The sequence below is a fragment of the Phaenicophaeus curvirostris genome, chromosome 11, assembly GCF_032191515.1.
Source record: "Phaenicophaeus curvirostris isolate KB17595 chromosome 11, BPBGC_Pcur_1.0, whole genome shotgun sequence".
NCBI classification, from domain to species: Eukaryota; Metazoa; Chordata; class Aves; order Cuculiformes; family Cuculidae; genus Phaenicophaeus; species Phaenicophaeus curvirostris.
Genome location: NC_091402.1, coordinates 1499741 through 1643919, shown reverse-complemented (window position 1 = coordinate 1643919; position 144179 = coordinate 1499741). Strand labels below are relative to the sequence as shown.

At 46.4% G+C, this 144179-nt stretch overlaps 1 protein-coding gene across 5 annotated transcripts; it reads right to left on the bottom strand.

Annotated features, from left to right (window-relative positions):
- Nucleotides 1-32706: 32706 nt before the first annotated feature.
- Nucleotides 32707-140500, bottom strand: FGD3 (FYVE, RhoGEF and PH domain containing 3). Of its 5 annotated transcripts, none has more exons than XM_069865668.1 (20): nt 140459-140500; nt 86542-86712; nt 83675-83843; nt 81436-82033; nt 72322-72411; nt 71138-71274; nt 68183-68339; nt 63228-63366; nt 62355-62413; nt 58871-59017; nt 58229-58321; nt 57352-57431; nt 56894-56924; nt 56295-56396; nt 53450-53512; nt 47198-47320; nt 45142-45294; nt 41858-41998; nt 36112-36205; nt 33743-33942 (listed from the first exon to the last, which is right to left on the bottom strand). In XM_069865668.1, exons 1-20 carry the CDS (start codon nt 140469-140471, stop codon nt 33878-33880), a joined length of 2625 nt encoding a protein of 874 aa, XP_069721769.1. In that variant the 5' UTR covers nt 140472-140500; the 3' UTR covers nt 33743-33877. The 5 variants fall into 5 exon arrangements, 4 of the variants coding, with proteins under 4 accessions (XP_069721767.1, XP_069721770.1, XP_069721768.1 ...); XR_011338179.1 differs by having other exon boundaries at nt 33816-33942; nt 36112-36209; XM_069865666.1 differs by lacking the exon at nt 36112-36205 and having other exon boundaries at nt 32707-33942.
- Nucleotides 140501-144179: the final 3679 nt, after the last annotated feature.

Below are 144179 nucleotides of genomic sequence, written 5' to 3'. Positions count from 1 at the left end.
ACACAAGTTACTTGGCACAGTTCTCTACTGTAATTAAGGACAACAGAGAACACAGCTAAAAAGTATGCAGGTGTGTAAAACTACTACAGCACTGTAAACTGGAGGATCCCAGTGACTTGGCCAAAAAGAAAGAGAGATAAAGAGGAAAAAAGATGTGAAATTACACATGATCTGACATTTCATTTCTGGTGCTGGGGTTCAGGCCAACCACGCTCTGCTACAGTGGTCAATGCCAGCCAGGGCTGGGTCTGTAGCAAAGTACACAAACAAACATAAATATATTTTCCTGAACTGAAAAGCAGAGAAGTCACCTAGCCAAGGTGTACAGAATGCCTCAAGCTGCACCAGAGCAGGTTCAGATTGGATACTAGGAAAAACTTCTACACCAAAAGGATTCTCGGACACAGGAACAGCTGCCTGGTGAGGTTGTGGAGTCCTCATCCCTGGAGGTATTTAAAAGATGGGCAGACAAGGTGCTCAGGGATGGTTTAGTAGTGGACAGGTACAGTTTGGCTTGATGATCTCAAAGGTCTTTTCCAGCCTAAGGATTCTGCGATTCCGTGATTCTATGCTCCTGCTGCGCAGAAGTTTCCCCAGACAGCAGAGCTTTGTGAAGGTGTGTCTAACTATTGGGGGTAGAACTAGATGATCTTTAAGGTCCCTTCTGACCCAAACCATTCTATGATTCTATGAAATACATGCAATGTCATACAAAGGTCTTTCTAGTGAAAACTTTAATCCGAGCATTATCTATTACAGGCATTGCATAAAAAAAGTTATCTGATGAGAAAGGATGAGAAATGAATATATATACAATTCATAGATTCATGGAACTGTTTGGGATGGAAGGGACCTCAAAGCCCATCCAGTTCCAGCCCCCTGCCATGGGCAGTGACACCTCCCACTGGATCAGGTGCTCAAAGCCCCATCTCGCAGAAAAAAGTTTCTTCCCAAGATCTCATCTCAATCTCCCCTCTTTCAGCTGAAAACTGTTCCCCCTCATTCTATCCCTGCACTTCCTGATCCAGAGCCCCTCACCAGCTTTCCTTTACCCTTTACCCTTTCAGTACTGGAAGCTGCTCTAAGGTCTCCCCAGAGCTTTCTCTTCTCCAGGCTCCAGTCCTAACTCTCTCATCCCACAATTCCCACCACAGCCAGAGTCTCTTGGTACTGAGTACTTGTAATCAGTAGCCCATGGCAATGGACTCTGTGGAAGCACTGTACGTGTTCATACTTTCCTATAAATTAATCATTTGGGTTCACACAGGTGAAACATTAAATGCTTGTTCTCCTAACTTAGGAATCTAGGACGCAATAAGCCGGGAAAAGAATTATAAATAAAGAAACTTGCCAGAAATCAGAAACCTGACTCCAAATTAGCAGAGAATGAGAACTCAAATCCAAAAAAATACTGCCTAAAATTTCCAATGCCAAGATCACAAAACGCTGAGGATCTGAAGCATCCTTTTTTATTTCTGCACCTATTCACTAAGTTGTGGGGTACTGTGGGTTGTGTTCTGCTAAACTTCACCCCCATGAGCACTGATCTGTGTAGGAGTCAGTTCACTGCCGTGCCCTGTCATAACACCAGATCCAGGAGTGCCACAATGGAATATTATGGGGTCAACATAGCTGGAGGGAAAATCCTGTTCTGGTTACTAGACATTTTCAAAATCCCCATGTATTCTTTAGCCAACAAAACATATGGTACCTAACATTGCCCTGTGTTTTCTCATTAGGCGTTGGCCTAAGGAATTGGAAGGGAAAGCACTACTGACCAGCAAAGCGGCTTCATCTTGGGATGGCTTATGAGCACAGGCTGAGAGCCCTATCTCCTTAATAAGCTTATCTTTAAAAAATTCCATAAATGAGAATAAGCACAATCTGAAAAGAGCTGTAAGAAGGATTTGGCCCATTGCTGCCATCAAAAGTTAAAGCTGAAAACATAATTAAATACAAATCCAAAAATACTTGACCAAAATTCTAGACCCAATGGAATTTCATGATGTCTCATTCCTTTAAAAATAGCCTTCTAATTTAGGGAAAGAAAAGAAGGGAATTTGCAGAGTAATGAAAGCAAAACCTAAAAATAGAAAGGGTACGTATGACTAAATAAAAAATTCAGGGAAGGGAACATTTCACCAAACATGAAAGTCTCTGGAGGATTCCCAGAGCATCCCTCCTCCTCACACTGAAAACCTGTATTCCTTTGGGCAAATATTTCTTTTGTGTTGTTATTGGTTTTTCTGAAAGAGCCTTTCAGTTGTAACAGAAGTGAACTTCAGCCATCTCAGTGTACACGGCCCTAAACAGCCATGGTTTATGCAGAGCCGTCACCAAAGTCCTCAGCTCCTCAATGCCGGAGGGTTGGAGCTGGCAGCACTGGGAAGTACAATGTACAAAACATGGATCTGACCGGTGCAAATCAGAAGTCAAAGAGGTCTTCCTTTGCGGCTCATCACAGCTAGAGTAAGGTATAGAGGCAACTGACAGGAAAATCCAAAAATATATCCAGTTTCTTAGACTGTACGGGTGAATTTGCCACCCATTGCTAGCACTCAAGGATCTTAACGTCTGAGAGGATTATACAAGTGATCAATGGGTGTAAATACACTCTGGGAATATTGATGTTTGATTGGCTGGTGGAGCATTTAACCCTCAGGATGATATGACTTCCCTATCACCTGTGAACACTTGAGTACTGAGCACAATCAGGAGATCGACTTTGCAAACTTTGCAGCAAAGCCAGGCTACCTCCAGCCTGCAGCCACTCTGTCCTCTTCTCTATGCCAACGATGCTGTCCCTAGGAGTTTCTGCAGTACTTTCAACTTCTGTATTCAATACTTGGTGTAAAATTCAGTGCAGCAGAGACGTCCAAATTACAGACCTTAGACTTTTCCCTATAGACAGAAACAGAGGCTTTGCCTGCTGTACCAAAACATTGGCCTGGGCTAGAAATCATGTTGCTGCTGTAACAGTGAAATGTGAGTTCTTATCAGCAAAGTGTCTCTAGACCAGGAGATTCTATCTATATCCCAAATTTAAGCAGATAATTTCTTCTTGTACTTTTAACTTTTATATCAGTTTCACTCCTATATGCTTGAAATACTAAAATCATAAATGATTAAATATTAATTCTCTATAAAGACAGATGCACACACATGGATATGAATTAATATTCACATAGTATCATCATACACAAACCTCATATCATCATCTGTTTAGTCTGGAGAACAGAAGGCTGAGGGGAAATGAGGTGGTGGTGAGGTGGGTGTTTGTCTCTTCTCCCAAGTAACAAGCAATAGGATGGGAGGAAATGGCCTCAAGTTTTGCCAGGAGAGATTTAGATTCAATAATGGGAAAAACTACTGAAACTGTGTTGAAGCACTGTCAGAGACTGCCCAGGGCAGTGGTGGAGTCATCACCCCAGAGGGGGTTCAGAAAATGTGTAGTCATGGCACTCCATGAAATGGTTTAGCAGTCCACTTGCTGCCCGGAGAAGCTGTGAATGCCCCATCCCTAAAGGTGTTCAAGGCCAGACTGGATGGGGCTTTGAGCAACCTGATCCAGTGGGAGGTGTCCCTGCCCGTGGCAGGGGTGGAACCGGGTGGCCTTTGAGTTCCTTCCCACTTCAAATCATTCCATGATTCTATAACTCTCTCCAGTTTATGGTTTCTTATAAGTATAGACCAGTGTCTTACCGAACAGTCGTGCCAGAGTGATAAGGGTTTTGCTTTTATGTGATTTAAAACCTCTCAAACATAAACTGGCACCAGACTTACACATTTGATCTAGATATGAGGTTTGCATATGATATCACCTCTAAATCTGAAAACCGTTCCCTCTCATCCTGTCCCTTCACTCCCTGATCAAGAGCCCCTGCCCAGCTTTCCTGGAGCCCCTTTCACTACTGGAAGCTGCTCTCAGGTCTCCCCAGAACCAGGCTGAACAACCCCAACTCTCTCATCATGTCCTTACATGGGAGCTGCTCCAGCTCTCAGATCATCTCAGTGATCTCCTCTGTCCTTGCTCCAACAGCTCCATGTCCTTCCTGTCCTGAGGACACTAGAACTGGACACAGGGCTCCAGGTGGGGTCTCACCAGAGTGGAGCGGAGGGGCAGAATCCCCTCCCTCCCTGCTGGTCCCACTGCTTTGGATGCAGCCCAGGACACGGTTGGCTTCTGGGCTGCAAGCACTCATAGCCAACTCATGGAGGTGATTCCATATTTTATTTAAAACCCAAGTAGAACATCAAACGAGTATTTCCCTCAGAAGAGCTCTCCTGATTTTAACTAATCCACTACAGTAAAACAAAGGAGAAGTACACTAGAGCGAGTTCTGTGGAAGCTTTTTGTACACGGAAGAGTTTCTCTGGAGCCCCGGGAATGGGAGGATAGCACATCTGGAAGATGTAAGAATAAAACAGGGTATTTAGAATCATTTTGCTTGCTCATGGGAGGGAAAAGCACTGCAGGTGCTCTGCACACACCAACGCAGCTCCACAGCACTTGGTTACTGTATATACTTGAAAAATTAAAAGAGGTGGGATCTAAAGTTATCTAGATGATATTCCTCTAGAGTGATTTTTTTTAAAGAGAGTTCACGCAGGGCAATGAGCCAGAGCACTCTATTCCACATAGATACAAATACAGTCCTGTAGGAAACAGTCTCTACCAAGTCCCAAAGTGTGACAGTTTTCCTGCAGTATTTATAATCATAGAATCATTAAGGTTGGAAAAGACCTCTAAGCTCATCCAGTCCAACCGTCAGCCCAACCTCACCGTACCTGCTAAACCATGTCCTGAATTGCCACGTCACACATTTTTTGAACCCTTCCAGGTATGGAGATCCCACCACTGCCCTGGGCAGCCTCTGTCAGGACTTCATCTCTCTGTCAGTAAAGGAATGTTCCCTAATATCCAATCTGAACCTCCCTTGGCACAACTTGAGGACATTTCTTCTTGTCCTGTCCCTCGTTACTTGGAAGAAGAGCCCAGCACCCACCTCATCACAACCTCCTTTCCGCTCAGCCACTCCTCTTCTTCAGACAAAACAGCCCCAGTTCCCTTAGCTGCTCCTCAAAAGACTTGTCCTCAGGACCCTTCACAAGCCTTGTATCATTTAGGTACCATAAGTGTAATTCTCTCTGTTGACTGCAGTGGCTTCCAGCTTTTGTGGTCATAAAAATATCTTCTAGATCTGATACTTCAGCATACGTAATATTAATGAGGTATGTAGTACAACGTGCATCGGAAGAGATTTGAGCTCTAGCTGCATACCGGTCCTACTGCATTTTATTTCTTATTAAAAACAATGAGAAGGGAAACCTACTTAGAATCATAGAATCATAGAATCACCACCAGGTTGGAAAAGACCCACCGGATCATCAAGTCCAACCATTCCTATCAAACACTAAACCATGTCCCTCAGCACCTCGTCCATCTGTCCCTTAAACACCTCCAGGGAAGGTGACTCAACCACCTACTTCTCAGTAGATTTGCTCTTTGAAGATGACTCTTTTACGCCTGTTTCCATGAGTTTGTGGGAAAGAGACTCTCACCTTTGGAGAGGATGGGAAATAAAAGATGAAGTCTCAGTTGTTGGCTGGGTTCTGCAAATTGCAGGTCCTCACGCTACTAGTGTGGCTCAACAGGGATGAGTCGGGCATCCTGCCAAAAGGGTTGGGAAGTCAAGCGTAACTCTGCTGTCCAAATTGCTGTGGGTAAGCTTTGCCAGCTTCTTTATTCCCATTGAGAGATTCAGATAAATTCTACCAAGGTAACTTACTGGGCTGATACTGCTCTTCCCACAGCATGTTACCTTGATTCTGAACTTTACATAGAGGTTCTAATTTCCTGACAATATTCCAGAAGCATTTGGCCAATGCCCTCAGGCACACAGTGTGAATTTTGGGGTTGCCCTATGCAGGGACAGGAGTTTGACTCAATGGTCCTTGTGGGTCCCTTCCATAGGTCATTCTACGATTCTTCTAAAAATAAGGTAACTTTGCTTGCACAGTCAGTAATGACATTTCCACCCTGCCATTTCAGTCATCCATTAGCAAAACAAAGACTGATGTGGGAACCTCAGCTAGAAACTATCCCACATAAGGTTTTTAAAACAAAAAGTGCTTTTATTTTGGCAGACACATAATATTAGCATAAAAAAGAGCTCATACCTAAGAATAGCTTATTCCTGTCTCTGGTTCTTCACTTTAAATTATGTCCACTGGCTAGTATTTTTCAACGGTGCACCACAGTGAAAAGCCTGACTTTTCCACATTGGTACCAAAAGGTGAATATCAGGCCACCTCTCAGCAAGTCCAGTTCCTGTGGTGGCCTCTTCTAATTTTCTTACCATCCCATTTGTCCTTCAAAGGACTTGCTCCGGTTCATTAGTATCTCCCTTGTATTCCCTTCATCCAAACCTGGACGAGTGCTACAGAAAGCTAAGAAAAGTGCAAGGACATTGTTGTACATTAGCCCTTGGCCAGCAGCTGTGCTCTAAATTACCTAAATTACACACCCCTTCTGCACAGTCTGCAGCAGATGTAAGTTTTCTCTATGCCTAGCAAAGCACCGGCTTTTCGGAATACTCTGAATACTGGGTCACCGTATGAATACTGATCATAATCTCCTGAATTTTACACTTAGTATTTTACCAGTGACAGTTAAAAATACTAGCAATATTATCAGAAATTAACAAAGCAGCTAAGAAAGCTTCAGGCTCACCAACCCCGTCCGTTCAAGAGGGGAAATTCTGCCCCTCTGCTCTGCTCTTGTGAGATTTCACCTGGGGCCGTGTTCAGTTCTGGAGTCCTCAGCACAGGAAGGACATGGAGCTGTTGGAGCAAGTTCACGGGAGGCCACGAAGATGATCTGAGTGCTGCAGCACCTCCCATCTGAGGACATGATGAGAGAATTGGGGTTGTTCAGCCTGAAGAGGAGAAGGCTCTGGGGAGAACTTAGAGCAGCTTCCAGCTGAAAGGGGCTCCAGGAAAGCTGTGGAGGGGCTCTTGATCAGGGAGGGCAGGTATAGGGTGAGGGGGAATGGTTTTCAGCTGAAAGAGGGGAGATTAGGTTGAACATTAGGAAAATGTTCTTCCCCCTGAGGGTGGTGGAGCACTGGAACAGCTCTCAGGGAAACAGTCATGGCACCAAGACTGACTCTGGCCCGGAGAGGCGCACACTCTCCTGGGTGGAAAACTGGTTGGCTGGAGGGCCCAGAGAGTGGTGGGAAATGGTGTGAAATCCAGCTGGAGGCCAGTGACAAGTGGTGTCCCCAGGGCTCAGTGCTGGGTCCAGCCCTGTTCCTTGTCTTTATCAATGACCTGGATGAAGGCATCGAGTGCACCCTTAGCAAGTTTGCGGATGACACTAAGCTGGGTGGAAGTGTTGATCTGCTGGAGGGTCGGGAGGCTCCAAAGGGATCTGAACAGGCTGGATCCATGGGCTGAGACCAGTGGGATGAGGTTTAACAAGGCCAAATGCCGGGTCCTGCACTTGGGGCACAACAACCCTGTGCAGCTACAGACTAGGAGAAGTCTGGCTGGAAAGCTGCCTGGAGGAGAAAGACCTGGGGGGTTGGTTGACAGCAACTGACCATGAGCCAGCAGTGGCCCAGGTGGCCAAGAAGGCCAATGGCATCTTGGCTTGGATCAGAAACGGCGTGACCAGCAGGTCCAGGGAGGTTCTTCTCCCTCTAGACTTGGCACTGGTGAGACCGCTCCTTGAATACTGTGTTCAGTTCTGGGCCCTTCACCACAAGAAGGATGTTGAGGCTCTGGAGCGAGTCCAGAGAAGAGCAACGAAGGTGGGGAAGGGGCTGGAGAACAGGCCTTATGAGGAACGGCTGAGAGAGCTGGGGGTGTTTAGCCTGGAGAAGAGGAGGCTGAGGGGAGACCTCATTGCTCTCTATAACTACCTGAGAGGAGGTTGTGGAGAGGAGGGAGCTGGGCTCTTCTCCCAAGTGCCTGGGGACAGGACAAGAGGGAATGGCCTCAAGCTCCGCCAGGGGAGGTTTAGGCTGGACATAAAGAAAAAATTTTTCACAGAAAGGGTGATTGGGCACTGGCAGAGGCTGCCCAGGGAGGTGGTTGATTCACCTTCCCTGGAGGTGTTTAAGGCACAGGTGGACGAGGTGCTAAGGGACATGGTTTAGTGTTTGATAGGAATGGTTGGACTCAATGATCTGGTCGGTCTCTTCCAACCTGGTTATTCTATGATTCTATATTGCAGAAGCCTTTGGCCAACACCCTCAGCCCCACAGTGTGAATGTTGGGGTGTCCTGTGCAGGGACAGGAGCTGGACTCGATGATCCTTGTGGGTCCCTTTCAACTCAGGACATTGTATGAGCCTAAGATTCTATGCCTGCACGCTGGACCTTAGCCGCATCATCTCTTTACTCTGGTGTTGCCTTATCACTTCTGTTGTACGCAGGCTGTGCCTGTATCTCAAAGCATTGCTCATCGCGTGCTCTATTAGAGAAGACAAGATAAGCCACATCCAAGCACTTCTTCTCTAATATTCATTCTATTAATGGAACAATGGACTTTGTAACTCCTGCTGTTAAAAGCCAGCCATCTGGGGCCCAGTTTCCAAGCCTCCATCACAAGGACATTGAACAACGTGTGGCACTGGGAGGATGATCCAGAGGGGCATCTCCTTCCTGAAGGTCCCCAGCGCGAGGCCACTGTGGCTTTTTGCTCGTTCCTGGGGGACGGAGCTAAGTCAGACCTACCCATCAGGAGAACAGAGGGGGTGGATCCGAGAAGATGATGACAGGACACTTATATTTATAGTTTAACTAAAGCAGTGAGAAGGAGCTGTTCCGTGTGTGAAAGGGAAGTGAAATCACACTCCCCCTCCTCAGCCCCTTCGTGCACAGTAGTTGTCGCTCAGGTTTGTCTCTGCAGAGGTTACCTGTCTCCTTAACTGCTCCTGACTTCCTTAGGAGACAGGTACCTACAGTTCTTCCAAGGAAAACACACAGCCAGCCTTCAAAAGTGCAATTTGCTACTTCAGGCTGCGACTTGTACCAATTATTTTTTTCTCTTCTCATCCGCATGCTGCCTGCCAATTGTGCTTTATTGCAGCAATTTCGAAAAGGACTCCTTAATCTCTCACATTGTTAAGAGTTTGATGGCAACTTCAGTTCTCACTTCATAGAGTGCAAGGGGAAAATGATTGCTGCACTTTAATGTGAGACTTGCTAAATAAGGAGCACATCAACCCTGTGTTAGTTAAAATTTCATAGAATCCCAGCATTGAGGAATGGTTTGGGCTGGAAAGGACATCAAAGCCATCCAGTTTCAACCCCCTGCCATGGCAGGGACACCTCCCACTGGATCAGGGGCTCCAAGCCCCATCCAACCTGGCCTTGAGCACCTCCAGGGATGGGGCAGCCACCACTGCTCTGGGCAACCTGGCCCAGGGCCTCCCCACCCTCACAGCAAAACATTTCTTCCTAAAATCTCTTCTCAATCTCTCCTCTTTTTGCTTAAATCCTGGGGGTTGTTGACTTTTGCATCTGTGTTTATAACACAGGAGTTCAGAAAAGGGCTCATAGAACAGCAGCACAGCCTCACCATGCTCTTCAAAGCCATTTTCCATTTTACAAATCCTTGTTCTCCTTGCAGCTGGAGAACATAAGGGAGTTCAGATAAGAGCCAGAACCTTTCAGGTTCCCTTCCCTCCCAACAGACGGCAAACAATTTATCTCCCTTTTTTACTAGATGACTGCATCTGCTCAGCACAGGGTTGATTTATATTGGACATTAGAGCACCGTGCTGAGGAGCTTGCTAATCCTTCAAAACCACTTCAGCACATTAGGTCTATCAGGTGCTCTGTGTGTTTGCGTACATATATTTTATACCTATTTATATCATACATACACATAACATATGAGTATTATACAGATAATGAGTCCAGAGAAGAGCAACTAAGCTGGTGAAGGGGCTGGAGAACAGGCCTTATGAGGAACGGCTGAGAGAGCTGGAGGTGTTTAGCCTGGAGAAGAGGAGGCTGAGGGGAGACCTCATTGCTCTCTCCAACTACCTGAAAGGCGGTTGTGGAGGGGAGGGATCTGGGCTCTTCTCCCAAGTGACGGGGGACAGGACAAGAGGGAATGGCCTCAAGCTCTGCTAGAGGAGATTTAGGCTGAACATTAGAAAAAAATTTTTCATGGAAAGGGTCATTGAGCACTGGAACAGGCTGCCCAGGGAGGGGGTTGTGTCACCTTCCCTGGAGGTATTTAAAAGATGGGTGGGTGAGGTGCTCAGGGACATGGTTTAGTGTTTGATAGGAACGGTTGGACTTGGTGATCCAAGAGGTCTTTTCCAACCTGGTGATTGTATTATTTCATGATATAATACATAGTTTTTATATATTGGCAGTACTTTAGGTTCAGGCTGAAACAATTATTTCAGTTAATCATAGAATCATAGAATAACCAGGTTGGAAGAGACCCACCGGATCATCGAGTCCAACCATTCCTATCAAACACTAAACCATGCCCCTTAGCACCTCGTCCACCTGTGCCTTAAACACCTCCAGGGAAGGTGAATCAACCCCCTCCCTGGGCAGCCTCTGCCAGTGCCCAATGACCCTTTCTGTGAAGAATTTTTTCTTAATGTCCAGCCTAAACCTCCCCTGGCGGAGCTTGAGGCCATTCCCTCTTGTCCTGTCCCCAGGCACTTGGGAGAAGAGGCCAGCTCCCTCCTCTCCACAACCTCCTTTCAGGTAGTTGTAGAGAGCAATGAGGTCTCCCCTCAGCCTCCTCTTCTCCAGGCTAAACACCCCCAGCTCTCTCAGCCGTTCCTCATAAGGCCTGTTCTCCAGCCCCTTCACCAGCTTTGTTGCTCTTCTCTGGACTCGCTCCAGAGCCTCAACATCCTTCTTGTGGTGAGGGGCCCAGAACTGAACACAGGATTCGAGGAGCGGTCTCACGGGCAGCGAACATTGTCAACACGTAACAAAGACAGAGGTGTCTCAGGGCGATGTTTGAGATGCATCTGGTGGCTCCCACAGAAGAACTCAAGAGTTGGTATGTAACCACATAAATATTAAGGTTTTACAATTCACCGCAAAACTTAGATTTCTGGTGAAGTAAAGAAGTTAGAAATCAAAGAAGCAGGTCATGCTGCAGCTGGTACCTCAGGACTGAGAACTGAATAACTCCAGAACTCCACTGAAGTCCACAAGAACATATGATGCTTCTTCACGTTTGAGATTATGCCACACAGACTGGGAAGTGAGAGGCTGGAGAGCAGCCCTGCAGAAAGGGATCAGGAAGTTCTGGTTGAGGGCAAGTTGACCGTGAGCCAGCAGTGCCCTGGAAGCCAAGAGGGCAACCGTGTCCTGGGGTGTATCCAGCACGGCATCGCCAGCCAGGAGAGGGAGGGGGTTGTCCCCCTCTGCTCCACACTTATCCAGCCCCACCTTGAGCACTGGGGGCAGTTCTGGGCACCACAGGATAAAAAGGATCTGAATATATGGGAGACCATCCAGAGGAGGGCATGGAGTTGTGAAGGGGTTAGAGGGGAAGCTGTGTGAGGAGTGTCTGAAGTCACTGGGTCTGTTCAGCCTGGAGAAGAGGAGACTCAGGGAGACCTCATCATGGTCTGCAGCTTCCTCACAAGGGGAGGAGGAGGAGCAGACGATGAGCTCTTCTTCCTGATAAGCAATTGCAGGACCCAAGGGAATGTCAGGAAGATGTGCCAGGGGAGGGTTAAGTTGGACATTAGGAAAAGGTTCTTCCCCCAGAGGGTGGTGGAGCACTAGAACAGCTCCCAGGGAAGCAGTCATGGCCCCAAGCCTGACAATATTCCAGAAACCTTTGGCCAAGGCCCTCAGCCCCACGGTGTGAGTGTTGGGGCTGTCCCGTGCAGGGACAGGAGTTGGACTTGATGGTCCTTGTGATTCCTTTCCAACTCAGGACATTCTAGGATTCTCTGACTCTAAAACCCAAACCAAAATAGAATGGCAAAAAAGAGGTGTCCACCCTTTTCTGATTTCCTGCAGGGTGCAGTTCTAGGGTTCATTTTTAAACAAACAGAAATATTTGTTGGTCATAGATGTTCTTTTTATTTCCTTTTTTTTTTCTTTTTTCTTTCTTAGTTTTCAGTTTTAAACCCCTCAGGCTCTTGTTGTAAGTCAATGTGACCATGTCTCATGTCTGTAATAGTCTGACCCTGAAGCGATCACAGCACAGAACAAATGACTGGGATAATAGCTTGGTAAATGGGAACAGACAGGTGTTTTTTTATTATTCTAAACTCTTCATTCTCTAGTCAAGGGCGAAAACTATCTCTACAAATGTATTTGGATGCCTTATTCCTATTTAAGTGTCTAATACTTATTACATTGGAGCAACACCATTCAACACCTCCACAAATCTCAGATTGAATATTTGAGACTTGCTCCCCTCCATCTCTGAAATGTGGACAACCATACTTCTGGAAATCATAGTTAATTGTTTTCAAGCTTAATTTTTCTGGAAAATCAATCCTTTAGCGTTAATCCAGCACTTCACTAGTTAAACCCGAAGACAGAAAATAACAGAAATTTATTCAAACACCTTTCTTCCCAATGTCATTCACCACTCCTGGCTAAGCTTCTCTCAGACCCAGTCCATCAAAACCATCCCAGACAGGATGTTTCACAGAGGCATCCACTTCTGTAGGGACACTTGGAAAACAAAGGCAAACCCAGGAATGATGTGAAGCTCTGTTTTGAAGTCAAAGCACGCTGGATTCCCACGTGCCACCTCTCTTAGACTGAGCCCTGCTCCTAAATGGCAATCCAGCTTTCATGAGGATTAACAGGGATTAACGACTGGCAGACTGACAGCCTTTGAAACACAACTGCAGCCGGGGGATCATCTGAGGGCTGGAGCACCTCCCATCTGGGACAGGCTGAGAGAGTTGGGGTTGTTCAGCCTGAAGAAGAGAAGGCTCTGGGGAGACCTTAGAGCAGCTTCCAATACTGAATGGGGCTCCAGGAAAGCTGGGCAGGGGCTCTGGATCAGGGAGTGCAGGGACAGGACAAGTGGGAGCAGTTTTCAGCTGAAAGAGGGGAGATTGAGATGAGATCTTGGGGAGAAATGTTTTTCTGTGAGGGTGGGGAGGCCCTGGCCCAGGTTGCCCAGAGCAGGGGTGGCTGCCCCATCCCTGGAGGTGTCCAAGGACAGGTTGGATGGGGCTTGGAGCCCCTGATCCAGTGGGAGGTGTCCCTGCCCGTGGCAGGGGGGTGGAACGGGATAGGCTTTGATGTTCCTTCCAACACAACCCATTCTATGATTCTAAAATTTATTTGGGTAGCTGCAGTAACAAACTATATCATGTTATGGCCCAAGCTGAGCTCACGCAGAGGGATATTAGAAAGCCTGCACACGTCTTCAGTGATGGGGACGATTGCATGGGAATTTGCCAGACATGGCTGTGAATGTGCAGCCCCCAGCAATCCTTACATCAGCAATGAATGTTTTCCTAAAATAAATCAACTAATATCAATGTCTGCCTAAGCAGATGATGGCAATAATCCCTTCCAGTCTTATAAATCAGTGAGATCATGCTTCTGTATAAATAGGGAACTATTTAAAACATTCCATATAAATGACATTGTGACAATTCTGTCAGCACTGAAAATCCTTGAAGCTTATGGTATAAATATAGTCCAGGAGAATCCTTACACAAATGGTCATCTGGATATTACAGTTTTACTGCTAAAATAATCGCTTCACTTTCTTGCTCAGCATTTTATCAGGAATATCAATCCTGTCCTGTCTGGGTTGCTTATACCCTGACAGAGATATTCACAGTTGCCTACCACTCTGGTCCTGCAGTGCCATGACATAGGTCACTCGTTCCTTGCAAAACCATGTTATTCAATGTTTGCTTTCCCAGATTCCAACATCCTTGGATTTTGAGTACTGCTTCAAAAGCATTAAAATCAGTCTTCATACAGGTTTGGTGATAAAATAGAAAATAGCTTTCTGTGTTCCATTGAATAAAGGATGAGGACACCATGAACCCTTGACAGCAAGGTGAAATATTCTCCATAAATGCAGGTCTTTGTAGCTTTAAAATGGTGATATATTTCTAAAGGAAATGCAGAAAACCTCAAGCAACCTCAGTCTTCCACTGAAAATCATTTACAGAGGGCTTTTATAATGGCGATATATAGGAAAGCTGTCATGTTGTCATTGTGAGAGCTGTGGTCCATCACTTTGTAAAGCATTCTGAGAGGGACTGACAAGAAACATCCATTTATTAAACTATTTTATATATATGTTTAGAATAAATTGGCTGCCTGTTCTCTTGGACCAATAGACTTAAAATTTTCAGAGAATCACAGAACCATAGAATGGTTTGGGTTGGAAGGGACCTCAAAGCCCACCCAGTCCCACCCCCTGCCATAGGACAGGGACACCTCCCACTGGATCAGGTTGCTCAAAGCCCCATCCAACCTGACCTTGAACACCTCCAGGGATGGGGCAGCCACCACTGCTCTGGGCAACCTGGGCCAGGGCCTCCCCACCCTCACAGCAAAACATTTCTTCCTAACACCTCATCTCAATCTCCCATCTTTTTGCTTAAAACCATTCCCCCCATCCTATTCCTGCACTCCCTGATCCAGAGCCCCTGCCCAGCTTTCCTGGAGCCCCTTTCTGCAATGGAAGCTGCTCTGTGATCTCCCTGCAGCCTTCCTTTCTCCAGGCTGAAAACCCCCAAATCTCTCAGCCTGTCCTCGGAGGGGAGGTTCTCTGGCCCTCAGATCATCTCCGCGGCCTCCTCTGGACTCGCTCCAACAGCTCCATGTCCTTCCTGACCTGAGGACTCCAGAACTGAACACAGGGCTCCAGGTGAGGTCTCACCAGAGCGGAGCAGAGGGTCAGAATCCCCTCTCTCACCCTTCTGGTCCCACTGCCTTGGATGCAGCCTAGGACACAGTTGTCTTTCTGGGCTGCAAGCCCAGAAACTTTGGAAGACCTCCGGCATTTACATCCTGAGCCAATGTATGAAAACAAGTCTTAATTTTCTTAGAAATTCTTAACCCCAATATTGTTCCACTGTTAGGATAAAGAAACCAGAATTTTTTTGCACTCTGTCTTTCATGTAAGAATAGTATTTTTACAGATTTTACTCTGGTTTAGGGAGCTTTTGCGGGGAGTCAAAGTTGGCACACTAGCAACTTGCTCCAATATCAAGTAAGTTGTCCTTATTTCATCTTTGCTGTTGACTTAGTGGGACCTGCTTCATCTCTACCCAAGCCTGTCCCAAACCACAGCACTGGGGTCATGCTTGTGTAATGAAGCTGGCACACTTGCAGTTGTCCAGCCCCTAGGTCAAATGAGTCCTGGGGATTTTGATCTACGTAACTCAGAAGAGGATTGAACCCATGTGATACCAGCGCCCGCTTTAGAAACTTTCACAGGATGTGCATTGGATTTGCTTTATCCCTTCAAAACAGCAACAGGACGTAATCTCTAAGGAATATGGAAAGCATTAGTGTACTGTTCCTAAGGGATGGCTCCATTAGTCTTAAAATAATGCATTACTGTCCTTATCTTAGTGCTTACTTTGGTAATTAGGGAAAAAGTGCTAACATGTCACAAATGTGACATAAAAATCATCTCTCAGGCAAAAAAAAAATGGCCTATTGCAATCAAACTGTTGTGTCTGGTCATCTCTGTGCTAATGGAAATGGGAAAATTCACTGAAAACGGAGAAAATTAACTACAGAGCTACTTGCAGGCAAAGAGCAATGGCAGTTTGATGAGATCTAGTCACTAGATGCCTTGGTGGGGTGCAGGCACCCTCGGTCCAAGAAGCAGCTGCTGGCAATTCCATCTGTGCTGAGGAGGATGGGAAGAAGGGGAATGACTGCTCCTTCCCAGTGAGGTGCTCCATAGAATCATGGAATGGCTGGGGCTGGAAGGGACCTCAAAGTCTATCTAGTTCTGCGCCCCCCTGCTGGATCAGGTTGCTCAAAGCCCCATCCAGCCTGGCCTTGAACATCTCCAGGGATGGGGCAGCCACCACTGCTCTGGGCAACCTGGGCCGGGGCCTCCCCACCCTGGGATTTTCACACTTTTTTTGAGAGAGAGGAAAAGTAACCCTGCCATTATAAAGCCTGATAAGCTTTCCTGTAAGAGGGAAGGAGTATCATGACACTGTCTCGTGTACATGTAGGGACTGCAAAAGCTGGAATGTAAATCCCTGATTATATAAGGCTTGGCAGGATATGGAAATTATCTCAAGCTTAAAGATCTGGTGGATGAGAAGCTCAGTGTGAGCCGGCAACGGGCACTTGTCGCCCAGAAACCAACTGCGTCCCAGGCTGAATCCAAAGCAGTGGGACCAGCAGGGCGAGGGAGGGCATTCTGCCCCTCTGCTCTGCCTTTGTGAGACCCCACCAGGAGCCCTGCGTTCAGTTCTGGAGTCCTCAGCACAGGAAGGACACGGATCTGTTGGAGCGAGTCCAGAGGAGGCCACGGAGATGATCCGAGGGCTGGAGCAGCTCCCGTATGAGAACAGGCTGACAGAGCTTGGCTCTCCATATGAACCATTCCATGATTCTATGAAGATTCTATGATACCCTTAAGTAATTCAGGGTCGGGGTATTAAAAACCAACTCGTCATTTAGCAAAACCATAACATGTATGGATAACGTTTGTCATTCCTTCTTCATCATTTTAACTGGTGACAGAATGTTTGAAACAATCCTCTTCAGTGACTGGTTTGATTTTTGCAGCCTCAGTGCTGACAGTGAGTCCTGTCCAAGCTACAAAGATCACAACACAGGGGTAAAGAATTTGGTTATCACAGCACCAGAGGCTCAAATGCAAGTGCTTTAAATTGGAACCAGCTGATTCCTGGAATGCTGTGACTTTCCAAGCTGTGACAGCACGTTACTCTTCACCCTCATCTCTCCGTTTCTCATGAGCTCCTGGACTAGGCACCTGCCAAAGTCTGACCCATGTTGAGGGAAGAGAATAAATAATTAAAAGCTTGCCGTGTCTGCTTGTGTTGTCATTTACTTTTTCCTTGCACTTGGCAGCTCTCTTTTTATGTTTTTGCCTTTTCCAACACTTCTTTCTCCAGGCATAGCACTGCATTTTAGCAGAATAGGAAAATCAATGGAAAAGCACTCAGATCGAAAATCACTCTGAAAGAATATTAAGTACATCTAATTGATTTGTAAATGAATGCCTCCTGAAACAATACTGGCCTTGTTCCACATTTTTAATCTGTGAGTCACAATTTTAAAGAAAAAAAAAAAAATCACATCAGTTTACTTAAGTGCAGAACTGGACAGTGGGCACCTCAGGAAGAGATAGCAACTCCTAGATAAGCAGCTAATCATAGAATCATCATAGAGTCATGCAATGGTTTAGTTTGGAAGGGACCTCAAAGCCCATCCAGTTCCAATCCCTGCCATGGGCAGGGACACTTCCCACTGGATCAGGGGCTCCAAGCCCCATCCAGCCTGGCCTTGAACACCCCCAGGGATGGGGCAGTGTAAATTCAGACTATGTTTATCTATTTGCCTTAAACATTTTGTCTGAGGACTACCCACGTGTGGCCCCAGCCTGTCTGTAGTGCCCAGGTCCAGGGGGGCAGTGCAGGAGCAGGCCCCGCTCTCCCTCGCTGGGGTGAAGTCGGCCCCAGAGCTGGAAAAGCTGCTGCTGGGAACATGTGTAAACAAGAGGGCCTCCAGGAAAGCTGGGGAGGTGCTCAAAGCCCACCCAGTTCCCACACCCTGCCACGGGCAGGGACACCTTCCACTAGATCACATTGCTCAAAGCCCCATCCAACGTGACCTTGAACACCCCCAGGCACAGAATGCCTCCAGGCATGGGACAGCCACAACTGCTCTCATCTCAATCTCCCTTCTTTCCACTTAAAACCATTCCTCCTTGTCCTGTCCCTCTTTCCCTGATCAAAAGCCCCCCTCTAAGGTCTCCCCAGTACCTGAAGGGGGCGAAGATAATCAATTCCCTCCCCAAAAAGCATTGAATACTTCAGAATAACTGAAAAAATATCTACATATCAAAAAAAAAAGCTTTTCTAGCTTGTATTTGTAAAATGAATGGGGCTTCTGGATCAGCAAAGCAGCACAGATGGATGCTCTAACCTTGGTCAACTCTGGTGAAAAATGGTGAAGATCATCTGCATCCTTTGGAGTAGCTTTCTGAAACGACACCACTACCCTTACAAATAAACAGATCCGACAAGGTAGTAGATTGTAGGAAAGCTTAATGAAAAAAGCATCAACTGTGCTTCCTAGCTTGGCTCATGCTGACATGAGATATATTTGGTGATACAGTTTGATTTTAAAAACCTGGCTTAGAGAAGAGATAAGAAGTGCCATTATTAACAATGGTGAAGACAATAACATAAGGGAAACTAAATCTCTTTATCTAAGAGTTTGAGACAAGGTTCTGAATATTTACTGTTTGTTTTAAATATGAATGCATTGCTTCAGTTGCAGTTTACCCCAAAGAAAGTAATTGCTTTAATCCTGTAATTTTAAATGTCGATGTCTAAATGTAGCTGCAAAAATAAAACAGACATTAAAAATATAATAAAGATCACATCTAAGAGTTCTACAATCTAGAACTTGTGTTTATGTGAACAAAACCTCAGCAGTATCATTCTTGTCATATTTCTCCTACTGGAATCCCTTCGAAGCTTCCACATGTGCTTGGAGTACAAATGGCTGATGAAACTGGGTTTTCCTGCAGGTGCCGATGGAACAGATGCTGTCAGGAGAAACTGGCCTTTTCTTGGTTAGAAGGCAAAGGCAGGTTTTCTTTCTGCAGCGGTGCTGAAACGAAAACTAATCTAAAGAACGTGAGCGTGTGTTACCGAGCAGTGTAGGTGGGGGAGAGAGGGACCCTGGAGCTCGGCTGCTCTGTTGAGGAGAAGGAATGAGGAAGAAATGCAGAAAATTGTATTTGAGTTACTAAAGGCAGAAGTTCAGGCTCTGAACACACATGGAGAGCAGAGCAATGCCCACTCCTCCCTCTTCATTTTGCAGAGCATAAATGCATTGTCAACAAAAGAAAAATAACACGGAAAAGAACTCAACTTCCATTGTGCCCGCCACGGAAATATCTGCTCAGCTGCTGGAGTTCTGAGGCAGATGATGAATTAATCAACTTGTTCATCAATGCTGGATGAAGAAGCACAGCTTCCATTTCTTGTTTTTTTTTGTGTGGTGCTCACCACTTCAGCCAGTGTGAGGAACCTAAACAACCCCTCCCACTGCGGCTGCACGTGTTGCAAATAGAAAAAGAGAAAAGAAGAAGAAAAGATAGGAGAGGATAAAGGGGTTACAAGAGAAATAGAAAGATAGTCACACCCTGAGGAACTCCATGTGTAGCAGCTTGTGTTTCTTTGTCTGGCAGGTCCAGAGGGTGGTGGGTGTCCACACACAATGCACAAACACAAGACAAGACAAACAGAGTGACTCTCTGTCCCTGCCCCTCACTGGATCAGATTGGGAGGACAGGTAACAGGCTGAGGCATGTCCCTCCTCCCTAGACAATTATAGACATGCTCTCCAGCTCTTCCAGCATTGCCACTGGGGCTGGGGGAAATCACTTGCTTTGAGCCATTCAACTCATGCCAGGCAAGGTCCCTACAGTTCTCGTCATAGCCTTCTCTTCTTCAGTCTGAACAACCCAAAATCTCTCAGCCTATTCTCATATGGGAGGTGTTCCAGCCCTTGGATCATCTCCACGGACTCCTCTGGACTATCTCCCACAGCTCCATGTCCTTCCTGTGCTGAGGACTCACCTGTCAGCCTCACCTCTGTGCCTGGGAAGATCATGGAACAGATCCTCCTAGAAGCTCTGCTAAAGCACATGGAGGACAGGGAGGTGATTAGTGGCAGCCAGCGCAGCTTCACCAGGGGCAAATCCTGTATGACCAACTTAGTGGCTTTCTATGATGGGGTAACTGCCGCAGTGGACACAGGTAAACTGAGGGATGTGATGCACCTGGACTTGTGTAAAGCCTTTGACATGGTCCCCCACAACATCCTTCTCTCTAAATTGAAGAGATATGGATTTGATGGGTGGACTATTCGGTGGATAAGAAATTGGTTGGATGGTCGTATTCAGAGAGTAGTGGTCAATGGGTCAATGTCCAGATGGAGATCTGTGACAAGTGGTGTCCCTCAGGGGTCCGTACTGGCACCAGTGCTGTTTCATATCTTCAACAGGGATATTGACAGTGAGATCAAGTGCACCCACAGCAAGTTTGCAGATGGCACCAAGCTGAGTGGTGCAGCTGCAACAGTGGAAGGATGGGATGTCATCCAGAGGGACCTGGACAGGCTGGAGAAGTGGGGCTGTGAGAACCTCATGAGGTTCAACAGGGCCAAGTGCAAGGTCCTACACCTGGGTCAGGGCAACCTTCAATTTTAATACAAGATCGGGGATGATGTGATTGAGAGCAGCTCTGCAGAGAAGGACTTGGGGTGCTGGGGGAAGACAAGCTCGACATGAGCCAGCAATGTGTGCTTGCAGCCCAGAAGGCCAACTGTGTCCTGGGCTGCATCAAATGAAATGTGGCCAACATGTTGAGGGAGGGGATTCTGCCCCTCTATTCCTCTCTTGTGAGACCTCATCTGGAGTATTGTGTCCAGTTCTGGAATCCTCAACAGAAGAAGGAGATGGAGCTGTTGGAACGGGACCAGAGGAAGCTACAAAGATGATCAGAGAGCTGGAGCACCTTCCATATGAGAACAGGCTGAGAGGGTTGGGATTGTTCAGCCTGGAGAAGGCTGTGAGGTGACCTTATAGCAAACTTCCAGTACCTGAAGGGGCTACAAGATAGCAGGGGAGGGACTTTTTGCAAAGGCTTGTAGTGATAGGACAAGGGGCAATGGGTATAAACTGGAGAGGGGAAAATTTAGACAAGCCATAAGGAGGAATTTCTTCACTATGAGAATGGTGAGGCACTGTCCCAAGTTGTCAAGGGAGTTGTGGCTGCCCCATTCCTGGAGGTGTTCAAGGCCAGGTTGGATGGGGCTTGGGCAGCCTGGTCTAGTGGGAGGTGTCTGTGCCCATGGCAGCGGGGGTGGAACTAAAATATCTTCAAGATCCCTTCCAACTCAAACCATTCTTTGATCCTATGTTTCTCTGCAGCTCCTGAAAGGACGTTGCAGTGAAGCAGGTGCTGGTCTCTTTCCCCAAGTGACAAGGAATAGGATGAGAGAAATGGCTTTAAGTTTTGCCAGGGAAGGTTCAGATTGGATACTAGGAAACATTACTGACAGAGTGTGAAGCCCTGGCAGAGGCTGCCCAGGGCAGTGGTGGAGTCTCCATCCCTGGAGGGATTCAAAGAATGTGTCGCCGTGGCACTTCACAACATGGTTTATAAGGTACTGTGGTGTTGCATTAATGGTTGGACTTAATGATCTTAGAGGTCTTTTGCAACCTTAAGAATTCTATGATTCTAAGAAGAGGGACATCTACTTTGGGTTTTCTCAATTTCTTGCGTCCCCACTTCCCTCCTCCGCCTGGCTTTGACCATACCCAGGCCCTGCTCCCTGGGCCAGGGAAGACACCAGGAGCAGTGTGGGGATCAGCACGCTGTGTTTGCTCTCCCCATGCCAATTCACCAGGCTTGCAAGGAAACCAGTAACTATGGAATCTAGTCCAAGGTTGGAAGAAGGACTGAAAAGGGCAGAGAGAGGTTTGAGCTGCTCTTGAGTGCACAGGTAACACTGGCACCCTGACTGCTCCACAGGCAATTCACATACCCTGACGTGTGTGTTTAACTTGATGCAGGTCAGTGATTCTACTGTCTGAGAACACCTACCTTTACAGTTAAGCATCCACTTTTCCAGGCTGGCGAATTTAAAAGGTGCAACAATACACAAAAATAATCCCACAGCCAACTATATAAATCAGGGGCAAGGGAGGAGGGGAATGAGGATGGACTGTATTTGACAAAGGAAAAATAGGTCTAAAGAAAGGTCAATGGGAATTTTACCACTGGATTTCCAGGCAGCCAGGATATGGTTTCAAACTGTGAAAACATAAAAAAGGGAAATACCTCCGTTTCCCTCTATTTCAAAAAACAAAGCCATTATTTTAACCTGAACTACAGGGTTCAGGCTGACTGCTTCTTCCCTGATCTGTTATTGCTGTGAGCAGCCCGCACAACTCCCTGCACTCAGCATTCACCACAAGCAGCATTATAGTGATGCCTTTCTGAATAAGAGGCAATTGAGTCTACTAAAATTGCTGTTAAACAGAGTGCTTCCAGCATTCTTCGGGAGGATACAGATTGTTTGTGATTAAAGCAGCCTTCTAGATCTTGCGCAAACTTTACTGTAGCTGCAAACTAATCCACTTGAACCATAAAACTCCCTGCAACAAACTCGACACACAAAGGGAAGCTTGAGCCGAGGCACAGGAGTACAAACTCAAGGATTTACTGGGAGAGGATTAGCACGTTCTCTGCATAAATAGAAAACCACTACAGGATCGGTGAGGCTGAACTGCAGCCTGAACTCTGGCTCTGTTTATGAAAAGATGGGATTTGTTTCTTCTAGTTCACTACAAATAAATTCAACTTAAATTGCCTTGTAAATGAGTGTTTCATTATGTGCAGTGTATAAAGTAAACTTTTAGAAAGAGAATCACAGAATCATGGAATGGTTTGGGTCAGAAGAGATGTCAGAAACCCATCCAGTTCCACCCCCTGCCATGAGCAGGGACACTTCTCACTGGATGACATTGCTCAAGCCCCATCCAACCTGGCCTGGAACCCCTCCAGGGATGGGGCAGCCACCCCTGCTCTGGGCAACCTGGGCCAGGGCCTCCCCTCTGTCATTGTGGAGAAATTCTTCATAATGTCTAATCCAAATCTTCCCCCTTCCAATTCAAAGCCATTCCCTGTCATCCTGTCGCTCCAGGCCCTTGTAAGAAGTCCCTCCCCAGCTTTCCTGGAGCCCCTTTCAGTACTGGAAGCTGCTCTAAGGTCTCCCCACAGCCTTCCCTTTTCCAGGATGAACAACCCCAACTCTCTCAGCCTGTCCTTGCATGGGAGCTGCTCCAGCCCTCAGATCATCTACGCGGCCTCCTCTCTACCCGTTCCAACAGCTCCATGTCCTTCCCGTGCTGAGGACTCCAGAACTGAACTCAGGGCTCCAGGTTTGGTCTCACCAGAGCAGAGCAGTGGGACAGAATCCCCTCCCTCCCTGCTGGTCACAACTGCAAAACAGAATGCAAAACAAAACTTCATGCTTTTTAATTAAAGCTGATACCTTTCCATTGCCATCTCCTTTTCTTTTTTTTCCATTCAATTTATGCGATGCTTGTGCACAAGTCTCTACTAGATCTGCATTAAAAAAGCGCTAATTAGGATAATTAAACGGAGAGATGACAGTTACTAGAACTCATAGTTCAGATTATTGGCAATTCCTGCTCTGAGATATCATTATTGGTAAGCCCATCAGACAGTAACATTCAAAAAGGTAGTTTGGTGCAAACTAAAGAAAATGCCATCACTTGAAACAACTTCATGACTCATAAATTAGTAATAGGCTGGAAATCTTGTGTTTTTCTTTTTTTTTTTCCACTTTTCTGATGGTTCTGCTTTCCCTAGTGCAGCACACTGAAGGTGAGCATCAAAACAGTCCCATGGAGGGGTCACGGTTGCTCTGCCACCCTCTCTAGCCCAGGGCACAGAAGCGGTGGCCGAGGGACAAGGCAAGGATGGCAGCGCCACCTCCTTGGTTTGGGCCGATCTCAGCCCATGGTGCTCTTGGTATCCAGCAACATCACAGGCTGCATCAAGTGCAAGTTTAATTAACGGACCAGATTGGATGCAATTTTAGGACAAAAGCTGTGGTGAGCGGATGCACATGAACAGTGTGAGGTAAATGTCACCTGTCAGTCATGTGAACTTGGAACAGCCTTGCTCCAGGGAGAGAAAAGAAGGCGCACACACACAGAGTGGGGAGCGAGAGGCTGGAAAGCAGCCCTACGAGAAAGGGTCTGGGGGTTCTGGTCAAAGGCAAGTTGAACATGAGCCAGCAATGAACTGACAGCCAAGAGGGAAACAGTGTCCTGGGGTGCATTGAGGAGATTGTCTCGCTTTGTCTCCACGCTGGGCTGGCCCCTTGAGCACTGGGGGCAGTTCTGGGCACCACAGGGTAAAAAGGATCTGAAGCTACTGGAGAGACTCCAGAGGAGGTCGTGGGGTTGGTGAAGGGTTTAGAAGGGAAGCTGTGTGAGTAGTGATTGAAGTCACTAGGTCTGTTCAGCCTGGAGGAGACCTCATTGTGCTCTGCAGGTTCCTCACAAGGGGAGGAGGAGCAGGCGTGGAGCTCTTCTCTCTGGTGCCAACGACCGGACCTGAGGGAATGGCAGGAAGATGTTCCAGGGGAGGGTTAGGTTGGACATTAGGAAAAGGTTGTTCCCCCAGAGGGTGGTGGAGCACTGGAACAGCTCCCAGGGAAGCAGTCACGGCCCCAAACCTGCCAGTATTCTAGAAGCCTTTGGCCAACACCCTCAGCCCCACAGTGTGAATGTTGGGGTTGTCCTATGCAGGGACAGGAGTTGGACTTGATGGTCCTTGTGTGTCCCTTCCCACTCAGGACATTCTAGGATTCACACATTCACACCCCACCCCGCACTGTTTCCCACACCATCCCGAGCTGCAGCCAGGGCTTCTCATCTTCTCTTCATTCAAGGTCCCTTCAGCCCCAATGAGGGTTTGGTAGCTGCTGAACTGCAGCCACTTCCAGCTTTCCCATGCAGAAATGCCACACCAGTGACGTATTTTCATAGACACAGGTGACTGAAACATAAAAAAACAGAAGAGATTGAGCCTGGACAGCCTGTCACAGCTTGCAGTGTGGGATGTCTGTGATTAATACCCAAACAACGTGGTGTTGGTTCTCACTAGATCAAAGCAGGATAAATTCACAAATTTAAAAGAGTAGATCCACTGTCAAAACAGAAATCCAAAAATCCAGCCAGTACTCATTTTCAAGATGACGCTGCTGAATAATCAATGACATAGGCAACCAGTGGAAATTCTTGAGTTATTGTAATTACAGGTGTGAATATTACAGTACTGAAGCCAAGAGTACTATTTAGCACCAGTTAGGAGCTGACAGGTTCATGAGCACACCTTGCTTTTGCCACAGGTACCCAAGTTACACCAGTGTCAAGATTCTTCCTTCAGCCAGATGCTGCTGAGCAGCTCAGCCTTCCAGGGTGAGATCATTTGCAAGCTCATATCATTTGCAAGCAATTATTTTGTGGGTTTAGACATAGAAGCATGGAATGGTCAGAAGAGACCTCAAAGCCCATCCAGTTCCACCCCCTGCCATGGGCAGGGACACCTCCCACTGGATCAGGGTTCTCAAGACCCCATCCAACCTGGTCTTGAACCCCTCCAGGGATGGGGCAGCCACCCCTGCTCTGGGCAACCTGGGCCAGGGCCTCCCCACCCTCATGGTTATGCACTACTTTTGGGGTGAGTCTGAGAGCAGCAACAGGCATTTGTCACCAAGATGTTGATTTGAGACCTCACTAGCAAAACCAGACCATGCTTAATGAACAGAGGTTCATTATTAAAGACTCTAAACTAGCACCATGTCACACTTCCAGATTCAGATTTGAAAGAGTCAGCCCAAGGAGCAGCTACTCCCCTGGGGAAGGGAGATTTGAGGACCTGCGGGGATGTTCTCTTGTCAGCAGGCGCAGGAGCAGCACACACGCAACTCATGGCCCGGGAGAGGGCAAAGGACAGGACAGAAGGTTTGGGGAGCAAACCACTTAGAGTGACAGGAGAAGAAGAACAACTAAGAAAAAGCAGAAGGAAAATAACAGTGAAGAAAAGTGGGTAGCCAACAGCAGATGGAATCCGCCTTCTGTTTCTGTGCACTCTGGCTTATCCTGAAGATGTTTATTGCGTCTTTTCCACTGGTTTATTGCTAGAATGCCATTTTCTTCCCACTTGGCACCCTAGCAAGAATTTGGCATGTTTTAGACACCTCTGTCATCATCTTTGTTCCCAGATTTGTCTCATCAGCACATTTACACTGTTTTATATTTGTTCAGATTGCTGTCACTGGCTTATTTTTAAAGGAACCCAGTTTGGCCTAGGGCAGCACCACAGTTTTATCAATCCCTGCCCAGAAAATCTTTCCCTTCTCAGAGAGGGCTCCGCTATCAACACAGCAAGGCACCATCTTCCTCTTTTGTCTTCTTTTTACATTTAGGAAGAATTCTCAATGTTAGGCATCATCACAACAGGAGCAAAAATAGCAAAAGGTAAACAAGAACCATAGAACTGTTAAGGTTGGAAAAGACCTTTAGATCATCCAGTCCAACTGGAAGCCCAACACCACCAGCAATTAAACTATGTCTCAAAGTGCCACAGCCACACATTTTCTGACCCCCTCCAGGGATGGAGACTCCACCAGTGCCCTGGGCAGCCTCTGCCAGGGCTTCACCACTCTGACAGTAAAGAAATGTTCCCTAGTATCCGATTTAAACCTCCCCTCGCACAACTTGAGGCCATTTCCCCTCACCCTATCTCTTGTTACTTGGGAGAATAGACCAGCACCTCACCACAACCTCCAGGGACTGCAGAGAGTGATGAGGTCTCCCCTCAGCCACCCCCTCTCTGACTAAACAGCCCCAGGTCCCTCAGTTGCTCCCACAACCCCTGGGCTCCAGACCCTTTCCCAGCTCCATTCCCTTCCCCAGACGCTCTCCAGCCCCTCAGTGTCTTCCTTGTAGTGAGGGGCCCAAAACTGAATCCAGGATTCCAGGTGTGGCCTCACCAGTGCCAATCCCTTCCCTGCTCCTTCTGGCCACCCCACGGCTGATCCAAGCCAGGATGGTCTTGGCCACCTGGGCCGCTGCTGGCTCATGTTCAGCCAGTTTTGACCAGCATCCCCAGGTCCTTTTCCGCCGGACAGTTTTCCAGCCACACTTCCCAAGCCCGGAGCGCTGCATAGGGATGTTGTGACCCAAGGGCAGGACTTGGTACTTTTTCTTGTCGAACCTCATACCATTGCCCTTGGCCTATAGATCTGCCCTGTCCAGATCCCTCTGCAGAGCCTTCCTGACCTCAAGCGCATCAACATTCCCGTCCAGCTTGATGTCACCTGAAAACTGACTGAGGAGGCACTTGATCTTTGATAGAGATGTTAAACAAGACTGGCCCCAACGCTGAGCCCTGATGGACAGTGCTTATGAAGACACAGATGGGGAAAGATGAAGAAAGAATAACAGAAGCTGCTTTTGAGGAATCAGGTGAGCACAGGTCCCTGACAGTTGGCCTCCAGATGTCAGAATCAAACAGATCCCAGGACCAGATGCAAAACCCACTTGAGATTATGGCACTGTATTTGAAAGATAATTAAAATGTTGATGCTCTACCAGGAGACGAATTGCCCCTTACTGCATGATGCTGCGCTCACAGAGCCCAGGCACATTTTCATGTCATTTTGTGTATGCACTGCACAGCAAATGCCTGTCACAATGATGCTGCTTTGTAAGAAAATCAGAATTCTAATGTGGTATCATAGAATCACAGAATGGTTTAAGGTAGAAGGGATCTCCAAGCCCATCCAGTCCCACCCCCTGCCATGGGCAGGGACCCCTCCCACTGGATCAGTTGCTCCAAGCCCCATCCAGCCTGGCCTTGAACACCTCCAGGGATGGGGCAGCCACAGCTTCCCTGGGCAACCAGGGCCAGGGCCTCCCCACCCTCATGGCCAAACATTTCTTCCCAAGATCTCATCTTAATTTCCCCTCTTTCAGCTTAAAGCTTCACGTTTCAGAGTTGTGCACCAGTACAAGATCATTAATTCAGCAAAACCACTTGCGCTGCTCCTCACTCTCAAATCCCTACCTGCAATTTATTTCATAGCATCCTATAATAATTCCATATAATGGCTTATGGTAGAAATCTTTCTTATTGTAACTGCCTTGATAACCAAAGGGGAGGTAAGACAGTTCTTTTTTACCTTTTTCTTTAGTGAAATTGGTCTTTCAATCAAGAGCCGTTTAGAGATCCCCCCTCTCCTAAAATCACTTGAAAAACATTACACTGAGAAGCTAAAGACCTAAGAACTGAGCCATTTTCAGAGCATCCATTGTCTGTAGCTGGTGAATTTGATCCCCTTCTCTGCAAATGTTGCGACATGTATTGAGCGCACAGGATGAAGTTGCTCCAGGGAGGATTCAGGTCCACATAACCATGGAAGTTCTTCTCTGGTCTCTAGTTTTGTGCAATGACTGTGGGATGGTTACAGGTGTGCCCGGTCTCCTTTTTACCAGAGACTTTTCCATTAACAGAGACAATGCAGACCAACTGCTTTCATATAAAGTGCAGTCAGAAGTCCCACCACCTCATTCACTCACCATCTGCTTACCTTTCACCTTTGCTGGTATGAACAAGAACAATAGGACAAGTCCCCTTCCTACCGATACACCACAGCACACACGGACACACAGTGTCGCACACAGCTGACAAACCTGAATGGACATGGCAGTTAGGGTTGATTACATCAATCCAACCTCACACCATCCCTAAATGTGACTTCAAGGAGACCTTTTGTCACCCAGCTCCGAGAATTTGATGTTTCTTGACATTTGATAACAGAGAGATTTGGACCTTGATTATCTGAAGGGATTTCATCCTGTAGACTGAGAAACACGAGGTCCGTATCCTCATTCCGGGCACTAAGGTTCTGGAAGTTACCCAGCTCTTCCCAGGTGAACTGGATGTGTGTAGGACCAGTCTCTATGTTATTAATGGGAAGCTCCAGCACAGCCTAAAAAATAGGCTTCACATCTTCTCTCTTCTCTAACACACAGCTTTTCCTACCCAAACCAGTACATTATCACTCCCTCTCCCCAGCTGCTGATTCACAGTTCCTGAAGTCCCACCTACCTCTAAGAGCTGTACAACACGTTCAAGGAGGTTATTTCCCTTGCTCATCATTCTGAGTACAGGGCTTTCCCATTTTCAATCCTCTTGCTGAGTTATTTCCTTTTCCCATTATGTGGTTTTAAAAGCATTTAATGTAATTAAAAGACTTTGCAAAACCCAATGTATAATTTTCCTTGTGAAAAGATTAAATGGACTGTCCAGCCTATGAACAGCACAATGGCACTGGAGCTCCTAACACACCTTCCTTTCCATGGCTCCTTGTGGAAACATCCCAGTGCTTCCAGACTCACCAAAACCACCCGGACTTAAAAGCACAGGCAACTTCAAAGTGTTGAAAAGTAATACATCTTGATATCCCTTTACAACTTCATTACAGAATCATAGAATCATCAAGGTTGAAAAAGACCTCTAAGAACATCCAGTTCCACCACCAGGCCAATCCCACCGTGCCTACTAAACCATGTCCCCAAGTGCCCACATTCTTCTTGAACCCCTCCAGGGATGGAGACACAACCGCTGTCCTGGGCAGCCTCTTCCAATGCTTCACCGCTCTGTCAGTAAAGAAATGTTTCCTAATATCCAATCTAATCCATTCCCTGCTCCTGCTGGCCACACCACTGCCAATCCAAGCCAGGATGCTCTTGGCCACCTGGGCCGCTGCTGGCTCATGTTCAGGTGCTGTTAACCAGCACCCCCAGGTTGCCAGGCAGCTTTCCAGCTGCTCTTCCCAAGCCTGGAGCATTGCCTGGGGTTATTGCGACTTAGGTTCAGGACTCAGCCCTCGGCCTTGTTGATCCTTATACAAGTGGCCTTGGCCCATAGATCTGGCCTGTCCAGGTCCCTCTGCAGAGCCTTCCTGCCCTCAAACAGGTTGACGCTCCCACCCAATTTGGTGTTGCCTCCAAACTGACTGAGGGCGCACTTACAGATCATCATTCCTCTTGGATCTGACAAGGGAACCCAGAAACTTGGGAGATGGGTCTCTGCAGAGCATCTTACTGAAACATAAGAAAGCCACTCACTCTTTGCAAGAAAAATAGGTTCACTTGATAACAAACTCAGGAACCTGGAAATGAGAGCTTTCCAATGCAGCATATAATGTCCTGAATTGTTGAGATTTCTGTTGCTTTTCTTATCAAGCTGAACATGACACATTGATCAGGGCACCGTGCATGCACATGCTGTTCTGAAAACAGCTTTAAATAAGCCTCCCATGGGCTGGGAAACCATAGACGGTGCACAGGGCCAAAAATACTGAGATGGTGGAAGGCTTTTTTTGAAATCTACTACCAGTCAAAACCAAACTGACACTGGAGGCCGGATCTCAGATCCATTTAAAGGCATCAGTGGAGTTAATATAACAGAATTATAGAATGGCTTGGGTGGGAAGGAACCTCAAAGCCCATCCAGTTCCAACCCTCTGCCATGGGCAGGGACATCTCCCGCTCCATCAGGGTGCTCAAAGCCCCATCCAGTCTCACCTTGAAATAGGTGTAGACCTTGGCCTTGGCCTTGTCACACTCCATGAGGTTCACACAGCCCCTCCACACAGCTTGGTGGTGGAACCACCAGCGCTCAGCTCTGTCAGGCTGTGCCTGCAGCGTACCCAGGCAGGTGAAAACACAGATGGAAGCACAAGCCTGGTGCCAAACCTTGCCCTGCCCTGTGCAAAAAAGAGAAATGGTGGGTGTGTAAAAAAGGAAGGTGATTGTTTACAGGATATGCAGTCATTTATATTTAGCAGCTTAATGTTCCACGCTGCTGGTGAAAGACAATGAGGGAAGCAAAGCAGCTGTCAGATAACCACCAGCCTCAATCTACAGTTTCAGTATTTCTGGGCAGCTGCTTCTGGGAAACTATGCCAGGATGCAAAACAGGCAAGAAACCCTCTTAATCATTTACCTCATCCTGAAGAACAAGAAACCAGTTATTGTCGACCTTCCTGTGAATAACATCTACTAAAAGGTAATATTTATTTCTTTGTGCCTTCAAGATCACTTTGTGTCTTGGCAAATGCCTCTTAAGTTGATGACTTGTTTGTCTTTTTTTGAATAAACCATATAATTAAGGATGCTATTAATTTCAGAGATGAGTTGAATACAATATAACACAGTTCTTTCAGAATAAACCCAGTAATCTTAGCTTTTAAAATAAAGGAAAAAGAAGAAGAGCCAGTGAACTCCAGGCTGATCAGTCTCACCTCTATGCCTGGCAAGATCACGGATCTGATCCTCCAGGCACACAGAAAATAAGGAGGCGATTTGTGACAGCCAGCATGGCTTCACCAAGGACAAATTCTGTCTGACAAATTTAGAGGCATTCTACGACTACAGCATTGGTGGCTAAGGGAGACATAACTGACATCATCAACCTGGGCTTGGGCAAAGCATTTGGCACTGTCACACATGACCTTCTGGTTAATAATTTAGGCAGACATGGATTTGATGGATGGATGGATAGATAAGGCATTGGCTGGATGGTCACACTCAGAGTTGTGATCAATGGCTCAATGTCCAGGTAGAGACCAGTGACGAGCAGGTTACCGCAAGGGTTAGGACAGGGGCTGGTGTTATTTAATATCTTTGTCGCATACAAGGACAGTGGGGTTGAGGGCACCCTCAGGAAGTTTGCTGATGACACCAGGCTGTGTGGTGTGGCCAACACGCTGGAGGGAAGAGATGGATCCAGAGGGACCTGGACAGGCTGGAGAGGTGGGGCTGTGAGAACCTCATGGAGTGCAACAAGGCCAAGGGCAACGTCCTGCACCTGGGTCAGGGCCATCCCAAGCACAAACACGGGCTGGGTGGAGAATGGATTGGGAGCACCCTAAGGAGAAGGACTTGGGGTGCTGCAGGATGAGAAGCTCAACATGAGCTGGCAATGGGCGCTTGCAGCCCAGAAACCAACTGTGTCCTGGGCTGCATCCAAACCAGTGGGAGCAGCAGGGAGGGAGGGGATTCTGCCCCTCTGCTCTGCTCTGGTGAGACCAAACCTGAAGCCCTGCGTTCAGTTCTGGAGTCCTCAGCAGAAGGTGGCTCCAGGGCTCCCCTCTTTCAGCTAAAAACCGTTCCCCCTCATCCTATCCCTGCCCTCCATGATCAAGAGCCCCTCCACAGCTTTCCTGGAGCCCTTTTCAGTACTGGAAGCTGCTGTAAGGTCTCCCCAGAGCCTTCTCTTCTCCAGGCTGAACAACCCCAACTCTCTCAGCCTGTCCTCGTACAGGAGGTGCTCCAGCCCTCAGATTGTCTCTGTGGCCTCCTCTGGACCCATTCCAACAGATCCATGTCCTTCCTGTGAAGATGAAATCTCATGAAATTTTACCAGTAGTTAAAGACATAGCTTCTAATTTTTAGTATTATGGACTTCAGGGTTACGATTTATTACATCAATGTAAAAAAAAACAACCCCAAACAAGGAAAAATCAAATCCTTTTCTGTAGGTAAGAAAAGCACTCACTGATGCAGATCGCCTGTTTTCACCAATCCTACCAAACTCTGTCTGTACAGGGCACCTCTTTCTTCCTGTCAAAATCAGAACATGTAGAAGGCTGAAGAGGAAACAAAAGTTAAACCAAACCATTTAAAAATACAGCACTGTGAAAAATTTTATTTAATTTTTATCAGTACTAAATACTCACTACCACTAGGAACAGACATGCCTTTTTTTTTGTTTTGTTTTGGGGTTTTGTTTCTTTTTTTAAAACCCTGTATTAAATGTTGACCTACAGCTTGCTGTGCCTTAGAAGTCTGGCTCAGGAGTTAACTGCATGATTTTTTATTTAAATAGACCAGCACTTAAGTTTGAAAATCAGACAAATACAGGTGAACAGGAAAATTAAATTACACATTCAGTTCATACAAACGTCTCTTGTTCTATGCACTAAATCCTGTTAACTAGCCGAGATCTTTTAAAAATTCTTCAAATACTTATGAAACATTATTTACAAATTACATAAATAAATTCAGGTCACTTTTAAGTTAACCAGTACAAAAAAAAAAGTCATCTTTTGGTACTGCGTGTACTAAAAATGTTCTCGTTTATTGATCGTAACCCAGTTTGCAGTATAAAATGTTTGTTCACTTACATCAAAATGGGCTCAAATAGAAGGAAGGAAGGAATTGGTTTCAAAAGAAAACAAAACAATATTATAAATGCTTAAGATCAACGAGGCTTCTTCATGTTCCTTTCTGCACAGCCTGCAGTCATTTTTAGAAGTCCCTTCTACAGCATTTGCCGTGTGAACAGGGCATCTCAAAATAGCTGAGCCGGAGTTTCAGCACAGGGAAATACTCAGTACATCGCTCACACTGCACAAAGACCTTTTACCAGGAGGGAAAGGACAGAACGAACGTCAGCGGCCAGCACAAGCCTTTACAACATTTAACTTAAAAGGCAGCATTCATAGAACTAATCACAGACTATACACATCCTGCACCGAACAGCGAGCAAAAGGACTGGAAAATATACATTTAGGAAAACAAGAGACCAATGGGTTTCCATTACCTTTGTTAAAATTAATGCTTTTCTGCTTGTCTTTTGTTTTAAAACCAGCATTGACACCACCAACAACTACAACTACCTCTTCCTTTAATACAATATATGCCAGGTAACTACCATATGTGAGAAATGTACAATGAAAGGCGAGAAACCACTGAATTTCCTATACAGCCACATGAAAATATAAAGCCATAGTGATTCCAAAGTGCCATGAATACCAAATTCAAGTGATGGTTGATAGCATGTAGGTAAGAAACTAAATAGAACTTGCTCTAGGGGTTGCCAAGCCCTTCAGCTACATCTTCAGTTTCCCCTTTGGCTGCTTTGGTGAGGATTTCCATCCATTTCAGCTGCAGTTCTTCATCTTCCGCACTGAAATATAGAGTTTGCTGGGACTGGCAAAGCTTAAAAACATGCTTCACTTCAAACCTCTCACCAGAACCTGGTAAACTGACTTCGTATCCAGGCAGAGGAATAGGACGTGGGCTCCGTCCATCCTAAAGAAGAAAGAACAAAAGTCAAAATTCAGCAACAAATGGTACTGGAAATGGGAGGAGCAGGGGTATGTGGGGAAGAAGGAGTTCCTCTCAATGGCATTAAAGAAACGCTTTTTCCAAACAGCTTAGAACTCACTTTGAAGTAGAACAACGTGACTGGAGATGCATCACCCTACAGCTGAGACATGGTCCCCAGGCACATGCTCAGGCCAGGCAGCCCCACCACAGCTCTCCCCAAACTGGAGCATTTGAGCATGTGCTGCCGGTGAGGAGCCCTCCGTGCTGGAGCCACCCGCTGCCACCCCTGCCCACGGAGCAGACACGCACACACACTCTCCAACAAGCACATGAACACAGCTCGAGTGCGCGTGCATTTGGCTCCTCGCTGAGGACTGTAGCTTAGAAAACAGACAAGAGGCAATGGCGACTGCCTAACTTAAAACAGCAAAACACCTGCATTATTTGTTGTGTTTTCTTCTTGTCTAACAAGACTCCCTTTCACAGCAAGGACATTGGACTGGCAGCAGCATGTCTTGGATTTTCAGGTAGTTTCACATAAGTTGCACATGTTGTCTTCTACAAAAAACCCCATTTGCACTGGGTACAGGTAATCTCATCCAGATCAGAAAGGTGGGTGAACCTCATAGAACATTTGTAAGATTGGTTTCGAGGAGACAAATAAGCAGAGCTGGACCCAAAGACAACTGCCAGGGAAGAGACTTTGAAATAAAAGAGAATTTGAGGTTTTAAATCAATCACTGAATCTTCTCAGATGGTCTCGGGTTATGTAATGATGCTTTCAGAGCTGTCAAAGAAGTTAAAGTTCTTGACCATCCTTCAAAGGCCAACTTAACTCACAGATCTAAAGAGTGATACAGCTCTCTAGCAGTCACATCTTGAGCATCAACCAGCTCCTCTATGAAGCTCTCAGGAAAGGCATACTTTGGCAAGACAGGGTGTGCAATGACCAAGCAATTCAATTCACGTGACACCAGCAAAGCATTTTCAGAGGTAGGTTCTGAAACTGAAGGCCAAACCACACAGGCATCAAGCATAAGAAGCCATCACTGAGTGTAGCAGCCTACCCATGTTCAGTGGCTCGTACCATTAACATGGCATCCCGCAAAGAGGTGGCAAAGACATTCTTTTGTCACCTCACACTGAATGCAGATGACTTAATGAATCTGTAAAGGGACCACAGCTCTGAGAACAATGGCAAAAATATACCCTTGTCTAACACTCAGATTAAAGTAGTTCAAGTTTCAGACCTGCTCACATCAATGCAAACACGTACATTAACTTAAGGGGCAAACCACGCACAAAAATGTGTCTACACATTTTATTAAATCAATGTAGGGTTCATGGTTTATTAATCTGCTACTTGCTATGCAAAAAATGCCACAGTCCATCTGCTTACAGACCAAGGAGGTTGGAGCAAGGTGGGTGCTGGGCTCTTCTCCCAAGGAACAAGTGACAGTACCAGAGGAAATGGCCTCAAGTTGTGGCAAGCAAGGTTTATATTGGATACTAGGAAACATTTCTTCCCTGACAGAGTGGTGAAGTGCTGGCAGAGGTTGCCCAGGGCAGTGGTGGGGTCTCCATCCCTGGAGGGGTTCAAACAATGTTTAGCTGTGGCACTTTGGGACACGGTGGCACTTTGGGACATAGTGGCCCTTTGGGGCAAGCTGGCATGGTGGTGTGTGGCTGATGGTTGGACTGGATGAGTTCAGAGGTCTTTTTTCACCTTAATGATTCTATGAAGAAGACTTATGTCAACTTCAGGTCAAACACTAAAGAATTCAGTTCCTATTTGAGTGCAAGTCGTTATCTTAAAAGCAGCATATGATTCCTAACTCCCGAGACTGCAGCTGCATCTGTGTAACAGGGAGGTCTTGCACATGCAGAAGTCTGAGCTGTCACGTACCACGTAGCTCTAGACCTGGGCAAGTGGCAGTGCTAAAGCAAGCAAATATGGGGCTGATGAACACGAAAGGCACAAGCGCGCATGCAAGCTCCACCATGCCTGCTTCACTGATCTTGCTTTAGAAAAATAGACTCATCATATGAAAAACAGGAGGTTGCCCACAATGATGAAAAATGATATTTTCTGTAGCCAAGAAGTGCAGCGTAAGAGCAAACTGATGTTTGAATTGTACAGGTTACACCTACCCAACGCATGCAGACACAGGCAAATTAAGGAGACTGCCTTTGGTCTCGCTTCATCCCTTTGCTTAATATGATGCCTTTGCCACTTCCTCTGTACCTGCCTGATCCAAAAGGAAGGGATTTAATTCATCCTGGAAAAGCTTCACTTTTGACAGATAAAAAGTGAAGCACAGTCATACCACACACCCGAACGATGATCTCAAAGGTCTTGTTTAATCAAACAATCCTATGACTCTTTCAGGGATGGTTTAGGAGTGGGCAGGTACAGTTGGACTCAATGATCCCAAAGGTCATTTCCAACCAAATGGTTCTATGATTCTATAAACCAGACTCCTCTGTGAGAATGAGAGAGTTGCTGGATTTCTTCTCACACTGAGCCCTTCCCCTTCTACCAACAAGTCCAGGGGCAGTTTTGCACCCACAGGCAACTGGGCCCCACCGAGCATATACGAGCATATACGTAGGATTTAAAGGCCTTACAGAGAGACAGATGTCATGTTCCATTTTCATGAGTTTCCTGGATTTGGCAGGGTTTTTTTTGGTTTTTGTTTTTTTTTTCCTAAATATTTTGAAGGGAGCTCTTTAACAGGGATTGCAGGGACAGGACAAGGGGGAATGGTTTTAGGCTGCAAGAGGGGAGATTGAGATGAGACGTTAGGAATAAATGTTTTGCTGTGAGGGTGGGGAGGCCCTGGCCCAGGCTGCCCAGAGCAGTGGTGGCTGCCCCATCCCTGGAGGGGTTCAAGGCCAGGTTGGATGGGGCTTGGAGCTCCTGATCCAGCAGGAGGTGTCCCTGCCCATGGCAGGGGGTGGGACTGGATGGGCTCTGAGGTTCCTCCCAATCCAAACAATTCCATAATTCTATACTTCTGTATGCAACATACCAGAGTCGCATGGTATCAGTATTGCATCAAACCAAATCAGCCAGTGTTGAGAAGGCTTTCCTTTAAGGATGATTTCATTCATTTTCCTGAGATAGAGTGTGATACAGAAAAATCAACTGGTTGTGCAATACCGTCAGCAATCACAAGCATTGTGCACTCACCCCAGCTCTAAGCAGCTCTAATACTAATGTGTTATTTATCTAGGTAATTGCAGCTGCAGTTATTTACTCTTCCATTACAGCACCCAGGGTTGAAGATGTGGGAAAGGACAGCTCAGCTCCACCACACAGGCAGCTCTGGATCCTGCAGCCACCCCTCTCGCACTGCACATCTCTGCAGCAGACACGCTCTCGTACAGAAACACGCAGAACAATTGTTACCCACTGATGGACCACTATAATTTTCCCCGCTACTTTTGAATAGGCCTAGAAAATCCCTGCTTTTCCCCTAAACTCCACTCTTTGCCCTTTTACAATCTAATCTCAAGCTTGTTCAAATCATTGGGAGACTCTGGTGACACAACAGCGTCCCAGGACACAAAGCTCTGCAGGACGGCGAAAAGGGACAGGCAGAGTTCTGTGCAGGGCCAGGTAAAGCTTCACCCAAGCCGGGGCAACAGACAAGCTCCAAAAATACTGCTCTAAAACCCCCAGCTTGACTTCAAGCTCAGCTATTTCCTTATCTTCTAGGAGTAAATCACATTTATATCATGAATAAAAGATTTTTCTTCAGAAATTATAAATCAAATTTTTCTCTTGGATCATACTTGGTAATTATATCCATTGGCACTATACTTGATTTACCTTCAGTATTTCTCCAAAATTCACTCCTCCTCTAGCAAGCTGGGTGTCCTTAATTCTGCATTTGTCAGTCAGGTAAAAGTTAAAGAGAGAGTTCTGGAGGCAGCTGTGCATTTTACAAGGGCAACAGGATCATAGAATCACAGAATTGTTAAGGTTGGAAAAGACCTCTAAGCTCATCCAGTCCAACTGTCAGCCCAACACCACTGTGCCTGCTAAACCGTGTTCTGAAGCACAACACCCACATGGTTTTTGAACACCTCCAGGGATGGAGACTCCACCACTGCTCTGGGCAGCCTCTTCCAATGCTTCACCACTCTGTCACTGAAGAAATGTTTCCTAATATGCCATCTAAACCTCCCCTGGCACAGCTTGAGGCCACTGCCTCTCATTGTACCAGGGGAGGTTTAGATGGGTTATTAGGAAACATTTCTCTATCAAAAAAGTCATCAAGAGTTGGAAGAGGCTGCCCAGGGAAGTGGTGGAGTCCCCACTCTTATGGGTATTTAAAAGCTATGAAGATGTGGTGCTCAGGAACAAGGTTCAGTGTTGGAGTTGGCAGTGTTTGGTCTAGGCTAGACTCAATGACCTAAAGGGTATTTTCCAACATAAAGTCTTCTACACTTCTCTTGTTTCCAGACACTCAGCCACCAGGAAAGCAGCTGTGGAAGAGATCATAACTCTACTCTATATTATGCAAACCAGAACTAACAAGAATGTTGGATTAATCAGAAATTATAGGAAAGGGATTTGCTTTGTAATTTTTCCCTTCAGCTGGAGGCCAATTGAGCAAAGTATGCAAGAAGGAGTGGCAGCCCCTTAGAGAAGGGCCTAATTTTTGTTGTTTATTGTCTCAGCCTGCAACTAGTGATTCCTGGCAGTAAATCCTGGCTGGGTTATCAAATACAAGATAGATCAGCCTTGTCCTGCATGCTTTCTTACCACTTTATTGGGAGATTTATATCACACTTGAAAGAGCTGATGACAATAACCACTAAATTTAACTGTCATAAAATCGACAAGCAATGTCAAAGGTATCTTCCTCCCCTAAGAAAGAAGATCTTACTAATAATATCCACAGAAGCTCAAGATGAAATTTGGCAGGACATAGAGCAAAGAAGCGCAGAAGCTCATCCAGCTTCCAAGCCTTGCTCTGCCCAACTGTTGGGAGGTGGCCTGGAGAACAGTGTGTCACTTTGCTGTGCACTAAATACAGTGGATTTATTTCCTATGGGCTATTACTTGTGCTGCCCTGAGACTATCAGGTAGGCACTAGGAGAAATTCTCTTTCTAGGTCAGACCATGTAAGACGCACTGCTTCCTCTCAAATCTGTCTTCCAGGCATCACTGAGATGACTCTTAACATGAGCCAGCAGTGGCCCAGGTGGCTGAGAAGGCCAACAGCACCCTGGCCTGGATCAGCTGTGGTGTGGCCAGCAGGAACAGGGAAAGGATGGTCCCTGTAGACTTGGCACTGGTGAGGTTGCACCTTGAATCCCGGTTCAGTTTTGGGCCTCTCACTACAAGAAAGACATTGAGAGGCTGGATCGCATCTGGAAAAGGGAACAGAGCTGGGGAAGGGTCTGGAGCCCAGGGTTTGTGGGAGCGGCTGAGGGACCTGGGGCTGTTTAGCCTGGAGAAGAGGAGGTCGAGGTCGTTCCTCTCTGCAGCTCTGGGAAAGGAGGTTGTGGTGAGGTGGGTGCCGGGCTCTTCTCCCAAGTAACAAGTGATAGGATCAGAGCAAATGCCCTCAAGTTGCACCAGGGGATGTTTAGATTGGATATTAGGAAACATTTCTTTACTGACAGAGTGGTGAAGCCCTGACAGAGGCTGCCCAGGGAAACGGTGAAGGTGTTCAAAAAGCATGCAGATGTGGCACTCAGGTACATGGTTTAGCAGGCATGGTGATGTTGGACCAATGGTTGGATGGGATGATCTCAGAGGTCTTTTCCAACCTTAACGATTCTACGGTTCTGTGACATACGTTGCTCCATTGTAAGGAAGGCCAAAGGATTTGGACCTCTCTCTCCCTCTATTCCCACCCACCTTCCTCAAGCGTGCCTGTATGAGACACTCTGGCTTGGTTCGCACAGATACAGAGCCTGCATGTTCCTTTGCTGAGGCACAAGCTTCACATCAGTTAAAAAAATTTGTATTGAAGCCAGTGTTTTCTTTTAAAAGCTGGTGACCAGGACGGAAGCCACGCAGCTTAATGCCCACGGGTTGAATGGGAAGCTTACCCAGCGCAGGGTTTGCATTCCAGACTAAGATGAGGGGGCTGTGGCTGCAGCTCCAAACTCAAGCTTCCAGTCTCTCGAACATTGTGCTTAAAACATTACGGACGTTTGTTTCAAACCAGATGTGTTCTTGCTGACATGCAAGGACAGCATGTACTTAGAAGCACAGAATCATAGAATAGTTTGGGTTGGAAGGGACTTTAAGGATCATCCAGTTCCAACCCCCCTGCCATGGACAGGGACACCTCCCACTGGATCAGGCTGCCCAAGCCCCATCCAACCTGGCTTTGAACACCTCCACAGATGGGGCAGCCACAACTCCCCTGGGCAACCTGGGCCAGGGCCTCATCACTCTCATTGTGAAGAAATTCTTCCTTATGTCTCATCTAAATCTACCCCTCTCCAGTTTATACCCATTGCCCCTTGTCCTATCGAGCTTCTCATTAATCAGCACACCCAAGCCCTTTTCTGCAGAGCTGCTCTCAATCACATCATCCCCCATCTCATACTGAAACTGAGGATTGCCCCAACCCACAGGCAGGACTTTGCACTTGGCCTTGTTGAACCTCATGAGGTTCTCACAGCCCCACTTCTCCAGCCCGTCCAGGCCCCTCTGGATGACATCCTGTCCTTCTGGTATGGCAACTGCACCACTCAGCTTGGTGTCATCTGCAAACTTGCTGAGGATGCACTCAATCTCACTGTCTATATTGTTGATGAAGATGTTTGACTTCTGGTCAACCATTTGCTGTGAGGGAAGCTTTACTGTGAATAGCTACAAAATCAGGGGTGTTACTGAGTTCCCAGATTGTTCCTAGCTACAGCTATACAGAGCAAACGCCTAATTTCCCTACAATTACAGCATGGTAATGGTAAACGGAATTCAGGACCATTTCTTCTTCCACCCCACCCAAGAGATAGAACAGAGACAAACATATCAAACACCAGCCCCTGGAGGTGTTCAAGGCCAGGCTGGATGGGGCTTGGAGCCCCTGATCCAGTTGGAGGTGTCCCTGTCCATGGCAGCAGGTTGGAATTGGGTGGGCTTTGAGGTCCCTCCCAACCCAAACTATTCCATGACTCTAGGATTCAAATAAAAACCTGGACATGGGAGACCTCATTTCAGCACTGCCATTCTTTATCTTCAGCACTAAGGAGGCATAACTGATCTTTCCATTTTGGATATTCCGTTTTGCATACAGATATTTCTGTCACTTGACTTTCATGACACATAAATGCTGTTGGCCTTCAACAGCACGCTTCTAAAAAAAATACACTGCAATTATTTCAAGTAAAGACAGAATCATATGATGCTTCGACCAGTTTACTAAACACAGGCCATTTTTAAGGCTGAAGAACGTCTACTTTACCACAAATTCCTCTCCCCTCTCAATCCAGAGCTAGGTTTAGAGAAAGAAAAGCTTGAATCAGTGATCACAGTATTCAGACTGCTTTGCTACTCTGTCCATGTTACAGGAAAGTGCTTTCCCCACTGAGAGGGTAACAAAGCCTTCAAACATACCTGCCTGAAAGCTCTAGAAAACCCAAACCATAACTAAATTATCTTTGTTTTGTTCTACTTTTTTTTTTGTTAAAAAATAGGAAAGAAAAGCTATGACCTTAAACATTTGCTCACAACCGTATCAGCAGTAACTAGAGATAACAGGAAAATCTGAAAACTCTAAGGCTTTGTGCTAAATTCAGGAAAACAATTTCATTTTTGTTGTTGAAACCAAGCAAAATCCTTTGACCTATTTCTCAGCTTGACATATTTAAACTTATGCTTTTCTATTTTGCTGTGTGTTAACTCTCACGAGTTTCATTTTACCTGGCTACTTCCTTGCAGATACAGGACAAGAGGTTCAGTCTTGGGGATGGTCACCCACATTTTGTACCAAGTCTTCCCTTTCTCAAGGAATTGGAGGTAGCTGCTGAAGAGGCTGTTTTCCACTGCTAAGACGCTTTGCTTCTGGATAAAGGAAAAAAAAGAAAAAGCTGCTTCCATCAACACTTCTGTGGGCAAAATACATAGAATTAAGCTTAAAAAAGACTTAATTTATGTGTTGATAGTCAAATAATACTGTAGGGCAAACAGTAGATAGCCCATAACTGTACAAAAGTTTAATCATTATTATATGCCATACACATACACACACACAAACATACATATATATAAAAAAGAACACTAACAGGATGAGGTTCAACAGGACCAACTGTCAGATCCCAGACTTGGGTCACAACAATCCCATGCAGCGCTCCAGGCTTGGGGAAAAGCGGCTGGAAAGCTGCCTGGCAGAAAAGGCCCTGGGGGTGCTGGTTGACAGCAGCTGAACATGAGCCAGAAGTGGCCCAGGTGGCCAAGAGCATCGCGGCTTGGATCAGCCATGGTGTGACTAGCCGGAGCAGGCCAGGGTTCATCCCCTTGTACTTGGTGAGGCCACATGTGGAATCCTGGGTTCAGTTTTGGGCCCCTCGCTACAAGAAAGACCTTGAGGGGCTGGAGCATGTCTAGAGAAGGGGACAGAGCTGGGGAAGGGTCTGGAGCCCAGGGTTTGTGGGAGTGTCTGAGGGACCTGGGGCTGTTTAGCCTGGAGAAGAGGAGGTCGAGGTCGTTCCTCTCTGCAGCTCCGAAAAAGAAAGTTGTGGTGAGGTGGGTGCCGGGCTGTTCTCCCAAATAACAAATGATAGGACAAGAAGAAATGGACTCAAGTTGTGCCAGAGGAGGTTAGGTCAGACATTAGGAAACATTTCTTCACTGAAAGGGTTCTCAGGTACTGGAGTGGTTGCCCAAGGAAGTGGTGGAGTCCCCATCCCTGGAGGTGCTTAAAAGACAGGCAGACGAGGTGCTCAGGGATCTGGTTCAGTAGTAGACAGGTATAGTTGGACTGGATGATCTCAAAACTCTTTTCCAACCAGAAGATTGTATGATCCTATGAAATCAAGGGTGCAGCAGGGCAAAAAAACACTTGAAAGAAACTTTTGTCTTTTGATAGAATGCAAATTCCTGTTCAACTTTTAGTTTGCACTCAAATCTCCTGAGGCGCTCTGGCACCTCTTAATAACATCCGTAAGCCAGTAATCTCCTCAGCTGCTATGGGACTTGGTAAGAAAGTTTAATGTAAGTAGGAGCGAAAGAAAAACACTGGCTCTGATCTTTCTTTTTTATACACCTACAGTCTTGCATTGCTCCTGATCCTTTGAGGATTTAACACAACGCTAGAAGTCTGTGCATATGAGGTAAATATTACTCTTTTCCCCATTTTTTTTTCCAGCTTTCCGCTGTCATCTGCTTTCCAAAGTAGCGCCATAGGTCGCATTTCATTGCTTTGCTTTTTGGCTTTTCAGATGAGCAGTACTCTCGGCTGGGTAGATGGAGGTTCTCACTTCAGTGGCAATCAGCTCTTCTGAAACAGGGCTACAAAGTTCACCAGGAGATGCTAGACTGATGAGTGTTAGGATGACAGAAAACAGCCTCAAGTTGTGCCAGGGGAGGTGCAGGTTGGATTTTAGGAAACATTTCTTTAACAGAAGAGTAGTGAAGCACTGGCAGAGGCTGCTGAGGGCAGGGGTGGAGTCTCCATCTCTGGAGGGGTTCAAAAACCATGTAGATGGGGCACTTTGCGGACATGGTTTAGCTGGCACAGTGGGGTTGGATGGTTGGACTGTATAAGCATATTCAAACCTTAAGGATTCTATGATTCTGTATTAAGTCCTGCTCATCTGTAGGCAAAGCTGCAGGGCATATCAGAAGTTTTGGATAGTATCATGCTCTGGATTCTGAATCCTCTCTGCACTCTGGCAGTTCAGGGAAGGGTGATGTGCATTTGTAGCCGTTCCCCTTTTTGTGTTTCTGAGATTCTGGACGTGTCTGGGCAAAAAGCACCCAAGCAGCACAGTTCACTCTGGCAGACCATGCTGGTGTAAATTCACCTGTGCAGGTATATTTAGTAGTCTGGAAAGAGATAAGTCATCTGTGTCAGTGGCTCTTCCAAGAATCTGATGTACCCTTAGAAGATACATCCCTGTAGGTTCCATTTCATTTGAGATGAATGTTCTCTTTTACACACACAGCAATATATGGTTATATTTTACAGTCAAAATAAATAAAACTCTTTTCTTCAAGGTGGCTCATGGAAAGCGTGGAATGGAAGGGCACTCATTGCTCTGCCCACAATACAAGAAAAGCATTGGCAAGAGAAAGTTTAATTGCTGTGGGTGAGGATAAAAGAAGTCAGTTTGCCAACATGTTTTTATCTTATCACTGTCTACAATTCCGTGAAAGGAGGGTGTGGTGAGGTGGGTGTTGGTCTCCCAAATAACAAGTGATAGGATGAGAGGGAAAGGCCTCAAGTTGCAGCAGGGGGCGGTTTAGATTGGACATCATGAAAAATCCATTCACTGAAAGGGTTCTTGGGCACTGGCAGAGGCTGCTCCAGAAGTAGTTGAGTCCCCATCCCTGGAGGTGTTTCAAAGATGGGCAGACAAGGGGATATGATTTAGAAGTGGACAGGTACAGTTGGACTTGATGATCTCGAAGGTCTTTCCAGTCAAATGATTCCATGGTTCCTGTTCTTGTAAAAACCAAGGGTAGAATGTGCCACTACCATGGAATAAAGCTTGGTGGCATCTGTGGCACTTGTGAAGCAGGGGTTTACGCAGTATAATTTGTGGGAGTCGAATCTTGGAGTTTTGAGTAAGTTTCAGAGAATCCTGATCGCCTTTCAGAGGGTGCCACAGTTTCACATTCTCAACTAAGAAAACATTCATTTCAATGGCATTTTAACAGGTTGTGAAATAAAAAAGACTGGAAATGTATCATAATAAAAAGAAGCCGCAAGTTCTTCCTCTTTTTTGTAATTTGAAAACTGAAATTTAGCTGCAAAAACTGTGTGCACTCCTGGATGATCAGCACACTACAACGAACGTTTGCCGTTTACAAGCAGCACTCTGGCTGCACGCACATTCAATACAAGCTAAAGGCCAGGAGGTTACATATCATGGTATGGGGAAAAACATAACCAAACAATTGTATTTGTTTCCAAGAAATACATTTAAAAAAATTGAGACACGTGGGCAGCCAGCACACCAAAACCTCCTCACTGAATATCGTACCTCTGCAGCCAGTCTTTTCTTTTGTTCTCCAACTGCTTCCACTCCAGGGCTGCACGGGCTTGCTGATAACTGCAGGAAACAGTCTTTGCACACTCGATTATGACGGCTATTATCTGCAAGTGGTTTAAATTCAGAGCATTTTGCACAGATCACCTGTATCAGAAAGGTAGTGCTGCATTAGTCATCACTAAAACATAACCCTTCTCCAAAGAAAGTGACTCAGAGAACAGATGCTATTGAAGCAAATATAGGATAGATCGAGCAATATGATGTTTATTTTATTAACCTCCATTAATAATTAACATTTTTGTAATCCCATGCTGTGTTCCAATACACCTAGTGAGAGAAAACGTTCGCCTTTTGGGAAATGCTTTAGGATTGACAGCATGTAAGTTTGCTTTGCTTTTCTTATAAGCCTTTATGAGTCCTAAAGAGCTCGGGCTGACAAAGCAGGGAGTGCTTCTTAATGTCAATGATCAAGGTGAAGGAAGGGCTGATTTTTGAAGTCAAGGTGGCTGACCCTTCCTCAGCAATGAGGCAGTTCAGCCTGACAGAACTGTGGGATCCCCATATCATTGGCCATTTTAAGGACATAGTCCAATACCTCATCCATTAAGAGCTATTTGTCTGGTGGCAATTCAACAGGTTTGGATTCTTCTCCTTGGCTGCTAAGAGCACACAATGATACATCAGTCCCATGAAAACAGGGCTTCTGAAGAGTGATGGGATCTGCAGCTCCGGAGCCTGTTTTAAAGCTTAAAGTCTGCCTCTCAGCACAGTTGCTCCAGGGAGAGAAACTCTAGCTGGGGAGCAACACAGGGACTGCCAGCTGGGCTCAACATCCCTGCAGAATGTACTGTGCAATCACACACTGCAAACACCCTTCAGGCACGAGGAGGCATTAATTACTACATAAAGGCAAATGCCTTAACCCAGCAAGTGTTCAGTGGAGCCCCATTCTTCCAATTTATACAAAGAAAAGCACGCGAGGGGGTTCAAAAATGTGATAATCTTTCCTCGAGATGAATTAACTCCATTAATTTGAATGCTATTGCCACATTGCTGAGCATCACATAACCAATAGCTGTTTAACAATAAATTATTAATAATGTGATTCCTGTTATCTCTCTGTCCATGGGGAAAAGCTATTGCTGAGCTTTGCAATGGAACATTTTAAACCTTCAGAAATGTGTGTCACTATTTTAGTAATTATTAATAAAAACAAACCGAGAAGGTTGAAAAATACCAATTCTGGTGCGAAAGCATCACCTCCACAGTAAATTTATTTCAGTATCTGAGATGGAGGTTTCTTCAAATACATTAACTATACATTCAGGTTTCTCTTCAGCTGAAAATTGAATTATTTAAATGACTAATGGTATTTAAATAACATTACTCTGTACTGGTTACATTAGGAACACTGAACTATGAAACTCAAGTCAAGAAGGCAGGTTTCAAGTCATATTATGGAAATCAACCTCATCTGGGCCATTGCTGCAATTTTCAGAAAGACCATGAGCTCTAATGTGCCCATGAAAGGCAGAGGGAAATGTGTCCAGGTGTTCAGTAACCTGGCCTGAACCTCCAGGACTGATTCTCCCAGGCTTTTCAAGCAGGAGGAAAACACTTTGGCACAAGATCTTCTTGACAACTCTGCTTTCAGGAAAGAAGAATCCATTCATCTTTAATACTGTATGTTCTGCTCTTCATCCCAGAAGGAGCTGCTGTGTGAAGAAAGGCTGCCACAAGGCCATTTTCTTTCTGTAGCCAAAATAACAACCGCCTCCCCAGATACATGCCCAACACCAGAGAAGGGGCCACCTTTCTTTTTATTGACTGTATTTGCTTTAAAACAGCACAGACTAGGCCCCTTGCACCAGAGTTTTGCTCTTTTTTCCCTCTGATTCCCAGGGGGTAAAGCAAGTGGAAAGATCCCTCTGTCTATGACCTGTCATGAACCAGAACATCTTCTAGTTCTTGCAATGACAGAGTAAAAAATTCTCTTCAGCATCCACTGCAGAAGAAACAAAAAAGGTCCATGCATCCTGATACTTACTGCCCCACACTGCTTACAGTGGTGCCGCCTCTTAGTGATGGAGTTGAAGCTTTCGCTGCAGCTCTTGCAAGCCTGTTTCTCCTTGTCTCGCTTGGATTTGGAAGATTTCCTACAAGAATCACCCTGAAATTAAAAGAACAATCATGTTTTTTTCTTAAATCATGGAATGGCTTGGGTTGGAGGAGACCTCAAAGCCCATCCAGTCCCACCCCTGCCATGGGCAGGGACACATCACACTGGATCAGGGGCTCCAAGCCCCATCCAACCTGGCCTTGAACACCTCCAGGGATGGGGCAGCCACCCCTGCTCTGGGCAACCTGCTGCCAATAACATGACAATATGCAGTCCATGAAAATACAGAATTCAAGTAGACCTACTGTTTCACTTTCTTTTTTAAAGAGATAAATCCTATTCCTCCTTCCCAGTCAGGATGGCTACATGCAAGGGTTGAAGAGCTCCCTGGGGCACCCCAGCCACGCAGCGTCTGCACGGAGATCCCAGCTGGAAGGATCATGATCCTCCAGTGCAGCTCTTTCATGAGAAGAGGTTTGACAACTCTTTTAATTTTCATTTGCTTGACACAATCATTTACCAAGCTACTGGGAGAAGAAATATTTCCTCTAAATGAAAAGAGCAGAGATATTACACATTTTCTGAAAAATCAGCTCAGTGAAGATTAGGTCTAATGTAGGTTATACAGATCCTGGACTCACGCACAATCCCCCCTTCCCTTTAAGCCATGTGCATGCAGAACTCTTAAGGTGAGTCCAGAGGACGCCATGAAGATGATCAGAGGGCTGGAGCACTCCCATGTGATGACAGGCTGAGAGAGTTGGGGTTGCTCAGCCTGGAGAAGAGAAGGCTCTGGGGAGACCTTACAGCAGCTTCCAGTGCTGAAAGGGGCCCAGAAAAAGGCTTCCCCAGTAAAGGAAAGCTGGGGAATGGCTCCTGATCAGGGAGTGCAAGGCTGGGATGAGGGGCCATAGTTTTCTGCTGACAGAGGGAAGATTGAGGTAAGATCTTAGGAAGAAATGTTTTTCTGTGAGTGTGGGGGGCTCTGGCCCAGGTTGCCCAGAAAAGCGGTGGCTGCCCCATCCCTGGTTCCACTTGGAAGAGAACAATTAACTCAACAGTACTGATCTTCTCCAAAGCCTTTATTTGCCACAAGGATATGACGTGTGGGTGGGGGGAAGGGCAGCATCCACTCCAGTCAGCAGAGGCTGCGCATGGTCACCATGCTGTCTCATCAGCACAAGGGAAATCCTGCTCTTCATCCGAAGGTCTCATGGCAGTGGCCACAGCCAGCCTGTAGAAGTCACTGTTACAGGTTTTCAGGCCAATTAAAAAAAAATTAAAATAAAGTAATCAGATTTTCTAAGCTGACCCCACTCTCCAGTCTGGCAGCCCCATTGAGTCTCTGCCCTTCTCTGGTTACAGAGGAACATTGCCTTCCAGCAGAGCTATTGAAACCACCCTGCCTCATAGTAGCATTACGCAATAAACCCACAACTAATTACTTCTAATTGAATAGGATCTTTTCATTTTTACTATCTTTCCTATAGATGCAACAGTGATGTTTGAAACTTGTCCCTAGGATGTTTTGCAATTCAGCCTGGTGAAGCACAGATTTGTCCATTCAGGAATCATAGAATCATAGAATCATAGAATAACCAGGTTGGAAGAGACCCACCGAATCATCAAGTCCAACCATTCCTATCAAACACTAAACCATGTCCCTCAGCACCTCGTCCACCCGTGCCTTAAACACCTCCAGGGAAGGTGAATCAACCCCCTCCCTGGGCAGCCTCTGCCAGTGCCCAATGACCCTTTCTGTGAAAAATTTTTTCTTTATGTCCAGCCTAAACCTTCCCTGGCGGAGCTTGAGGCCATTCCCTCTTGTCCTGTTCCCCGTCACTCGTCAAATCACTGTATTCCCATATCCATGCATTTAGTTGGACTTGATGATCCAGTGGGTCCTTTCCAACCTAGTGGTTCTATGATTCTATGATTTGCTCAGCAAAACAGTATTTAAAACAGGATTTAAAAGATGGGCAGACGAGGTGCTCAGGGATCTGGTTTAGCAGCGGACAGGTACAGTTGGACTTAATGATCTCAAAGGCCTTTTCCAACTGAACAATTCTATGGTTCTAATATCTCTTATGACAGCTGCATGAGCCTTTGTTTAAGACCATTATACTGTACCTTGCGCTGCAGCGTTCTGCCAGCATTTAATACTAACTTCACTAATCAAAAAAGGCCTTGTATAATGCAGTCTTTAACTGTTTGATGAATACCAGCAATGTTTTGTACTATTTCTCAACATTTCAACAACACAGTGAGAACACAAGTGTTTGAAGCCCTGCTACTGCAGCTGTAGAAAAGATAATAAAAAGAAAACAAACTAGTTTCTGTACAACTTGGTAAATTCCAATGAGCAATTTCAGAAGAAAGACTTACTCAATATTATGTTATTTAGCTACTGACAATGGGGAAGAATTAAGAAGCCCTTTGCTTTGCATCCATGTGAAACCCATGAGATTTCGCTGCTTGGGCCATCCCATGCAGACCTGTCTCATAAGCACACATGATACGAACAGGGAGCTTTCTTTTGGAATTCACAAACCTTGTTCATCAAAGATAGGATCAACACTTACTTTGCCCCTGACTCCACATTATTTACTGCTGATGGAAGGTCCCTAAATTCAACTGGAATATCTTGATACTAATGCTCTTAAGGAACTGTATTTCTCATCATCCTTGGTGAACCCACATATGTTTTGAGGACAGTGAGGCTGTCAGGAAAAAACACTTGCATGAACTTTATTCAGAGCAGGGATATACAACTTCTTGCAGACGGGATTATGCTGGTGGAAAAAGAATGTTAAACCCCAATGGGAGGTACAGCTCATGGCTAGAGGCAAATGACTGTGGCGGGACTGCTTAGGAAAGCAGGTATCACAGCATTAGTGAGACACTCTGTTTGCTTCTGAAAAGGAAGGAGGAAATACTGAAGAGCTAGAAGGAACAGCAAGAAAAACACTGCGCTCAGAAAATGGTTGTTCTTTTCTTCATTAAGTTCTGTATCATAGAAACAGAATCACTAAGTTGGAAAAGACCTCTAAGCTCATCCAGTGCAACTGTCAGCCCAACCCCACCGCGCCTGCTATATCATGACCCCAGTTGCCAGGTCTGCATGCTTTTTGAACGCCTCCAGGGATGGTGACTCCATCACTTCCCTGGGCAGTCTCTCCATGTGCTTCACCACTCCTGCAGTAAAGAAATGTTTCCTAATATCCAATCTAAACCTCCTGTGGCACAGATTGAGGCCATTCCCTCTTGTCCTATCACTTGTTACTTGGAAGAAGAGCCCAGCACCCACCTCACCACAACCTCCTTTCCAAGAGCTGCAGAGAGTGATGAGGTCTCCCCTCAACCTCCTCTTCTCTGACTAAACAGCCCCAGTCCCTCAGCTGCTCCCACAACCCCTGCACTCCAGACCCTTCCCAGCTCCATTCCCTTCTCTGGATGTGCTCCAGCCCCTCAATGTCTTCCTTGTAGTGAGGGGCCCAAAACTGAACCCAGGATTTGAGGTGTGGTCTCACCAGTACAGGTCCAGGGGGACCATCCCTTCCTCAGTCCTGTGCGTCACACCATGGCTGATCCAAGCCAGGTTATTTCAGGATATTTCACTCTGCCTGAGCCAGCAGGTAAAATTAACCTCAGTGCTGTACATGTGATAGATCCACAGTCTGATCAGACTCTTACACAGGCGGCACATGAGCACCGAGGGGTTTCCAATCTTTTTCTTCTCATTATGCTTATACAGCTGCAAATTTTCCATTTACAAATGACATATTTGGAGACATTACAGTGGAGCAGAACACCTGCAGGTGCTTCTGGAAATGCTGAATATGTGTGAGAAACTAAATTAAATTACATAGTATGTTTTGTACTTTGCAATGCAGCAAGGATCATAGAATCCTAGAAGGTCCTGAGTGGGAAGGGACCCATAAGGATCATCGAGTCCAATTCCTGTCCCTGCACAGGACACCCCAACACTCACACCGTGGGGCTGAGGGTGTTGGTCAAAGGCTTCCGGAATATTGTCAGGCTTGGTGCTGTGACTGCTTCCCTGGGAGCTGTTCCAGTGCTCCACCACCCTCTGGGGGAAGAACCTTTTCCTAATGTCCAATCTAACCCTCCCTTGGCACATCTTCCTGCCACTCCCTTGGGTCCTGAGGGAAAAGCTCAGTGCCTGTTCCTCCTCCTTCTCCTCCCCTTGTGAGGAAGCTGTAGAGCATGATGAGGTGTCCCCTCAGTCTCCTCCAGGCTGAACAGACCTAGTGACTTCAGCTGCTCCTCACACGCCTCCCCTCTAAACCCTTCACCAACTCCGTGCCCTCCTCCGGACACTCTCCAGTAGCTTCAAATCCTTTTTATCCTGTGGTCCCCAGAACTGTCCCCAGTGCTCAAGGTGGGGCTGGATCAGTGCGGAGCACAGTTCAGCTGTTGAGTTTGGTTCTCTATCTGCCAATGTCACACATGCAAGGTAACCTGAAGGCAACCTTCCCCTGGCTCGTACTTTCCTTGTGCCCTCAGAAGACTGAGCACAACCTGCACCAGCCGCACAGCAAACGGGCACCACGGCTGTACCCATTGCTCCTCCTGCCGGAGACTTTCGCTGCCTGTCTACACTGATGTGCAAAGCTGAGGAAAACCCCAGCAGACTCCTCCACACACAGCAGAACCACAGGGAGGAGAGATTAAGCTTGCTGACCACCACTACCACCAAGTGGTTTGCATGTGGAAGCTGTTAGCACAGAACGCACTCGCTCCTGCGTTCGCTGATGTGTTCCTAAAGGGGCATCAGCATTAAAAATGAATGTATTGCTCATGTAGATGTTATGTATCTGCCACAACAGAGCAGAATGAGACCCCAGAATCAATAACACACAATTTTGGATATGTTTAGCTTTGCACTTTTTATCGACTCCGTTTTTAATTCTATCTCAGGAATTCAGTTTTTCTTTAAATTAAAGAAAATTACTGAGTGCGTCGAGATACACTATGCAAATCCCTGTCACAACCATTTACATCAACTGAAAAGATCTTTTTTCTTTTTTACTGAATTAAAATTAAAATTTGCACTTCCCTAAGAAACTTAAGATCAACAGAAATTGTTAAGCTTTTGGTTTATAAATACTACATAAAGCATCTTTTTCATTAAGAAGCCGGCTCATTGTAGCACCTGTAACCCAAGGAACAGGGGCACTAATTGGCAAAATGCCAATACAAAACTGCTTAGGGAAAATATGAAGTGTGAGCAAACAATTAACAGCAAGAAAGACTAATTACAACCACTTATTTTTAATAAGATCTTGTTTGTCTATGTCAGGCTGCTGGCTTGTTGAACAGCTTTTCATTGATACCATCAGCTCTAGCAGGGGGTTACAAGCTTGGCCAGAGTCTTGAGGAGCCTGCAAAGCAGCTATTACAAAGGCCATGCCAATACAAAATATCCTGTGGCATGTCAGCAGAGACAGGGGTGTTGTGTTTATTCTTGCTGGACTTTTTTTTTTTTTTTGACCTGTCTGACCTTAAGGCATTTCCAGAAAATCTGTTATTCCAGAAGATGTTTTAGAAGGGAGAGATAAGAATGCTAAAAAACCAGACCTGATGATGGACTCAAAGCCTCTGGTCACAGATGTTGTACAGAGCAAAATGAACAATATCTTTAAAAGTATATCTTGCTTTTGCAGCAGCCAATAACTTACAAGCCAGAACTGTATGGAAGTGCTACCACATCCTCCTCGGTATTGGCAGAGACATGAAAAGCACACAGTGAAAAAACTGTTAAGCAAACATGGTTCTGGAGATGAAATCCTGAGTTACACAACATGAGAGTTTAACCATCCAGGTTTCCTTGTCTCTCTGCCCTCCTCCCCACAGCCATTCAGTGCAGCTCCCTGTCAGAACCCCCAAACACTACACATGCAATGAACTCCTCTCCAGCCGGGCTCCCCGTAATTAGGTTCACAACACGCAGCGTGTGTCTGCAACAGGACTGAATCTGCTGATGGTGTGAACCCTGCCAGGCACTGCAGCTGTAACCTAGGCAGGACGTTAAGGACGGACACCAGAATACAAACCCATATGCTGAAGCATCCCTGACTTCTTTTCCTGCTGCAGAAGAAGCATTACCCCTCAACCCCTGCCTTGTTCTACCTAAAGTATCAACTTTAAATTACTCACCCCTCCAAGTGCACCACCACCATCTGCTCCCGGCATTGACTCCACTGAGCTGGTGCTGGCTATCTGAGAGGAACAGAGGGACACACAATAATTTCAACATGGACATTCTTCCTAGAATACATTAAAAGCTGACAAAGAAAACGTAGCATAATTTGCTATTGGCCCTCATCTATCCACCTGTACCTGAATGCTGGGCTAAAGGAAGTGGTTGACTTTACATTGCCAAGCCCGTGGTTGGCTGCAGTGGGTACCTGTCCCCACAAGTCATGCAGGAAGCCCACGAGCAGGTTTGGAAGTTCACCCCTCCCTTTGGGCTTTGCCAGCCAAATGAGTGATTGCGTTGTGGAGTCAGTGGATTCCAAGGAGGAAAATTATTCGTTCCATTTAAATAGCTCTCACTTAAGATTTTCTTAATTGCAATACATCTCTTAGAATCACCCACATCAACAAGGAATGGTTCAGGATGGAGGAGACCTCAAAGCCCATCACGTTCCATTCCCCTGCCATAGGCAGAGACACCTCCCACCGGATCAGGCTGCTCAAAGCTCCATCCAACCCCCTGCCTTAAACACCTCCAGGGATGGGGTGGCCACAACTTCTCTGGGAAACCTGGGCCAGGGACTCACCACCCTCACAGGAAAACATTTCTTCCTAGGATGTCATCTCAATCTCCACTCTTTCAGCTGAAAACCATTCCCCTGGTCCTATCCCTGCACTCCCTGATCAAGAGCCCCTCCCCAGCTTTCCTGGAGCTCCTTTCCGTGCTGGAAGCTGCTCTAAGCTCTCACAGCAGCGTCCTCTTCTCCAGGCTGAACAACCCCAACTTTCTCAACCTGTGCTTCAGCCCCCGGATCATCTCTGTGGCCTACTCTGGACTTGATCCAACAGCTCCATGTCCTTCCTGTGATGTGCTTCATCTCTTAGTAAGTGCAAACTGGCATCTATTTTTATTCTGTACATACAGAGGGAAGATAATAAGCTTATTTACATCAAAATCATAAGCTGCATCCTAAACAGAAAGCCATCTCATCTGCCATTAATGTACAGGGAGTTTTCCGGCTTAGAAGGAGTTCTCAAAAATATTACAAGCTTTATGATAGATTCTGTTATTTCCACAGTTCATTCTTCCTTTGCCACTGAGACGATGTCTCATAGTATGAGGTTATCCAAATTTCCAGTGCATTATGGCCTCAAGTTGCACCAGAGGTGGTTCAGATTGGACATTAGGAAAAATTTCTTCACTGAAAGGGTTCTCAGGCACTGGAACACCTGCCCAGGGAGGTGGTGGAGTCCCCATCCCTGGAGGGATTTAAAAGATGGGCAGATGAAGTGCTTAAGGATATGGTTTACTACTGGACAGGGACAGTTGGAATTGATGCCCTCAAAGGTCTTTTCCCACCTAAGGATTCTATGATTTTATGATTTTTGCACTCTATATTCATTCCATTTGAAAGCTAAAATGTTTAATCTCTGTTATCAGCAACAAATCAAAGCGTAGCTTTGAGTAAGCAGCCAAACCAAACGGCTATTCATTCCGATACCTCATTATATCAGAAACGGCATGACCAGCAGGGCCAGGGAGGTTATCCTCCCTCTGTACTCGGCACTGGTGAGACCGCTCCTCGAATACTGTGTTCAGTTCTGGGCCCCTCACCATAAGAAGGATGTTGAGGCTCTGGAACGAGTCCAGAGAAGAGCAACAAAGCTGGTGAAGGGGCTGGAGAACAGGCCTTGTGAGGAACGGCTGAGAGAGCTCGGGTTGTTTAGCCTGGAGAAGAGGAGGCTGAGGGGAGACCTCATTGCTCTCTACAACTACCTGAAAGGAGGTTGTAGAGAGGAGGGTGCTGGCCTCTTCTCTCAAGTGACAGGGGACAGGACAAGAGGGAATGGCCTCAAGCTCCGCCAGGGGAGGTTTAGGCTGGACGTTAGGAAAAAATTCTTTACAGAAAGGGTCATTGGGCACTGGCAGAGGCTGCCCAGGGAGGTGGTTGAGTCACCTTCCCTGGAGGTGTTTAAGGCACGGGTGGACGAGGTGCTGAGGGATATGGTTTAGTGTTCATAGGAACGGTCGGACTCGATGATCCGGTGGGTCTCTTCCAACCTGGTTATTCTGTGATTCTGTGATTCTGTGATATCTATTTTTATGCTACTGCAATCAATTCACTCTTGAGAACAAGCAAATGAACAAATGCATCCCCCGGGGTTCAAGCTGTGCCACCCACGGAGCACTTCCTCAGGGAATGCAACCTCACTAAAGGCAAGCACCATATACTCAAGTCTACCCAACTGTTCCTGCTTCTGCAAACCCACTAACACAGGGTCTTCATGGCATTTATTCCCTCGTGCTGGTGAAAGGGCTTTCTTTCCACTGGAATTCTAATCAAGGCAGGTATTCAGATCCCCCCGCCCAGTAACGAGACATCTGAGTGTATTATTATTAATAATAATAAAATAAGAAAAAGAAGACAATCCCCAAACACATCTCTGAGGAGATGGGGAAAGGTAATGAACAAAATCTCCCAGGCACACCAAGATCATTCCAGGCAGCCAACCATTCATAACACTGAAGAACCACACTTGTAATGCTGAGTGAACCACCAGTCTGGAAAACATGACTGACGGGTCTCCTGCCCTGAATTTCCCTGGGTAATTTATTCCATACAGGCATGGGTGAGTAACTACAACTGATACGTCTGACAGCCAGAGAAAAAGAGTTGACTGCACCGTAATGGTATATAAAAATCAAGACCAAGACGACGCTGGTTCACAGTTAGCTGTGCAAGTCTGGTTTAACTGCTGGTAAAACTGTACTACCAGAGACTACCAATGAAGCAGTCATACTTACTGAGGAATCAGGCAGATGCTCCTCCTCCTGAGAAAAAGAGCTATTGAAAGCTCTAAACGTCTCACTGTTCTGTTTGTGCTTTTCTATTGTCGCTTGGATGACCTGAGACAAAAATTCCAGCAAAGATAAGGATCACAAAAGGAACCTTGGAAAAATTCTCTCATGGGAAGATGGTTAAGATTATAATTTTAGTGAAAAACACTGATACTTGCATAAATGAAATTTTAGTAATTATGAGAGGTGGGGTTAACTCATTACTATTTAAGTCAAAACCTAATACTGCTATCAGAAAGCATCTCTACAAGTCAGACGGCAAGAATACACAAGACTAATGGTGCCTCCATCTCTTCCTTCACTGGTGGGAGGTCTGCTGGGAATGGGATCCAGTCTGAAGCCCCTGTATACTGCTTGGAGCCACCGGGTTACCAGGGGGACCCTCACTGCGGCTCCACATTTCCCCATAAACAGTGTGGCCAGACTATGCTACCTAGCTCCTTCAACAGCCACATTCATTCAGACCCTCAAAACCATAATTTTATAAACAGGAGGTGCTGACTGCATGGTGATTTCCACCTGTATCATAATGGTTTTGTATTCACCTGAATCCATTCCCTTTTCTCCTCTTCTGTCCTGTTAAAATAAACAAAAAACACAGATAACATCATAATACTAGTTCCAATATTTTCAGCAAATTCAATTCACACATTCACTGTTTTATATCATCAAGATTTTAGCTTTCCTATCCACTATTTCATAACAATTATTAATAACTATTGACCTCAATGATTGCTAAACATATGCCAAAAGTGTTTGAATTAATTATAAATATAGCAGAACATACAAGCACTACTGTAAACACTGTAAGCATTCAATAAAGCTAATCAAGATAGCACTGTACCATGCTCTGACTGAGGACCAACAAATTCTCTTGCATGTGTAAGTCCCACATCCCTGATGCCCATCTCCTGATCTAAACCTGTGTTCCACTAGCACAGCCCTATGTCCTAGATCATCACCTAAATATTCATAAACCTCAAAAGCAGAACAAGCACCTTACCTGGCCTGTAGTTCCAGTGATCTCTTTTTTCCGGTTATTGAAAACGTATGAGCCACGTTTTGCTTGGCAATTTCTTGGACCTGTAAAAAGAATACGACCAGTCCTTACCAGTCTTCATTATCTTTGAATCTTTTCCAATAACTTAAAATATCATAGAGTCGTAGAATGGCTTGGGTTGAAAGGGACCTCAAAGCCCATCCAGTCCCACCCCTGCCATGGGCAGGGACACTGGATCAGGGGCTCCAAGCCCCATCCAACCTGGCCTTGAACCCCTCCAGGGATGGGGCAGCCACCACTGCTCTGGGAAACCTGGGCCAGGGCCTCCCCACCCTCACAGGAAAACATTTCTTCCTAAGATCTCATCTCAATCTCCCCTCTTGCAGATTAAAACTGTTCCCCCTCATCCTATCCCTGCACTCCCTGATCAAAAGCCCCTCCCCAGCTTTCCTTGGAGTCCCTTTCTGTACTGGAAGGCTGCTATAATACTCAGTCTTCGAAATACTTAGTTGAAAGGATCGTTCAGAATACAGTACAGAGGTAGAAAAATCTAAGGGTTGTTTCCATAAGGATTGTCTTGCTACAAAACTTCTGAGTGTGCGTCACCACCCAGTCTCCAACAGCAGGGGGAAAGGTGACTCCTGTGGCAGCTGGTTGACAAGGGAAGGCATCCAGTCACAGCACACACAGAGTCACCATGCTCTTACCTGCCTTTGGATGATTAACTTACAATAACTGAAAAAAAAAAGAGATCTAAACCTGGATTTTAGAATTTTACTGTATTTCTACATATACATATTTTTGTGGTTTCAGATTCAGAGAGAATCTGATGCTATCGAGTGGGAAAGCATTAAAACAGGGGGAAAGAAGAAATGCCAACCTGCAGTCCTGCAATGTCCATCTTCTCGCGAACGCTGAACTTTTGGCCTATCAGCCTCAGCTTTGGCACGCAGTATAGCACCATGCTGTTAAACTGCAACAAGCGACAATTGTAAATCAAGAGGTCACAGGCTGGACAGAGCCTGCATTTTGACAGTGCGGGACTCTGGTGTGTTTGATTCCAAGATGAGGTTCTCAAGAAGAGATGCAAGGAGCAAGCTAGGCTCATATATCGTTACTTGAAAGAAGGAGACAGACAAACATGTCAGCTAGTTGTTTCTCCCTCCTGCCCCTCCCTGGTACCAATTTGATCACCTCAAAAGCAAACAAGAAGAGCTCCCTCAGCATAAGCGAGAGCTGGCCACCTCACAGCAAGGTGGTACAGCTGGAAATACACCTTCTTGGGTGCTTCATATAAGTAGCCTCTGAGGAGGGAGAGAGGAGAGACCCCTTTGGACCCAAGAAGCCACCGACAAAGGCAGAAGTGTGGAAGAAGAAAGGAAATGCTCAAGGAAAAAGCAACAAGAGAAAAGTGCTGCTCACAGGAAGGAGCAGCTGGGCTCAGCCGGTGCATGCTTTTTGTATCTGAGATTAGGAAGTCCCAGCACAACTCTGAAAACAAGAAAGCAACAAAACAACTCACCAGGAACAAATATCTATCCTGCGCTGTCCCGTTCTTTGCTGAAAGCTTCTGAATGTGTCCTTCTTTAATAAGCTCATTGGCAGGGTTAACAATATCTTCCTCACCACCAAGTCGCTCATAGACTTCCAGAAGCTTGTGCATCTTTTCCTGCAAGTACAACAACCCCAGTGATTTAAATAAAATACAGATTTCACTTGGTCTCTTGCTCACAGTATAATTTCTGTGTAAGTGTAAATAAGTAGGACAGAAAATAAGTCTTTCACTTCTGCTATAGCTTTGCATTTTCAAAAATAAAGCAATACCTTTCCATACTCCTCAGTGCTCTTCCCCAGTGCTCTTCCCCACTCTGTATCAGCCACTCCCAAGTCATGCTTGGATTGTACCATTTCAATGACATTTTGAGATTGATCTGTTTTTAGATATTCCTACTCAACAATAAATCTATATCACTGGAAGCAACGGCATCAGGTCCAGTAAAATCAATGGCCAAGCTGGAGACCAGTACGTTATCATGTTGTTTCCAAATATGAATGTATTAGCTCAGCTTCCACCCCACGTCATCCAGTCTTCTGCTACGCTATGACAATTTCTCAGCTTCTGAGAAGCTTCTCCTTGTACTGTTGCTCATACAGTGGCAGGTAGGTCTCCATCAGGGATACCCCACCCCTGGAGGTGCTCAAGGCCAGGTTGGATGGGGCTGATCCAGTGGGAGGTGTCCCTGCCCTTAGGAGGAGGGTTGGAACTGCATGAGCTTTACGTCCCCTTCCAACCCAAACCATTCCATGATTCCATGATACTCCCCCTTCCTAAGCTAAGTCTAAAACCCCAGCTGTATGGGGAATGCTGCAGTCCTATACAGTGGCCTCCACAGAAAAAAACACCTCTGAACTTGGGCAGGACAACATGCTTAAAATACACTTTTAATGTCATTCAGTGATCCTTATGTCTTGGTCAAAACTCTTTATGAAAGGATTTTGCTTTCCTTTCAGCAAAGCACAGTTTCTGCATTATATTAAGTCATCCAAATTAATAATTAAAGTCCTTCTAGACAGGGTTGGTATGGATAGAGGAAACTGGCTCAGCCACTTGCAGCTGCTACAACCACTGCAGCAGCTTTAACAAGGCAGAATAAGAAAGGTGGGTAAATCTTGTCACTGGGTTCTTGTTACCGAGCTTTCAGCCACGAGCTGGACCAACGTGCTCCAAATGGCATTGACAGCAAATGGTCAGATCTACACAATTACACCCAAATATGTGCCCAAACACATTTCTAACCCATACCCCAACCTACCAAGAGATTAAGCTGGAATTTCAGGTATTTACATGCTTCATTTACCGTAGTTTGACCTGAGAATTCTCACCACAAATACACATCACTCCAGTCCCTGCCCTAATTAATTCTTTTGAACAAGGACTGAACAAAGGAACAACCAAAAAACCTAGCCAAATAGATCCACAAACAACACTGCACCAATAAAATAAACACACTGCCAAAAAAGACGGGGGGGGCGCTGTGGACTATAAACAAATAAACAATTCGCCTAACCCCTAAAAGGCAGCAGATATTGTCTACCTTATGGCAAGGAAAGCAAGCAATCCCACTAATTGCACTACAAGCAAAGAGCAGTGAATTTATCAAGCTATTTTTATTTAAAGGAGAAATCAAGAACAGCAAGAGCAGATCAAAACCTGAGCAACATCTGCGTTTCTAGGAAAAGTCTGCTTTGGAAGCAAGATTTATTTCTTCCACACCACAGCAGGAGGAAGCAGCCAACAACTCATTCAAACCTCCTCGAACTTTTGGGGGTGCTGCCACAGCCCCTGCTTTTCTTTCAGTTTGGCTCTGACCCAGCACAGCCATTCGTGTCATCCCGAGGAGTCTACAGAGGATGGTGCTGCTCTGCTGCACTGCTCCCCACCAACTCAACCCCCAGTGCCCCATGGCACCTTTTGCTGGGACACGACAGCTGGGAAGCCACCAAGTCAACCTTAAAATGGATATTTTTCCTTTAAGTTCCTGCTCAGGCCAAACCTAAATTACAGAAGAATTTGAGGCAATAAGACCTGATTAGAGGCTTTGGGTTCTTATCAGCAATAATCAAGGGGTGCACAATTATTATAGCAGCCTTTTCTAATAGCAGAAAAAGCATCCAACACAGAATGCAACTGGCTGGCGGCTTTGTATTCCTACTGTCTGTGGAGACACTGTACACAAGCCTTTGCAAAACAGTTGTTCTAGGCCCCACAGCAGAAAAAACTCCAATTAAATACATCGTTATCAAGAGAACAGACTAGGTTCAAAATAGAAAGGAATGGTTTCAAAATTGGTTTTCACCGAGACATACTGAAAACAGACAGACATCAGCCAGTTACTTCCCTGTAGCAACCACAGGAAATGTGGTCTCGTGGTGTCCCTGGGAGAAGGAAGTCAGAGGCTGGCACAGACGGGGACATAAACCTTCTACCCACAAATGGTCAGTTGGTGTTAAGGTAGCATTTCAGATCTACAAAAGCTCCTGAGGCACTTGGGTGCACACAAGAGATAACATCTGTACCAATACAGTCTGTTCACTGTAACAGCAATGCATTGGCTGTTCCACATGTAACGCACATGCTAACACTCCAAACCTTCACTGTCTCAGACCACCCGGTATTAAAACTACAGGTCACCAAAGCTTCTGACACGCTACATGCACACTCAGAGCATTAAAGATGACCCAATCAAACCAAACCAACCTCCAGCCTAGTGAAGTCCCGTAGGACTAAAAAAAATACTGTGAAAATCTGCAATGACACCTTATGCATCGACCTACTTGGAATACTTCCAGCATTTTTCAGTGAAAAGCAAATAAAGAGTTTTATGAAGATCTCCTTTTCCAATATACTGGGTCTTTAAGAACAAGGAAAGAGAAATTCAGGCCCCAAACCCTATGACAACTGCAATCAGATCATAGAATCATAGAGTGGTTTTGTGGGAAAAGACATTAGAGATCATCGAGTCCAAGTGTGCCTGTACACTACCAAACCACACCCCTGAGTACCTCATCTTCCTGTCTTTTAAACCCTCCAGGGGTAGGGACTCCAACACCTCCACGGATAGCCGTTCCAGTGCCTGAGAACACTTCCAGTGAAGAAATTTTTCCTCATATCCAATCTAAATCTTCCCTGGTGCAACTTGAGACCATTCCCTCTTGTCCTACTGCTTGTTACTTTGGGAGAAAAGACCGGCACCCACCACACCACAACCTCCTTTCAGGCAATTGTAGACAGTAACAAGGTTTCCCCTCAGCCTCCTTTTCTCCAGGCTAAACAATCCCATTTATGATAAAAGAGAACTCAGACATTCAACTGACTTTTAAAGCCTTGCCGATTGCATCTGAAAGTTCTCCCCAGCTGACTGTAATGATCTGATCACAGCTGGGGATGATGGGTTCAGCCAAGTGCTTCAGCAAGATTACAATTCCATGACCCAATTTCTACTCACCATCTTGCGGATGGCTGCATTCGAATGGTTCGCGGCTGTAGATATGAGTTCCAGTGACTCTGCAATAAAGGTGGCAGCAGTTACACACACTCTGCATCACAGCTGTCAATAGCATCTTGGTTTTTTTTTCACCTCCCTGATTTTTTCCTGCCAGATTGCTGTTGCAAAAGCAAGGGCTGTATTTTTTTTTTCTTCCATAAAGTAAAAGGAATGCTTATACACAGTTATATACACTTCGGCGTGTTCAGCTGGTCCATGTGTCTCTACATGTTTAAACTTCCTTTCCTAAAAGTCTAGGTGAGCTAAAGCACATAGTGACAAACAAAATCACCTTCTAGGGATCAATCTGCTAGAAGTTAACTTAAGTCTCCTTTAAGACTTCAAAAGCGTATTGTAAAGAGTACTTTCCTGAAACACAACTTATTTGCTTACAGGAACATGAACCCTGTTTTTATTAAAATCACAAACCCCTAGAAACCAATCCGAGTCCATTTTTCCTGTTTCTTTGTGTTAGCAGTCTCACCTGTCTTCCTAGGCAAGCATAGACATTTAAGGGCATTCTCATGTTCTTCCTCCCACTGCTGCAAGGATGTCTTCCTGTATTTGTCCTTGACCATACAATCAATTAAATAAAGATGCCTGATGTCCTATTATGACACTGTTTATCTGCCAAAGCTCCCTTCATTCCTAGAGCTGACATACCAACACTTCTCTTCCCTACTCCGAAATCCCTATGTGCTTTATTTGGCAATAATTTGATTAATTCAAATCTCTATTTCTACCACAGCCCTGGTTGAAAGTATACGACCATGGGAAGAAAAAGCTCTCCAAGATTTCACAGTGCTCATTAGACAGAGAGGAGTTTACATGTACTTTCAGCATCTTTCCTGTCAGGAGCCTCTTCTGGAAGTTTCTTTAAATAGTCCTTTAGGAGAAGCTCGTAACGAGGAATCCTTTGCACTGGTTCAAGCATGTGATGCTGTAATGTCAGGTTTCCACACACCTCTTGTTTCTGTAACAGAGAGAAAACAAGCACAGAAGGGTTTGGTTTTCATTCCTGCCTTTGGTGTTAGAGACCAATGAAAAATAAACACTCACATGATTAGAGTGCAAAACAACTGTCTGATAATGATAAACTAATTTAAGTTGGAAAAGACTCTTAAGATCATCAAGTCCAACCGTAAGCCTCACGCACCACTAAATCCTGTCCTTGAGCCCAACATACGCATGATTTTCAAATCCCTCCAGAGATGGAGACTCCACCACTGCCATGGGTAGCCTCTGCCAGTGTTTCACAAACCTTTCCATGAAGAAAGTTTTCCTAATATCTGAACTAAACTTCCCCTGGCACAAACTGAGACCATTTCCTCTCGTCCCATCGCTTGTTACTTGGGAGAGGAGACCAGCACCTTCCTCACCATAACCTTTTCCAGGAGCTACAGAGAGCGACAAGGTCTCCCCTCAGCCTCCTCTCCTCCACACAAAACAGCCCCAGGGCCCACAGCTGCTCCCACAACCCCTGGGCTCCAGACCCTTCCCAGCTCCGTTCCTTTCTCTGGATGTGCTCCAGCCCCTCATTGCCTTTCTTGGAGTGAGGGGCCCAAAACTGAACCCAAGTACAGGGGTCAATCCACTCCCTGCTCCTGCTGGCCACACCAATGCTGATCCAAGCCAGGATGCTCTTGGCCTCCTTGGCCACCTGGGCCACTGCTGGTTCCCGTTCATCCCCTGTTAACCAGCACCCCCAGGTCCTTTTCTGCTGGGCAGCTTTCCAGCCGGTCCTCCCCAAGCCTGGAGCGCTGCATGGGGTTGTTGTGACTCAAGTGCAGGACCCAGCACTTGGCCCTGTTGAACCCTGTCCTATTTGTCTCCAGCCTGTCCAGATCTCTCTGCAGAGCCTTCCTGCTTTCCAGCAGATATTGGAGCTGACAGGTTTTCACGTGCCTTTTCTGCAGATATGCAACCTCCTTTTACACTTTGTGTGATTTTTCAAGGGCTCAGAATATCTTTCCCCATCCATGCTGTGTGCAGCACTTCCCCCACCACAGGCTGCATAAAATCAGAAACCCTGGGGGCTACGTTACTGCTAGAGCTCACACGACTTGCATTACCTCTGCAGATGGAGCTGCCGCATTTTTTTTAACTTGACCATGAAGGGGGGTTGGTTTGAGACTGATTACACTAAATTTTACCTGATAAGGCTTTGATCTGCTTTGCTGGCAATGGTACTCACTGAGTGTTGCTGTGTACCTGTTTTCATTGGATCCCTATGAAGTGAAGGGTTATTTCTAATTGAAAGAGAGGAAGAGAAATGTCAGAATAATCATAGAATCATAGAATGTCCTGGGGTGGACGGGACCAACAAGGATCAATGAGTCCAATTCTTGTCCCTGCACAGGACAACCCCAGCACTCTCACCATGGGGCTGAGGGCATTGGTCAAAGGTTTCTGGAATATTGTCAGGCTTGGTGCTGTGACTGCTTCCCTGGGAGCTGTTCCAGTGCTCCAATACCCTCTGGGGGAAGAACCTTTTCCTAATACCCAACCTAATCCTCCCCTGGCACATCTTCCTGCTACTCCCTTGGGTCCAGAGAAGAGAGCTCATCGCCTGCTCCTCCTCCTCCCCTTGTGAGGAAGCTGCAGGGCATAATGAGACCTCCCTTCAGTCTCTTCTTCTCCAGGCTGAACAGACCCAGTGACTTCAGCTGCTCCTCACACGCTTCCCCTCTAATCCCTTCATCAACTCCGCACCCTCCTCTGGATGCTCTCCAGTAGCTTCAGACCCTTTTTATCCTGCAGCGCCCAGAACTGCCCCCAGTGCTCAAGGTGGGGTGGCACCAATGCGGAACAGAGCGGGAAGTAAGTGTGTTTTTAAAGCACGCAAGAAGCTTCTGTTAGTGCTGTAATCTGACTCTTGAATCCTACATTGGCACGTTAACCACACGTACACACACGCTCTGCTCCATCACACTGTTTTCACGTCAGCTGACTAACGCCATGCCTTTGTTGCAGTGTAAGCAAGAGCCACACTCTTTTGTTAAGCTCTTCGTGGAGGAAGGTGCTCATTTCAGGTATCTGCCATGTTGGTCAGCAATATTCCATCCCCCAGCATACTGCTGACTTGGTCGATTCTCAGACCAGAGCCTAGAGAGGAAGATGGGAATGTTGGAAAAATATCAGCTGTCCTTCCAGAAATTCAAAGGTGTAAATTTGCTTTTCAAAATACATGGTCATGGTGCAGCTGGGTGAACAAAGTTTGTGTTTGTAGGAGATGAAGAGAATTTATTATCTGTCAGAGTTCTATAGCGCCATTTTTCCCATTAAATACAACTGGGAGGGAAAGAATTGGTAATTCTGGGAAGAACTAAAAACAGCACTACTGTACTATTACCACTTGGTTTATATTCCCAGATCTACTTACTATAACCTCCTTTGTTGTATTTGTACTCCTGCAATAGGATGAATCTTAACACCGAACAGCATTAGAGAAGCAGAAGAGGAAGACATAGAATAGAATCATAGAATGGTTTGAGTTGAAAGAGACCATGAAGGTCATCCAGTTCCAACCCCCTGCCATGGGCAGGGACACCTCCCACTGGATCAGGGGCTCCAAGCCCCATCCAACCTGGCCTTGAACCCCTCCAGGGATGGGGCAGCCACCACTGCTCTGGGCAACCTGGGCCAGGGCCTCCCCACCCTCACAGCAAAACATTTCTTCCTCAGATCTCTGCTAGTTAATGTGACAATCTATAACACAGAAATATATATTAAAAAGTACATACGTGATGGCATAAGGAGAAAACTGATAAAAAAGAAGTCCTAATAAACTCCCCAGCTATCAAGTTTTGGCCTCAGAAGGTGGATGTGCACCAAAGAGAGTATTTTTATCATTAAGGTCAGCTAGAAGTAAACTCTATAAGTCACTGTCACTTAGTTATACGTACCATTTGATTTTTGTTTTCTGTTTTCCCTAGTTTAGCATGATTTATAATTGTTGAAGCCTTAAACTGTAGAACTCTTCCATTAACAGATGAGGTGGACAGTGCATTCCCACAGGACCACAACAGACTTCAGCTGGCATTTTGAAAAGTATCTATGGCTTTTGATAGCACAGAGAGAGGCTGGATGAATGCACTATGTATTCTGGATCAAATTTTTGCCTCGTGTAGCTATGGCCATTGACAGAAGCAAAAAGTGGACGTGATGATTTCAGAGGTCTTTTCCAGCCTCACTGATTCAACGACTTCACAGTGAAATAGTGCCATCAGTAGGCTTCAGAGTTGCATCTCACAGGTGCGTTGCCTGCATTTGCACTGTCTGCCAAGGTTCTGCTCAAGCAACAGCAGAAACACTCCTGGTCCCAGACTAACAGCTAACACAAATGCCCCATGTGGTGATAAGAGGCAGCTGAACTACAGGGTGGCCAGATGGAGGGAAAGCGGTCACAAACCCATGTACACTTAGGAAAGCCATTTCAGCAGCTCAACACAAACCAAAGTCAGCAAAATGCCTCTGCTATTTTTCACAGTGCTGCTGCACGGAGCCTTGACGAGAGCAGGCTGGGCTTGGACAGAAAACGGTTAGGAAAAGGCCACATGGAGGGAAAGCCTGGGAGGGGAGGAACTTTCCCAGTTCCTGCTTCTCCAAGCTTCTGTCTCAGTTGCCAGGCCAGTCCTGATCCTCCAGCAGGGCCTCTCCTCTCCCAGCCCGATGGGGAATTACTGGATTCCTGACAGCTGGCCCAGCCACTAGGCTCCCTTTTAGGGCAGGCAGCTGCACTCCCTCTTCAGCTTAACCCGCTCCCTGCCAGCCCTCTCCTCCTAATGGACAGGATCTGCTTTCCCAGCACTAGTAGAGGGATGCTCACAAGCAAGCCAGAGCCTGCTGCGTCCCTTCAGCTGGCCTGAGGATCAGAGAGAGCCTTTACGGATATGCCAGCATAAGCAGAGCTCTTCCCCACCCCACATGGTTTGTGTAGTTAAGAGGAAACACATTAAACCCCATGCTAAGCATCCTCTGCAGAGCATTGACCCCGGGAGCCGCGTGCCAATTCGTGAGCCTCCAAAAGCCAAATCAACAGCAGATGGTGCCAGCAACATGCCCAACCTCATACCCACAAGCCTCAGGATGCAAACATACTCATAAAAAAGCAATTAAAATTAGTAATGAGGAACAGAAATAAGAGAGTTCATAAATGGATGTTTGCAGTTGGAATTGCCACACTACTGGCGAAGTTTCATTCTGTGACTTCTGATCCTCCTCTTAAATATGTGAATGGAGAACAAGCTATCAAAGTTCAGCCTGGAGAAGACTTGAGGGGAGACCTCATTGTGCTCTGCAGCTTCCTCACAAGGGGAGGAGGAGGAGCAGGCGATGAGCTCTTCTCTCTGGTGATCAATGACAGGACATGAAGGAATGGCAGGAAGATGTGCCAGGGGACATTAGGAAAAGGTTCTTCCCCCAGAGGGTGGTGGAGCACTGGAACAGCTCCCAGGGAAGCAGTCACGGCACCAAGCCTGATAATATTCCAGAAGCCTTTGGCCAAGGCCCTTGGCCCCCACAGTGTGAATGTTGGGGTGTCCTATACAGGGACAGGAGCTGGACTCTATGATCCCTTCCAACTCAGGACATTCCATGATTCTATGATGCTACATGTAAGGACTGTGTCACACAACAAAAGAGAGGAAAGGACTGCCAAGAAAGCAGTGTAATTTTAGTGTTAGAGCAGTATTGGCTTGTAGCTAACCACTATGCATCATGCATTGGAAAAAGAAAACTAAACTCACACAGGTAAATGCCAAGCCATATGATGCCCAGTAACAACATACCTGTATGTTCTGAACAACGTCTTTGAATGGAGAGGACCTCTGCATACATGTGTTCACCATGTCCATCGCCCTGTCAAAGTTCTTTACATATTCTCCATACATCTTCAGAAAAGGAGCAAGTTTCTGTAGGATATCTCCCAGCCGAGGGTTGACATTCCTATGGAAAAGAGAGAGATAAGTGCTGAGGACTCTGGCAACAAATTTTTCAGAGGGAAAACACAACTGTGAAACTTGCACATATGCAATCAAAATGTTTCAGGCTAAGGAATCTATATAGTACCTTAGATATATATACTTTTTATCAAAAGAGTGGTGAAGCACTGGCAGAGGCTGCCCAGGAAAGAGGTGGTGTCTCCATCCCTGGAGGGGTTCAAAAAACATGGCAATGTGGGACTTCGGGATATGGTTTAGTAGGCATGGTAGGGTTGGGCTGATGGTTGGACTAGGTGAGCTTAGAACTCATTTCCAACCTGAATGATTCAGTGAAACCTGAAACATGAATCTAGATGTACAGACGATGACGCCTGCCCCATCATCACACTCTTCAGTGAAGATCAGATTCAGACTGATTGCACACTGATAAAGAAGCATCTGTACCTCTGCTGTCCAGCCCCAAATCTTGTGGGAAAACTCTACTTTTTAAAACTCATCTTTTCCACCCTAGACAACCCCCTGAAGAGGTTTTAAAGAAAAGTGATGGCTCAGCTCAACTAGGCCATCCCAGGGGACCAGACACATCTTTGCCAGCAGATGCCCCTAGCTGGGAGCCACTGTAACCATGAATCTTTCTGTCTTTCAAACTTAGGGCCAGGCAGTGACAGCCATTTCTCCCCAGCTTTTCTCTCCCACTGATCTCATAACTTGCAGTCTGACCACACTTGATCCCCTTTAGCCGTTTAACAAGCTTCTGTCCTCTTCTGGCTCCTAGGCTCTCCAGTTTTCCTCCCCTTTTGTTACAACTGTCCCTGTAAATGCAAGTCAGGTGGTGACTGGACTCAGCCAAGACACATCACAGAATCACAGCATGGAATGCTTTGGGCTGGAAGAGGCTTCAAAGCCCATCCAGTTCCACCCTCCTGCCACAGGCAGGGACACCTCCCACTGGATCAGGGGCTCCAAGCTCCTTCCAACCTGGCCTTGAACCCCTCCAGGGATGGGGCAGCCACCACTGCTCTGGGCAACCTGGGCCAGGGTCTCACCACCCTCACAGCAAAACATTTCTTCCTCGCATCTTGTCATCATTTCAGGTATGTGGAAAGGGGCGGTGTCAGCACCATCTGCCCCTTTCTCTGCAGTACACTCTGCACAGCCAAGTGGCAGCTCAAATCCACTTTCCTAAATCTCCCTCATAATTAACCTCTCTACCTAGTGCTGCAGATCTGTATCACTTATTCCAGCTGCCAAATTTTCATTGTTATCTGATCATTATTATTCATTTAAAAAAAACCCAAATCACCCCACATCTCTTTCCCTAAAGAAAGGACGCACACACTGTAACCAATAACATTCCTTCTGTCCTAGAACAGAAGGCCAACAAATTCTTGGGTGAAAGCTTGTGCAATGCTGTGTGCTCAACAGACACAGATGCATAAGAGATATAAGCAGATTTACAGATATGAAGTCACCTATCATACCTGTTTGGACTTGGCACTGGCTTGCTGCTATAATGCTAATTTTAACATTAAATGAAATTCTACATAACCATTAAAAAATGCATTCAATATAAAATGGATGTTTCTCACGAGGTTTCCTACAATGCACACAAAGTCCAGACTGATGTGACACTTCCCTTCTTTGAGAAGTAACTGGGTTTCTTTGATACGTCACCATGGGGCCAAAATACTTCACCTATGGGGCTAAAATAAGCAATTTCCTTCCTTCCTTCCTAGTACTGCAATTTCATAGTACTGGCAATGATAGAGGCGTGGAAAGTATCCAATGGTTTGGGCTGGAAGGGACATTAAGGCCCACTCAGTTCCAACCCCCCTGCCATGGGCAGGGACACCTCCCACTGGATCAGGGGCTCCAAGCCCCATCCAACCTGGTCTTGAACACCTCCAGGGATGGGGCAGCCACCACTGCTCTGGGAAACCTTGGCCAGGGCCTCCCCACCCTCACAGCAAAACATTTCTTCCTAACATCTCATCTCAATCTGCTCTCTTTTAAAAAAACCATTCCCCCTCATCCTATTCCTGTGCTCCTTGATCAAGAGCCCCTCCCCAGCTTTCCTGAGCCCCTGTCAGGACTGGAAGTTGCCCTAAGGTCTCCCACAGCCTTCTCTTTTCGAGGCTGAACAACCTCAACCCTCTCGGCTTGTCCTCGTAGGGGAAGTGATCCAACCCTTGCATCATCTCAGTGGCCTCCTCTGGACTCGCTCCAACAGCTCCATGTCCTTCCTGTGCTGAGGACTCCAGAACTGAACGCAGGGCTCCAAGTTTGGTCTCACCAGAGCAGAGCAGTGGGACAGAATCCCCTCCCTCACCCTGCTGCTCCCACTGCTCTGGATGCATCCCAGGACACGGTTGGTTTCTGGGCTGCGAGTGCCTATTGCTGGCTCATGTTGAGCTTCTAATCCCACAGCACCCCTTGTCCTTCTCTCCAAGGCTGTTTCCAATCCATTCTCTGTCCAGCCTGTGTTTGTGCTTGGGATCACCCCGACCCAAGTGCAGGACCTCACCCTTGGTCTTGGTACTTTCTCCTTACTTTAATACAGTGAGAAAACCAGCTCTGGCAATATTTTGGACTGGAAGTTCCTCACAATTTGCTCTGGAAAGTTTGAGTGCTCAGGTTTATTCCTGTATTCAGAAATTCCTAAGAGACTCCAGACCAACGTATTAAATAATGATGGAACTACTGCATTGAACAATGAAAAACTCTGGGACTAGACTAGGCCTTAGGGTTGCTACAGCTTCCTGAAAACATGTTTTTAAAACAATGGCAATGACAATTACCCACCATTCTTCTGTGATTCTTGTTTTGAGCTCAGGAAGAAGAAATTGTCCATGGAAACAGTAGATGGAGGAAATATTTGAGAAGATACCCGTGATGACGTCAGATGAAATACCTGCTTCTGACAGCTTAGTGCAAAACACCTGTGTGAGACAAGACAGTACCAAGAGGTATTTACAAACCCACCACTGGCTCTAGGTTGAGATATTACAACACTTTAATGTAGTGCTGCAGCTTTTGCAATCCATCCACTGAGAAGAGCAGGCATCTTGTATGTGAGCTGCAAAGAACAAGCAGTCCCCAAAGAGCATTTACTCCTAATTACAGGCAGCAAATTAAATGATGGGATTATGTTGTTTCTCTGGGGGGAAAAAATACATCACTCTTAACAACAGGGAAAGAACCTCCCTAGTTTTGTAAGGTCTTAAAACAGCAACTAACCACCCAAAGCAAAAATAAAAGTCTTCCATAGAGGTCCTAGAGTTGGAAGTAGAGGGCTCTGCAGATTACAGCTTCCAACAAAATTTCCAGGAAGGTGACATTTTCTTTTAGGCCTTTTTTCCTTCATTTTTAAGCAGCACTTGGTTGGCAATGTGACTCAGCCTCATTTTTACTGCTTTCCTGCACCATCAGGTGTTTTTTCCTCTTTCAGATAATTATAGAAATGCCTGAACCATGCAGACTCACTTCAACATTTATGTGGAAGAACGCTCTGACTCTTCACACTGGTTCTACTTTACACCCATGGGCAAACATGATGGACAACAATTACGAAACACAGTGGGTAAAAATCCTCAGTGTGCTGTGAGCACAGGGCTGACGCATGTGGCCTGCTCAGACCTCTTGCACATTACAGAATTAAAGATTTCATCATTTCTCAGTGCCTGCAATGTCCCTGTGATTTCCTCTCCACATATGCTCAGGGAGGAAACAAATGCTGATGGGTTCTGTATCGTGGGCTGCTGCTTTCCCATTCCTCTTTCCAACATCTTAATCTTTGGGTTCCAGTTCAGGGAATCACCTGCCCAGACCTCACCCTGAGGACCCCTGGCATGCAGCCTGGCAAGCAAACTCCACCTCCCACCCACAAAATGCATTTTCACCCTATTGGACTGTAGGTCAGGGGATGAACAGGAGATGTCTTTGCCGCTTGCAGAAAAGAAAGCAGAGTTTATTCAAGATGGAGTTACCTGGTCCAACAGGTGGAGTCTTTTCACATATGCCTCTTCTGTATGGAGCAGTTCATTTGCAATGTTGAACAGCTTTTGGGGCTCTGTACACTGGAAAAAAATTGACAGATAACACAATCCATCTGCACCAACAAACCTAAGGTTCATCAGCTTTTCTCTCTTCCATTCTGTCAGTGGGCAACATTCCCTGTTAGCAGAGAAGCTTGAAGTGGAGGAAGTTAACACATTTCAGAATCTCCCTCATCAAAGAACCAGTTTATTCCAGAGATGCTTTTAAAGCTCTTTGCTGAAAGAGCAATTGGCAAATGCAGTCAGTGCTGGTCAGGACATCACTTGAGTTCATTGCGGTTTTCCACAAAGAACCAGAAACACCATCCAAATCTGGAAATATGTCCAGTCTATTGGGTAATTACAGAATCACAGAATCACAGAATAACCAGGTTGGAAGAGACCCACCGGATCACCGAGTCCAACCGTTCCTACCGTTCCTACCAAACACTAAACCATATCCCTCAGCACCTCGTCCACCCGTGCCTTAAACACCTCCAGGGAAGGTGACTCAACCACCTCCCTGGGCAGCCTGTTCCAGTGCCCAATGACCCTTTCTGTAAAGAATTTTTTCCTAACATCTAGCCTAAACCTCCCCTGTCGGAGCTTGAGGCCATTCCCTCTTGTCCTGTCCCCTGTCACTTGGGAGAAGAGGCCAGCACCCTCCTCTCTACAACGTCCTTTCAGGTAGTTGTAGAGAGCAATGAGGTCACCCCTCAGCCTCCTCTTCCCCAGGCTAAACAACCCCAGCTCTCTCAGCCGCTCCTCATAAGGCCTGTTCTCTAGCCCTTTCACCAGCTTTGTTGCTCTTCTCTGGACTCTCTCCAGAGCCTCAACATCCTTCTTGTGGTGAGGGGCCCAGAACTGAACACAGTATTCGAGGAGCGGTCTCACCAGTGCCGAGTACAGAGGGAGGATAACCTCCCTGGACCTGCTGGTCACGCCGTTTCTGATACAAGCCAAGATGCCATTGGCCTTCTTGGCCACCTGGGCACACTGCTGGCTCATATTCAGTCGGCTGTCAACCAACACCCCCAGGTCCCTCTCCTCCAGGCAGCTTTCTAGACAGACTTCTCCCAGTCTGTAGCACTGCATAGGGTTGTTGTGCCCCAAGTGAAGGACCCGGCATTTGGCCTTGTTAAACCTCATGCCATTGGACTCTGCCCAGCGGTCCAGCCTGTTCAGATCCCTTTGCAGAGCCTCCCGACCCTCCAGCAGATCGACACTTCCACCCAGCTTAGTGTCGTCCGCAAACTTGCTAAGGGTGCATTCGATGCCTTCATCCAGGTCATTGATGAAGACATTGAACAGGGCTGGACCCAGCACTGAGCCCTGGGGAACCCCACTTGTCACTGGCCTCCAGCTGGATTTCACACCATTTACCACCACTCTCTGGGCCCGGCCATCCAACCAGTTTTCCACCCAGGAGAGTGTGCGCCTGTCCAGCCCAGAGGCTGACAGTTTCTCAAGCAGAACGCTGTGGGAAACTGTGTCAAAGGCTTTGCTGAAGTCCAGGAAGACCACATCCACAGCCTTTCCCTCATCCAGCAGCCGGGTCACTTTGTCATAGAAGGCGATCAGGTTAGTCTGGCAAGACCTGCCTTTTGTGAACCCATGTTGACTGGGCCTGATCACCCGGTTCTCTTGCATGTGCTTCATGATAGCACTCAAGATCACCTGCTCCATGACTTTCCCTGGCACTGAGGTCAGACTGACAGGCCTGTAGTTTCCTGGGTCCTCCCTGCGGCCCTTCTTGTAGATGGGCACAACATCAGCCAGCCTCCAGTCCAGTGGGACTTCCCCAGTCTTCCAGGACTGTTGGAAGATGATGGAAAGGGGTTTGGCCAGCACATCCGCCAGCTCCTTCAGTACCCTAGGGTGAATCCCGTCCGGCCCCATAGACTTGTGACTGTCCAGTCGGGCTAGCAAGGCTCTGACCACCTCCTCTTGGATCATGGGATTTTGCTCCTCTAGCTGCTGGGTTTGTACACACAGGGAACAACTTTCTTTACAATTAAAGACTGGGGCAAGGAAGGCATTAAGGTACTAGTCTCTAAAATCAACTGCTTATAGAATCACAGAATGGTCTGGGTTGGAAGGGACCTCAAACCCCACCCAGTTCCACCCCATGCCATGGGCAGGGACACCTCCCACTCGATCAGGTTGCTCAAAGCCCCATGCAGCCCAGCCTTGAACACCTCCAGGGAACAGCCCAGTCACCAGGATACAGGCTCTAGCTTTCTGACACATTCTAGATACATTTTTAAGGATTAAGACTTCAAACACCATGCTTGTATGTTACCAAACCAACACTGGGATCCAGAACTGAGGGTTGGCTGGTTTGTGTTCAGGAATAGGAACATCCAAAGGGGCAGCAATGGTGATCAAATGTAGGGAAATTTTAATGGGCTACATCTGGAAAAAAGGGCAGCCACAATCACAAAATCATAGAATCATTTGGTTGGACAAGACCTTTGAGATCATCGAGTCCAACTGTACCTGTCTACCACCAAACCAGATCCCTGAGCATTTTGTTTGCCTGTCTTTTAAATCCCACCAGGGATGAGGACTCCACCACTGCCCTGGGCAGCCTTTCTAGTACCTGAGAATCCTTTCCATGAAGAAATGTTTCCTAATATCTAATCTAAACCTCCTCTGGTGCAACTTGAAGCTATTTCCTCTTGTCCTATCACTTGTTACTTGAGAGAAGAGACTAGCACCCACAAAGAAAGTAGAAGAGATATGTAAATGCAACAGAGAGCATCATCTGGGTGCAAGTATTCACTATTGCTTCCATGGGAAAGCTAAAGAGCATCAAACAAAATTAGCAAGGGGCTGCTTCAAGACCGAGAGCCATTAAACCTTCATGCAGGTTCACAAGGACCAGACATATACATAGAGTAAAAGTCCAGCTGAATTCTATTAAACATGCAGAGCGGTTGCCAGTTTAGGAAGCACGGGGGCCCCTCGTCAGCAGCAGCAATTTCTATACCAAACGCCTGTCTCTGCACACTCGTTAGCGTTCCTGGCGGGCATTTGTAGCCTTAACCCTGCTGACCACTATCAAATGGTGAGAAAACAATTAAATGTTCACTTTAAGCTTATTTAACATCATCTTGGTTTATTCATAAACAAAGTTGACAAGAAAATTATAGTAGCCCCTCAATTTAGGCGAATTGTGATACAACTGAAAGATCTTAAAGGCTTTTCAAAGCCAGCGACGAATTCAAACACGCCAGACCCACAGCTGTCCTACACCGAATGAGGTACCACTCAGCAAGAAGTGCCATCTTACCAGTGTTAACTGAATTAATCACAGAATAACAGAATAGTTTGGGTTGGAAGGGACCTATCCAGTCCCAACCCCCTGCTGTGGGCAGGGATATTTCCCATGGGATCGGGTTGCTCAAAGCCCCATCCAACCTGGCCTTGGACACTCCAAGGGATGAGGCAGCCAACATTTCTCTGGGCAACCTGTGAAGGAAGGTGAATAGCTTTTCTAGATTTGAAACAGCATCTGTGTCCCTTTAAAGAAATCCGTCTCCTTCTAGGCACAAACCTGGATAGAGGCAAACACACCACAGATGAAGCTTTGGCACCTACTCTCACTACCCCACTTCTCAAATTATTTCAAGCAACCTCAAGGACTCTGATAAGCTATTCCAATGCCACACAACATCCTGCTCCATTTGTGCATGTGATATATATTAATATTGAGGGGAAAGAAAACAAAATCACAGAACAATAAAGCTTTGAACTTGGTACAAGCAAACCCAACATATTACAGCGTAAAATGAAATGGATCTCTGGCCATTCAAAATTCACTAACTATGAGAAAGGATTCCTTTGCCAGTTTTGCTGGGCACAGAAGTGCCTGATTGAAAGGCACTGACGTAACCAGGCTGGCATGTCAGCTGCCCAGAGCATCCTTTGATACGTTTGACTTCAGAATTTGAAAAAGTATTGTTTCCAACCAAATACATTTGCTCCCAGAAGTAAATCTTTACATAGCACAGGCGCTTTTTAACCTCCTGACCTTCACCATCTGCAACTCAGTTTATATTTCCAAATAACTCACTGGCATCAGCTTAAACACTAAACAAGGGCTGAACAGACTCCCAGCTCCAGCTCTGTTTTAAAGAGCAACTCCATGCTCAGTTGCTGTCTCTGCTGCGGCAGAGAGGCATCATTTTGGTACTGACTCGGAACATCGGCCTTTCAAGGGACAACACATTTTAAATGAAATCATAGAATCATGGAATAGTTTGGGTTGGAAGGGACCTCAAAGCCTATCCAGTTCCACCCCCTGCCACGGGCAAGGACACCTCCCACTGGATCAGATGTATCAAAGTCCCATCCAACCTGGCCTTGAACACCTCCAGGGATGGGGCAGCCACCACTGCTCTGGGAAACCTGGGCCAGGGCCTCCCCACCCTCACAGGAAAACATTTCTTCCACAGATCTTATCCCAATCCCCCCTCTTTCAGATGAAAACCATTCCCCCTTCTCCTATCCCTGCACTCCCTGATCAAGAGCCTCTCCCCAGCTTTCCTGGAGCCCCTTTCCGCACTGGAAGCTGCCCTAAGGTCTCCTGGAGCCTTCTCTTCTCCAGGCTGAACAACCCCAACTCTCAGCCTGTCCTTGGATGGGAGGTGCTCCAGCCCTCGCATCATCTCTGTTGCCTCCTCTGCACTCTACCAGAATTAATAGCAGATCAAATAAGCATGAGGCACTGCTATTCTTCAAACCTTATTTTTGCACAGGACAGTTTTAAGAAAGCCTGAGCCATACGTCAGTTCACTATGAATGAGATATTTGATGGTCAATGTTTCTAAAGGAAACATTGCAAACTCTAATGTGGATTACATTCCTTACGGAATAGTATTATTGGAGTCTGTAAGTCTCATCAGTGAAACCTATTTAACCTGACTAATGAAGCCTTGGAAAAACAACGTGCCATTCCGAGGCACGTAACTGGTGTAGAAATGTAAAACACTTGTAATCTTCCACCCTACGCCGGTTTTAGGCTGTTTGGTTCTTGTCAATGTATTTCACTCCTGCTGTGCCCAATGCGCTTGCTGAAGGACTGCTCGGCACAGCTATGACTGTCCCTCAAAGCCATACGATACGACAGGAGTTGGAGTCGATGATCCTTGTGGGTCCCTTTCAACTCAGGACATTCCATGATTCCATGAGTCTTGCTAGGACAGTTCAGGTGGCATGGGGGACATGGAAGATGTGAAAAGGGAAGCAGTAGGTGTTGACTTCACTGCACAGGAAGCTCAGCTCGATGCTCAAAGCAGCAGGTGCATGATGCTCTCTCACTTCCCTGCGGAAGGCTCAAAAACTAATTTCCAGCTGTAACTGTCCATAAAAAATTTTAAAGAAAAGGAAACACCAGCCTGGAAACAACCACATCCACCTTCTCAGAAATGTCAGGTTCACAGCTGTGGTGGGAACACTTCTGCACCTCAAATACTCCAATCCCAGACACAAATTGGGGAACGGCACATGCTGATTGGATTTGAGCAACCGAGCAGCCACCCCTGCTTCCTACAAACCCACTGACTGCCCCAGCTGAGCACCCACCCAGAACACCTGCACCATGGACCCATGGATGCACAGACTGAGTTGGCTACTGGAAAAAGCAAATTGGAAATGAAAAATTAAAATAAAACCTAAAGGTTTGACATAAGAAAACCTGGGTAACATCCTGCAGCAACCACTTTTCATCCAGCTGCTAATGCACAGCCAGTATCAGTGAACAGCTCTGTCATGAGAGGCTGTCAGTGAACCTTGCAAGAAAGCTGCTAGGATCTATCTTAGGTTAAGATCATTTAATAGCCCACCAACAACCCCTTTACGAATGCAGAAAGTCCAGGAGTTATAACAGACAACTTGGGGAAGAGCAGCTGGAAAGCTGCCCACCAGAAAAGGAACTGGGGGTGCTGATCGACAGTGGCTGAACATGTGGTGGCAGCAGCCCAGGTGGGAAAAAAAGCCAACAGCATCCTGGCTTGGATCAGCCATGGTGTGTCCAGCAGGAGCAGGGAAGGGGGGTCTTCCCCCTGCACTTGGCACTGGTGAGGCTGCACCTTGAATCCTGAGTTCAGTTTTGGGACCCTCACTCCAAGAAAGACATTTTTGGGCTGGAGCATGTACAGAGAAGGGGAACGGAGCTGGGGAAGGGCCTGGATTCTATGATTTTATGATTCTAGGAATGGCTGAGGGACCTGGGGCTGTTCAGCCTAGAAGAGGGGAGGCTGAGGGGAGACGTCATCACTCTCTGCAGCTCCTGGAAAGGAGGTTGTGGTGAGGTGGGTGCTGGGCTCTTCTCCCAAGTAACAAGTGATAGGATGAGAGGAAATGGCCTCAAGTTGCACTGGGGGAGGTTTAGATTGGATATTAGGAAAAAATTCTTTACTGGAAGAGTGGTGGAGCACTGGCAGAGGCTGCTCTGGCCAGTGGTGGAATTCTCATCCTTGAAGAGGTTCAAAACACTTTTGGATCTGGCACTTCAGGACATGGTTTAGTAGGCACAGAGGTTATGGTGTGACATTTCATAATCTTGGAGGTCTTCTCCAACCTTAATGATTCTATGAACTTCCTACTCAAAAATGCTGAAAACACTATGGAAAATTATGCTATGCATAGTTATCTTATGCTTGGTTGCCATCTTTGCTGTATTCAGATCTCAGTTTCCTTAGGGTGTTTCTAAAAAAAAAAAGATGACTAAAACACTAACCTGTGCACATCTTTTTCAGAATATACACGGAGATCATCCTACCCAACAGCCTGAGAGGCAGGACTGCCAGCCAAATGTTCCAATACCAACTGCACAATGGAATCAGAAGGGAAATTCCAGCTGTGCACAGGCAGAGTGGATGTGTGCGTCAGTGACTGTACCCATGTGGGACTTCATGATTAGAATTTTACCCAGCAGGAAGCAGGGCAGATGGAATACATTTCATTACCAGCATAAAGATTTTTTAATTTAATGCATTCTTTTCCTGCTAGCATGTTAGAACTAATAAACAATCTGTTAAATAACAATGCAGTTGCACACATGCACATAGTACAAATATAAAATAATTACAGCATGTCACAGTGTGTGTCTGCTTGTGCAGGAAAACCAACAGCAACAGGTGAGAAGCACTGCACTGGGGATGCTGTTATTTGAGATGTGAACAAGCTCTGACCCGCTGACTACAGAAGAGGTGGCAGATGTATATGTAGACGTAGATAGTAGATAAGAGCATGAATCAGGTATCGTGTCCATTGATGCTAACAGACAGACATGATTTGGAGTCTCTATCACTATGACGGTTCCTGTTGACCTCCCCATGAAATTCTTGCACACAGAAGTCAGAGGTCTCCTTTGGCAGCACAGACCCTGCCGTCCTGCTGGATCCCCCAACTCGTACTGCCATGGATTTCCCCCTGCACAAGCCCAGGGCAACTTTCACCACTGCCTTCCATGTCCAGGCAAGTGTTCCTTGCCACAGCAAGGGTTCCTTCCCGGCTCTCAAGGAGATGGGACAGGCCTATGAGTTCCTCCTCTTGCATCCATCCCAGCTGCCAGCTGGGACTGCAGACTGGCAGAGGTAAACAAGATCACATCCTCCCCATCTACGGAAATCAGCTGGGTTGGCCAAACAGAGATGGTTCATGCAGCCTTCACTGCTTCCTAGTCTGCGGCCCCTCTGGTTAACCTTGCTCCAGCACCGGGCAGGTCAACATCCACTGAAGCAGCAGGCGCGGCAGTGAAGCACTGGGAGTCCCAGGCTACAAAGGCAACGTCTACACAGCGTGAACGGGAGAGGAGTCCAGTCACACTGGGCTGAGCCTGAGAGAAACCAGCAGGAAGAACGGCAACATAAAGTGATGCACTTGCAAGAGAAAGCCTGGGGCTGTTCCTGTTGGTACGTCTGCCCCATTGCACTGTCTTGGGGAAAAAAGAGGACACCACAGAGCACTGATTGTGCTCTGAATCTGTACCTGTCAGCTCTGAGACAAAGAGTTTCTTGCACACCACCTGTCCACATGCAATGCTGGTCACTCTTCAACATTCCCTGCCTGATCTGACCCAGAAGCTACTGAAAGTGTTTTAACTGCCACATCCCCAAGGGGACGAGGTCTCAACATACAAAGATCAGGACACACTCGGTGAGTTCAACAGACACGCTCGATCTGCACACCCTGAGCTGCGAACACCACGTCTCTGGCTGCACTGCAATAGTTGCTACTGCTCATCATCTTCTTTAAAAAACAGAAAAACCAGTACACTAACTTCATTGCCATGATGGCTGAAGGGGGCGAAACAAAATAAAACCCAGAACACCCTCAAACACAAAGAAAAGTGGGATGTATTTCAGACATTCTGCTAAAAGCATCTTCTGTTTTCTTTTTCTGGAAGAATCTAACCCATTCTATCATCATGATTTCTAAGAATAACTGTCTTGATAAACAGATAATCAAAGGAATCTGCCATTAATCTTACATAGCTGCAGCATATACACAACAGACCAAACTGCATTACACTGGAGTCAAAGAGAATTTCTTCTAGTTACAGCTTCCTGACAAGTAATCGGATATGACCATCCTCATCACAACTTCTGTGCGTTCGAGCAGCAGGGACACTGACAGAAGTGCAGGGCTACAGGGAGCAGGGCCCTGATGCACCCATTCAACCCTGCCATGTATCACAGAGCCCACTGACACCACCACTACCCAACAAACAGAAGCTGAATTCAGACAAATCCAAACAAGCAACACAAGGTCCGAGTCTCTACCTCCAAAAGTGCTTTGATGTTAACAGCTTACCTATGGCTATGACGGATTCTCTTACATGAAATCTCTTAAATTAACATTGGGAATCCTTTGAAAAGATCCAACCTAGGTCAGGAACAAGTCAGACTTGCATTGTGCAGGAACTTGCACTGACTGTCATGATCCTTTAAAATAAAACCAACCAACCAAAACCCCCAAACAAAGTATGAAGGGGTGCAAAGTATCTCTAACCAGTCAGGAACTGGTTTCAGAGCACTGACAAACAAACTACGTTACCTTGTTTACATCCAAATACTCTAACTTTGGCACTTCGGCTGTCTCTTGCTCCTCACTGCTTCCTTCATCAATGTCACTATCTTCATCCTGTGTGGAGTCTCTCTTCTGCTCCGTGGAAGAAGGCTTGGTGCTCTTTCTGTCAGGATCTATCTCCCCTGGTTTCCCAGCCATGCTGGGCTTCTTTTGCTCTGCACCTTCCTCGCTGGGGAACGCTTCCCCTGCCACGCTACAAGAAGGGCTGTCAATGCCACTGTCTCTGTTGGGAATTTTACCATTCCCGGTCAGTTCTGCAGTTGAGTCTTTATTGCCGAGCTCTCCAGAGGGCTCATTGCTCACAGTCACAGCAGTACAGTCTTCATGGCTTCTGTTATCACCTATGCTTAGCTCTTTAATTTTCATTATGTCTGTGTTGGATAGATCTGTGCTGCATGGTATGTCTGGCTCGTTTTCATCCGGTTCACTTCTTTCATTCGTGGAAGAGCCACTGGAAGGCACCATGTCACAGTCACACAAGCTCGGCTGTTTGGACGAGTCCAGGCCAGGTTCCATCTTAAGAGCTAAATTTAGCTGGTTTCTCTGAAGAATATGTACAGGTTGCCTGTGGGCAAAGAGGAGGTACCATGGTCAGTCATAGTAACACTTAAAGTTTCCAGAAGTGCCCCAAAAGACAGAGCACCTGAGTGTCACTTGATTCCACCGGTATTTCTTGCACGCCCCTGGCGATCCTAGGAGGCAAGTGTATGAGGTGTAGTAGAATCACAGAATGGTTTGGGCTGGAACTGACCTTAAAGCCCATCCAGTTCCACCTCCCTGCTGTGGGCAGAAACGCCTCCCACTGGACCAGGTTGCTCAAAGTCCCATCCAGCCTGGCCTTGAACACCTCCAGGGATGGGGCAGCCACCATTTCTCTAGGCAACCTGGGCCAGGGCCTCCCAAAACTCACAGAAAAAGTAAAATTAATTAAATTAATATTTATTAAAATATTCCAACCCACAATTTCCAACCAAACCATCCCACCCGTAGCCATATATTCTACTGATATGGTACCACTAGAATCCGAGACCTTCAACATTCCCCACACTACTCTGAAGAACAGTCACGTTTGAAGGTCTGAGGAGGGGGGAATCATGTAGGGGCTGACAGAAAAGCTGCGGAGGGGCTCCTGGTCAGGGAGTGCAGGGGTAGAAAAAAGGGGAATGGTTTAACGCTGAAAGAGGAGATTGAGATGAGATCTGAAGAAGAAATGTTTTGCTGTGAGGGTGGGGAGGCCCTGGCCCAGGATGCCCTGAGAAGTGGTGGCTGCCCCATCCCTGGAGGGGTTCAAGGCCAGGCTGGATGGGGCTTGGAGCAACTTGATCCAGTGGGAGGTGTCCGTGCCCGTGGCAGGGGATTGGAATTGGATGGGCTTTGAGGTCCCTTCCAACTCAAACCATTCCATGATTCTATGACTCTGTCTTTTAAAAGTAGCATTTCGTTGTTGGTTTGATTAAAAAGGAACTCACATTCTTTAAAGAGAATAAAGGGTAAATTATTTTCTGCCCAATAGAGGACAGTTTTGAAGCACAAGAAGGCACTACCTTCTCTTTTTAAACAATACGTTCCCAGACTCACCCAGGTGATAACTCACAGTGTCTCTGTCTCCACCTCCCTCTTTATTAAAAAAATCACTTAGCTCCATCTGGCACATCCGGTCTTCAGAAATACTTTTTATGTGTTCATAAAACAGGTTGGTTTTACAGCAAAATACATCTACTTTATCCTATTTAATATCTTGTATGTAAACTTTCAGAGGAAATGCTGTTCTCCGTGACACACTTTCCCAGTGAACCCATAGTTCAGCTCTCCCTTGCCCCTGAGAAGCAGGCTAACAGCACGCTTGATGCTTTCTGAACCTTAGACAGAAAACTAAGCTATTTTACACCACAGTAACCAAGTTCCTATAATGCAAAAACCAGTCCCAATTCAACATACTGAAAGCAGACTCTGGGCTGCTTATTTCTGGTGGAACGCTTACCAAGTGCAACAGCTCTTAACCTCCTTCCAAAAAAAAAAGCTATTGAAATGCATGCTTTTATTAAAAACACAAACCGCGTAGTCAGTCAAGTTTTTCAGTTCCAGTAGAAAACATCCTGAGAGCAGTTTCTACAGGACAATTACAATTAATATTTTCTGTTGTTAAATTCTAAGTTTAAAATACAGAAAAGAGAGATTAGAACAGAGCTGGTAAGGCTATACTTACCTAATACTTTCGAATTTTTCAATGAGGGTGTTGACTCCTGCTGATATTGGTATTTCTTCCTCTCCAGGCACTAAGCTCCTCAATGACTTGGGATCAGCTGGCAAAGGTCGAGAAGGTGCAGGAGGAATTCTTTCCTGCCCAGGTTTGAGATGGACAGGCTTAGGAGGTACTAATAAAAGAGAGAGAAAAAAAGGGGACACTCAATCTCCATCTTCTTTATCCTGACTGGGAACAAAATCCAAGTACTCGATGTGGAACAAAGAGCGTCCATTCCTTCACTGGCCTTGATAAACTGCCTCGATGCAGCCCCGAAGTGCCTCTTACACCAAACCAAACTGCTCTATGCTAGAGAAAAAATGACAGGCTGCTGGTTTGTATTTCTACAGCCATAGAAAACACGTTAATCAACAGAGTGGCTCACAGAACCTCACCGCTTCCTTGTTACTAAACAGGATGCGCAGTTCACACTTGGGTTTTGCAAACGTGCTCACCATCTCCATCACACTGATGCCTGTCCCCTCTCCTGGCTTTTCAACACTCAGGCACTCTGTTCAGTCCCTTACACTGGGGGTGTGTGGGGAGAAAAACAAACCACCAAAACCCAACCCCACCATGGATTTCAGCGCCTTGTGCTTTCTTGGTTGAAAATGCCACAGGCAGAACATAATCGCTTTTCTTCCTTTCGTCCTCCCTCCCCCATCTCTTCTGTGGTGCAGGCTTCATAAATTTCCTTCCTCTTTCGGCTCTACATTGCATTATATACGATATAAATAAAACATTCACTCTATGAACATACACATTCTGCTTAAGGATTCACAGCGAGGTGAGAGGACAAAGTTTAATACAGTATTTTTAAAACATGTAAGTAATTGAAATGTAATTTTTAAGAATTTATTCAGACCTTCTATTGATTGCACAGTAAATGGTTTTGGAAATGCGCAAGCAGTAACCCATGGCAACAGGTTCACGTGCTGTTATACTTTCATACAGCAAAAGCAACCTCACAAACCCCACGTGGGCAGACCTGACGCTGGAAGGCAGGAAAACCAACTGTGCAATTCCTCCCAGCACACACATTACTCAGAGCAGCACTGCCAAGTATTCCCTGTGCTCTGGACTATCCTGAGAACTCACACACAAAATGAGGAAACTCTAATTACGTGTTTCATGAAACAACATTTTCAACAACAATTGACTGGAAGTACTTCCCAGTTTTAAATGGTCCATATGGCACATCAGCATAATGTGATTAGTGCTGTGATGGAGCTTTAATTAGCAACTGTTCTGAACAGAATTTCAGAGTTACTTTATTTAGCTGGTTAAACTGAGACACGTGCACCTGAAAACTCAGTTCTCCCTGTCCTTGCTCTGCAGAAGGCTCTGCTTCTGTTCTGAGCTTATCAGAGAGCGCAGGAATAGTATGAGAGGAACAGTTTTCCAATGAAAGAGGGGAGATTGAGATGAGATCTTAGGAAGAAATGCTTTCCTGTGAAGGCGGGGAGTCCCTGGCCCAGTGGGAGACAGGGTTGGAACTGGATGGGCTTTGAGGTCCCTCCTAGCCCAAACCATTTCATGATTCTAGGATCAGCCCAGATGCACCCCCTGCTCCAGCTATGGATGTTCATTGGCTGAGGGCACAGACAAAGGACTGGTAAAGAGTTTCTGAACTCTGAGTAGATGTCGGATTGTAAACTACCCTACACTACCAAGTTTATTTCAGCACCAAAGAATAAAATCAAATCTTTTAAGGATCTGGGCTTTAATGGGACTGCTCAAAGATCTGGAATTCCCGTCTTAAAATAAAGGTGTTCCACTTCAATTTTGAAAACATTGCCACAAAACTAATCTTTCACAGCAGGAACAGGTAAGCAGGGAAAGAAAATCACCTGGCACAGAAAGGGGATGGGGAAGTGCTCTGTTGTGTACACTGGGTTTTCACTTGCACACAACATAATCAGTGAGTGCCTGACCACATTTCTCCTTGCAACAACAAAACAACCTAGGAAAAAAGTATCCAAGCAACCACTTGGCTTATCTGGCCAAAAAAGGTGAGCTCTGGGTCCTTCGCAGAGTCATAGAATCATTTATTTTGACAGTTTCATTTTCCTAGAGAGCCATGAAGTGTTCTCCTTTCTTTACTGTGCATGCAGCCCACCCAGTAAGAGAAGACCAATGAACTCCACCAGGGAGAAAATCTACAGTCGACTGAAGCAAAGACAAAAATATTGTGCCATCTTCTCTTCCTTGCAAAGTATTGGACATATTGGTCTCTACCACCATATATAAGCTAACTGCTAAGTAGTTTTATAATAAAGAAGTGAAGTGAAATAATCAAATAATTATTTCACAGAATCATGGAATTGTTTGGGTCAGTAGGGACCTCAAAGCCCATCCATTTCCACCCCCTGCCGTGGACAGGGAAACTTCCCACTGAATCAGGTGTCTCAAAGCCTCATCCAACCTGAATGGGGCAGCTACCATTGTCCTGGGCATCCTGGGCCGGGGCCTCCCCACCCTCACAGCAAAACATTTCTTCCACAGATCATATCCCAATCCCCCCTCTTTCAGATGAAAGCCAATCCTCCTTTTCCTGTCCCTGCACTTCCTGATCAAGAGCCCCTCCCCAGCTTTCCTGGAGCCCCTTTCAGTACTGGAAGCTGCTCTAAAGTCTCCCCTCTCAAAGGCTTCCCTAAGAGGTTCTCCAATGTTGGATAAAATGGAAATAAGAAAACCTTACTAGATGTACTTGAACCTTAGAACGTAAAAGGAACTTTGCTGTGACTTAAAATTAAACCAGTTCATGAAACCCTTGACACTTCCCATGTGACAGACACTTGCACAGTCGCTAGGAGGACAAAGCCACTTGCCTTGGGGTTTCTGTGGAGGATGCATTTTGGCCAGCGGAGCTTTGGTTTTGGGCTTCCTTCCAGTTTGATGGATACATTGTGCCGGGCTGATGTGCTGCAGTTCCCCACACGCTTCCAACGCTGGATTGGAGTCAATGTGACATTTGATTTGAAAAGGAGAACAAGGGCAACCTGAGAGAGGGGGAAAAAAAAGCCAGTATTTATTGCATTCTATTAATCCTGAAGAAAATATCTACCACTTATAGAAGCACATCACTCATCCATGTTCCTGAGGAAAGGGAGAGGGTGGAAGATGGGCGAGTCACTCAGAAGTTATTACACAATATATCCAGCCCTAACAATCATGTCAAACTAGCTGGCTGGTAAGATAGCCAGCACGCCTGTAATTCTATCTTTAATTATTTACTTATTTCTTAACTATGGACTCTGCAAATGATAGAGTAAATACAAAAAATAAAATCCATTTCAAAAGGATTTCTCCAAACAGAACACAAGTGCCCCAGCTCATCGCATGGTGTTATTCACTAAAATACACTTAAGTTGCAGTGAGTTAGAAACGTGTCCCATGCTGGGGGATTGGTACAAGCACCATTCCTGCAGGCGATCCAAGCATTCAGTCTGCATTTCACTGCTGCTTATTATTTCTCCTTACATAAAACATTAACATTCCTTCAAACAGCTCCAGTCTAAAAGACGCCATTAAGATATGATCCGATGGGAAAACAGAGAAAGAACTGATTAGTGTGTTTGTCTTTTAATTTTACATTCTTCATTCATTTCTGTGGGCACTGGGGAAATAAACCCACAGACTCGACATTGTGTTTTTTGATTTTGGATATTCTGGATTTGCAGCAAGCCCACAGCTGCGTTAAACCATCACGCCAGCTCCACCAGTGTGCCATAAGAAGGCACAACAAACAGGAGTTTGAAAAGGACTGTGATTTAAAATTGCTGCATATGAACACCTGCACACATACACTTCCAGCAGTTCTTTGGAGCAGAAAACTTACCAAAAGTAGACATTTGAACACTAATCCATAAAAAAACCAGCAAAGAAAACACAACAACCATTCTTTCGGTATTCCCACTCTAAAATGGACGAGCTGGAATTGCCAGCATCTGGCTGGAGCAAGAGGTGACCTGCATCACATGGAAAGGGTTCATCTGAATGGGTAAAAACTCCCCCTTCCCGCGATGTGTTCAAGAACACGGCATTAGCGTCACAAACACAACCTGCTCCTGCCCAGACTTCTATTAAGATCAAAAACCTGAACTGACACACACCTCCATCCACATCAACTAAATCACCCAGGGTTTATACTAATGGCATTAAATCAGGATGTGACCTTTTGAATAAAGACTTTGCAATCTGAGCTGCACAGACCGCTTGCAAAGATGAACTGGGAGCTGGCCTCAAAATGCAGGGATTTCCACAGCAATACCGGTTTATTTTTTTTAAAGGACTATGATTAAAGTCAATTTTGCTGACAAGAAAAGATTCAGATGGCACAAATCTATTTACTGATCTCTGACACCCAAATACACAAGCCCCGAATTCCAGCTGCCAGTTGTGGCTGTTGAAGCTTCGTTAGCATTTCTACCATAAAATCAGCTTTTCAGCCGATTTGAGAGGAGCTATTAAACCATCCTGCTAGCCGAAACCAGGAATTTATAAGTACTAGGTTTTATTCAAATACAATTTCACTTATCAGGAAAATGCAGTGAAAACAGAGTGGATACTAGAGCAGATTAACAGATTCTTGCAAACACACCACGGAAAGCGTTTAAGCCGATGGCTCAGCTCTGGGTACCAAGAGCTTCCTGGGACAGCAACCGCAGTGCTGCGACGGGTCACCTTTGTAGGGAAAGGACTGAGACTTCTTCCTTTTAACAGTGGCTGAGCACAGCGACAAATTAAGATTAAGGGAAAAGCTCTCATCCTAGACAATAAACAGGGCAGTGTACATAAAGAGTGTCCTTCAGCAGGTACTAACCAACACCTGCAAATGGAAGGCAATCCAGCAAAGTTCATAGACTGATGGCATCATGGAATGGTTTGGGCTGGAAGGGACCTCCAAGTCCATCCATTCCACCCCCTGCCATGGGCAGGGACACCTCCCACTCGATCAGGTTGCTCAAAGCCCCATCCAGCCTGGCCTTGAACCCCTCCAGGGATGGGGCAGCCACCACTGCTCTGGGCAACCTGGGCCAGGGCCTCCCCACCCTCACATTTCTTCCTAAAATCTCATCTCAATCTCCCCTCTTTCAGCAGAAAACTATTCACCCTCCTCCTGTCCATGCATACCCTTATTAAGAGCCCCTCCCCAGATTTCCTGGAGACCCTTTCAGTACTGGAAGCTACTCTAAGGTTTTCCCTGCAGCCTTCCCTTCTCTAGGATGGACAACCCCAACCCTCTCAGCCTGTCCTCGGATGGGAGGTGCTCCAGCCCTCGGATCATCCCCGTGGCCTCCTCTAGAATCACTCATTATGTTTGAAAACAAGTGAGAATCTGGTGTGGGTGGCAATTCCACACCCCAGGAGATGTGTTCCAGCAGAGACCCCCACATTTTTTCTTATGTGCTCCAGCTATAAGACAACAAAAACTAAAGAAGACCAGCTCCTGCTGCAGCTCTCATTTCACAGCATAAAAAGCCATGCTCACAGGAACTGACCTCCCCCATCTCGCTTCCTACTACCAGTGTGGTTGGGTGACTCAAAGAACTTAAACATGACAATTGCCAGTGGAGGAGCTTCCTGAAGCAGAAGTTCCAGGAGGCTGCTGCGTGGCTGCAGTAAAAAGCTCTTTGGTTTAATGTTTCAGACTCCTCAGGAGCACCACAGACAGTATGTGGATGGTTCAGAAGCCTCAATGTTTCTGAAGAAGGAAGGAAGAGAATGGCAGCTCTGTTTAAAAAGCTTTCTGCTTCGATACAGGTCAATGTGAATGCAGGAGCAGCAGGAACAGGCCACAGATACCAAAAAAACCCAAACCCACAGCTCTAAACTCTCAGGCTGCTTCACAGCTCCTCTGGGAAGTGAAGAATCCCCTCCCTGGACTCGCTGGTCCCACTGCTTTGGGTGCAGCCCGGGACACAGCTGGCTTTCTGGGCTGCAAGCACCCACTGCCAGCTCACGTGAAGCTTCTCCTCCAACGGCAACCCAAGTCCTTCTCTTCAGGGCTGCTCCGAATCCTTCAGGGCTGCTCCAAATCCATTCTCCACCCATGCCATAGTTGTGCTTGGGATGGCCCTGACCCAAGTGTGTTGTCCTTGGCCTTGTTGAACACCATGAGGTTCTCACAGCCCCTCCTTTCCAGCCTGTCCAGGTCCCTCTGGATCCATCCCTTCCATCCAGAGCATAGGCCGCACCACACAGCTTGGTGTCATCAGCGAACTTGCTGAGGGTGCCCCAAAACTGACTGCTGTGGAACACCACTTGCCCCCAGTCTCCACTTGGACACTGAGTCACTGACCACAACTCTTTGAGTGCAACCACCCAGTCAATTCCTTGTACAACAAGTGGTCTATCTGTAAACCCATGTCTCTCCAATTCAGAGACCAGGATGTGGTGTGGGGCACTGGCAGACTCTTTTTATAAAAGACCATTCAGATATTCCACATTTTGCCAGAGTGAGAACGATGATGTCTGCCAAAATGGAATACAGGACCAAATCAACTCTCTGCCGACAGAAAAAAATTTAAAAAGCTTCCAGGAGAAAAAGACAGAATCTAGCATTAAGTCTATGGGAAGTAATTTCCCTCTAGAAAAAACTGATATTTATTATTTTATTATTATTTTATAGCAGGCTACCAAGCCAACTCTTGTCAAAAATGCGGCAAAGGGAAAAAAACAGCAGCTGTATGGGAGCAAGGACCAGCTCCTGGCCCTGGGGATGCTGGGGAAGCTGTAGGAGTGGAAGCAGCAACCAGAAAAGCATCTTAAAGAGAATAAAAACATACTCACTTAAAAGGAAAATGAGAAAGAACCCAAAATAAACCACTGCAGAACAGCTTCCCCTTCAGACCTGACAAGAGCCGCACTAATGCCTCAAAATAAAAATACATTTTCTTTTCCTGTATGGAACAAGATGCAGTGCTGCAGGCAGTGATCGCTTACCTCCACCTCCTGAGGTTATTAGTGACAAGGAAAAAAACACTGTCGTCTTCTTAAACCAAACTGAGCCTCTGCTCCCACTGCGGCCCCAGCTGGTCATACTGCCCAGCTCCAGCCTCCTTCAGCCACTGGAGCCATCCCAGATGTTGGGGTCACACCAAAACCTCTCCACTCAAAGGCACTCAGCTCCTCCCCTGTCCCAGGGACACCTCCCAGCCTCACACCAGTGCATTCCAGGGATGAGGGGCAGCAGGGAAGAAGCACCTCACTGTACACCTCTGTTCTCCAAGCACTGGATGAGGGTCAGTGCCAGGAGCAGAAGGCTCTGCATGTAATTATCTCTTGGTAGTAAACTTGTAATTGAATTTAATTGAAACTCTGTTGGAGTTCAGGTGGGTGCTAATGGATTAGTTTTGTTTTGGGGCTTTTTAAAACTATCCACGTGTGTTCTCCCTTGTGGCTTCATGCAAATATTTTGATTTCTACCTCAGATCTCTGTTCCTGTGTCCACAATGCGGCTACCTGACCTCCAACAATGAACTGGAAAGTCACTGGCGTGGCCAGTGTCCTCATCAAAATGTGTGCTGGTCCATGTTGGCCAACTGTCAGCTCTCAAAGCTATTCTGTGACAAACCTGTAGCAAAGGAATTCTTTCTTATTTTTCTTATATACTGTACCCCCATGGAGAATATCTGTGCATCCTTAGCGTTCATCTCCACAGCTGACTCACACAGGCATCCATCAGTAATGATGTCAGTGCAACAACATGCCTATCGCTCCCTGGAATCTCAATGCCCCATCTCTGGAGGTGTTCAGGGCCAGGTTGGGTTGGGCTTTGAGCAACCTAATGCAGTGGGAGATGTCCCTGCCCCAAAGCAGGGTCCCACAGAGCAGGCTGCACAGGACCTGGGTGGACTGCCTCCAGCAATGGACACATATATATTGGTCCGGCATCTATAATAATATTTTTTTTCCAATTTAATACAAGTATAATGAAAAAACAATGTACATGGTTCTTTCTCAATTAAGGAACACTTTATTGAGAAAAAGATTCAGAAGAAAACAGTTTCTTTCTGTCTGGTGATGTTGAACATGGGCAGGAACTGGGGTGGAGCAAACAGGTCACTGTAGTCTCCTTTGCTGCACATCAGGCCATCAAGGGGCCAGAATGGCAACCACAGTTTGGAAAAGCCCTTAAAAGCTGAGACAGCATGAGGAGGCTAAAGGAAAAGCATTCTTAGTCCTGTGCCACTGCCTCACGCCTCAACTTCTAGCAGAGCCACCCCACAAGGCTACTGGAAAGCCTCAGAGTGGTCCAGATACCGAGAGCCGCAATACCATTCTTGGAGACTTTGGGCAGACCAGAACGATGCCCAAAGGTCCATGTCACCCGGCACTGGTTACCAGCTAACGAGAAACACCATCCTCACCACCAGCTATGCAGCTGCAGGCTCTGCACACTGCTCCCACCCGAGACTCACGCTGCAGGTACAGCCTGCAGGTTATTCCGCAAGCGCGTCACACTGGTGCTCTCGATGTCCAGTTCTGTGGCACTCCCACCGCCCAGGGAACTTGCAAGCACACTCTGTACTTTGCAGGGGGAGGAACCGAGCACAAAGCATTATTCCCCTTGCACTGACACCTCTTCAGCCTAGGTCAATGCTGTTTCACCCCACGATCCACGGTCTCGAAGGACCAAAGTGAGAGCAAGGAAAAGAACCTAGAAAGGTTAAAGGTGTTCCACAGACAGAACACACACATAAATAAGTCAAAGGAGACTGAAAACTACTGAAATGGCTCCAGCATTTTGGATCCCAGAGTGGATGCGGGATAGTACAAAGCATCCTTTCTACTGATTCCAGCCTGGCAAGCTCCAAAGAAACCCACAGCAGGTCCAAGGCTGCAACACAGAAAAGAGCTGCAGTAAATTGAACTTGGCTGTGGTTGTCCCAGTAGAAATCCAGTTAATTTATTGTATCTGCAGCGACCATTTCATCTCTCCTGTAATCTGTAATTGCACTTTTATCTACTGCCTGGCTACAAGATGTGCAAACAAGGGTATTTTGTAAGCACTGAAGTAATTATTTAGGACAATCACAAAGAATGAAATCCTTGAGACTGGCTGCTAAATTTTCATTCTAAAGAAAACGCATATCACGCTGATCTCAAAAAATGCATATAAATGCAGAGCTAATATGGATAAATACATCCATGTTACTTGCACAGGATATATCTGAATATAGAAGAAGCATTTGATGAGCTCTTCTATAAACAGCTGGGGTTAATCTCTAGATCGATGCCTCTCGTTCTTGTGGGAGACTGCAATCTTCCTGATATCTGCTGGGAGTACAATAGAGCAGAAAGGAAGCAGTCTAGGAGGTTCCTGGAGTGCGTGGAAGACAACTTCCTTGCACAGCTGGGGAATGAACCAACAAGGGAGGGTGCCCTCCTGGACCTGCTGTTGGTGAACAGAGAAGGCCTTGTGGGGGATGTGGCAGTAGGTGGATGCCGAGGACAAAGTGATCATGAGATGATAGGGTTTTCTGTTCTAGGTGAAGTGAAGAGGGTGGTTAGTAGGACAGTAGCATTAAATTTCCAGAGGGCAGACTTTGATCTCTTCAGAAGGTTGGTTGGCAAAGTCTCATGGGAGACAGTACTCAAGGGCAAGGGAGCCCATGAGGGCTGGGAGCTCTTCAAAAAGGAAATCCTAGCAGCTCAGGAGAAAGCCATCCCCGTGTTCTGGAAAAAAAGCCATGTGAGAAAACCAACTGGAGAAAACCAGCTTGGTTGAAGAGAGAGATCTTGAGTGATATCAAGAAGAAGAGAAACGTTTATGGGCTCTGGAAGAGGACACAGGCCTCTTGGGTGGACTACAGGAGGGAAGTGAGACTGTGTAGAGAAAAAATCAGAAGGGCTAAGGCTCAATTAGAAATCAGATTGGCAAAGTCTGTGAAAGATAACAAAAAATCCTTCTATAAATATATAAATAATAAAAGGAGGACTAGGGAGACCATGCAGTCCCTATTGGTCGCAGAAGGAACAACAGGGACAGGGGATGAGGAATAAGGCTGAGGTACTTAATGTCTTCTTTGCCTCAGTCTTTAATTGTAAAGAAAGTCGTTCCGTCTGTGTACAAACCCAGGAGCTAGAGGAGCAAAATGAGGCTCCCATGATCCAAGAGGAGGTGGTCAGAGCCTTGCTAGCCCAACTAGACACCCACAAGTCTATGGGGCCGGATGGGATTCACCCAAGGGTATTGAAGGAGCTGGCGGGTGTGCTGGCCAAACCCCTTTCCATCATCTTCCAACAGTCCTGGAAGACTGGGAAGTCCCACTGGACTGGAGGCTGATGTTGTGCCCGTCTACAAGAAGGGTCGCAGGAAGGATCCAGGGAACTCCAGGCCTGTCAGTCTGACCTCAGTGCCAGGGAAAGTCATGGAGCAGGTGATCTTGAGTGCTACCATGAAGCACATGCAAGAGAACCGGCTGATCAGGCCCAGTCAACACGGGTTCACAAAAGGCAGGTCTTGCCAAACTATCCTGATCGCCTTCTATGACAAAGTGACTCGGCTGCTGGATGAGGGAAAGGCTGTGGATGGATCTTCCTGGACTTCAGCAAAGCCTTTGACGCAGTTTCTCCCAGCATTCTGCTTGAGAAACTGTCACCTCTGGGCTGGACAGGCGCACACTCTCCTGGGTGGAAAACTGGTTGGGTGGCCGGGCCCAGAGAGTGGTGGGAAATGGAGTTAACTCCAGCTGGAGGCCAGTGACAAGTGGTGTCCCCAGGGCTCAGTGCTGGGTCCAGCCCTGTTCAATGTCTTTATCAATGACCTGGATGAAGGCATCGAGGGCACCCTTAGCAAGTTTGTGGATGACACGAAGCTGGGTGGAAGTGTTGATCTGCCGGAGAGTCGGGAGGCTCCAAAGGGATCTGAACAGGCTGGATCCATGGGCTGAGACCAATGGCATGAGGTTTAACAAGGCCAAATGCCGGGTCCTGCACTTGGGGCACAACAACCCTCTGCAGTGCTACAGACTAGGAAAAGTCTGTCTAGAAAGCTGCCTGGAGGAGAAGGACCTGTGGGTGTTGGTTGACAGCGACTGAACATGAGCCAGCAGTGTGCCCAGGTGGCCAAGAAGGCCAATGGCATCTTGGCTTGTATCAGAAACGGCGTGGCCAGCAGGTCCAGGGAGGTTCTTCTCCCTCTGGACTCGGCACTGGTGAGACCGCTCCTCGAATCCTGTGTTCAGTTCTGGGCCCCTCACCACAAGAAGGATGTTGAGGCTCTGGAGCGAGTCCAGAGAAGAGCAACAAAGCTGGTGAAGGGGCTGGAGAACAGGCCTTATGAGGAACGGCTGAGAGAGCTGAGGGGTGTTTAGCCTGGAGAAGAGGAGGCTGAGGGGAGACCTCATTGCTCTCTACAACTACCTGAAAGGAGGTTGTGGAGAGGAGGGAGCTGGGCTCTTCTCCCAAGTGACAGGGACAGGATGAGACGGAATGGCCTGAAGCTCCGCCAGGGGAGATTTAGGCTGGACATTAGGAAAAAATTTTTCACAGAAAGGGTCATTGGGCACTGGCAGAGGCTGCTCAGGGAGGGGGTTGATTCACCTTCCCTGGAGGGGTTTAAGGGACGGGTGGACGAGGTGCTGAGGGGCATGGTTTAGTGTTTGATAGGAATGGTTGGACTCGATGATCCGGTGGGTCTCTTCCAACCTGGTTATACTATGATTCTATGATTCTATGATTCTATGATTTGTGTTTAGAATTATATTGCATAAAATAGCATTTACTGCATGGTAGTCACTGCATCGATAATTACTGGTTTTCATGAAATTTCTGCATCATTGTTCCATTTTGTCTTTTTCTTGATGGAGAAAACGCACACAATGCATGCATGCTGGCAAAGCTGGATTATTAAGGAGAAAGGACAACAGGAAATAATAAAGGCATTTAAAACCACAAGACATGACAGAAAAGTTAGAAGCTATTAAGAAAAATGTGAGGAACTTTCATTGTAGAAGAAAATCAGTAAAAAAAAAGAGATTTCAGATAATGACTGACTTTTGTAATGAATTAATAATTCTGAGCTCTTATAAACATTGGCAGTGAAAGTATAATATATTTCATATACTCATGGAATCACAGAATGGTTTAGGTCTGAAGGGACCTCAGAGCCCATCCAGTTCAACCCCCTGCCATGGGCAGGGACACCTCCCACTGGATCAGGGGCTCCAAGCCCCATCCAACCTGGCCTTGAACACCTCCAGGGATGGGGCAGCCACCCCTGCTCTGGGCAACCTGGGCCAGGGCCTCCTCACCCTCACTGCAAAATATTTCTTCCTAATATCCAGTCTAAACTTCCTCTACCTCAGATGCTCAGAGCTCAGATCAAGTAGGTTTGGTCTTCAGAGAGGATGCAAACAAGTTGATTTAGGAGTCACCACCATCTCAATATCTGGGATCAGGAATGAAGTCTCTGTTCTCCTCAGGAAGATGGACCACATTGCAAGAACATCATTACCATCACCACACCATAGGCATTCGATGACCTCTTACAGAGAGATCAAAGAAAGCCCTGCCCTTGGGAATCAACAGCTACTAGGTCAAAGCCAAGCTATATGAGCAGAACTTAAATAAACCTTTCTGAGTAGCCCCAAGCCACCACATACACACTACACCCATCCCTTCAGCACGTCTAGCAGCCAGCAGAGAGGATGCAGTCAGGACGCTTATTCCAACCTGAGCAACATTTAAAAGAGCTTCGGCTGTGCTGGGGAGGGAAGAACGTATGCACAGAGAAAGCACTCAGCCACATGGTCCTCCCTGTGATCTGAGTCAAGGCAGGGAGAATTTGGACTGTAGAGGTCTAGAAATTCATTCTGGCTTGAATTGAAGGTCGTTTTTTCCCCTATGTCTAATTTTTCTTTGTTTGAGGAAGAAAGGAGACTACAAAGTTGGGAACTCCCTGGAATAAGCAGATGATGCACTGGAAACACTCAGAGGCTAAGACAACAAACAGTAACAATCACAAGTTATAGCTGGGTATCAAACTGAGGAGATGGAAGATCAGCCAGTCAGTAAGAGAGGAGCGTGAGTGGGCAGCAACAACGTGAAATACTATGCTCCCATTTAACCTTCCTTTGCTTTCCCTTGCAAGGTGGCTGGAGAAATTAGTATTTTAAGTTGCCTATGGGTAGCACTTGGCACCATTTAACAGAGATGCAGACCAACCAGCTGTTGAGCAGCACAGGGAGTTTTTTCATTCCTTTTTACTAGGTGCAAATCCATATTCCACCTGACACTACAACATCAGACAGAAATCAGCAATAAACACTCCAGAAGTCAGCAACAGGAAAAAAATGCCTGTATGCATTTATTGCCTGTAAACAACACAAACAACTGTCTGCCTTCTCCAATGCTGACTCCAGACAGGAGGGATGTGGCACAAAACCCAGAGCAGTGGTGGCTGCCCCATCCCTGGAGGGGTTCAAGGCCAGGTTGGATGGGGCTTGGAGCCCCTGATCCAGTGGGAGGTGTCCCTGCCCATGGCAGGGAGTGGAACTGGATGGGCTTGAGGTCCCTTCCAACCCAATCCATTCTATGGTTCTGTGATTCTAATGCACACCAGCCTGGCACTCCTAGTTTCAGCAGCTCAGCAAGTTGCTGCCTCCTCCGCAGACCTGCCAGCACCGCCTGTGTGATCACAGGGAACAAGAGACCTCAAACTGACACATTTTATCTCAAAAGTGGGGCACCCTTAACCACTGAGGATCTGAGCTGACAGATGGAAACTCGCTGTTCTGCCAGAATTTGGTCACAGACAGTTGCATTCCTGGATTCTAGAAAGGTTAAAAATACTCATTTGGGTTTAGCGCATTCCTTAACTTAGGACAAATGAAAAGAATAGGGGGCAAAGCCCAAACAAACCCAACCCCCCAAACTTCAACACAAGCAACCCAAAGCCACTACCAGTGCCTTGGCTACTTCAGTTCAATTCACATTTTCACAGTACCCAAGAACAGACCTAAATGCGCACAAAGATTCTGTATCATGCACTGCAAAGCCTGCATTTAACCCACTTTTCTCACTTGATTTGGAAGTTAAAATTGGGAGGAAGGAGTAGAAATCATTCCTGGAGAGTTTTCAAATGTTCTGTTTCCTAAATGAAAAGGAGAATTTCCTTAAAGAACTTGATGGAGTGAAGTCTCCTTAAGCAAAAATACAACTCCTACAAGTGGCACACTCCTCCACAACCAAAGGAGAATCAATATTTTACTATTTGCAAGGATGAGGAGTAACGGGTTTAAGCTGAAAGAGGGAAGATTTAGATGTGATATTAGAAAGAAATGTTTTCCTGTGAAGGTGATGAGGCACTGGCCCAGGTTCCCCAGGGAAGTTGTGGGATCCCCACAGCCTTCTCTTCTCAAGGCTGAACAACCCCAACTCTCAGTCTGGCATCATACAGGAGGTGCTGCAGCCCTCGGATCACCTCTGTGACCTCCTCTGTCCTTGCTCCAACAGCTCCATGTCCTTCCTGTGCTGAGGACTCCAGAACTGGATGCAGGGTTCCAGGTAGGGTCTCACCAGGATGCAGCCGAAGGGCAGAATCCCTTCCCTTAACTGCTGGTCCCACTGCTTCGGATGCAGCCCATCATCCAGGCCTCAATGAAACCATGTGAAATCTGGTAGACCTGGGTGGCTCTCATTAGCTCCTTCATTTATATCCAGTCTAATTCTCATTATTATTAAAATCACAGGTTAATTTGTGGCAAAGGTATGTTACTCTCATCTCTCCAAAACATATATCAATTCTTCCTCTGTCTTGACTTCCCTTGACAATTTTAACACATGAAGTGGGCAGATCTGGCAGCACGAAACCCTTCTTGGGCCAATGCCATCATGCAGTCTGCAGCCAGCAGCCTGCGACAGGGCTGCCAGTGACAAAACATTCCAGCTCCTGCAGCCCCTGTCTGAGATACTCCTTTTGTTGATGGCCAGCTCCCTCCGCATTGAAGAGAGCTGATGGTCACACTGGCTGCATTTCACATACCGGATACATTTCTATTCTTCCCCTAATTACGATGGGCAGTACTTTACATACAGCAATGGATCTGTCCATATTTGTCAAAGGAATTCTTCTCCCGCCAGTATATCTAATGTTTCTTTTCCCCTCACTGCTGAAGCTGCTGATACCATGTTAATAAGCTGGTGAGACTTTAAGACCCATGTTCTCGTGCCTCACTTCTCTCTGCTTTCCTCGGCTGAGCTCTGTCCTCACCACACGAGCACACATCATGGGTCACAGGAGTGGGGGCGGCATGGCACTTGCCGCTGCTTTCAGCAGGAAGACTCTGAATTTGCACAGCCAAACTGTCTTTTGTCCATGGAATTGTGGGTTTTGATCCACAAACACAATGCAAAGTCTGCAACTTTAAATGAAGGCTGTCAACCAGTTATTCTGAAGAACTCCTTAAAACCACAAGCAACACCATGGAAACAACACAATGGAGTGAAAAATATTTTTTAAATGAAGCTGAAGTCAGTGAAGAGAGAGCACACGGTACTGTTTTTCCTCTGTGCTCCATCCAGTTACTGAGCCAACAGGTAACCCAACGCTGGATATCACTGCCCTAAGCAGAAAACGTGCCATGTTCAAAGACCCCAGGAAGCATGGCTTTGTTTTCTTAAACACGTTTCTTTTGAGCTTTTTCAATTCTTTGTTTTCTTTAAGGCCAGGACCACTTTCTCTCCACCCCTCACCTGCCAGCGCTCTGACACGAACCCCTCCACATACAGCACTGCCACCCCACCCAATGGAGCTTATCCCTCCTCTCTGGGCACACTTCAGACCAGCAGCAAACACACAGCCTAAAGAACTTCCATGTCACCCTAGATTTACTTAAGTGGCTTAGAATAAACCCATTTCACATTAATTTAATAAATAGATTCATATCCTACTTGAGAGAGCTCTTCTGTTGGCTGCCACACACACAAGGATGAAGAAAATCCCCAGGATTCCTGACCTCGAAATACCCTCCCAGATCACCTCTCTCCCTTCCTCAGAACATGAATGAGCACTCGCTCCCACCACCGTACCTGGGGCACGCTCCGCGGGACAAGGGCAGGAACAAATGAAGATGTTTGAGTACTTTAGCTGTCAGCTGATTACTTCAGGGCGCCAGGCTGTCAGATTCTATTGCTACCTATTTTAAATACTGGTGACAAAAGCCAATGAAACATTGCATCAGCACACAGGGACAGGCACAGGAGGCTGCTGCTCACCTTTCAGAGGGTAGAAAGGAGTGATTTTCATGTAAAAGCCAGCACTCTCTCTCAAACCAAGGTTACAGACATTCTCTCAGAACTCTTCATTTCAAAAGCAGCGCATACAGCTACACCTGAACTTTGTGAACATTTTGTCTCTCTCAAAGATGTCACCATTTAATCAGGAATGTCCCAGTCTTGATCAACTTATGCTAAAAATCATTGCAAATTAAAATCATTATGAAAGTAGGAAGATGTGAACATCACAGTGCATATAGCAAAGCATGCTCCTATGTTTTATTTTAAAGTTTAACATTTTGTGGGCCTACAGGAAAGCTGGGGAGGGGCTCTTCATCAGGGAGTGCAGCAATAGGTTGAGGGAAAATAGTTTTGAGCTGAAACAGGGGAGATAGAGATGAGGTGTTTTGCTCTGAGGGTTGGAAGGCCCTGGTCAAGGTTGCCCAGAGAAGTCGTGGCTGCCCCATCTCTGGAGGTGTTCAAGGCCAGATTCAATGGGGCTTTGATCCATCCGATCCAGTGGGAGGTGTCCCTGCCCATGGCAGGGGTGGGACTGGATGGGCTTTGAGGTCCCTTCCAACCCAAGTCATTCCATGGTTCTGTGACTCTATGAAAGGAGCTAGACTGAGTAAGAAATGTAAACCTGCCAGTATGTATCCAGAGCTCCTGGATGGGCTTTGATGTCCCTTCCATCCATTCCATGATACTATTCCATGATACAAGTTGCCCAGTCACCATCCCTGGAGGTATTTAAAAGACTGTTAGATGAGGTGCTCAGGGACATGGTTTAGGAGCAGATAGGAACGGTTGGACTCGATGATCCAAGAGGTCTTTTCCCACCTGGTGATTCTATGATTCTGTTCTACAATTCTATGATTTCAGATGCAGACAGAGGACATCACATACCAGGCCTGACTCTTGCAGATCACCCAGGATGCTACTTCAATGGTTTTCAAGACTGAAGGTGGAAATGGCCAGAGGTGTGAGTAACTCCATGGATTTCAGCAGACTGCTCACAGGACTACAGTTACAACACTTACCATGCACACACTCACATACAGCTTCAAAGCTGGAATTACCTGTATGGCTGAGAAGTGGTTTATGGGTCAAACCCCTGCAGATAGTCGTTGAATTTTCTAAGAGTTGCCTCAAAAAGAAGACAAATTACCCATATTTAATCTTCAAAATATGTACTATTACTGGGAAGTCAGTTCCAACTAGGGCTGTAGGACAGAAAGACACAACTAATGGTTCCAGACAGCCCACTGAGAGACCCACTGCACACCTCACCTCTTGCAGAGACACAGAAATGCAACCAAGAACATGAACACAATAAAAAGTACAATTAGAAATAAAACTCAAGTGTTAATACTAGATAGAAGATATTCTATGTTAACAACACAAACCCCTGCAGCTGTCAGTAGTGTTCAGTCTTTCTCCAATCTCAGTCCTCAATGACCTAAATATTCACCCATTATATTTCTGTGCATTTAACTCTTTAAGGGGCCAGACCTGAAATCCATTTTTATTTCTCCATCCAGCCTGCTCGGAGGGAACACGAGAGTGCAAGGTAGCTCCTTTGGAAGGGAAACTCAGCACCTGGCAGGATTCAGCCCCTGCACTCACTGAAGCCCACTGTGTGTCGCTTCTATGTCCACACAAAGCTAACGGCAATCGCTACTCATTCTGTTTCTCCAAGAAAGGACATTTTAACAAGCCAGACCAAACATTACATGGCAAAGGGAAATGGCAAATCCTATGCTAAAGGACAGAATGGAACCACTTGACCACTCCAACTGAAGTAGTCTGCTCTGCTCCCTCAATCACAATCACTGTATTAGTCCAGGTTAGAAGGTTTCTGTCAAGTCAATAAATTGAACCAACTTTGAACAGATTCAGCTCATCCCACGCACAGGGAAGTGGTGTGAAAGCAGGCTGCGCTTTGGGTGGAAGCCAGCAAGACCACAGCCAGCAGAAAACAGAACTGGGCTCCGAGACGTCTCCTACCATGGTACAACAGACAGGACAGCTATTTTGGCAGGTCCTGTGCCCTGCAGAACCCTGGGAATGATACAGCTTACAGCAATACTACAGGGAAGAAAGCAGAAGCACTGCATCTCAAGTATGTTTGCATAATACCATGGAAAAAAGATATAGAAATGGATCAGAAGCTACTGGAGAAAGTCCAGAGGAGAGCATGGAGTTGGTGAAGGGTTTAGAGGGGAAGCTGTGTGAGGAGCAGCTGAAGTCACTGGGTCTGTTCAGACTGGAGAAGAGGGGAGTGAGAGGAGACCTCATCGCACTCTACAGCTTCCTCACAAGGGGATGGGGAAGAGATGCTGGCGCTGAGCTCTTCTCTCTGGACCCAACAGAATGGCAGGAAGACATTCCAAGGGAGGGTTTGGTTGGTCATTAGGAAAAGGTTCTTCCCCTAGAAGGTGGTGGAGCACTGGAACAGCTCCCAGGGAAGCAGTCACCGCACAAAGCCTGACAATATTCCAGAAGCCAATGCCCTCAGCCCCATGGTGTGAGTGTTAGGGTGTCCCGTGCTAGGACAGGAGTTGGACTTCATGATCCTTGTGGGTCCTTTCTAACTCAGGACATTTTGTGATTCTATGATTCAATCATTCTATGCTACAGAATACTTTGACTGGGAAAGAAGTAGCCAAAACTTCATCTTTTCCTTACTTCTTAAACACAAAGTCACCTTTGCAAGCAAAACAACCACAGTTTTACCTTCCCAGCTTCAGGCTGGCATTTTGGCCAGTCAGTCACTAAATGTAACCAAAGTCAAAACCAGCTCATCTTCAATAACCAGAGAGGTCAGGACCTTTAGCTTTTTCAGTGAAGTCTTTTTCCCAGATATCTATCATTTTTGTGGCAAGGGGTTTTAATGCCATGTCTGCTTTTACAGGGAAAATGAAACTTTGGTTTCAGGCTTAGGTGAAAATGCTCGATTTTGATTTCTTGTTGAAATTGGCAAATGTAGAAACTTTTTTTTGTGGTAGGGGGCAAAGAACAACAAAGCCATGGAACCAGGGTTCTAATTTAACTCTGAACTGTGAATTTATCCACAATGGTGAATTCTTCATTCTTTTTGGAAGGGTTGGCAGAGGGACACCATGTAAGGTGAAAAGAATATTCGGCTGTTGGCTGCTGATGGCAGCCCATACGCCACCACTCCCCATGCACCGGGAAAGACCAAGGATTGCATCGCAAGACAGTGTCAGTCACTGACACAGAGAAAAAACAAGTTGTACCTAATAAGAACCTGCAAATGATTGCATTCTGTACTTGAGTCCTCAGGGTTGGACCAGGTATTTCCTTTCCCCACTTAGAAATGGACAAAATTAATAGGGAAAAACCAAACAAATGCTTTGATTTGACCAATATTGCTTAACATCTTTGTCACAGACATGGACAGTGGAATTGAGGGCACCCTCAACAAGTTTGCTGATGAGACCAAGCTGTGTGGGGCGGTTGACATACTGGATGGAAGGGATGACATCCAGAGGGACCTGGACAGGCTGGAGAGGTGGGGCTGTGTGGAACTCACGGAGTTCAACAAGGTCCTACACCTGGGTCAAGGCGCTCCCAAGCACAACTACAGCACGGGCAGAGAATGGATTGGGTGCAGCCCTGAGGAGAAGGATTTGGGGTGCTGCTGGAGGAGAAGCTCAACATGAGCCAGCAATGGGCGCTTGCAGCCCAGAAACCAAATGTGTCATGGGCTGCATCCAAAGCAGTGGGACCAGCAGGGTGGGAGGGGATTCTGCCCCTCTGCTCTGCTCTCCTGAGACCCCACCTGGAGCCCTGTGCCCAGTTCTGGAGGACAGGAAGGACATCGATCCATTGGAGCAAGTCAAGAGGAGGCCACGGAGATGATCTGAGGGCTGGAGCACCTCCTGTGCTAGGACAGCCTGGAGAAGGCTGTGAATGAACTTAGACCAGCTTCCAGTCCTGAAAGAGGCTCTGGGAAAGCTGGGGAGAGGTTCTTGATCAGGGAGGGGTTCTTGGTCAGGGAGTGCAGGGAGAGGATGAGGGGAAGCAGTGTTCAGCTGAAAGAGGAAAGATTGAGATGAGGCCTTAGGAAGAAATGTTTTCCCGTGAGGGTGGGGAGGCCCTGGCCCAGGTTGCCCAGAGCAGTGGTGGCTGCCCCATCCCTGGAGGGGTTCAGGGCCAGGTTGGATGGAGCTTGGAGATCCTGATCCAGTGGGAGGTGTCCCTGCCCATGGCAGGGGGTTGGAATTGGATGGGCTTTGAGGTCCCTTACAACCCAAAACCATTCTATGATGCTTTGAACTGTTTGCTTCATGAGCGCAATCGGACATCCTTCTTCCCGCTCCCAAGCTCAGACCAGACTGTAGCCCCAACGGAACACAGGCGCTCTTACACCTTAGCTCGTACACAACTTCCAGAATTTTCCAGGCTCTGCGTCACACATGGCAATGCCCTGACGGGACAGGAAGCCCCAAGACCATGCAAAAGCTCAGCAGAAGTTTTCAGGGCTGCAACACCAAAATCATGGGAAAGGCAGACCCTTGGCTTCTGCTGTCCTTGTGTAGGTTCCACCTTAGTTGTACCACCAGTTACATACATCTTGATTGCTTAATCAAAGAAAATGAGCCTGCAAACATGAGTTACTTTAAGAGCTGGACATCACTAAAAGTTCTGTCCTTAGGCTGATGTTTGGACTGGATGATCTTAGAGGTCTTTTCCAGCCTTAATGATCCTATAATTCTATCTGGAGCTGTAAGATACTCCCTCAAACATCTCACAGAACCCATAGATAACAGATATTTAGAAAACAACAAAACAGAAAAGGAGCAGAAAATCTGATCCAGTTCCCTCTGTTGTCATGGTGACTTCACAGCCATTATGCACTTCAGACGTTTAGAAGAAAGCTACATTTTCACCCCTCCCAAACCAAATTATGCAAGGAAGGGAAAATAAAAGCCCTGTCAGCTTGCCACAAGCCCATCAAATGGCAACCCAGCCCTTCAAGCAGGCAGCATCCCGAAATATTTCAATCAATGCTATTCCTGCATTCGGACAACATGGGAACAGATGTAGCAGAAAATTAAAAACTATCAGCTGTCAAATCTATTTATCACACAAGACGAAGATCATGTGTGAAATGTTCCTGATCATGCTGTATCAGCTAGGTTTCTGCTTTCAGAATATTTAAAAACAGATTACTTTCAGCACCACTTTCACCCATTCCATGTGCGGACACCACCTGCAAGCAATGGGCTTGCTTTTACCAAGCGCTACAGCTCCACACGCTGCTCTCACCACAGAGCAACCAAACAGCCTTAGCCTGCTCAGATACAAGAAAATCCTTGCAATGTCTACAAGGAAATGCTGTGTAAATACAGATTTGAGAAAGCATGCACTCCCGAGATCATAAAGTCAATCCAGCTCATTACAGCAAATGTTTTGCTACCAGCTTCCAAACAGCACACCCAGAGCCCACATCGACAAACTCCACGAACACCCCTGCTTCCGTGCTACTACAAGGTGAATGCCCAGCCCAGCCCACAGCAGGCAGCCGTAGGACACCATTTTCTAAACGGTACCTGAAAACATATTACAGACTCCATGCAAACGCACGATCTGCAGCCGATCCCAGCGCGCACGCTCACCCACGGCTCGCCAGCACCGCCTGCCCGGCCATCTGCCCCGTCCCACCCTGCCTCCGCGCCGCCTTCGCTTCACAGAAGGCCAGTTCTGATAACCCCCACCCTCCATGGTCATCGATTAATGAAGCAAGACTGGTTTGTCCTTACTAAGCAACACGCGGACACTAGGTCACTTGAAGGTTGCCCGTTCTTCCCTGCTGCAGGGCCTCCCAAACACCAACTGCCCATCCAAACGCAGCCCGTTTTCCTGTTTTTTTATATCCATTCAAAGCTGCAGGAACACACTCAGCCTTTGACAATGCCAGCTCGCATGATGAAAGAGCAAAAGTAGTTTGGAGGCTGCAGAATGCCTTCCCTGGGTTTCCATGGAAATAAATGTAGGAAGGGGAGGGGGCTTCGCTAGCGGAGATACATTCAAGCCAGGCTGCGCACCAGGAGAAAATGCATATTACTACCACCACCATAATTTTACTTCCACTTACTTTCATTTTCACCAAATTCAATATAGTTAAAAAGCAGGAGATTTCTCTGGGATGTGAAGGGACGCTGTTGGAAAGAAGCGCAGTGTGCAAGCCCTCCAAAGAGGAGCTGGAGACCTGGAACTTATTTACAGTACAGATGGGAATTAATGCTTGATAGCAGTCAAAAACTGGTTGCCAAGGATGAACCTGTTGCAGACTCGAGGCTGTAGCAAGGATGACTGGTTTCAGGAAAGCTCAATAAGGAGCATTAGCTTATTGTTATACGCAGGGTAGCATTTCCGATACAGACAATCATTGTGCGTAAGATGGAAGAGATCACCTCAATGGTCTTGCTGCTATTTGCAGAATTGAGAAGAACCTATCAGCCAAAGCAGGGTGGGCACTGTGACCGCTGCTCCACGGCTGCTCCTCTGGCAAGACCCCAATCTCACGCCAGTGCCGCACTCCCCCTCCTTGGGTCTTGTCAGAGTTCCCACTAAATGTCAACCAAAATATTCCACGGTAGGCTGAAGCCAGGCACCAAAACCTCGGCAAGGATGGCCAAACAATTTCATCAAATTGATTAAATGTGATACGAAAATAATTTTTCTCAATGCAAGAGCTGCTGGTACAGTTGACACTAACGCAACGCTACTTGCTGTCCAATATTTGCCACAAAGCAGCAGCAACTTCCACAGCCATTACTCTACAACTAACGATTACCAATGTATCTAACTTCCACATATGAAAACATCCCCCATGCTCCGTCTGAACACACAGGAACTGCTAAAGGGTTTTTAGGAATAGTTATGACATAGAGAGCTCCACACTAGCAAGACCTCCTGTTTCCTCAGCCTCTCCTTAGAGGACACCAAGAAGCCTACATAATATGAAAGATCATTTACACACACAGCCACCACGGCTTCGCTGAGGACAAATTGTGCCTTATGAACTTGGATGACAGGCTGAGAGAGTTGGGGTTGTTCAGCCTGGAGAAAAGAAGGCTGCAAGGAGACCTTAGAGAAGCTCCCGGGGCTCCAGGAAAGTTGGGGTGGGGCTCTTGATCAGGGAGTGCAGGGACAGAACGAGGGGATGCGGTTTTCAGCTGAAAGAGGGGAGATTGAGATGAGATCTTAGGAAGAAATGTTTCCCTGTGAGGGTGGGGAGGTCTTGGCCCAGGTTGCCCAGAGCAGTGGTGGCTGCCCCATCCCTGGAGGTGTTCAGGGCCAGGCTGGATGGGGCTTGGAGCCCCTGATCCAGTGGGAGGTGTCCCTGCCATGGCAGGGGTGGGACTGGGTGGGCTTTGAGGTCCCTTCCAACCCAAACCATTCTATTATTCTATAATTATCTCCTCTTTAAAAGACAGCCTGGCAGACAGAGGCAAAGGGAACAACTAAGGCACAGCGAAAGGCCAAGAAATTGCAGGAACAGCATATGTTGGTTATCAAAACTGAAAGAACAGATATATTTTTATACATATATTAAAATTGCATGTAACCAGGTAGGTCTGGAAAGGAGAGCCATGAGGTTTCTTCAAAGACTTCCCGAGCAAATAAAAAAGCTTTACTATTTTAGACTTTCTCTCAGCTAAATGGCAACAGCCTCTCACCCGCCTACTTCCCTGTGGTACAGGGCTAACACCACTCTGCTGGAGGAAAGCAACACAGGCATCACACCACATCTCCTAGGAATGAGGCAAGATACCAGCGAGGCAAGGCTGAGTGGAAAAACAGACTATAGTCTTTTATTGAGAAAGAATAAATAGAACAAAAATGACACATGAATGGCTATTCACTACTGTGTGGTCCTCTTGTAATCTTCTTGAAGCTTATTAGAATTGTTCACACTCAAAAAACCACAGAATTAATCTCTTTAGACTACTGATAACGTCTCGCTGAAAGAAAAAAATACAGAGATATAATTTTTTAAAAAAGAGGTCATTTTAAGGCTTAAATTAACTTTTCAAATGATGGATAGAAAAACAGGGAACAAGAAGATACCGGGTATTTGTTTAGCCTTTACTTAATACTCTGACATCTACATTCACTTGTGAATGAAACAAAGGAGAACGATGTTAGCTTGTCTAACAGCAGCACTAGGTCCTTGATACAGACACCGAACTGCTGTGTGTTAACAGCACCAGTAGCCACATGCAGCAAAAAATCACTCTAACCCCAGGAGAGCCAATGAATCGCTCAAGCTGTGAGGTAGCATCACACAACACTGATGGTTTTGGAAGGGAGTGAAGACTTTCAACCAATAAAACACTGGATTTGTCTGAGCGCTACAGGCCTGTGAACACATTGCAGCTTCCCACGTACAACAGCCAGGAGGGAAATGGAACAGCAGCTCAGGACAAAGAGATCTACAGGGGTGTCCCTTAAATCAGGGACAGTCTGTGGGTTGCAATACATCCTTTTACAGCTTTCTCCTGTACAGAACTGAACACGCAGGCAGACAGACACACAGGATGCTTTTCATGAGCCATACAGCTTTTCCACACACTAAGTCACTTAAGTGATTTTCAGAACATGAATTTCCACAACCCTCCTTAAGGTTTCAGCACTTGAAACCCCATCTCTGTTAATGCCTACCATCTCCTCTAACAACAGCAGAAAACTTCCTCAGATGTGCTAATAAGGCTTCCTGATGTCAAAGACTCTAAAAGCCACGATTGGCTTAATATGTCAATAAGTATATTTTTTTCATGAAATAGTGTTTCTCAATAATTTTTCCCCCTAAATCTGCAATTACTACAGGGGCGTTGCAACTTCAAAGAACAATTGTTCCAATCTATTTTCCTCGGTGGCATTAAGCCAGCAGAGGGGTTTTATCGCTGCTTTGTTGCAAAACAAATGTTTGAAAACCGAATAAGTTTTGAGAAAATAGCACTAGCTTTGTGTCAGGCGACTCAGTGCCACAATACATTCCCTTGGGATCTCAGCAGCTTTACTTTTCCAAGCTTAAAAAAGCTACACAGAAAATTTTGCCCTATGCATACAGCCTTCTGCAACTGATTATAGACATTTCCTGTAAGATCCTGCAGGAAAAAGAAAGAATATTAAATCGCTTGTAGGGTGTAACTGGTGTCATAACAAAGTTAAACATCCAAATAACTTCATCAACTTAAGTTTGCTGATTTTTCTTCCAATCAAAAAGTTTAATTCAGCAACAAAACTAGATACATCACAGAATCATGGAACAGTTTGGGTTGGAAGGGACCCCAAAAGCAATCCAGTTCCAACCCCCCACTGCATCAGGTTGCTCCAAGCCTCATCCAACCTGGCCTTGAACACCTCCAGGGATGGGGCAGCCTGGGCCAGGGCCTCCACACCCTCACAGCAAAACACTTCTTCCCAAAATCTCACTTAAAACCATTCCCCCTCTTTCAGCTTAAGAAACACTCAGGTTTCCTACAGTGAGAATATGTGCATGCTGTGGAGCTCAACAATCTGTCCATGCCCCTGGGTGATTCCAGCATCACCAACCCAGGCCAGGGTCTCCCCACCTTCACAGCAAAACATCTCTTCCTAAGATCTCATCACAATCTCTCCTCTTTCAGCTAAAAAACATTCCCCTCATCCTATCCCTGCACTCCCTGATCAAGAGCCCTTCCCTGGCTTTCCTGAAGCCCCTTTCAGTACTGGAAGCTGCTTTAAGGTTTCCCTGCAGCCTTCTCTTCTCCAGGCCGAACAATCCCAACCCTCTCAGTCTGTCCTCGGATGGGACGTGCCTCAGCTCTCAGATCATCTCCAGGTACTCTTCTGGGCTCACTCCAACAGCTCCATGTCCTTCCTGTGCTAAGGACTCCAGAACTGGATGCAGGGCTCCAGATGAAGTCTCACCATGGCAGAGCAGAGGGGCAGAATCCCTTCCCTTGCCCTGCTGGCCACACTGCTTGTGAGGGATCTTCAGATAAGAACTGTTTGACACACTGATTTCATACCACACCTTCAATGAGTGTATTGAATTTCATTGTACTAGTAACATCACTATCATTATTATTTACGAGACAACCTACAGACAGTACTGATTATTACTTAAGAAGCAAACACCTAGGATAGACTGTAAGCCTATGGCTGCCTGTTCCCAGAACACTCTACACTAGCAACCATGTCAGGGAGTGTCTGGAGAAAAGCCAGGACTGAGCCAGTTAAGAGTGGGGAAAGGCAGGGGCACGGTTAACGCTGGAAATAAAATTGCATGAACTCTATCAGAAACAAATACGAAAGGTGCCAAGTGCCTTTCTCCATTCTCATTTTATTTCCATGCTCAGCTTATGCTTTGAAAATAGGAGAACTTACTCGTATCAAGTCACTGCTGCAAGCTTTGCAATATCTTCTAATACATTTAGAAAAGAGGAACAGAAATGGAAAGAAGAAACAATAAAATATGGCATTCACGTCTACTCACAGTTGACTTTGCAGCTTCCAGTTTGGTTTTTATCAGGACAAAAAGCCATGGACTCATTTCCTCCCGTTTCCAGTGAAACTCATTATTAACACAGAGTTTTAAATAGACCATGAGTTCACATGAAAAACAAAGATAGCCTTTGTGCAAGGGCAGGCATAATTGTGAGCTCTGAACGGTGCACAACACTAAACAGCTTTAGCATGAGCAGAAGCCTGGACAATTTTTTTAAAATTTGTATATTTATATAATTCTTAATTCCATACACACACATACGTGTGCACATGTCCAATACACGCATATATGTATGTATATACAGCCTGACGCTCATTCTCTTTAATAACTACAAACTTACAAAGAGAAAATTTGCTGCTGTTACAGTAATTTTTTGTGATTAATTTTACGCATAATCTCTTTAAGATCAACAGAGATTAAAACTTATTCACGAATAACACATCAATGAACAATTTTCTTCCAAAGCCTCTGATCTCCACTCCCTCAGCAGATGGTGCGAGAGGAGCATGCTGTTAGCATTCAGATCTATTAAGTTCTGAAACCATCCTGGTACCAGAAAAAAGCCTAGCAGTAAAGACAGGCTGAAAACCCCTCAAATTCACTTATTTTGCCAAATGACTGGCAGAGCACTTAATCCATGGACCCTTCCTAAAACAACTCATGGGGCATACTCCACCCTGAGTAGAGGCAGCATTTTCAAAAGCTACTTTTCATCCTCCTACTGCCAAGTCCCAGACACAGCTGGCCCTGCAGGATCTCAGAAAACTAAAGATGAGCCGCACCACCACCACCGAATGCAGAGGTGGTCACCCCAACCCCCCCCTCATTACAGAGCTGGGGAGTCATCATCTCCTCCATGCAGCAGTAAAGTGGGATGCAGCACTGGGATGTGCTTCACTGGGTACAGGAGGATGTGGGGAGGGGAAGGCAAGGAAGGAGCAGAAATGAGAATCTCTGCAATTAGCTCTCTCTCTCTCTACGCACATATATACATGCACAAAAAAATAGATATAGTGGTATTTGTATGCCTTCTCCTAAGTAACTAGCGATAGGATGAGAGGAAATGGCCTCAAGTTGCACCAGGGGGATTGGATTGGATATTAGGAAAAATGCCTTCACTGACAGGGTGGTGAAGCACTGGCAGATGCTGCCCAGGGCAGCAGTGGAGTAAACATCCCTACAGGTGTCCAAAAAATGTGTAGATGTGGCACTTGGGACATGGTTTAGTAGGCACAGAGGGGTTGTGTTGGTAGTTGGACTGGATGAACTTGAGGTCTTTTCCAACTTTAATGATTCCATGATACTATGCATGATGCAAATAACCTACCATCTGCATTTCTACTGATTCACATGGGTGTTGGAAGATCTGGGAAGTGGAATGCCAATGCATGCTTTTGGTAAGACTGCTCTAATAGCAGCAGCTTTGGACCAGCATCTAGTTTTAATTTCTGTTTTACTCTAAAAGTCCCTTCCCAAAGGAAGGCAGAGCCCAGCAAGGCAGGCGCTGTACAAATAGTAAAAACAGTCTTTGTTCACAGTCCAAACAAAGAATGCTTAAAAATGAAAGAAAAGAAAAAAAGAAAAGGAAAGCGTTGCCAAGGTTTCACAGTGGGAAGAGCTCCAGAGCAGGGACTCTTGGCCAGTGCCCATCCGACCATGCTCTGTGTTGGGGCTGCCTCCCCATCCAGCACCAGTGGCTGAGCTGGTACTGTCATTCCAGGAAAAAGAAAGGTAAATGGGAGCTTTGTTTTCCCACTCCCCAAAGCAAATACATGAAGTGCATGTATTCCTGACACACACCAGTCCTCGCTGGCACACGGGAGAGGCGGGGAAATTCTGGTGGGAATCACCAGCCAAAATACTGGCAGAACACGGCTGGCACTACAGGAAGCGAATCCACACATCAGTCACCGTCCAACACAAACAGAATCATAGAACCATCGAATGGTTTGGGCTAGAAGGGACCTCAAACATTTCTTCCTAACATCTCATCTCAAACTCCCTCTTTCAGGTGAAAACTGTTCCCCCTTGTCCTATCCCTGCATTCCCTGATCAAGAGCCCCTCCCCAGCTTTCCTGGATTCCCTTTCAGTGCTGGAAGCTGCTCTAAGGTCTCCCCAGAGCCTTCTCTTCTGCAGGCTATACAACCCCACCTCTCTCAACCTGTCCTCATACTTGTGCTCCTGCCCTCAGATCATCTTCATGACCTCCTTTGGACTCACTTCAACAGATCCATGTCCTTCTCCATGTAATTCCACAGGAAAACCCCATCAGGCAGCAGGCAGGGAACAGATATTGTGCAAAGAAGTTACCATCATGATAGCATCTCACGCAAGAACTAGTAAAAAGAGCACAGTACTCTACCACACAGATAGGGTGGCATTGAGCCATGACTGTATTTGCAAAGAAACCCTTCCCCTAAAACACTTAAATTAGTGCTTCCAAGGAAATCTTCAAGTCTCTCAGTGAATGGGCTTCCTGCAAATTCTGTGCCGAAGCAGAGTCACCCCATGGCTGCTGTTAGTTTTAATGTCCGAAAGGTCTTGTCCTCCACAAGTAGAGGGCATTGGCTTTGCTTTCACAGCTCTATTAAAGGTATCCATTGGCACATGGAAAGGGCACCGGGGGTCACATATAGATTTATAGCAAAGTTATATCATCACACAGAACAGAAAATGTGTTTACATAAGGATCTGTACATGAACATGGGATGCTTTAAACAGGGGCCGACTCTTGTGCACGTATCAAAATAGTCAGAGAAATGGAAAGGCTTAATTGCACTAATTTAACTGAACTACCAGCTATATTCCACAAGTAAAGGTGACAGAACCTCACAGCTCTTCTCCTCTGGGCGTGTTTCAGGCTTGGTGTGAGCACCTCCCACTGCACAGGCAGAGCGCTATGCTGCTTCCCTCTAATTAAACACCCAACCAGACCCCAGAGGGCGGCTGCTTTCTCTTACTCTGTTCTCAAATTGATTTAGAAACAACAAAAATTATGTTCAACAAATTACTCTGTGGAAATTTGCACTGGAACAAAGAGACCGTGATTATATCAGCGATTTTAGGATGGACCATTACTCCATTTCAGATTTATGAAAAAAAACTTTTGCATTCAAAGCTTTCTTCCGCAGCTTTTGCAATTATCTGTACATGTGTATGCTTTCATGTAAAACAAAGCAAAGGTCTTCTTTTAATTTCCCGCTGCATTTTATCCTTTGCTGTAAAGCGAAAGGTTACAATTCACTCAATTGCTCATTTCTCTACCAGCTTTCAGAGGTACAAATGACCCAGTTTCCTTGCCAGGAACTGGCAGCAGCAGACTTGCCTGGCAAAGCAAATCAGCACAGCTTGCTCAGCAAAGAAGTAGTTCAAACTGTATGGATACAAATGAAAAAAATACATAAATCAGGGGATCTCTCATCATTTCTCTATTGCACCAACCAAAATTCAGTGCCTGTGTCACAATCTGTAAAATTACAGTGTAAAATTACAATGAGAAAAATCCATTCAAATAGTTTCTAGAGCCTTCATCGTGGATTCTGGAATGTGTCCAATCATAATTAATCAGGCTGGATGATAATTGTATTATATAGAAGACTTAAAAAAGAAAACCTTTAAGGTCCTGTGCAGGGAGAGGAGTTGGACTCGATGATCCGTGTGGGTCCCTTCCAAATCAGGACACTCCAAGATTCTATGACTTTACAAAGTAACATTTCCATTGCCCTGCAATACTACATTGGTTACAGAAACCCAGTCACCTCCATGCTGAGATTTAGAAGGTTTTTGCTTATAGGAACTAGACAAAGAAATGGAATACAAACGAACGGAGTGGATTCGCTGCTGTTTGGAGCTGCTGTTCTGCAGCATCCAGACAGGGTGCCAAGCACAGCTGCTCGGAAAAGCCCTGTTCCATGGCAGTTGGTTGGACTTGATGATGTCAAAGCTCATTTACAACCACATGATTCTATGACCCTGTGACCAGCGCCTGGCTCAAGATGCCTTGGACCCAGCACAAGTTGAGTATTTGCAGAAGGATTTTATTATCCTCTGTTTTGAATAGCCATGAAACCGGCTATTCCTGCCTTGAGTAATAAAATCACCAGCCCTTTTTGTCTTGCAATAACTTGCCTATTTTATGGCATCGAAGGATTCCATTTTGCATGTTGTTCTTATCAGCACAGGTTCTTGCACAGGTTTAAACGTCTGGTAGAAGAAAGTCAAAGCGCTTTGTGTTCCAGCTCCTTGCCAAGATGTTTGGATTGGGCTGGCTATTGGGTTTTTGTCCGAACTGATGACATGCTTTAGACAAACATTTAGCAATGCCTTCTTGGCTCAAGAAATCCATTTTCTCAAGGAAATAGCTTTCCATACTGCTTGAAAGAAAAAGGATCTCTGTATGAAAAACATAGAAAACTACTGTACTGGTTACAAAATAAAATAGTACTTGGATCCACTGGACTACAAGAAAAAAAAACATGAGGGCACAAGTGAAGTAAGGAAAGGCAAAACAGCATATTCAACAGTAACCAAATCATGGAAGGGTTTGGATAGGAAGGGGCCTCAAAGCCCATCCAGTTCCAATCCCTGCCATGGGCAGCCACCCCCTGGGATGGGGCAGCCACCACTGCTCTGGGCAGCCTGGGACAGGGCCTCACAGCAAAACATTACTTCCCGATTTCTCACTTAAAACCGTTCCCCCTCTTTGAGCTTAAGAAACACGCAGGTTTCCTACAGTGAGAAAACCTGTGTGCTAAGGATCCCAATGAACTGCCCATGCCCCTGGGTGATTCCAGCATCACTATACCAGAGCCTCTCTGAGCCAACTTGACTGCTGTCCTGCTGAACTCTTCCCCAATCTATAAACCACGGTTTTCCACACATGTAAGCTCAAGTTGGTATTAAGCTAAATATTGTGTTGCCCTATATGCCTGTAGCTCTGCCTGGCTTCTGAATCTCCTCAGAACCTATTTTAGTCAAAAAGAAAATTAATTTTTACGTTCTCTTTTGACCCTGTCAGTAGAACATCTTGAGAAGATTCTGCACTGTATTTTGTAAAACAAAACAAGTTGCTTTAATGTTAAAAAGGACAAGGGACTTTCCTACCCCTTGCAGCAAGCCTGGCACGGTGACCATGAGATGAGCACCTCTGATATGAGGACAGGCTTGGGGTTGTTCAGCCTGGAGAAGAGAAGGCTGCGAGGAGACCTTAGAGCAGCTTCCAGTACTGAAAGGGGATCCAGGAAAGCTGGGGAGGGGCTTTTAATCACGGCGTGCAGGGACAGGACAAGGGGAACGGTTTTCAGCTGAAAGAGGGGAGATTGAGATGAGATCTTAGGAAGAAATGTTTTGCTGTGAGGGTGGGGAGGCCCTGGCCCTGGTTGCCCTGAGAAGCAGTGGCTGCCCCATCCCTGGAGGTGTTCAAGGCCAGGTTGGCTGAGGCTTGGAGCACCCTGATCCTGTGGAAGACAAGGTTGAAACTGGATGGGCTTTGACATCCCTTCCAACCTAAACCACTCCATGATTTCATGATTTTACGACAGGGACCCAGGATTGTCGCCAATCCCACAAGCACATTGTGACATTGCTCATCCACAGCCCCACAAACACAGTAAGTGCACCTCATGCAGTAATAATATGCTGTGATTTATTAAGATGAGCTTCAGCAGATGTTTAATCAAGGCTGAGGTTATCATCAATAAATTTGTCATGCTCGTTTAGCTTTGCTTCTAATTAGGGATACATGCACTCCTATCAGCTCGTTTCAAACCTCATTTGAACACACTGTTTAAAATTTCAGCTTGGTGAGAATTCCTGCTTTATATCCTCGGTGTAATTCCTCTACAGGGTTTTAAGACAAAACTTAAAAACAAAACTGCGCTCATTGCAGTGTTTCCTTACACTGCTAAGCCCATCCGAAGGAGAATGGTTTTGTGATCGGTCGGTGCGGTGGAGTCCGGGTACCTTTGGAGACTTTATTACACAGTAATTACAAATATGGGGATGGGTCAGATATCACTTCATGAATGCAAAACACTCTTCAATACACACCCTTCCATGCCAGCCAAGGCGTGATGCAAAGGCAAAGGAAGGTGGTTAAGTTCTATACCAGTACAGAGCTGGGCTTTCTGGAGAAAGAAACACTACTGGCCAGTCCCAAGCACTTGATGCGAGAGCATTTCCTGAGATAACAGGCTCACAGCAGACCCTGCTGAGCAATGCAAGCCAGCTTCTGCATACATAAAGAAGGAAATACAAATAAGTTACCTTGGAAAATAAGCAAGCACAGGCATGAGTTTACGTTTTCCATTGGGAGAAGAAACACAGTTCACTTGTTTGCTGCCTAAACCCTATTGTTTCAAAAGCAGCACTGATAAAAAGTTAGATTAATCTTAAAGCTTTGGATTAAATCCACCAATTAGGTGCGTTACTTCCCAAACCATGTGTAACCAATGCTGCTGCTTAGGCAGAGGCCCTAAGTATTGTGTTCAGCAGAGGGCAAAGAAAAAGAGGGAAGAGAAAAAGCTGCAACAAAGTAAGGTATTTGGCAGCAGAGGGATTACTTCATGTAAAATTATGTATTTCACTCACAGTCGCTAATCCTTTGTATGCATGTATAAGCTTCCTGAATACCACACGGTTTGAATTAAACGCAATCTCTCTCATATTTCCCTCTCTCTGGTTATGAATTGCTGCTTAGGACGCACAGTGAGAACCAGGGGTGCGCACAGAGGCACTGCTGAGATAAATACGGAACGACCACGAGGCTGTGGGTGTGCACACCTCCAGGATGTGACGGAGAGAGACCAAACTCCACCTTCTGGTGCTCACCCCACGTTCAGGTTCAGTATTCGACGGTGTAAGGCCAAGTTGATAATAAACCTCACCCAGAACCCTTCACAGCACATTTTTGTATTGACCTCGGAAAAGAAATATTACTACAGCAAAATTTTCCAGCTCAACTACCTGCTCCATTTCCTACATGGATAAAACCAGATGCAGGAAGATGTCTGCTAACCCTAGATTGGAATCCTTCAGCTTATCACCCTCCACAGTACCCAGAGCCCAGCTCAGTACTAGTGCAGAATTTAACCACCTTCCTTTGCCTTTGCATCACACCTTGGCTGGCAGGGATGAGTGCGTGCTGAAGAACGCTTTGCATTCACAAATTGGTATCTGACCCATGCCCATATTTATAATTACTGTCAATAGTGTGATAAAGTCTCCAAAGATACCAGGACTCCACCGCACCGATGGGTCACGAAAGCACTCTCCTTCCAACAGGCTTAGCAGTGTAAGGATACACTGCGATGAGTGCTCTGCTCCCACCATTAACTTCCCACCACACAAGAGGATCATTTCTGACTACAGCTCAGCACAAGGTGTTGGTGACAGTAATTTGATCTTCTGCACGCTTCTGTTCAAAGCCTTTAGAGAAAAGTCTCCTCTCAATTTCTGTTTTCTTATGGGCACATAGGAAAAACCCAAGCAGAGCACAGAGACATTTGAGGCACATACCTAACATTTCACAAGCACAATTCAAAAACACTTCAGAAATGAAATGTTCTGGATGTTACTTTTTAAAAAGCAACAAAGGAATACAGACGTTTTAATGCAAGACCACTCATCTTCTCATCTCTAAGCATCAAGTGTCATCTGGTGGACTGACACAGAACTGCACTGGAAGGAACTTTTCCTCATTTCATTGGGGAAATAAAAACAAATTGAGCAAAGATATTTACCTATGACCTCAGAGATGCAAATAACTGAAGTACAAACTTGTGTTAGGTGCAGGTTTAGAAGAGGGAGGAGCTGGGCGACGCAGCAGATTGCCCTGTTTTGTTCCACACTGGTGTGGCCCTACCTTGAGCAGTGGGGGCAGTTCTGGGCAAAACAGGATAAAAAGGATCTGAAGCTACTGGAGAGCAGAAGGGAAGCCGCATGAGGAGCTGCTGAAGTCACTGGGTCTGTTCAGTCTGGAAGAGACTGAGGGGAGACCTCTTTGTGCTCTGCAGTTTCCTCACAAGGGGAGGAGAAAGAGGAGCAGGTATCGAGCACTTCTCTCTGGTGACCAATGACAAGACCCAAGGGAATGTCAGGAAGATGTGCCAGGGGAGGGTTAGGTTGGACATTAGGAAAAGGTTCTTCCCCCAGAGGGTGGTGGAGCACTGGAACATTTCCCCAGGGAAGCAGTCACGGCACCAAACCTGACAATACTCCAGAAGCCTTTGGCCAAGGTCCTCAGCCCCACGGTGTGACATTCTATGCTTCAATGATCTAGGGATTCGATGGACTTCTATCACTTAAATTTGGGAAACAGAAGTTATTTATGGCTTACTGTCCAAAAGTATTCAGAAAGCTACTAAAAAGCTGTGCACGTCCAGCAAAGACATAAAAAAACCCAAAGCCTTAGTCAAATCAGTTTGGTTTTTTTTCAAATGCAATCTGAGATCCATAAGTAACTACCTGAATCCAAAAGTGGAGCTCTAAGGGAAACCAGTCCCCGTGGGCGAGAGAGCAAACTGTTCCCACATGGGGAAAAAGAAAAGAACAAAAAATCAGAGGCCTTAATCAATGCCAACATGTATGTTGCAATGCTTTAAATAAAAGACAAAATACTAAGCCAGAAATCAAACTTCTTATTTCTTTCTGTGCCTTTCCAACAAACAGTCTGGTCTGCTCTCTCTAACCCAAGATTATCTCCAGCACTGTGAGTTTAAAAAATACATATCTCCTTTCTTATTGCAGAAGTAAAAGACCAACGCAGGAAGAGAAGACACAAAAAACTTGTAATGAAGCTATGGAGAATAAATTAATAAATAATTAAATAAATACAAAGACACATTGCCTTTGCCGGAACACCACCAGCAGATGAGCTTCTATCTGTTTTAATGCTTCAGCATTAATATGAACACATTGCTTTAAAGACCCTGATTTGGAAATACGTTATTTAGCAAACTTGATAAGCAAACCATGGGGCAGACACACTGGGGAAACACTTCGGTTTTTAGGAATAGTGTTAATCACAGTACAAAGTAGAAAAATCAGCAGTATCTCCCCAGCCTTTCAAATGATTTCATCACTTATCGTGAAAGATCATGGTTACTGACGGCACTAAAGCAACTTTGAGCCGTTGGAACTCACTGCAAAGCCTTTGCCAGGGCAGGTAACCCCTCCTCCACGACACAGTTCTGTGTGCCAAGGTCTACACAAGTCAGACTCCACCAACTTCGAGAGTTAATCCAAAGTTTCCTTCATGAGCAAAGCACACATTTTGGATACATAACCAATGCACTCTGACATTCTTTCCTCTGCAAGACCAAAGGTTTGGGTAGAGAACACTGGCCAAGACTCAGCATGAGCTGAGTTTCCTTCATGAGCTTCTTTGGAGCTCCCAGCTCGCCTCACCCCACTGTGCCTCGGTTTGCAGCTGGACACAGTCTCAGAGCACTTGACCTGCACCCCCTTCAGAGGAAGTGCAATCCGAAGAGGCACTCAGTGAGTGCATCAAGCACACAAATGCAGCTCACAGGCATTCAGTCTGCAGGGCCCTCTGAGGGATTCAAACACACTCAGTGCACATGCAGTGTCCTCAGCGCGAGCTTCCTTCCACAGATCCACCTCTACAGGCTGTATTTATTGTGAATGTAGACATAGTCAGCATAAGCTATTTTTCCTTTCTTTGATATTGTTAACCTAAAAGTAAATGTTTTACCTCAGCAAAACCTAAAAACATACCGCTAAGCATTAAAAACTAAGAATACACCCTAATAAGGATAATATCAAACAGGAACAAAAATACTCCAAGAATTGTTTATGTGCTTCCCGATCTAGCCAAACCAAGGCTTCCCTCAAACCTGACACGAGAGAGAAGCCGATCACTGCAGCTCTTCTTCAGACAAAGGCCAGGCTACTCAGGAGGGAGGCGAGTCCAAGCTTCTCACAAGGCTCAAAAAACATTTGTTAGGGACAACTTACCACCGCATCCGAAGTCTCAGATGCCACTGGCAGATGCCAATGCCACAGAGACACGTGCCTGCATGGCAGACTGCGTTTACACACTCTACATAGAATCAAAACCTTAAAGCCCATCCAAAACTGCAAAGTTCTTCATACAAAGAGCTGCCTTGCCAGTAACAAGCTTGGCTAGATCTGACCCAACCTTTTAGGCAGCCTTAAAGCTAAATCTTACAAGGCCAGCAGTGTTTTCCACTCACTTCAAGTAACCTAAACCTCCTTTTTTTTCAGACTCCAAATAAAAGTCCTCAACTGCCCCAGACCAGGTAAGGGAGAGAGAAAAGGCTTCAACAGATCAGAGGAAACAACACTAACCCTCTTCTGGACCTCCTCAATAGCTGTCAGATAACCAGCTGAGCTGACAAAGACCAGAAAGCATCACCTCAAGGCTCAATTCAGAGTTAGCTGGTCAACATCCAAATTAAAGTGCGAGTACTGCTACAGCTAAAGGTTCCAGTGTTTGTATTATACAGTGTCTACTTGAAACAGGACTAGATTCTGGTTCTCCTGATTAAAAACTGCCAAGTGATGAAGTGTAAAGCATGCTCTGCCTGCAGGAAGAGCTGAAAGGACAGTCATGAGGAGCACCTCGCCTCCTGGGAACCTCTTCATATCATGTCCAGGTGAGCTGGGTGACAACTAAAATACTTCAGGCAACTCAGAAGGTTAACTTTTTTAATAATCATTGAACTGCCCCACACACATACCCCTGGTGCTTCAAGGTAAAGATACAGTCTTGCTGTTATGAAGACAGATACTAGGAGAAAATGTTTTGCTGTGAGTGTGGGAGGCCCTGGCCCAGGTTGCCCCATCCCTGGAGCTGTTGAAGGCCAGGTTGGATGGGGTTTGGAGCAACCTGATCCAGTGGGAGGTGTCCCTGCCCATAGCAGGGGGTCAAAACTGGGTGGGCTTTGAGGTTCCTTCCAACCCAAACTATTCCATGATTCTGTGATTCTATAAAATGCTCCTCACTCTGCACATAGGGTAGAAGAAGCGCTCCCTCATGAACTGCAGTGCAGTGATGGTGCCAGAATCAAGTTCTGTTATGGCTCCAGGCCCCAGAATGCTGTAACAGAGTGCCAAATAAAGCCACTTCAGTGCAGTGTCTACATACCCCATTAGGGATTGCAAACCCTGTGTTTAGGGGCATGGAAAGAAGCTGAGAGATTTACGAGAATTAGCATGGTTATATCTAGAGTTTCCTACAACACCCATTTTTTCCAGCAGAGGAGATCTGTGGTCTCCAGAGGACTCAATAAAATGCCGTATCATTCAATACAAACAGACAGAACTCCACCATGGCACTAGTTTCCAGCTAAAGAAATCTTCTGACATCCATCTCACAGATTTCTTGAATACACATCTTTCTAGCGCTGCCTTTATTGCGGGCGCCAAGCGTGCTGCCTGCCAGCGCAGCAGTAACTCAGCACTGCATGGGGGCAGGGGGCATTCCCAACAATATTAACAGTCGAGAGATCCCTGCGACACCAGCAGAGCACTTGTGAACAGCTGCAGAGATGCAGCAAATGCTTTTCTTCTCTTAGACTTGTTGAGCTTCGTCAGATGCCAAGACAACCTCTGCTACAACTGTGACTTCCTGCAACAACCCTAGAAGTGTTTCAGGAGTCCACGGCTCAGAGTACTCCCCAGTGAACAAGAGTATTGCAAAGCAAAGCTCCTTTCTTTGGCAGAACCCAAATCCACCCACTTTTCAGCTTTTCCTGTGAGGGTGGGGAGGCCCTGGCCCAGGTTGCTCAGAGAAGTGGTGGCTGCCCCATCCCTGGAGGTGTTCAATGCCAGGTTAGATGGGAGGTGTCCCTGACCATGGCAGGGGGTTGGAAATGAATAGGCTTTAATGTCCCTTCTAACCCAAACCCTTCTATGACTGTACGATCTAACTTTTCCCACCGTACTCATAACTAACTCCGATACATCTTCCAGCCACAGATACCTCTGCTGTAATTTTCTTTCATCTCCCAAGTCCAAAGGAATGCAGTTTTTCTAGGTATATCCAGGTTCTTCATAAGCAAAACCCCACATGGAGCCTCTTCAGCTCATTTTTTACTGTAATGGCCTTGCATCTATCTGATAAAGAGGAAAATGAAGGGGAAAAAATAAATTTTGTTCCTACTTTCATTTTCCTACTGGAACAAGGGCGTAGCAGACAGTGAACATTTGTCCCTGTTGTTTCCTGCTCTTAATGATCGAAGTCCATTGTGCCACTTGACCAATTAAACCCATACTGAGTCTGTAATTAGACAGGATAGTAGAAACCCAGCTTCTAATCACCTGGGTTTTTTCCTAATGACATCAATATGTTAAAGATAATAATTAACCCTAGATCATAAACATCAACAATATTCTACAACCTGTATCATCAAACACTTCTTAAACTAACGTTAGAGTTACCCATCATTTGAACACAAAGTAGAGAAAGCCCATGCCATGGCCTAAAGGGACCTCTCAGTTTTGCTCTGATCTCTGAGCATGCTTATGACCTAAACCTGTGTAATATGAATACTGAATTTTGTACAAAGCTGGATATAACTGCACAGGAACACACTGAATCCCCATGAACTCTGAAGAATCTTTTTTTTTCTTTCCCCTGACAAGACACTGGTAAATATTTTATCTTCTGCTGTACTGGATCTAAGCAGGCTGCCTACAGAACCCAAAATTGAGTATCAGGGTCTGGTTTTGAAGCATCATCCTAAAAAACATGAAACAAAAATGTGCAGAGTAGGATGTGTTTCACTCTTAATAATAATCACAGAATCACGTAACAGTTTGAGTTGCAAGGAGACTCCTGCCATGGGCAGGGACACCTCCCACTGGATCAGGGGCTCCAAGCCCCATCCAACCTGGCCTTGAACCCCTCCAGGGATGGGGCAGCCACCACTGCTCTGGACAACCTGGGCCAGGGCCTCCCCACCCTCAGAGTAAATGCTGAAAAGCGGGGGGATTTGGATTCTGCCAAAGAAAGGAGCTTTGCTTTGCAAGCGGCTGAGGGCCCTGTGGCTATTTAGTCTACAGAAAAGGAGGCTGAAGGGAGACCTCATCGCTCTCTGCAGCCCCAAGAAAGGAGGTTGTGCCGAGGTGGGTGCTGGGCTCTTCTCCCAAGTAACAAGAGATGGGATGAAAGGAAATTGCCACAAGTTGTGCCAGGGGAGGTTTAGATTGGATATTAGGAAACGTTTCTTCACAGAAAGGGTTCTGAGGCACTGGAACGGCTGCCCAGGGAGGTGGTGGAGTCCCCGTATCTGGAGGGGTTTAAAAGATTTGGACAGTTGTAGTACAGTTGGACTCGATGATCTCAAAGGTCTTTTCCAAACAACTACTCTATGATTCTATGAAACGAGACTCAAAACCTGCTTTTGAGTTTACCTTCACATTTCTTTACAGAAGGAGTGCTGAAACACTAGCAGAGTCTTCCCAGAGAAGTGGTGGGGTCACCATCCCTGGAGTTGTTCAAACAACATGTAGACGTGGCAGTTAGGGACAGGGTTTAGCAGGCACGATGGGGTTGGGCTGAGGGTAGGACTGGATGATCTCAGAAGTCTTCTCCAACTTCAATGATTCTGTAATTTTATGATTCAATTTGGAGGACAGTAAAAGGAAACAATTCCAATTTAAACACAAACAGTTATTTTTACACGGTGAGTTTGACAAAAGTTGAGGGAAGGAAGAAACTGCAGGTGTTTGCATCATCCTTCTGGAGAAGTTCCTGCACCAGGAATAGGCTGGGAAGAGGGTCTGCCGGATGGAGCACTAATCTGCTGGCTGGGTCCAAATATTTAGAAGACAATTGTCAGCACTGAAAAACAACCCGGAAGGAAGGAAGTCATATTCCAACACCACAAACCAAAAACCACGCGAGATTTAATTTCAATAGTCAACAAATTCCGAAAACACATTTAAATTGGTTTTAGCCCTTATATTGGGCCTCATAGCTTGAAGAGAGAGCAACGACTCTGACCCCCTTATACCAGCTGTAAGTAAGAGACCAGATATGTCGATATTTTTACTTAATATGCTACTTATTTCGTCTGGGCCACAGCACCAAATGCTGCCATTCTGTAGACACTGCTAAACTCTCCAAAATTCTGCTTGCAGAAGCCCACAGCCAAGTCTCTGCTCCAAACCCCATATAAATCAGACTTTATCAAGACTCCCATTAAATAACTGGAAAAATAACAATGCTGAAAAACGCAGACTTCCAGTTTTTGTTGGTTTTTTGTTTAAACAAACTAGCTCAAATCCTGCAATTGTGAGGTCCAGCAAGGAGCTCTTAAAAATACATTTAACATATTTGAAAAGGAGAAATAAAAAAGCAGACATTACTATTTAACCCAAGCACCAATACTGGCAAGTTTAAATGAAGCTTCCAGATCTCCATAGCAGTTTGAATGCACCGCCTGAGTGCAGGGAGAGCGGAGGAATTCAGAAACAGTTGAAGCATCAGAAAAAGAGAAGGCAGCAATTTTCACCACTGAAAACCAAAACCAACAAAAATCAGAGCCAAAACAAGAAATCTATCTAGAATCATAAAACTGTTAAGGTTGGAAAGAAACTCTAAGATCATCCACATCCAGTTTCTGCACGTTCCTAGCATAGAAAAACCAAACCTATTTGCCAGATGCAGTCCTTAGGAAAAAAAATCTGTGAGTTACATTTCCTTTATTCTGGACATACTATACAGCATTAATTACACATTCATGCAAAAGCCACATTGCCATGAGTGTATTACCTAGTCACAATACCATCCAAAATATAAATATAATAAAGAAGCAGCATTTTAAGCAGAACTCTGCATATAAATCTAACAGTAACTTGAACATTAACACCCATATTTCCAGTCCAGGTTCCTTTACGCATAAGCAGTTTTCAAACCATCTCCCTTCCTCTATCACATGCAATATGACTGATCTGCTCCCTTCCTGTACTGTTTATCCACTGACACTAAGACATCCAAGAAGAATCAATGCTCGTGGAAAGGACTGCCAACTCCAGCTGTTCAGACAAGGCTTTATCTCACGCTATCTTTTGTTAATCCCTGTCTGTGTGACTCCCCTCAATATGTGGCAACAGAAGCAGCAGAGGTAAAAATGTAAAATTCCTTTGGGTCATGTCTTTTAACATCAAGGTTGCTGAAAACCTAAAAACCACTCTGCATACTCTGCTTCTAATGGAAAAAATGGAGTCTTCCCTTGTGCACCACCCGGCCAGACTGACACACAAGATTTGGATTTCCAGGTCTGCTGTACACCTTGTCAGCACAGGGACGTCACTGCAGCCTCCATCATTAACTTAAAACAACCACCTTAAACTCCCACCAGATTTTCAAGTCTTAAGAAATAAACAAACAAAACCAAAATGGAAGTTCCAGAACCGAGTTCTATTTGAACTGCTCCCCTTTTATACCTGTGCTGCCTTGGAAAACTCTAACCAACAGTTGAAAAACAAAAGCTGTAGAATTCTGGAGGTCTACACGCTCCATTCCCAGGCTCCTTGACCTTGCTTCCACCCTCTGTAGGCTTCCTTTCTTGTGTTTAAGTTTGTCCAGGAGCCACTCGTTCACCCATACAGGTCTCCTGGTGGTTTTTTGCCTGACTTCCTCTTTGTTGGGATGCTTCGCTCCTGAGCTTGGAGGAGGTGGTCCTTGAATACTAACCAGCTTTCTTGAGCCCCCCTGCCATCTGGCGCTTTATCCCACGGTACCTTACCAAGTAGATCCCTGAAGAGACCAAAGCCTGCTGTCCTGAAGTCCAGGGTAGTGGGCTTGCTGCACGCCCTCCTCATGCCTAAGGATCTTGCACTCCACCATTTCATGGTCCCTGCAGCCAAGGCTCCCCTTGAACTTCACATTCCCCACCAGCCCTTCCTGCTAGTGAGAACAAGGTCCAGCATCGCAACCCTCCTTGTCAGCTCTTCTATCACTTGGAGAAGGAAATTACCGCCAATACATTACAGTAACCTCCTGGATTGCTTCAACTCTGCTGCGTTGCCCCTCCAACAGATATCAAGGTGGTTATAACTTCCATTATACTCCACAAAAAAGTATTCTACGGCCTGCAGTGCAAACGATGACTTTGCAGTATTTTTAGCAACTGAGGCACGTGACATTTGGACAGCTTTAATGTGTTTCAAAAGACAGATCAATGTGACATACAGATTTACTAATCAAATGGATATTAAGATAGAAACCTCATTTTTTTCCCCACTACATGGTGAAATGAACAGTCAGTTTTCAGTGCAAAGTACCCGAGGATGCCCAGCCCAAGGCAATAACAATAACTGATTTCATTATTTATCACATAACCACAAGTAGAATTCTGCAAGCAACACCCAAGTCTACCTGCTCGGATTTAACACATTTGATCGCGTTTTTCCAGTAACAAGATAGAGGAACATAAATTCAGGGGTGGGGAAACACCAAGGGGAAGCAGTGCAATTATGTAGTAATCAGAACTGCACACATATGGTCTATCTAAGCCTCAGGGCTTTAGGTTTAAAACCAAAAGTTTCAGAGGGCATGTTTGCAATCTGGCCATGAGAAGGGTCTGATGGCCAACACTGAGGAGCGACACAAGGTTTATTGATTTTTATTGCAGACGCCACTACACAAACACATCCTGGAAAGAGAGGTCAGGAATATCCTGAAGGTACCACAGCACTGCAAGGCATCAGGACAGGCAAAACACCAAGAGCAGTGCAGAACGGCAAAAGCAAGCAGGAGGCTGATGTGAGCTTCACCAGTAGCACAGAAGGGCTCCTCAGCCATCCTGGAGTGGGACAAACAGGTGACCAGGACTCAGCTAGAGTCTGAGGTTTATCCAACCATGCGGATGAAATAAATCAGAAGACAGGATAATCCAATGCGTTTGCCAGATTTGGAAGATACTCTTAGCAGCTGATACCTGTATGGTTGGGAAACCCAACCAATGAACAGGGAAGTGATTCTGCCCCTGCACTGGTGAGGCCACACCTCAAACACTGTGTTCCGTTTTGGGCCCCTTACTACAAGAAAGACATTGAGGTCCTGAAGCATGTCCAGAAAAGAACAACGAAGCTAGTGAAGGGGCTGGAGAACAAGTCTTATGAGGAGTGTTTTAGGGAACTGGGGTTGTTTAGCCTGCAGAAGAGGAGGCTGAGGGGAGTCCTTATCACTGTGTATGACTGTCTGAATGGGGTTGTGGTGAGGTGGGTGTTGGTCTCTTTGCCCAAGTGATAGGTCATAGGACAAGAGGGAATGGCGTCAAGCTGCACCAGGGCAGGTTCAGATTGGACATTTGGAAAAAATTCTTCACTGAAAAGGGTTCTCAGGCACTGGAACAGTTGCCCAGGAGGTGGTTGAGTCACCATCCCAGGAGGTATTTAAAAGACGGGTAGATTAAGTGCTCAGGGATATGGTTTAGTAGTCAACAGGTATGGTTGGACTTGATGATCTCAAAGGTCTTTTCCAACCTAGTGATTCAACAATTCTATGAAAAGCAAAGGTAGTGGAAACCAAACAGCCATGTTTAAAACCTAGGCTCACACAATTTAAGATCTTTAAGCACATTTCAACAAGGCATTCCCAAACTACAGGCACCACCTACAGCTCCTGGGTTCCTGAACTCCCCCCCAGGCAGAAAGCACATTGACCTGTGGAAGCTAATGCTGCATGGACAATCGTTAAGCAAGATCGTACTCGGTTTTCAGCAGTGGTTTTGTTGGAAACCTAATTTGACAAGGAGGGAGGAGAGAAGAGGGAGTATCAAAATGGTGCACACAGCTGGAGTCAACGTATCTGCAGGTTCCTCCTTGCTTTAGGGGAGAGTCAGCTTAAATTATAAATGCAATATTTCGCCTGTGCACACAGCAGCAAGGCCAAACATCTGCTGCGTCTCCAAGTTCATTGTCAAAATACAATGCTTAACACTTTGAATAGAAAAGTAAAACAGTGGCACCATTGTGGATATATTTTCTCAGCAACTAGAAATGAACATTTTTTATATAATATGCACTAACAGTTCTGGGTCTATTACCACCCACAAGAAAATTCCTGTTTCAGTGGAGGCCGTGAGTTTCTGTGAGTTTATGAACTCTCCTGCTTTAAGACACAACGCAATTTTTACAATTGGGTGGGAGGGGAAGAAAGAGGAAGAAAAAAGAAAAACAAAACCACCTTTTGGCACCAGCTATTCCATAACCATGTGCTACAAAGCTTTTCACACTGTGGCCAGGGGCAGAGCTTGAACCCTGGACTAGATGGATGATCAACACAACAGCTGCTTTCCCCTCACAGTTCACTTGCACAGTTTCTTTGCCCTAACAAGATGATTAGCAATTTTTAAAACAACTTCAGGGACTTGCATGGTCTGGGAAATAAAATAAAAAAAAAAAAATTAGACTACACTTTCAAGTGAATAAGAAAAGAATCTGTTCTGCATTCCTTGTGAAGCAGTTGCACAACCATCAAAACCAAGCAGCCATAACTCAGACCAACAACCCAATTCCAACAACTCCAGAGAGTATGAAGGAGACAAGCTTTTCAATTAATTTCTTTTATTTTGCTGTTTTGAGGAAATGTTACTCTCCGCTCACTAGAATCGTCAGAATCATTAAAGTTGGAAAAGACCTCTAAGATCATCCACTCCAACCATCAATGCAACCCCACTGTGCCTACCAAACCCTGTACTCAAGTGGCCATTTGTTTTACAAATCCCTCCAGGGATGGAGACTCCGCCACTGCCCTGGGCAGCCTCTGCCAGGGCTTCACCACCGTCAGGAATGAATTTTTTCCTGATATCCAAACTAAACCTCCCCTAGTGCAATTTAAGCCCATTCCCTCTCATCCTACCTCTTGTTACCTGGGGGAAGAGTCCAGCACCCACCTCACCACAACCTCTTTTCAGGAGCTGCAGAGAGCGAGCAGGTCTCCCCTCAGCCTCCTCTTCTCCAGGCTGAACATCCCCTCAGCAGCTCCCAGAACCCCTGGGCTCCAGACCCTTCCCCAGCTCCATTCCCTTCTCCAAACGTGCTCCAGCCCCTAAACGTCCTTGCACTGCCCATGCACGCTTGCATCTCTGTCAGTGAACTAGGAGTGGCAAAGCAAAGCAGGGACTCTCTTCAGTTGAAAAGAGAAATAATTTTGCATAATGATTCGGGGGGGCAGGGGGGGGGAAGGAGACTGCTCCCCCCACATTTGATCTTGGCCTCTGCATTTTTTCAGCAATCAGTGACACAGGCCGAGGGGCTCAGCAGGCAGCACTGTTTGTTTCTCCATCGGAAACTTCCCAGAGAGGGAAGGACTCGGTGGGAGCACTGCATGGAGGTGGCACACCTGGCTCCAGCAGGAAATTGGAACGGCTATGATTTTCCTTTAGGCAAAATCCATCCACCCCCAACCCGGGGCTTTGCAGGTACTCAACAAACAGGGAAGAAAAGAAAAAAAAAATAAATAGAAAAACCATCTCTGCTACTTCAATGCAAAGCGTAACAGTCCCAACACGCAGATCTGAGCTGTTACAGCCTGGGGCCAGCCCTTTAATCGGGGTAAGTGATTGTAGACCTGGCCATCGCTCCAGCAGAGCCGCGTCAGCCGACAGCGCGAGTTTAGCTGGCGGGTACAAGCCCTGTTTCTGCTCGACTTCAGAGGGAACACAACACACCCACCGCGCTGGGTTATGCATTTTCCGCTCGCTGGCACCAACACTGCAGCTGCAGGATGGAGCCCAACAGCCGGACCCACCGCCATCGGGCTGCCATCACAGCTTCATGCTGGCAACAGGCTGAGGAGAAGGGGTTACCGTGGGTGTTTGGCCACTGCTAAGAATCTGCCTGTTGCCCTACAAAGGGCGAGAGAGTCACATTCACTGTCATTCGCCATCTTTGCCAGACATGGTGCAGCCAGAACAAGGGACACCGTTGGATGACAATGGTAAAAACTAGAAAACAAAAACCCAGTATGCTGGGATCTGGTGGTAGTTTCGTCTGTTGGTCTTGGAGAGATCCTCCTTATTTAGCCTCACTTTCCCTCTGTTGTTCTGTACTCTGCAGAACCTTTCCTCTACGAGAGCATCGTCCACAAGTTCATTTCCAACAGTGTTTTGTACGGGTTTTCCCTTTAACAAATTTCAGATTTTGTAACTAATTTTGACTTTAAAACTCTTTCTTTGGGATCTCTTCCCACACCCCTTAACATGTTTTTCACATTGTACTCACTACTTCATAGAACAGATTAGGTCAGAAGGGACCTCACAGCCCATCCAGTCCCACCCCTGCCATGGGCAGGGACACCTCCCACTGGATCAGGGGCTCCAAGCTCCTTCCAACCTGGCCCTGAACACCTCCAGGGATGGGGCAGCCACCACTGCTCTGGGCAACCTGGGCCAGGGCCTCCCCACCCTCACAGCAAAACATTTCTTCCTAAAACCTCATCTCAATCTCCCCTCTTGCAGCTCAAAAATGTTTCCCCTCGTTCTGTCCCTGCACTCCCTGATCAGGAGCCCCTCTCCAGCTTTCCCAGAGCCCATTTCAGTACTGGAAGGAGTACGTGAGTATTCCTTTAAGAAGCACTTTTCCCTTCTCTTCCACCTCAATCATACCTTCTACTACTCCATTTAATCTGGATTTTTACACAAACATTTTTATTCAGTGTTTTGAAGACATGGGTGAAATTCGTATCACAAGTTTCCATCAGATGCACAGGGCCAGTGGCAGAAAATGCAGCTTCTCCACAAATCTCATTCTGGAATAGAGCAACAGTTTTGGAGTGACCACTAAAATAAACCAAAGAAGGGACTCCTACCAAACATGGTAAAACCATATGCAAGGACTTTCTCTGGATTCCCTTTCCCTCTCCGTCCTCAGCCCCAGTGTTTGGTACAGTAACTTTCACCCTGTTCTAACCTCAAGGCCCAAAATGATTGCTGAAGTAGCAAGAATCTCATGAATGTAAATATTTGCTCAGGGTTAAGTTACCAAGACAGAATTTCTGCTCAGGGTCTGCAAGCACAAAAGGAAAAAATAAAAAGAGGCCAAGAGTTTAAGAAAACTAGAGCCCAGTGTTAAATTCCTGCATTATAGTCAGACACCTGCCTGCTTTTCAGGAGTCTGAAATAAAAGGAAGAAGCCTCTGGCACCCAAGTGATATATTTTAAGCTAAAAGAGGGGAGATTTATATGAGATATTGGGAAGAGATGTTTTCCTGTGAGGGTGGTGAACCACTGGAACAGGTTGCCCAGAGAAGTGGTGCCTACCCCACCCCCGGAATCCATCCGGATTGCCCCGATAACACACAGAGATCTGTTCGGCACCCACCGCTCTGATCAATGACAGGCTAACACCCAGCCAGAGTCCACAGTGTTGGTGTTTCAGCCTTTCACATTAACCAATCAGCTCAAGGACTACTGTTAAATAGTAGTAGAGGTAGCAACACTTAAAGTAGTGACTCCTTAGCAACAGAATATTCAAAATATCTGGCGAGAAAAAATGGCAAATATAATGCAAAATTAATTCACAGAATCACAGAATCACTAGGTTGGAAAAGAACCCCAGGATCATCAAGTCCAACCATTCCTATCAACCACTAAACCATTCCCCTGAGCACCTCATCCACTCATCTTTTAAATACCTCCAGGGAAGGTGACTCAACCACCTCCCTGGGCAGCCTCTGCCAGTGCCCAATCACCCTTTCTGTGAAAAACTTTTTTCCAATATCCAGCCTGAACCTCCCTTGGCAGAGCTTGAGGCCATTCCCCCTTGTCCTGTCCCCCGTCACTCGGGAGAAGAGGCCAAGTCTCTCCTCTCTACAAACTCCTTTCAGGTAGTTGTAGAGAGCATTAAGGTCTCCCCTCAGCCTCCTCTTCTCAAGGCTAAACAACCGCAGCTCCCTCAGCTGCTCCTCATAAGACTTGTTCTCCAGTTCATTCGGCAGTCCAGCGTAAAAATATGAATGAATATTCATTCAGTCATAGTTTCTAAGAAGCAGCATCAAATCAATCACTGAAGAAATCCAAGAACCAGAACGAACTTTCAAAAGGAGATGCTTCAGCATATTGAAAGAAAACTTCAGTAATGTAATTATTCATGGCCATACTGAAATTCACAGGAACCTATAATGCTTAGAAGCTCCTCTCTTCTCACAACATGTGGTCTGTTCCCTTTCTCGTGCCCAGGGTGGCCTTCTGGGCTGTGAGCGCACATTGCCGGCTCACGTCAAGCTTCTCATTGACCAGCACTCCCAAGTCCTTCACTGCAGAGCCGCTCTCAATCATATCATCCCCCACCTCGTACTGAAACCGGGGCTCGCCCCGTCCCAGATGTAGGACCTTGGACTTGACCTTGTTGAACCTCATGAGGTTCTCACAACCCCACTTCTCCAGCCTGTCCAGGTCCCTCTGGATGACATCCCGTCCTTCCAATGTTACGACTGCACCACTCAGCTTGGTGTCATCTGCAAACTTGCTGAGGATGCACTCAATCTCGCTGTCTATATCACTGATGAAGATATTAAACAGCACTGGTCCCAGCATGGACCCCTGAGGGACACCACTTGTCACAGATCTCCATCTGGACATCTCTCTCCAATTTAGAGAGAAGGTTGCGTTGGGGGACTGTGCCAAAGGCGTTACAGAAGTCCAGATAGATCACATCTACTGATTTACCCACGTCCACTGCTGCAGTTACCCCATCATAGAAATAGTTATTATAATTGGAAATAGTTATTCTTGTTTTCAGTAACACTGAGCTCTCTACAAAATCACCAGCATTTAAGACACAAAAGTTGGTAACAGCTGACACATTTCTTCAAGACAAAACAGGTCAAATCATAAGATCATTAAGGTTGGAGAAGACCTCTAAAATCATCCACTTCAACCATTAATGCAACCTCACTGTGCCTGCTAAACCATATCCCCAAGTGCCGCAGCACATTTTTTGAACCTCTCCAGGGATGGAGACTCCATCACTGCTTTGGGCAGCCTCTGTCAGGGAAGATGTATTTCCTAATATCCAATCTAAAGCTTCCCTGGTGCAACTTGAGGCCATTTCCTCTCATCCTGTCACTTGTTACTTGAGAGATGTTCTCCAGGCTTTTAATGCCCACCCTGAGGACAGAGGGAAACCCATGAAGGTCTATGCAACCAGCCCCTCAGGATGCCACAGGAGAAGCAGCCCAGACTTCCTAGTCCCCCCACCAACACACATTGCGTCACACAGGCAGTGTCCTAATGCAAAAGAATAATCCCATTTCAGCACTTCTGCAACTGTTTTATGCTTGACAGTTGTCTGTCAAAGAGCCAAGGGTTTTTAGAGTTCATAACCAAAACACATATGATTCTAAGAGGGAGAGAAGAAAGGTGGAGGGAGAGAAGAAAGGCGGAGGGAGAGAAGAAGCGTTATTCAGAGGTAGGAGCCTTGATCTTCTGTTTATGGAATTGCCGGAGGTGAGGAGTTGATGAAAGCACCTCTGTGAGCTCTCCAAGGCCCCTGCAGGGGATCCTGCAGGAGACAACTGAGGTTATGCCACAAAAACAAACCCTTCTCCTCAACCTTCCTGCCCAGGTCCCTGCCCCACCCTCCCGCTGCAGTTAAATCCCTGTGGGCTTTCTGTCCCACACTAGGGTCTTAAGCCTGGTCACATATTAAGAAAACCGCAACCCAGAAAACAAGGAAGTGGCCAATACCAATAAATTCTGAAATACAATTGCATTTCACATAAAGACAAAAATAGCAACACAAGTCAGTGACATCAGAAGAAAAAGCAAGAACATCAGCTTGAGAGGCAGTGGTCAGGGACCGCAGTGGCAATGTGCTTTAAATAATGCCATTTACACTCAACAACTTAACCTGAAGAAGTCAGATAACCTCACACTGGGTATTTCTCATAGGAATTCATGGTGACTGCTGAAGAAAAGTCCTGGCCATCCCAGGGAGGGTCTGAGGATGACTACGGGGCTGTTGCTCCTTTCAGCACTGCAGGAGAGGACACCATGCGTGAACATTGGTTCTCTGTGCTGGCTACTACAGCACTCGCCTCGGACCAAGGTAACGCACACAGAGACTTAAGAGCAGAAACTCCACAACAGCCCATACAGAGAAAGGGAAAAGCCACGAACTGCGAAATAAAATTCAAAGGCCCATAAAATTTTAAGACATCACAAAGCATAAAATGCTAATAAAGTTATGCTAAACCTTGCTTCTGGGAGAGGGCTGGGAAATGGGAGGAGAGTGTGGAGGGAGGGGCAAGAAGTTTCACTGGAAGCACTTTCCAGTGCACCTCCACTATTGTTCCACCAACAAAGGCCTTCTCAGATTTCACTGCTCATAACCTCCAAACCAGCCAGCGTATGCGGTGCAGTGACTGCCTGCCTTCCCATTACCGTATGTTCCAGAGAACGCAATTGTGATCTGCAAACATCTACTCCCAGTTTCACAGTGGGGGTCTGGCGTCCCGTGCTTGGGGAAACCAGGCTTGCTGTTCCATGGGGAGTTTGAAGGGGCTGACAGAGGACAGGAAAATGAGAGACCTGAAAGCTAGTGGTGGGTACACAGCACGGCTGGAGAGCTGTCACATCATGGAAGGAGCTAGCTGAGGTGTTCAGTGATACTCCCCCACAGTCCCTCTCTCCTCTATCTTACTAGTACCTTAGTCCACCTTGTCTCAGGCAGGCTATCCCAAATTCTCTGTTTCCATATCTGAAAAATATATGAAGTTATTTTTTTTTACTTAAAAGGAACTTTCAACTGCTCTGGAGAATTTGGACATATTCTGCCAATGGTATCGATATTCATCATTACGCAAGAATTGTAAACCAAGGTCTCTCAATTGAAGCACTCATTTTCACATTAAAATTTGATAATGCCAACAAACGAATTCCACTATACTTATTGTTACTGTTAACCTGCAGCACTACTCACTCCACTCAGACAAGTTAACATCTACACAATCAAATAGTTCAAACCACAGAATCGAGGAATCACTAAGGATGAAAAACACCTCTAAGCTCATCCAGTCCAACCATCAGCCCAACACCACCGTGCCTACTAAACCATGTCCCAAAGTGCCACAGCCACTTGTTTTTTGAACCTCTCCGAGGACGGAGACTCCGACGCTGCCCTGGACAGCTTCTGCCAGTGCTTCACCACTCTTTCAGTAAGCAAATTCTTCCTGATATCCAATCTAAGCCTCCCAAGGAACAACTTGAGGCCACTTCCTCCTATCCAATCAAATCCCTAACACAATATCTGAAACCAGTTCTGGGAGCTAGAAGTTATTTATTACGTAAATTTTACCAGCCACCTTTTTTAAATAGTTTTAAATTCTTCAAGTTTTCAGTACTTAGTAAGTAAAAAATGTTACAAATGTTTATGCAACAGCTTGAAGAAGAAGATGAATTTGATTCAAAAGGGTTTTACAAGTTCACCACTTCACTAGAAACTTTTCTTACAGTCCGAGAGGAAACAAAGCATTAATCACATCATCTACAACTACCTAGAAGGAGATAGTAGTAAGGTGTGTGTTGGTCGTGACAGCCTCCCACAGCATTCTTCTAAAGAATCTGGCACCTCATGGCTTAGATGGGCATACACTCCACTGGGTAAAACGCTGGCTGGATGGCCAGGCGCAAAGGGTTGTGGCGAATGGAGTTAAATCCAGCTGGAGAACAGTCACGAGTCATTCTACCCAGGGCTCAGAGCTGGGGCCAGTTTTGTTTACTATCTTTATCAATGACATGAATAAGGGAATTGAGTGCACCCTCAGTAAGCTTGCAGATGATACTAAATTGGGTGGGAGTGTGGCAGGTTCTGCACAGGAACTCGGACAGGCTGGATCCATGGGCCAAGGCCAATGGCATGAGGTTCAGCAAGACCAAGTGCTGCGTCCTGCACTTGGGTCACCACAACCCCATACAGTGCTAAAGGCTTGGAGAGGAGTGGCCAGAGAAATGCCTGGAGGACAAGGACCTGTGGGTGTGTGATTGATTACTGACAGTCAGCTGAACATGAGCAAGCAGTGGCCCAGGTGGCAAAGAAGGCCAACGGCATCCTGGCCTGCATCAGAAATAGCATGGCCAGCAGGACTAAAGAAGTGAATCTGCCCCTGTACTCGGCACTGGTGAGGCCACACCTCAAATCCTGGGTTCAGTTTTGGGCCCCTCACTCCAAGAAAGACACTGAGATGCTGAAGCGCTTGCAGAGAAGGGGAACGGAGCTGGTGAAGTGTTTAAAGCACAAGTTTTATGAGGAGCGGCTGAGGGAGTTGGGGTTGTTTAGTCTGGAGAAAAGAAGACTGAGGGGATACCTCATCACTCTCTACAACTACCTAAAAGGTTGTAGCAAGGTGGGGGTCAGTCTTTTCTCCCTGCTAGCCAGTGACAGGACAATGGGCCTCAAGATGCATCAGGGGAGATTTAGGTTGGATAGTAGAAGGAATTTCTTTACTGAAAGGCATTGGAAGAGGCCGCCCAGGGAGGTGGTTGAGACCTCATCCCTGGAAGTGTTTAAAAGATAAGTAGATGTCGTACTTGGAGACATGGTTTAGTGGCAGACTTAGCAGGGCTGAATCAATGTCTGGACTAGATGATCTTAAAGGTCTTTTCCAACCGCAACCATTCTGAAATGTGGATTCCCAGCCTCCTTGCACATTATCACCTCAGTCAACCTTTGGAGTTCCAGGGACATCTACACGAACTCCGTGGGTCAGTATACCCTGGAACATTACTACGCCACACCAGATTTTCTTAAGGAAACAACAACCTTTCTTCCCCATCTCCACAGAAGACACCTGACAGGGCCTGTATCTGTGTGCTTGGAAAGAGGCAGAGCTCCTCCAATAAAAGCGAGCCCTGACTTCATTTTCAGCCAGAGCCCTAGACGTACATTTAAGTAGTTGTGCCAGAGGGGACTGAACAATGGCAATTCCAGCTCCATTCATGAATGATTCCAGCCAGGACTACACAAGTAGAGTGGTGGTCGAAGTCATGACAGCAAGCAAGCTTAGCCTCTACAGACTTCTGCTAGGTCTCGACACTCCAGGTGCTTAACTTTGAAAACAGAAATAAGTCTCTCACTTAAGACAACCACAGTCAACAAAACTACACATTCACACGCACCTTGACATATATGTAGCATCTATCTACAAGCATTCAATGTGATCATCCCAGCTCCTTCTGTGACTAATGGAGAGAGAGCCTGCTAACACTGGTATCACTTCCCCTGCAGGCTACAACCCATGTTGGAGGACTCATTTCCAAGCTTCACGAACTGAAGATTGGTACCCAAGTAGTTCAGGAGGTGACACAAATTATATTGTCTGAACAGCCCTGGATCCACAGAAATAAGTCTCTCACTTAAGACAACCACAGTCAACAAAACTACACATTCACACGCACCTTGACATATATGTAGCATCTATCTACAAGCATTCAATGTGACCATCCCAGCTCCTTCTGTGACTAATGGAGAGAGAGCCTGCTAACACTGGTATCACTTCCCCTGCAGGCTACAACCCATGTTGGAGGACTCATTTCCAAGCTTCACGAACTGAAGATTGGTACCCAAGTAGTTCAGGAGGTGACACAAATTATATTGTCTGAACAGCCCTGGATCCAGGGCAGATGGTGAACTTCAGCAGGTCTGGAACTCGCATAACCTTTCATAGCTTGTTCCAGCCTTTACCTACCCAAGAAGCAGGGCAGAGAATCATGGACTCAACTCAGCCTTTGCTCAGCAGGGCCAGTTCAGATTACACACCTGGGCTTTTGGATCTTTTCAATCTTTCCTCATGCCCAGTCTTTCAGCTTCATTCTTTCAACCTCATCCTGATACTTCTGTCCATGTCTACTACCTCCACAAAAGTCAACTGCAGGCTCATCATTCCTTTCAATCCAGTTTGTTCCAGAACTGCTACACACTGGTTTTCTTCAGCTGATTGGCTCCAATTCCTCAGAAGACTGAATCCTCTCCAGAACTTCTGATTTTTTTAAATAAGGATTTATTTCTTCTAAAGAAGGAATTCCTTCAAAGCTAATTTAATTTTTATCATTTTAGTCTAGCTTTATTAAGGTAAGGGGACATATGATGTAAAGAACTGGGTCACAAACAAGCTAAATCAGGAAAAAACCCAGCTTGCTTATTTTAGGGCATGAGTTTATAAACACAGTTCTGCTAGTGGAAATATGAACAGTACAACTACAACTACATCCTAATGGCACTGTGAAAACTAGCTTTCTATTAAAAACAAACCACTTGCAAAGAAAGCAAGACGACTTTTATCGATGTATTAGCCACCATACGCAGCCCATTTACATTCCACACACCTCTCTGCTTGGACAACAAACCCAATTCTAGTAATTAACAATCGCCAATAGTCTCTCCCGCTCTGGTGCTGCTGCGTATCAGGCGCTGCTAGAAGTGTTCGTCCCAGATCCTTTTAAATTGTAGAGCCATCTTCCTTTGTGTCAGAATTCCATAAAGCTTGCAAGGGAACGAAGGCAGCGTATATCCCTTTAACACAGTTTAACCACTCTTCACATTTGGAATGGAAAATGTGACTTAGGTACCAAGGTTTAAAAACCAGCGACGATGTATGCAGCCAATTTTCTAAACATGAATCTCATAAGGGGTTTTAAGGCTTTTCCCCCCCTCCTTTCTTTTATTTGCATGCAGGACTTACTCGAGACAGCCAGCGAAATGCAACAGACCATTATGGCTCAGAGGTTTCCAATTTGCAGCTAGAAATGGTTTACATTATAAGCACTAACAGCTCCAAAAGGTATTTCAAAAGGAGAGAGTGGAGAAAAACTTGGCATTCCATAAGTGCCTAAATATGGATTGGCAGGAAATAAATTTGATCTGTGCAGTTAATAATAGCCTTACCAAAATAAGTGTTTAACAGAACTAGTTTTATGTGGGTTTAGAAGAACTAAAAATATATTTACACAGCTTACTCTTGCATTTACTGAAGGTGCTGTCCCAGAGCACTGCTGGCTGCCCAGGGACTGGCACCACCTCTGCCAGGGAACAACGAAGGGAAAGGGGGAGGCAGAGATGGGAAGGGAGAGGGGGCAGAGATGGGAAGGGAGAGGGGGCAGAGATGGGAAGGGAGAGGGGGCAGAGATGGGAAGGGAGAGGGGGCAGAGATGGGGAAGGAGAAGGGGCAGAGATGGGGAAGGAGAAGGGGCAGAGATGGGGAAGGAGAGGGGGCAGAGATGGGAAGGGAGAGGGGGCAGAGATGGGAAGGGAGAGGGGGCAGAGACGGGAAGGGAGAGGGGGCAGAGACGGGAAGGGAGAGGGGGCAGAGACGGGAAGGGAGAGGGGGCAGAGACGGGAAGGGAGAGGGGGCAGAGATGGGAAGGGAGAGGGGGCAGAGATGGGAAGGGAGAGGGGGCAGAGATGGGAAGGGAGAGGGGGCAGAGATGGGGAAGGAGAAGGGGCAGAGATGGGGAAGGAGAAGGGGGCAGAGATGGGGAAGGAGAGGGGGCAGAGATGGGGAAGGAGAGGGGGCAGAGATGGGGAAGGAGAGGGGGCAGAGATGGGGAAGGAGAGGGGGCAGAGATGGGGAAGGAGAGGGGGCAGAGATGGGGAAGGAGAGGGGGCAGAGATGGGGAAGGAGAGGGGGCAGAGATGGGGAAGGAGAAGGGGCAGAGATGGGGAAGGAGAAGGGGCAGAGATGGGAAGGGAGAGGGGGCAGAGATGGGGAAGGAGAAGGGGCTGCAGAGACGGGAGAGAGGGCAGCAGAGACGGGCAGGGGGAAGGGGCAGCAGCGATGTGCAGGGGCAGCCCGGCACCCCGTGGGCGGGCGGAGCCGGCAGCAGCGGTTCCCGGGGCCGCTGGCTGAGCGCGGCCGGGCCCGCACGGACAATGCGGCCGAGGCGGCGGCTCCGCGCGCGGGGCTGTGGGGTCGGGGGGGTGTATGGAGGGGGGGGGGGGGTGTAGGTTTGTGTGTGTGCGCCCCGCGCCCCCCGCCCCGCGCCCCGCGGCGCAGCCTCACCCTGCGGCTCCATGGGCTCTCGCCGCGCGCCGCGCCGGGCAGGAGGGACGGAGGGAGGGAGGGATGGAGGGAAGGAGGGAGGAGGGATGGATGGAGGGGGTGGGGGCTTCCTCTCCCTCCCCCGCGGCCGCTCCGCGCCGAGCGGCGCCCCCGCAGGCGGCGGGGCGGGACGGGGCGGGGGGAGCTGCTGCTGCGGCGGCTGCTGCTCCGCCCCGGGAGCCGCGGGGAGGGTCAGGGGAGGAACGGCCTGAAGCTGAGAGAGGGGCGGTTGAGATGAGATCTCGGGAAGAAATGTGCTGCTGTGAGGGTGGGGAGGCCCTGGCCCAGGTTGCCCAGAGCAGGGGTGGCTGCCCCACCCCTGGAGGGGTTCAGGGCCGGGTTGGTTGGCGCTTTGATCACCCAGGTCCAGCAGGAGGTGTCCCTGCCCACGGCCGGGCGTGAAACTGGATGGGTGTTGAGGTCCCTTCAGACCCAAACCACTCCATGGTACCATGAGGAGGCTCTGCAGGGCTCCAAGCTCCCACACCAGCTGTTGCCATCAGAGCCAGAAGCTCCTCTGTGCAGCTGCTGGAGTGGCTGTCCAGTGCATGGCAAAGGCCATCCGAGCCCACAAGCCTGTGGTGGCTCCAAACTGGCCTCCCATCCTATATGTATGCATAAGAGAGCAATTCCAATACAAACTGTCCCCTCTGACAACCAACCTCTTCCCACCTTCCAGAAACCCAACCATCAGGTCTTCCAGGGCTTTTTGGAAAGTGGGACCAGGAGCCCCAGCGTGCTGCTCTGCGCCCTGGACAGGGTTCAGGATGTGCCAGGAGCGATGGTAGCTGAGACAGCAGGTGGTGCTTTCCTTCACAGGCAGGGTGTTAGCCCAGCGCTGACAACCTACTCCTGCCCTGGAGGGTGTGCTGCAACCAGCATAAAACCTGGCCTCAAACATGAGTTACATACAGAAAGGAGAGCCAAGACTTAGCACAGAATTGTGGAATCATTAAGGTTGGAAAAGACCTCTGAGATCATCCAGTCCAACTGTCAGTCCAACACCTCTGTGCCTGTTAAACCATGTCCTGAAGTGCCACACCTACACATGTTTTGAATCCCTCCAGGCATGGAGACTCCACCACTGCCCTGGGTAGCCTCTGCTAGTGCTTCACCACTCTCCCAGTAAAGGAATTTCTCCTAATAATTTCTCCAGTCTAATTCTCCCCGGTGCAGCTTGAGGCAATTTCCTCTCATCCCATCACTTGTCCCTTGGGAGAAGAAAGCAGCACCCACCTCACCATAATCTCCTTTCTGGGAGCTGCACAGAGCGATGAGGCCTCCCTTCAGCCTCCTCCAGACTAAACAGCCCCAGGTTCCTCCCCTATGGTCAAGACCCTTTCCCAGTTCTGTTCTCCTTCTCTGGATGTGCTCCAGCCCCTCAGTGTCTTTTTCGGAGTGAGAGGCCCAGGATTCAAGGTGCGGCCTTGCCAGCACCGAGTCCAGGGGTCGATCTCTTCCCTGCCCCTACTAGCCACACCATGGCTGATCCTAGTCAGAATGCCACTGGCCTTCTTGGCCACCTGGGCCTCTGCTGGCTCACGTTCAGCCACTGTCAACCAGCCCCCCCAGACTGTTTTCTGCCAGGCAACTTTCAAGCCGCTCTTTCCCAAGCCTGGAGCATTGCCTGGGTTGTTGTAGCCCAAGTGTCAACCTGGCACTTGACCTTTTTGAAACTCACCCCTTTGCCCTCTGCCAGCTACCTGATCTATCCAGGTCCAACTGCAGAGCCTTCCTGCCCTCAAGCAAATCAACACTCCTGACCAGTTTGGTGTTGTCTGCAAACTAACTGAGGGAGCACTCAATCCCCTCATCCAGGTCATTGATAAAGCATCCTCAGCTCCTCACTACAGGGAGTGGGTAGCACTGAGCAACACACGTGTATTAATCTTAAAACCATCTATCAAGCAATCTATCTCTGAAAAATCGAAACTGCGTAAATCTCTTCAAAACGGCATTTACCTTCAGGAAAAATGCAAAGCAGTAAATTCAGATGTTAACTACATTGGTGCTTAATCTATTTTTTGTTACCGAGCAATTGGTCATTACTTCTTATCTCTCCCCTGAAGTGTCCGGCTTTGATGTAGGCCCCAGTATGGAACTGCCCACTTTGGGGTTAATTTCAATATTGTAGCGGAGTCAAAAAGCAGTTTTGTGATTAAATTCATAGAGTGGATTTCTTTTGAGAAGTTATTCCAGAGAAAAAAGAGTGGCTGTTCTGAAGTACTTCTGTGAGTAGGATCTAGTAAACCAGAGGGAGAAAGCAGATTTATCAGTATTTCTTGAAGAGACTTTTGAAATCGTACCTCAAAGCATTAATATACATATGGAAATTTAACATGCGACTCAGCATTTTGGAGATTGGCCTCCCTGCTCTTCTGCCAAGTGAGAAGTGATAGGATGAGAAGAAACGGCCCCAAGTTGCACCAGCGGAGGTTTAGGTTGGACTTGTGTAAAGCCTTTGACATGGTCCCCCACAACATCCTTCTCTCTAAATTGAAGAGATATGGATTTGATGGGTGGACTGTTTGGTGGGTAAGAGGTTGGTTGGATGGTTGTATTCAAAGAGTAGTGGTCAATGACTTGAAGTCCAGATGGAGATCTGTAACAAGTGGTGCGCCTCAGGGGTCCATACTGGGACCAGTGCTGTTTAATGTCATCAAAAGTGATATAGACAGCGAGATTGAGTGCACCTTCAGCAAGTTTGCAGAGAACACCAAGCTGAGTGGTACAGTTGCTACACCAGAAGGACGGGATGTCATCCAGGGGGACCTGGACAGGCTGGAGAAGTGGGTCTGTGAGAACCTCATGACGTTCAACAAGGCCAAATGCAAGGTCCTACACCTGGGTCGGGGCAATACTCGGCTTCAATACAGGATTGGGGATGATGTGATTGAGAGCAGCTCTGCAGAGAAGGACTTTGGTGTGCTGATTGATGAGAAGCTCGACATGAGCCAGCAACGTGCACTTGCAGCCCAGAAGGACAACCGTGTCCTAGGCTGCATCAAAAGAAGCGTGGCCAGCAGGGCAAGGGAGGTGATTCTGCCCCTCTGTTCCTCTCTTCTGAGACCTCATCTGGAGTATTGTGTCCAGTTCCGGAATCCTCAACAGAAGAAGGAGATGGAGCTGTTGGAACGGGTCCAGAGGAGGCTACAAAGATGATCAGAGGACTGGAGCACCTTCCATATGAGGACAGGCTGAGAGGGTTGGGGTTGTTCAGCCTGGAGAAGAGAAGGCTGTGAGGAGATCTTGTAGTGACCTAGTACCTTAAAGGGGCCTAGAAGAAAGCAGGGGAAGGACTGTTTGTGAAGGCTTGTAGTGATAGGACAAGGGGCAATGGTATAAACTGGAGAGGGGCAGATTTAGACGAGACATAAGGAAGAATTTCTTCATGATGAGAGTGGGGAGGCCCTGGCCCAGGTTGCCCAGGGAAGTTGTGGCTGCCCCATCCCTGGAGCTGTTTGAGGCCAGGTTGGATGGGGCTTGGGCAGCCTGGTCTAGTGGGAGGTGTCCCTGCCCATGGTAGGGGGGTTGGAACTAGATGATCTTTTAGGTCCTTTCCAACCAAACTATTCTATGATCCTATGATTCTTCACATCTAAGAATAAGCCACTTTAACTGAGGTAAATAATTTGGAGTCAGAGAGCGGTTTCAGTAGATAAGCAACAAAGAAAAGCTTAAG

Excerpts from the sequence above, each read along its gene's own strand:
- FGD3 (XM_069865666.1), bottom strand. Across the intron at positions 58,322-58,870 it reads AGGATAGATATTTGTTCCTG|TTTAACAGCATGGTGCTATA; the intron begins GTGAGTTGTTTT and ends CGCTTGTTGCAG. Across the intron at positions 41,999-45,141 it reads AGAAAAGACTGGCTGCAGAG|AAGCAAAGCGTCTTAGCAGT; the intron begins GTACGATATTCA and ends TCCTTTATCCAG.